Genomic DNA, 144,179 nt, shown 5'->3' with positions numbered 1-144,179 from the left:
GTAATTATGAAAATATCAGTTTCCTCCAATAAAAAGAAATAAAAAATACTTCAATAATTCTGTTATATTGTTAAAGTTACTAAATATGAGAATATAAGATCTCTTAAAATACTTTTGATAACTCTATACTATGATACAAAAATTACTAATTTTGAAAATATAATTTCAATCTAATAAAAACAAAACTTCAATAACTCCATATTAGGATGGGAAAATTACTAATAATGGAGCTATAAGTTTCTTCACATAAAAATAGATTCAATAACTCTTCTTTAAAATGTGAAAATTACTTACATTTGTTTGGTCAAGTTGAATTCCCAAAATTTAAGATCAATCATGGGATTCACTTCACCATTACTCCAATATTCTACTGTTGCTAACCATTGGCCTCTCTCATCAACAGCTGCTTTGGAAATATCAACATTGTAATTTAAGTGTTCCCGCTCATTTGAAATAAAGTTTCGACCGGAAATATCTAACTGAAACATGAAAAAAATATTTATAATTTCATGTAAATAAATCAAAATAAATATACTATTTATAAGATTACGATGTAAACAATCACAATAATTTATAGGTAAATAAAAGAAAGTAATAGGGGGAGTACGAATTTTTATTTATTCCAACGTTATTAAAAAGATTAATTTTCTGTATTATTCATGTAACAAAATTTGATAATAAAGTTCCTAATGGAGTACCAGATAAATGATACTGTATTAGGAACTTTATTAACAAATTTATGGTTATGACTAGAATACGAACAACTGTCTTTTTATTTAGTCATTTCATTAATTATTTAATTTCTTTGTAGAGTTAGTTAGTTGGAAAATACAATTCACTTCAAACATTGTGAACAAAACCTAAATAAAATCTGAACTAGATCAGTAACTAGCTAGAAAAAAAAAAGATTTTTGATGTTATAAATTTTTTTTTTTTTTTAGATTTGAATCAAAATTTAAAAAAATTTAGGAGCCAAGTCAAAACAGTGTTTATGGACCATTTTTGGCCTGCAGGCTGTTGGTCAAAGATGACAAACCTTTGTACCATGACAAGTACTTCTCTGGCACCCGAAAATAGCACATTAAAATGCTTAAATCCACTAACATTCCCTAAAAACCTTTAAAAATAAATAAATAAATCCCCAATACTAATGACCGTGATTGACGGATTCAGAAACAAGTACAAATTAGGACTCCATTATAACATTTTCCTGGATGTAAGGGTGACTATAGTACCCAATCCACTATGGAAGTGCATGTTGAAGGGAAAACTAAGGCGACTATCTTACCCTATCTCAATGGAAGTCTATGTTGAAGAGGAAACTAACTTTGTCTTAGCAAACTAGTGAATGTAACGAAGATATTATGAGAGAACCCAAACTAAATTGTATATATTTATTGAATTGACTATAAAAAGCCACCTTGCATCAAATTTATGTGAATCTTACATGTCTTTTAAAAACAACAAATTATGACATATGGACATATTTTTAATTCTCCAGGAATCTTCTATGAATAAACCATTATGTACATTCTCCACAAAGCGGACAGTCCCGTAATCGGGCGCGGACAATCATTTTTCCCCTTAACCGTCATTTTTTATCTCTTCAAACCAGAAACTACTTTTTTCTAAATTTGAAGAAAAAAAATATTTCTGCTTCAAATTGCAAGTAAAAATAATTAACTTTTCACCATTTTTAAAGCTTGTAAATATTTTGCCTTATCAACAACTGAAAATATTAAGCTATTTCACTACTAAGGAATCAATCTTTCTCCTGTCCTCTTGCCTTTGCAAAGAAAAGAGAGAAAATGATACTGCTCTTGTGAAATAATTCTGACAGCATTTTTTTATCTTTTCATCTGGAGGACACTGGTTATGAGATTCCTCAAGTCAATCATCAATCTTAAATGCTCTCAATGCTTCTTCACTGAAAATTTTTTTCATTTTGTTATCAATTTGAAGACTGTATTTAACACAGCTGGGATTAAAAAAAAGAGAACAGAAGTATAATCTTTGACATGTTCATATAAATGAAACATTTATTCAAACACTTGATAGATGATCAATTTTGAATAATCAACTACATAGGTCCTCATGACTTACAGGTATACCTTCTGAGATTCCTGGAAGGTTTACTTTCAAGTAGTTATTACCCGATGTTTCCTATATAGTGATAGGTAAGTGTTAGGGGATGTAAACCTAATGATTGAAACCGGCTGAGGACTAAAAGCTTCAATTCGATATCGTATTTCTAACTTGAATATCTGAGCTAATAGGAAAATTATATTTATTTATCTGTAGCTACATCTAGAATTATGTATTTATATCAAGCTTTTTAATATATTCTTTTTTATCGAAAAAAATATTTTTCACAGTTTAAATAAATATTCTTTTAGATATTGTAGATTATTTAATTATTTCTATATCTTTCAAAATATTCTAAAAACAATTAACGGTGTTAAACTTCATTATTTGGGTACTCTTCCCGTAAACGGACAACCCTCAAAAACAGACAATTTCTTCAGTCTCAAGAATGTCCACTTAACCAAGGTTTCCCTGTAAATATAAAATTACAACCATATTTATCTGCAGTTAATCATGATGAGAATTTAAATACAACAAATATAAAATATAGCGAATATTAACAATTACAATTCCTTGATTTTTTTCAACATTTACTATTAGATATAAATTAATTAATCAATTATATTTCAATAAATGTCTTTGAATCATTTTAAATTGCGACTTTGCAGACAGGGAATTATAAAGCAATTAAAAATGTTCCTGTAATTGACAAAATAAATTTTTTCAGGTTACAATTAAAGGCGATTCACAATATAACCTAATCAAGTAAAAACTTTATCACTTACCTCATACATATGCTTGTCTTCAAACACATTGTAAAATTGTAAATGTCCTGCTTTGCCATTTAAAACAATTGATTTAGATTGAGGGTCATAAAGCAAACCAGTCGATAATACACTTTGTCTTGGGTCACCACGAAACGATCCTCTAGTTAAACCTTGAATTACCCCCACTATATTTCTTTGGGGATCAATTAAACGTAAAGCTAAAATGATAAATAAGGAGCATATACTTATAAAAGGATTTTATATATATATATACACACACATTCAATTGATCAAAACAATCCACTAAATTGTAAGTGGAATAAAAAGTATAAAGTACTTATAAATAATTTGACAAAAATTAACTTTATAATTATTATATACCATTTCACACATTTTTATATATTCTTTTCAGATGATAACCTTAAATTTAAATGATTTGGAAGAACAAGAAAAATAATTTCAAAAACATTAAAAATTCAGCCTAATATCTTTATTTTGAAAATAATGTAGGACTTACTATTTTCTTCAAGACAAACAACAACATGGCTACTATCAGGAGAATCTTTTACCCAACGAATAGGTGTTCCCAAACGTGGCAGAACCCACTTTTCCTCACTAAATAAGTTCCATTTTACAAGGCATGATTCACCACCGCCACTGTATATGTAGGATCCTGGAAATAAATAAGTCATACAATTAGAAAAAAAATTTCTGAAAAATTTTTTAAAAAAAAGAGCAAACAGCTTTTTTATTTTTTCTAAAAAAATATATTTCAAAATGAAGTCATTAGAAAATCGATACAATTGTTCGAAAAATGACAAACAGTTTAAAACATCAATTAAAGAAATTAGAAAAAATAAAACGCAGTCAAACCTTGAAGACTCATAGGGAATCAAAAATTAGAGATATCAAAAATCATTATTCTTTTATCAAATAATGAATATTTTTTAACATTTCAGTCAAAATAATAATTGTACTGAGATTTTAAAAACTGCATTACATGTATATTTACTTTCAAAAATATCTATTCTAATATTTAATTTATATTTATATATTTTTTATTATTTATTTTAAACAAGATTGATACAAAAAAATTCAGCTCAAAACAATCATCACATATTAAACAATATTGTCAACAGTAACTTAACTACTTCCTCAAAAATATCAGTTCGATTTAAATAACAAGTTATTCTTTTTTTCATATGCAAATATTTTTATCAAACAACTTGTATGTCTATTTCTTTCAGCAATGAATAACTAAGCTGATTTTTTTTTAAAACATGCTAATCTCTTTCATACTGGGGTTGCATAAAATTGTTCAAGAAAACTTTCCTAAAATTGGAATTCAAAAAACAGTTTAAATTCTTAAGAAATCCTGAAAAAAAAATTGGGGTGATCAAAAATGTTTATAAAATTCAATGTGACTAACAAAGTTTTTTTTCAGTTAGCAACATAGCAAACAAGGAGGGTTTGGAAAATTTTTTGTGATATAGAAAAATTCATTATTAAAGTTTGTGATACTGAAGTTTGACTGTATAAAAGAAAAATGTAATAGAATATGATAAAAGAAATATAATAAGAGAGAAGGAATGTAAAATGTAAAAGAAAAATGTAATAGAATATGATAAAAGAAATATAATAAGAGAGAAGGAATGTATGAATTCTTCAGTAGAAAATCAGATATTTATTCTCATCAAGTTTCCATATACTCAAAGTTTGTCAACAGATGGTACTGATAAGAAAAACTTTAAAACAATGTTTTTATAATAATTTGAAAAACAATATGGCTTAATATACGGGCAAAATTAACAAATAGTCAAACAAATATTTTCAGTTGGAAATGTCTAACATGCAGCAGAAATTATTTTGTAAATCAAAAGTGCCATCTATTGATAAGTTCTGTAACTTAATTTGAAACTTGGAGAAAATAGATTACATGACTTCCTAAATAGAAGGCAACAAACCTTACATATCTATCTCTTCCCATTTTTCTTATTTTTTCAAATTGTTGATCATTTGTGGAACCTTTGGTAGAGAAATGTGCCTAACTATGCAAACATAATTCAGAGAGAAAGAAAATATCATTTTAATTTTAGATTGATTAAATTTAATTTTTAGATTGAGCAGAAAGAGAAGAAAAAGCATAAATGATCTGAATGCGTAGTTAAAGCATCATATTTGAGCTTTGTTTCTAAAATATTTTAATTGGTGTAAAAATACTCCTCATAAATTTTTAATTTTGTAACAAACATTGAACAGTCGACTCAATTCTGAGTTTACAACCATCAATTTTTATCTCCGTAGCCTAGTAATTTTGAATCTAACTCAGAAGACAAGGGACCTCCTGGATCAAACATTGGGACAAATTAGCCTTTGTTGAGAACTTTTTAATGAAACTAACCCGTATTTGAGTTAGGTAAAAAGGAAAACAGGGAAAACCTCCCACGGTTAGTACCATGGCAAGGGGATTTTAACCCATGATTAGTCAACCACTGATAATATTTTACATTTGCCCAGTGGTCAGTTGGGAGTAGAATTCGTACCAACCAGCTACCCCTAGTATTCTAACCTGGATCACTTCATTGGAAGGGGAATGCTGTAAACCCTGAGCAACCACAATACAAATTGTTAAGTTTGGCTTTTGTCATGATGTTGAAGATAGATAAGCACTTTGAAAAGCAAAATCTTATGTCCCTCTTTCATGCTGTAAAATGCAAGAACATGAATTTTTTTTAAATAAAAAAAGCATAAAAAATTAACATTTATACATCTTATTAATGCTTTTTTTAGAAATCTTAATCTAATTAACCTACAAATAAAGTTAAAAAATTATAAATAAAGTAATCCCTACAAATAAAGAAAAAAAATTTAGAAACAATGTGGAATATAGTTTCTTGGTTAAATATTCAATCAATAATTGGAGAATATTACTTTCTGTAATTAGTTTTTATTTTATGTTATAATATAATCTGTATCATAAAATGGCAGGAATCATTAACATAATCTTAATTATAACATTCCTTCCTATAATTTAAATTTCCTTCTTTAAAAATTTATAGAAAAGTGAAATTACTCTATCAAAAAATATTTTTCTAATGGCTTTGATTTTTTATAACCATCGTTCAACAGCCGACCCAAATTTGAGATTACGACTACCCATGTTCAACTCCATAGCCTTGTAATTTTGAACCCAATCTAGAAGACAAAGGAACTCCTGAATCAGTACCCCCAGAGGAATTGATTTATTATGGGAATTTGGAAGACTTTGCTACCCTGACAGATTTAACATGTAGCAGTCACCATTTAATACAAGGGGTTTCCTTGACCAACTGGATTTGAACTCCTGTTCTCTCAAACATGAGTCCAACATCCTACAAACCAGGCTATCTCAGCCTAAAAGCTTTGATTTAACTTATATAATAATATCAAAGAAATAAAATTAAATGTTTACTGACCTTCATTGGAAAAAACTAAATCAGCAACAGGTAGACTATGCCAATGATATATTGAACGAATAACTTTCTTAGAACTAAATATATTAGACCTAAAAAGTTTAAAAAATAATTTTATAGTGTAAATCAAAGGTATTAGTTTAAATACAAAACAAAGACAAAATTAATAAAACATTGAATAAAAGATATCCTAAAATAACTTGTCCAAACAAGGAACACTTTTCCATTATATCATTACTTTCTTTTTAATTTGATAATACACAAATACAGTAAAAACATCAATTCGGTATTATCAAATGATAATATGAATGACAAACATAAAAACACACTGTACTCAATTTTATTATGTTTAAAAAAAATAACATGCTTGTAAAATATAATACGCTCATGCTTATTTTTTAAGAATTTGCTGTAATATCAAATTCCGTATTTACAACAAAAAACATTTGCTGAACTCAGCATAAGATAAGATGCAAAAAAACAAAAGATAAAACAATGAGATGAGAAAAAACTGAGCTTTGTTGGCACAAACAGAATAGCTTTTGGCATAAATAGTAGTTGTAATGATATTAAAATAGTACTACTTAATTTTTGACATAAGGGGCAATTCATAAATTATGTCAAACTTTTATTCAATATGACCCCAACTTCCTCTTTGTCACACTTATCTACCCTTATGTCTTATCTACTCTTATTTACAATAAATTAACATTTACTAGCAGTTCAGAAGAGAAACACATTATAGAGCAAATTTTATTTTTTAGACTTCAGCAATGTGTTTTAAAAAATATAAACACTAATAATCCAAAAAATATATAATCTGATTTTAAATGCTTAAACTTTGACCAAAATGAGTGACTAATATGATGTCACATTTCTGGGTAACTCCTCCCTACACTTGTCACAATTTTAAGAACCCTCCCATCCCAAATGTGACATTATTTATGGATGACTCTCAGTACCAATAGCATCCTGAATCTTTAGATACTCAAGCAAGTAGAGATTAAAGAGACATGAAATCTCTCAAGTAAAAAGCAATTTAAAAAAAAAAACTTAATTAATAATATCTTAATTCATGCACTTAATTTATAATACCTTAATTCATGCAGAGTAAAAAACCAGCCATCCAGAATTCGATTAACCGGAAGGCTCAAGTGACTAGAGTTTTCATATAATTATAATCCCCCTCACAGGATGAATTGGAATGTTCAGAAATAAACAAAAAATGTTTCTCAGATAGCCAAGCTTTTACTGTATACAATTACTACATGTTTTAAAAAAATTGTGAAAAAGTTTGAATAAACATAAAAAAATAAACATACCACACAATTACTCTTCCTAAATCATCTCCAGTAGCTACTACATCATCCTTAGGATGACTCACAACACAGGTAAGTTTAACTTTGCCAGTAAGATGTCTGAAGATATAGAATTTGTATTAATTAATATATATAATCATGCATTTTTTAATATATTATGCAAAACAGTATTGATATCATATTACTCTGAATTGACATTTCATATATTATAAATAAACTGACATTATCGTTTAAAAATATATAAGGTACAAGTTACGAATACATTTAAACAAAAATAACCTCCAGTGTAGGTTTCTAAAAACCTATTAAGAAAACGGAAAATAGCAAGAAAAAGTTATGAAAGAATGGATAATTTAGAGACATTTTTGAGAATAAAGCATAAATAAAAGCATGCCATTTGACTATTTGAATATGAGTAGCGATCCTCAATAATTTTAATAAAATGAAAAAAAAGTGTTGGATATATGCTCGATATTGTTATAACATATATTAATAAATATCTTTTTTTTTTTTAATTTTTAGCTAAATTTATGACAAAAAAAATATGTTTCAAAATCTGACTTTTGTAAAGAAAGACAAAATAGTGTGATTTTGTTAAAAGTATTTTACTTCATTGTATTTTAAAATGGCACATTTCTTCAAATTTAATTACAAGATCTATTAATAATTGAAATCAGATCATATACATGCACAAATCAAGTTACAGCCTACATGACTATAATTTTCTCACTTAATCTCAAAATTCCTATACTCTTTTGGTTTTTCTAGGAAATGACCTTGCTTCTTACAAGAAAACATTTTTTTTTAATTTTTTTATTTCGCCTTTAATGAAAATACATTTTATAAAAATACTTTTATACTGACATGTGTTTGGATTTAAATGCTTTATATAGTGGCAAAACTTTTAAAATCACTTATATTAAATATTTAAACTACTAAATTCAAAAATCTTTTGTTACTTAGTGTTACAACTAGCGTGGGTGCCACTCTAAAAAAATTTCAAGACTGAACTTATTTAAAACGAAATAATGTTACCTAGCATTGCTTAAAAGAATTTTCAGAAATTTATAGCGCAGTTTACAGAAGATACCGGCTCATATGATTGACCTACTACATCAATAATTTATTATTGTTTCTAAAAAAAAAAAATTTCTTCATATCCTTAGTTATATTTTTTACAGCAAACAAAACAAAAATAACAGCTAACCTTGTTTATCTTTTATCACCAATCAAGGAATAATTTATCAATATTTATTTATTTATTTTTTTTAAATCTTGAAGTCATTGAAATCCTAACTTATTTTTTTATTTCATCGTCGTTAAGTTTCGTGCTAGCTCTATAAAATAACATTGCTCTTAACATTGCCCAGCACATTAAAATAGCTGTAAAGAAATGCTAACTCAAGTAAATTTAGATTCAACTACACAAATTTTATTTACACAAGCAGATATTGACCTTCAGTTAATCCCATTATTTCATTGTGGTCCTTGCTTGATCCTTTACCCTGATTTCTACCCGAGATTAATGCAAAATATCAATCTGAAATAGCTATTTTAATATTTTTATGTAAACCATAATTTTTTTTAAAAAAATTTTTTGTTACGAATTACAAAGATTACAAAGACTGACATTAAAAAACTCTTATAAAAAAAATTTTTTTTAATCCATGACACTATGGAAATTCAAATATTTTGATTCAACAGAATTTTCAAAAATAATAAATTACTAATGCAAAACTAATTCGTACTCTCAGTTTGTTAGTAAGAACATTTGAGAGTCATAATAACTAGACTGGTACATACTATCGTAATTATTCCTAACTACGCCATTTAAAATTATGAAAAATAAATATTTCAGCAAGTAACCTACCGACACCGTTCAGGCTCCTTAGTGCCAAGTTTGGCGATACATAGAGAATTTTCATAAAGTGAAGCAACAAAATTTCCCTGCAATATAAATTACAACAATAAATTTGACTGTCACTTTCAACATCAAAAAATTAGTCTAAGCATGTATGTTCAAAACATGAGCAATAATTTACCATAAATATGCATCAAAACATCACAGAACCAAAATCACAATAAAATTTTCAGATGCAAAATTGGCCTTTCCCATATTTTTTTCAGAAATTCTGAAAGGAAATAGGTTGCAAGAAAATTTTTAACATAATCGAATGTCATCCAAAAGGGAAAGTTACCATCTTCATTCATATTAACAGATGATGCCATAAATGCAATAGAGAATTTTATTGATTTACTAATGAGTAAATTTCTAAGAATAATTACCCAGTAATTTCAGAAAAATTATCTTTCAATTAGAATATTCAGGGGTAATTGTAAAGTGAAAAATCCTGAAAATTGAGTGTGCAATAGCTTGACATCAATGTATTAATTTCTATACTATACATGTTTAATATCTTTTAATTGGAATATTCAGGGGTAATTGTGATACAAAGTGAAAAATCGTGAAAATTGCATGTGCGATAGCTCGACATCAAGGTGCTAATTTCTATACTATACACATTTAATATACTTTTTTGAGTTAAAATTTATAATTTAATTAAATAACAATGAAGAATATCACACGTTTATAGTAACTAATTTAAGAAAAACTTAAGAATCATGGTATTGGATTTTAAGAACGGGGAAATACAAATTGGGATATTAAAATTTTAAATTGCTTAAATACGAAAATCAATGTTTGATGTTACATGCGAGTGAATATGAATAGAGACTTTTGATTTTAAACTTGCATGAATATGAATCATGATATTGGATTTTAAAAACACGTGAATACAAATCGTGATATAGGCTTTAAGATCAGGTAAATACAAATTGCGATATTGAATTTTTAAATCTCATGAAATCAATTCTCAATGTGCAACTTTTAAATCAGATAAATACAAAAATCGATGTTTGAAATTAAAATCCTGTGAATAATGAATTGCGATAACAGCAGATATTCTGGCATAGTTCCAAATATTCGGAAGAATCATGTGCATGTAAACACTTCGTCAATGTGATTTATTGAAAGTTTCAAATTTTAAATTTTATATTCTAGTTTTCTTAATTGTTACTTTAAGTGTTCTCTTACTTTAAACTTTAGATTGCAGAGAAAATTTTGTCGGATTATAAGTTTTGATCCTCGGAAGTCTACAAATTAATGGTCTTGAAAAACGCAGAATTCCACAAAATTCGCAGAGAAAAATCACATGCCTTGCTCCTTATTTTTAGACCTGGAAGGATATGAAAAAAATTGGAATTTCGGGATTTACCCCGAATACAATCACAGCTAAATATTGGCTTTTTATGCCTCTTTGTGAAAGGATGACTCCTATGTCTTCAAATTAAAAAGATAATCTATTTCTAGCTATTAATTAAAATAGAAAGACTAGTGTGAGACATTCGATATTACATACGTTAATATGTATGAGTTCTTTCTTTTTTTATTACATCAAATTTGTCATTTTTGTTCAATGACAATTTTGTTCATTCTTGGTTAATTATTTGACCACGAAAGGTCAATATTAAGATTAATTTAAAAGGAGAGTTTGTGCGAAATACATTATCAAACACATCTTTTGATTCAAAACAAGTTTGGAATTCTTAGCTAACTTCATGGTTTCAAGTGTGGATAGTGGTAGAACTATATTGTTAAATGTTTGCAACCATACTTTTTACAGGGTGCGTAGCCAAATCTTTGAATCAAAAATAAGCACTTTTTAAAAACTTTTCAAGCACTTTACAAAAATTTTCAAGCACTCAAAAAATTCATATTAAATCAATGATATTATTGAAAAACAACAAAATTTTATGAACAGTTTTAGCATTAAAAAAAAAAAAAACTCAAAAAGAAACGGACGTAAATAGAAACAATCAGTACTTTCCCACATCACCGACTGAATTCAACTTGACTCTGAACAAAAGTACCCTTACCCCCTACATTAAAAAAAGTGTTAGAAGTAAAATAAAATAAACAAGAATAAAATTAAAATAAATTAAAAAGAAAAACATTTAATAAGGATCTGACTATATCCGAATTGGAGCACTCGGGTTTCAGTTTCGAATGTGCGCGCATGCGCAAGTCATAACGTGGGTACGACATGAAGTCCGTGTGAATGATAACGTAGCAAACACCCCATTTTTCGTGAAATGCAAGGGATCCGCCAGATGTCACTGAAGGAAAAAAAAATTATTCGTGAAAAAAAAGCACTTTTTAAAAACGCCAGCTGAAAAAAGCACCTTTAAAAGCTTTTAAAAACGAAATCTCTCAAAAAGCACCTTTAAGTACTTTTTACAAACGCTACGCACCCTGTTTTATACTGCAAAGAGTACTGAAATTCTTCTTTATAGATTTAATAAAATCAAAATTTTATACTTTTACTTAATTACTGTATAATTTAAATTGTTTGACACCAAAAAAAACTTAGCATTTTCCTATTATTAAAAATGCAAGAGTATAGTTTATGAAAATATTCACTAATCATATTTCCACAGGTCCATTTGCATTTCTTTATTACATTTTCTTAAAAAAAAAAATTTTTAAAGAATTTTTAACGAAATTTTATAATGCAGGAAATGTGTAATGTCCTGACTATGATAAAATATGCTATTTTGCGACAAATATGCAAACCAAACTGAAAAACAAAAAATAAATAAAGTGTATATTACATCTTCCTTTACATCTAATAGTCTAGGGGACTACTAATAATTACATTATAGTGGTCTAAGTCAAATTTGAGCAGTCTCAAACCAATCATCCACTATTAATTTCAAACACTGACTTATAAACATGACCCGACATGTATTACTAAAATAAATTTGACACTTTAAAAAAATTAAAAAAAAAAAAAAAAAGAGAGAGAGAGAGCGGAAATCATTCTGGATGGGGATCACCTGGATGCTGATGCATGAGCAGCCAGAGATAGAATCTATTCAATGATTAATATACAGGGTATCTGCCACATTTTAGATTTTCAAATTCATGACTTTTCACGACTTTCCATGACTAATTCCAAGAACTTTTCAAAACTTAACAAAGTTACTATTTTCTCCGACAAAAACAGAATAATAAATTTAAAAAGCCTTATAATAACATTCATTGAAATGTTAGGTATTACCAAAACTGTTATACTCTGCATCTTCATATTTATTGATTTTAAATTCAGAAAACAGAGTAAAGAAAGAGTTGAAGCAATAAAATAGCTGAAAAAATAATAACTGAGCAAATAATTTATTTTCTCTGCAGAATTAAATTCTAAACATACTTTTCTTGTTCATCAGAAAGGAAAGAAATACTCCTGATTTTTCTGTTCTCATTTCAGAATTAAGAGAATGTGCCAATGACTGGCTTGCTTCAGCAAGAATTTTAAATTGATAAAATAAAAAAAATATTAACAATTCAGAAATCACAGTTTAAAAGATACTTCACTCCAAAAATGATATTTTTTCTTTCATTTTTTGAAAAAATATCCTAATTTATAAAGAACACAATAAAAACATTTTATATTTTAATAAAATATGACTCTGAGTGGGGATTTTGTTACAAATTCAGATATTTGGAACACCATGAAAATGGAAGAGCTGGGGAATCCCATTTTAAAAATAAAAAGTTTTGTCGATCTAAATCCATGACTTTTCATGATTTTTTTTAAAAAATAGTTAAAATCATGACATTTCATGACAAATTTTGTTCAATACCGAAATTCATGACTTTCCAGGATTTTTCATGACTTTCCATGAATTTTTCATGACTTTCCATGAATTTTTCATGACTTTCCAGGTGTGCGGATACCCTGAATATAGCAAACTTTTCTGTTAGTTATTTCAATGATCATCCATAATTTTTATAACTCTTCTGGCTCAAAAATGATGAGGAAATTCTCACTGTTACTCATTTTAAAAATATAATTTTCTAACAATTTAACTAAAATCGGATTTTAAGCCCTTTTGAAGGTCATAAAATTATCATCACAGATTTTTTTTTATTTTATTACTGAAATCGCCAATTTTAAAAAAATTTATGAAAAATACTCTTTATTAAATCCAAGCAATGCTCACATAAAACAAGTTATACATAATTTTTCTTTCATCAAATCAACCATTTAAAAAAAAAATTCTTACTTAGGATGTCAATATATTAGGGATCACAATAAATAAGTTTGACTTTATTGATCTTATTTATTATGTACTGTAACCCTCGACCACTAAAATTTGACTTGGACCACTAGAAAATAATCATCAATTTGCCCACAGACAAGCAATCAATGTGAAGGGATGGTATCCTGCTTTTGTTAGTTAATTTTCGGTTTTGTGTTTTTGTCTGTGTTATTATAACAAAATAGAATACTTTGTCATAATTGGGACATTATAATTTTTTTTAATTTTTTGTTTTCTCTAAAACACATCTGATAGAGACATGTAAATGCTCTAGCAAAATTGTATACAGTGTAGTAATATCTTTTAGCTATTATATCTTCAGACCAATAAATAAATTTTCTTGATTTCAACCCCTCATGGATGTAATAAAATTTCAACCCTTCAGAATTTAAAAATGAAAATTACTTTTCTTTCTTCTTTACAATCACAGTTGTGATTCTATTTAATAAGTCTGAACTATTTGTTAAAATATTTCATAATTAACATACCTGGGAACCGAAAGCAATGGCATTCTCAGAAGGTAGAGCACTTGATAAAAGAATATCTAACTTGAATTGATTATTGTTAACCATCTTATAGCAATATAACTTGTATCTATCTGAAAACATAATTTTAAAAAAATGTATTTAATACTAATAGTATAATACAAATAATTTTATTTAGAAAATTGAACATTCTTACCAGCCATATTCCTTCACATGAACTTAAATTATTAATTTTCATTTTTGTCATCTCGTTTTTTTTTTTGTGACAAGCTTTAGATAACAGAATATCATTCAATACTACCACCATATCTTTAAAAAAAGTAGTAGTACTTCTTTTATGTTGCACTAGAGCTGCACAATGGACTATTGGCGAGAGTCAGGAAAACATCTCTGACTTTGACCAAAATCAGAAAACTATTATGTATTTACGACCAGCCCACTGTGGGACCCCATTAAATAAAAAACAGAAATAAAGAGATATTCTACTTAAATAAAGAGTTATAATACTTAAATTATTAGAAGAAAATTGGGGTCTTAATACAATTATAAAACCTGATTTGGATTGTGAGAAATAATAATTTGAATATCTACAACATTTAAACTTGCTTCAATCATAATATTTAGTTGTAAAGAAACTTTTATTTTAAAAAATGAGAAAACAAAAAGATTTTAAGATATTATTGAAGCTTTTAATTTAGAGTTAAACTAGGAGTAAATTAATCACATTATTTAGGAACCAGATAATGCTTTTAACCATGTGGAAGTTTGATGGCAGAAGCGAGAGTCAATGAACCAAATGTTGATAAATGGTATTCGACCAATCCCCATTCACTTAATTCAAATCAGAGCTACTTGCAATATCCTCATGAATTCTATTTTTAGCAGCATTTCTCTATTGACTAGAATGTTGGGTTAAAAGAAGTCTGGGATCACACTTCGTGATTCCCCAATACATTCTATTTTTAGCAGCCTTTTGTTCTTCACTAATTCTCTATTAATTAGCATATTGGGATTGAAAAAAGTCTCATATCTCACTTTTGTGATTCCCCCAAACATTCTATTTTTAGCAGCCTGTTATGCTTCACTAATTCTTTATTGATAAGCTTATTGGGTTGACAGAAATCTGGTATCTTACTCTAACTGGTGATATACCAGATTTCTTTTACCCCGGAAATTAAAAAACTTAAAAAATCCCTAAAAGTGTCCTTAAAAATTGAAAAGTTTTCCTTAAAAAATTCAAAGAAAATGCCCTATTATTAAGTAGAAATATTAAAATAAAACACTGTTTGATTCTCATTTATGTCAAAATATATAATAAAATGCAGTTCATGTTCTACATTCATTAAAGTTTGAAATAAACATTATATGCTAAGTTAGCAAAAAAAGAAAAATATATTGATGCATTTTCTTCTTGTCTCGCATTTAATGTGAACTTAAACGAACCAAAGCCAATAACAAATTTAAAAAAAGAATACCTCAAAAAAAGTTAAGAAATTCTTTATGTATCTTTTTTTTTAAAAATGTCCTATATGAGAAAAAGTTTCAAAATTAGCAAAAAATACAAATGTCGTCAAAATTAGAACTTTAATCATCAGTTAAAAAATTTCTTTACATTTTGAAGTTAACTAAGTTTTAATTTTCATAATTAATTAGCTGAGATTGCCATTGAAATCTAAAGCCAAAATGAAAATGCACGTAATAAACAACAACATCTGGGCAGTGAAACTAATTGAAAACTAGATGGTTCTTAAACATTTAGGAACAAATGGCACAAAAATTATAGTTAAATAAAAAGTGAAAAGCAGAACAATAAATACATATTCAGATGCAAAAGATGGGTTCAACATTGCAAAAACAATATTGATACTACTGTTAAGTAATCTTTTACATTATTTATAAAGAAAGTTTAAATAGTGGTAAATAATAAATATTTTATGTTTAAAAATAACACTTCTGCTAAAAATTTCATGCCAGTCATGAATTTATATGATATTTTTAGAAAGGTGTTAAATTCTAGAATGTATGAAAGACTACAAATTTCAGATTGATAAAAGCATAATGCTTTAATAAAAACAAAAGTTTATCAGATTGAATGCTTATAAAAAAAAAAGCCATAAAGGAGGGGGGGGTTATATTAGCTATCTATAAAAATAATTAAAGTAAATGGTGAAAAAACCCCCAACTGAAATTTCTTAATAGAAAACAGGAAAAAAAATGAGAACAGTGAAAATACCACTTGTAATTCTTAAATATCATTTCATACCTGTCAACCTTCATTTTCTAAAATACAGGAGATACACTTAAAAATTGCAGAAGAAATTACTTAACATGCAGAAGATTTAATGTGCTTTAAATTTAATTTCTTATTCAAAGAATCTACAGTGCAGTTATTGGAATGCACCCTTTTAACGCAATCAGCTCAAATAAATCTAAAATGGGACAGAAAGAAAACCCTCACTATCAGATCCTAAACTATCAGATGCTTAACATCTTACATTCATCAACAAATCAGCAAAACTACAAGATATCATTGTCTAAGCAATGCATAAAAGCCCATTTTTACACATGTATATGTATACATAAGTAGCTCTAAGAAAGTACAGAATTTGAAGCTCGGTGTAGAAAAGCAAAAAATGGAACATAAACGCAAAAAGCTTCTGCAATATGCAGAAGAGTTAGCAGATATGTATAGTTAATTTCTCGGTTTTTGTTTTCAAATAGTTTTATTGTTTAATCATTTTAATAGTAGTTTCTCAGTCTTATTTTCTTATCATCTGTTAATCCAACCTACCAAATATTCACTCTTTATGATCCTATTTTATTTTTGTGCAAGGCATCAATGATCGTAAGGTAATGTTAAAAAAAATATACATTGGCAATTCATACAACAAATCATAATCCTAATGATTTTTCTTTTCTTTTTTTATTTATTTCATTGAAATTTACCATCGTTATATGCAAGTTTCTACTTTTCAATAATCATTCTCCTTCGTTTATAGTACTTTACCACCATTTTCAAATAATCTTCAAACATAGTTTTGTCAAACATTTAGAGAGATCCAATTAATTTTGAGAAATAAAAATCATTTGGTTTGGAATGGTATAAACATTTAAAGAAATATAATCAAGGTGGATAATAAGAGTCAACCTAGACTTAATTTTATTAGACTTAATTTTGAGCTAAAAAAGTTTATTTTCTAAATTTTAATTGCATTAAAATTTAATCAATCTTAATTTGAAAAAATTTTAATGCTAAAATGCTAAGAAGAAGTAAATATTTCTTACCTGGATCCGGAATCCTTCTATTAACAAACCATGTTAAAGTATTAAAGGGTGCGTAAAAACTGACAACTTCTAACTGTGACTTTAGCTTGTAAACCTGTATATAAAACGAAATTTAATTATTAGTCCCATTCTTTCAAAGCAGTTGAAAAAAACTTTCGACTTATTAAACTGATAAATGATAAACTAAACATAACCAAAGTTGCCAATACATAATTAAAAAAAAAAAAGAATATTTTTTAAATCAACGAAGTATGCAATTAAATCATTTCGCTTTTACTAAGAACATGTAAGTAAATAGATCAGTATAAAGAAAAATTTAATTTGATATTAAGAGATTTAATGATTACCAATAAAAATGTTAGCTAAATCTTATATTAACTAATCTAATTAAAATATTTTAAAAGATAAACATATGAAACTAAAACATAAATATTTGAAAATAATAAATGGTTATAAATATTAATTGCAAGATAAATTTAAATTTATGCATATTTACAATTAATAATAAATAATTTCGTAATTAATTGTGAACTTGCATAAATACAATTCACATATTCACAAGAAGAAAAAAATATTGCAGGGAAAATTAAGAATTTACTGCTTCCAACTTTTAAAGTTCATTTATCTTCCCTAAGCAAGTTTCAATTAATTTATTAAGTACTTTCTATTAATAGTGCAGTTAACGTATCAAAATCATAAATTACAGTATTAAGCACTCTTGCTTCAAAAATTTGTAACTTTGCAAGAGCAAGATTTAAATACAAATAATTTAACATGATCTGCAGATATATGTTATAATTTTTTCATAGTGTTGCAGATTAATGTGGAGATTGCAGATACTGGGTTGTTGAGGTAAATGTTAAAAAGTTTTATTGAAATTAAAAAATTTTGTAGCTTGTTTATAAGAAAACAAATACAACTGAAAGTTTCATCATCAAAATATAATTAAAAAATTATTATTCATCTTTAGAAAATATACAAAGTTCAAAACAATGGAAAGTATGTGTCAAATGATAATAATTCTCACTTTTAATAAGGTTCCTTCAACAATCTCCCACCGTACTACAATGCCATCTTGAGAACAGCTTAAGAACTAAAATTATAATGGATAAAATGGTAATAAATAAAATATGAATTACAAATAAAAGATAAATAAAAATTAGAAATGCTTTGGAATTTTTATTTTTACCTGCAGGCAATTATCTTTGTATTCTTGAAGACCAACAATGTTAGCTTGATGATATCTCAAGATGTGAAGACATTCACAGCTTTGCACATTGTACACTTTGATGTTTGGTCCACTAGCCACAATTAAGCATCTAATTAAAAATGAAATTGTTATAACTAAGTAGTAATAATGTTATTCCAAATATTGAAAACCATTATGCATTATTTGTAATTTGTAATCTATAAAAGTTTAAATTCCAGTGAAAACGTGTTAACGTACAAAATACCTTTCAGATTTTTTTTTCATGCAGAATTTGCTCGAGCACCAACCAATAAAAGCAAAGTTCGTTAAAAAATAGAGGAAAATAAAGTAAAAAACAAAAAATATTTGTTCAAAGATTAATTATTTTGCAAGGCATTCCTATGATAGAGAAATAAAAATTTAATCAAAAAAATTATTATGTAATAAATGATTTTGTACATACAGTAGAACCTCCATTGATCATTTCTCGGGGATATTCCTGTATCGTGATCTGCCGCGCCTTCTATAATCGCCAAGATGCAAAAGATTTTAAACTTGCAAATTAAAAAAGAAAAAAAAAAAAACATGTAGATGTTTGCTTGGGGTGACTACGAGTTATACCTTTTGAGTTGGTCCCTTTCTATGATGTTTTTTTTGGTTCCTTGCGGGCCGCTGCCCAGAAGTTGCCAAGACTCTGCGATTATTCTGCCACAGATCACAATATGCAAATGATAGTTACAAGGCTGTAGCCCCAGGCCTCTTAGGCCTTATGATTAATCAGATACTAGCCCTTCTAGAAATTAGATACATAATTTTTTAAAACAAATTTGGCAAGTAAATTTACCATTGTTACTGGCTGTTAGAGTAAACTATATTTAAAATTGTATTTAGAAAGGGAAATTGAATTTGTAAATGAGAAGAAATTGGAAATGCATATTAAATGTTTCACATTTTGCTTTGGGAACATTCAAGTACAACATATTGATCATGCCAACAATTGCTTTGTACCATAAATTTGCACTAATTATTGTTCTTGGTCCTAGTACTAATTAATATTAGTATTGGTACTTGTGAACAGAAAACAATAAATTTCTAAAATATGTCTAAAAAAAGAAGTTCACCCTAGGGCTGCTAGGAATTATGACCTTGTTCAGTTTGCATCCTTTACAGTTATTCCTTTTTTTTTCTTCAAATTTCTCCAGTTAAAATTATTAAAAAATTGAAAATACACGTAAAGTGTTTTGCATTTTTCTCTGGTGGCATTCCAGTACAGCACAGTCATATATGATGTCAAGTGCAATCGCCTAGTGTCACAAATTTGTACTAAATATTGTACTTGGTTTAAATACTAATTTATATTGGAATTGGTCTTTGTTGTGAACAGAAAACAATATGTTTTAAACTATGTCTAAAAATAGAGGCTCAAACCCAGGTGGCTATGAATCATGATCTTTTTTGTTTACATTCTTTAGAGTTTTTTTTTTTTTTTTCTTCAACTTTCTCAAATTTTATTTTTTAGTTATTAAACACTTATATGCAAACTTATTCTGTTTTCCTAATAATGAAATTACTTGTATAGTTACTCTCGATGGTAAATTAGTGTGAGTTGAGATGGTATGAGTTGAGAAAACTTTCAAAGGTAGGTACACTAAATTTTTTAAAAATACAAGTATTAGACAAGAAGTTACAAGTAAATCAATTAAAAATAAAGAATGGTTTCAGTATCAATACTTGCAACAAAAAAATCATGACATACACACAATGGTATCCAGTGTTATAGATAACTCATATGTACGTATAACTGGTAGCCAAAACAAAATAAAAAAAATTTTCAAATTTTTACAGGCTCAATAACCCTTTGTTAATTGTTGTGGGGAGATTTCTGTGATCTGTGTCAGAAATTGCCAAGTCTTGGCAACTTTCTGGCAGTGGCCTATGAGAAACTTAAAAAAGCATCACAGAAAGAGACCAACTTAAAAGCAACCCCCGGGGAAATATTTACAAGTTTTTTTTTAAAACATTTGCAAGTTTAAAATCTATTTGGCACCTTGGTGATCGTAGTTGGCACGACAGATCATGATGCGAAAATATTCCCATTATTGTGGGGAAGTACAAGCAGGGGGTGCCAATACAGAAATATTTCCATAAAATGAAATAATTATATTTTTGAAAAAATACTGAAGATCATGCTTAATCTAACCCTAAATGGACTATTTAGAAAAATTTAGCTTCAAATATAAAAGCTATATTTCATTAGCTAATGGTCCCGCAGAGGACTGATCGTTAAGACACAGTTCCCAGCAGATCACCGAAGTCAAGCATCATTGGCTGCGGTCAGTGTGCGGGTGAGTGACCACTTGGACCACTCTGCGTAGGGACCGAGGGTGTGAGGCATTGGCCCTCGTTAAACTGTTCTACTGTAAAGTGCTCGACTTCGAGTGCAGGTCGTCGGGCTACCGAAGCGGGGTGCCATCCCCTCTGCAGAGGATCAAAATTGTGATGGCATGTCTTCGGATCATCCTCAGGGATGTTTCCCAGACCGTCGCCAATAGCCCATTGTGCAGCTCAAGTGCGACGTAAATGAACTACAACAACAAACATTAGGTAATGCTTGAAATGCTTATAAATGCATAATATAGAAAGATGAAGAAAAAAGTAAATTTAAAAAAATAACTTATAATTCCACAAAAAGCATATAAATTTCAGATGACTGGGATCATAGGGAGATAAAAGAGCACTAAATATGAGTTGTTTTAGTACGAAATATTGAATCACATAAAAATATTACTCTGACAGGGAAACTATAAACCTCCTCACTTACTTTGAATCATACGAAAATATTGGTTTGACGCTGACTAAGCTGGAGCCTGATCGAACTTTTACTGTCCAATCTTCCATTTTTTTGTCGAAATACCCTTTAATATCACCATTTATTGAATCCATGTGGTCTTCTGTTGATACTACCATCTTTTTGTTTTTATTTTGTTTGAAGAAATTCCTAGATAGATATGAACCAGCTATGGTTACTAATACTCCAAATCGTAAAATATAATAAAATTTATTTTATTTTTCTAACCATGGGATACGTGTTTAATAGAAAAATAGTACATACTGGAATTTATAAAATTATAATACAATGGAAATAATAAAAATAATTTACAAAAGAAAAATTTTATTAAGCGACGAATTTGATTGGTCGTACAGAACGAGGGCGCGCAGGATGTTGTATTAACATTTTGGCGCGGAAATTCCTTGATAAGATTCAATGCGAGTGTAGCTGTGAGGTTTTTGTAGTGTGTCGCAATTCGTTTTTTTCTGACTTGAAATATTAATTTGATAGAAATTATTACACTTTTTATCTCTTCAGCATTATGTCGTTGAAAACTCAGTACAATTTTCCCATTCGGAAAAGAAATTCTCTCACCAATAATTCAGAAAATTCTGGACCATCTCCAAAATCGACCGGAGTCAAAAGAGCTCTTTTTGGAAAAGCTAATCCTGACGCTTCCCCAAAGAAAGCTCGAATTAGTGATGAAAACACGATTATTGATAGACTTAAAAGTGAGAAATTTCCGACGAAAACTGATTCAACTTTGTCTAAAGTGAAGCAAGTATTTCACACTCGCCTCCCTAATAGACTTGTGGGCCGATCTAAAGAAATGTCTGAAATTCATTGTTTTCTTTCTGATCACATTTCTAACAAAAAACCTGGCAGTTTGTACTTATCCGGAGCGCCTGGAACTGGAAAAACGAGCTGCTTGATGTTTGTAAAAAAAGGAATTGAAGCAGCATTTTCTTTTGCCTTCATCAATTGCATGACTGTGAACACGCCAACAGCCATTTACAGGGCGATTTCTAAGGAACTTGGACTATCAGCAAAGGCTATTAACTCCAAAAATATCGCTCAGGTTCTAAAAAATCACATTTTAAATTCTAAAACTATGAATGTGCTTGTGCTTGATGAAATTGACCATTTGGACACTAAAGGACAGCAAGTGCTCTATTCCTTGTTTGAGTGGCCACACATGCCAAATTCTTCTCTCGTTCTTATTGGCATTGCTAATTCTCTTGATCTGACGGACAGAATGCTACCACTATTGAACACTTTCAAATTCCAGCCAAAACTCATGCATTTCCTTCCTTACACCAAAGATCAAATAGTGACTATACTTGAAGATCGACTCTCTGAGGCTCAAACTGATGGAACTCCTGTAATTTCACCAATGGCTGTTCAGCTCTGTGCTAGAAAAATCGCTGCTAACACTGGAGATATTCGAAAAGCTTTAGATGTATGCAGGCGAGCAATTGAAATCGTAGAAAATAGGCTAACCAGACAACCGACACTCCAAGCAACTTCTGATGACCGATGCAATCCTGGCAGTCCCATGAAGAGATCATCCATAATCCAGAAAGTTGATGTCCAAGAGATCAGTTCCGTCCTCAGCGAGGTGTACGGCTCTCGTTTACAAGTTACAAATTCTTCTGCTGGTTCTACTACTGTTACGTTGCCGCTTAATCAGATGCTTTTACTCTGTACTGTTGTTTTGATGAAGAAGCACTGTAAAACACAGGACATGACTCTTGGCAAGGCATATGATGTCTGTAAACGCATATGCAAGAAACGAGACATTACTTTTGTGGATGAATGTTCTTTTCAATCACTTTGTAAACTTGTAGAATCCAGGGGGTTTGTTCAACTTAAAATGTCCCAAGTACCTAGATTGACAAAAATCAGTTTAAAAATGGATGATGGAGAAGTTGAGCTTGTATTACAAGACAAAGCTATGTTGCCTTCAATATTAGCCGATACTACTGTTTTATATAAGTAATTGTTTTTGTTTAAATGTTTAGACGTATCTGCATGTGTAGATTTTATATGTTGCATTGTTTCGAAATATCATTCCTTAATATTTTTTTTACTATTTTAACCATCAATTTAATGTGATTGAAAAGCAAATATTTTTAATATCTTATCTACTAGATTGTTTCACATTGTATTGTTTATAAGTATTCATGAGCCTTGATAAGAAACATTAGATTTTATTCATATATATTTGATCATCATTATTAATTTTTTGAGGAAAAGTTGTCAACAAGTAGCCAATTTATTATTCTGTTTATTTTTACCATAATTTATGATTTTGAATGCTTAATGTTTGTAATTTTAACAGCCATATTATTCAGGGCTAAATACTACTATCTTTTTGGTGTATGAGAGGAGAGGTTAAAAAAAAAAAAAGTAATATAAGAATTTTTTATTCAGTAATTAGTGCTTTACTGTATTTGTGTACACATAGATTAATTATGTTTAGTGTCATAGTTGATTTGTACTCATGTTTTATAAAAGTTTTTTGCAATAATGCACTAACAGCCCCTCACAAATACACAACACAAAGTTTAAACACGTTTTTCAGGACACTTTGAGAGTATAATTCATAAATTGAGATAAATAAAATTAAATTTATTGTTAATTTTATTTTATTAATGTTATTGCTTGATATCTTGTTTCAGTGTTTGTTATAAATTTCTGTGTTTTTAATGTGTGTAAAATGACAAAGGTTGTGCTACTGTTTAGATGTAATTAATTATAGTTTAATTTATTTAATTGAGTGAGACAATTTATTGATCTGTGATTGCTTATATTTTTTAATAAATTAAATTAGTTTATCTTAGTTTCTTGTGTTCTTTTGAATATGTTAACTGTCGCAACTAATGCGCTCTCTTGTGATGAAAAAAATTAGATATTAAAGGTAAAATATTAAAAGTAGATGAAGTAGTATTAAATGTTAGATGAGTTCTTACATTTGCTGCATATTTATATCATTAAACCATTACATCACAAAGAAATTAGTATAATAACCTAAATTTTTATTAATTTGCACTTAAAGTAACAATGTTAGTGTAAGTATTATTTTTTTTTTTAAAAATTAACAAATCTTTTATGTGGTTCACATTTTTGCTATTTCATAATGGCATATTGAGCATCTGTTGCCTTTTCTTAAATGATAAATAAATTTAGATTACTATTAATTTTAAATGTATTCAGTTTTACTTATTAATATTAACTATTTGTGGATGTCAACATAATGAAACCCAAACAATTATTATTATTGACATATGGACTTAACCCCCATAGTTCCAATTCAAATATTGTGCTACAAATCCAATTAAATAATTGGACTAGATAAATTTATTTCTTATGTTTTAAATGTTTGTGTAGACTGTAGATGTTCCATTTGATTTCTAACACCGCACTAGAGCTGGCTAACCGTTTTAGAGGAATGAGCCATTGTTAAAAAAGAAAAAAACTCTGAGACTCCTTTAACTTATTAAAAAGTTATGTGGTGGTTTCACACTAATAGCATTTGTTTCTCGTTAACCTAAATAGATTAGATTGAAGGATGATAAAATTAATACTAACTTAGAATTTTTTGTTAGAGAACATTCTTAAATGTTCAGTGAGTTTGGTTTCATATAAAACATGAATGAATAATTAGAAATTAAATTCTAAAATATGCTAATGTTATTAGGTGTTTTAAATATATTCAGTCAATATTTAACTATATTTTGATATTACATTCATAACAACAACAAAAAATTTTTAAATATAAATAATCAATTCATTATTTTAAACTGTGTTAATGTTTTCTTTCCAAAATCAATACAAGCCAATGTTTCATCAAAAAAGATATTTAAGCAACTGGAGTTGGGAAAATAGTTTTTTTTCCCATTCTTTTCATCTGTTTTTTTTTTTTTTAGATTGTACAACATCATAAACAACCAGTGAAATAAAAATTGAACAACAAGCACTAAGTTTTTAATTCAGGGTGGCCCCCCACCTTGAAAACCTGGAATTACCAGGAAATTTCTTTATATTGGAAAAATCAGGGATTTTTTAAAGTAAAGCTGGAAAGTTTTCTTTGATTTTTCTTAATTTTACTAATTTAAATTATTTACTAATTTTCTTAATTAAAATTATTTTACCGACTGTTATACCCACTTTTAGACGAAAATTTATTGCCAAACAGTTGAAATAAAATCAACTTAGCAATACTTCGCTTGCATCAAAATTTGGTTCATAGTAACCCTGTTAAACTTCCATGGTTTCTTAAAGAATAGATGACCTTTCCAGGTCTCCCATAAGGTGACCTGGCTAGCACTCTATCCCCTGAGTGGCCACCCTGTAATTCTATTTTAATGTTTTCACTAGAAGTTTGCTATCTTTTGTATCAAGTTATTCTTCAATAACTTCTTCAGGGGTGGATTTTAAATCAGAATAAAATTTAGCAATGAAAGGAGGCCACACATTTTGGAAACAAAGAAACCCTGAAGTGTGAAAATACTACTGATAGTACTAATTTATAATGAACTTTTGAAAATTCATGAAGTGTTAACGTTCAGTAATGATCGTATGCTTTTCAATCCATTTTTAGGCATTGAAGTCTTTTTATATTGCAAAACATTTATTATATAGTGTTTTCTGGAGGTCCAAACATTAAATTATCTTGCAATCGATGTTATTTTAACGTAAAGCTTTTTTTATATCTCTTAATTCCACTTCTATTTAAGAAGCAACTCTTTAATTAATAATAAATTTTTTTAAAAGACTATTAAAATCATGAACATTTTAGAAATTAATTCATATTCTTAAACTTTCAATAAATTTATTATAAATGTTCTTTTTAAATAAAAGAACATTAATATAATATCATACAAATTTTTGGAATCTAACAAATTTAGATAGTAAATAAACATTTACATTGGAGAAATTAGCATTAATTATTTTTAATTTAATGAAATTTCTGAAGAATGAATTTCATCTGTAACTAAGATTTCAAAACTAAAATTATAATAGAAATCTTCATTTCTTATAAGTATTATGACTTTACCTTGAATAAAGCTTAAAATAATAAGTGCAGTGATAGAAAATCTACAAAAGCAATTTACAAGTAAGTAATCAGAAGATATTTTAAAGAAATAATTATAGTTAAGTATCATATGGATATAAAGTTTGTAATCAATTGCTTAATGTGTATACATTAACAACAATAAGAAAAGATAGCACCTTTAATAGTTTCATGTACTGAATTTAGATCTTAGGTTAGGTTTAAGAGACAATCCATAAGTCAAAATATCATTTCATGTGTGATATGGAGGCGTAGCATAGCACCTTGAGCCAATTTCAATTTTCGCACCCCATTGCAGTATGATGTCAAACTTAAAGGTCCTGCATTTCGGAACATTCTAAGTTTTTGATTATGTAAAAACTGAATCAAGTTAGCACTGAATTCTAAAAAAATTATAAATTTATTAAAAAGTAATTAATAAAATTCTTAAAATTAATTAATTTTATAAAAAAGTAATTAAATTATTAATAAATTTTTTTTAATAAATTAAATAATTTCTTGAACAGTAATTTTAAAAAAAGTGTTGCCATGACCATTACGACTGAACATATCTGATATTTATCGCTGGTAATACAGGGTGTTTCGTGATGATCAACCAGATTCTGACCCTATATACAGGGTGTTCCTTTTCACTGTCCTTAATGAATATTTTTAGAATGCTTGTTGACCTTTAATAATGCACATTAGAGGTCTCAAATTGCTGTTTATGTGGGAAAAGCATAAACATTCTCGAAATCCAACGAATCACTACTAAGGAAGGCAATGTTAACGTTAAATAAAAAGGTTAAAACCTGTTTAATGCCGTAGGAAACGGAAGTTAAAAGACAATAGTTGGAAAACACCTCTTAGATTAATCAGAAAAATTCAACTGTTTTTAGAATTTCCATTTAATGTTTGTCACTAGGCATTGTTATTGATCGGATCGGCCTCTATAATTAGTTTAAATTTGATAATATTTTTACCTTTTTTTTTCTAATAAATATTATAAGTTAGGAAACCTTAAAAATACTATAGACATCATTATTTTTAATTATTATGAACAGTCATTACAGAACACCCTATGCAAGACACGGTTTTAAATGCTTCAAAATTCATCTTTAATTCTTTCACATCTTTATTGGTTCACTCTTAAAATACAATTAGCGATCGATATAACGACACCTGTGATGCCAAACAAAAATGAACTTCGTAAGGGTGATATATCGCGAGTATACACAAAATTATATCAAATATTTCTCCTAATTAATATTGAACTTGTTAAGACAGAAACTTTATTCTTCGATCTGCTATATAGCCATTTTTGCTAAATAACATACTTTCAGAAAACTGCTAAATAAAAATCAAGAAAATAAATCAACTTATCACAGAACTCCATAAAAAAAAGTGAATACAATATACAAAAGAGAAAAAATACAATTGATGATTTTATTGAACCCTTTGTAAAATAAATTTACAAATCTCATGAATGCATACAATGGACTCAAATTTCCACACTACCATGCAATATTTACTTGTATACTCTATTGTGAAAAGTAATCAATATTTCGCTATTATTTTGACTATTGAGTACGCCTAGGATCAGTAGCGTACATAGATTTTGTGCGCTATCTTAACGTACCATTAAAAAAATTTAAATTTATTATATGAAACAAAAACACTGTGGTGAAGAGAAATTCGAATGTATATTATCATTAATTTAAGATGATGAAAATCAAAGTGCGATAAAGAGAGTACTAAGTTAAAGCATTGAATACATTTACCACATTGAAAAGAATTTTTTTTTTAATAATACGAGAAAACAATTCACTATCTTATAAAAATTATATTCAAAGTTTACTTAATGGCTATTTTATTTTATAACCGCCGTTGAACAGACGACCCAAGTCTGAGTTTACAACTATCAACGTTAAACTGCATAGTCTTGTAATTATGAATCCAGCCCAGAAGACAACTCCAGAATCAAGCATTTTATTTTATAAGCGTCGTTGAACAGCAAACCCAATTTTGGGTTTACAACCACTAATGTTCAACTCCTTAGCCTTATAGTTTTGAACCCGATCCAAAAGACAAGAAAACTCCTGGATCAGTACCCCCAGAGGTATGATTTGCTATGGGAACATGGAGGACTTTGTGACTTGACAGATATAGCGTGCATCAGTCACCATTTACTACACTGGTAGTCTTCGTCAGGCGGGGGGTCGAACCGACAACCGCTTGGACATGGTCCCACTGCCCTACCAACCAGGCTATCCCGGCCCTAGGATCAAGCATTGGAAGAAACTAGCCTACGTGGAGGACTTTTTGATGGAACTAACTCGCATTTACGTTACTTGGAGAGGATAACCTCTCACGGTTAGCTCAACAACAAGGGGACTCTAACTCATGACCGTGTACTACTACGATATTTTTCGTCAGCACTGTGATCAGTGCGAGTCGGGTGCAGAATTCATATTGACCAGCCATCACTGGAATTCGAACGTGTGTCACCTCATTGGACGGCGAGCGCTCTATCCTCTGGGATACCAGGACTCAGTAAAGGGTTATTATTATTTATAAAGTGAATTTTAAAAAAAAAATTTAATAAAAAATATTTTTATTTGATCTCATGGTGATTTTTTTCTTCTGACAATTGCGCCTCAAACCTTTAATGACCCCCTCCCCCCACACACGACGGGATCGACGGTTGTTATTTCCACCAGTGCCCAGGATCACAAAAAGGAAAGAAAAAAAAAAGTGGATGGCCCTGTCATTCTTTCTTCATTTATAGAAAATTAAGAAATTTAGGTCGCTATATTAGAATCAACGGCTCAGTTCAGACGTTCTAATTAAAAATAAATTTAAAAAAAAAACGTGCCAAACTCTTTTTGCCCATTAAATAAAGTCTATTTTACATTTTGGCAATTTTTTTTCTTCTTAATATTCAATATTTCCTAATTTTTCATAATATTTGTAATTTGGGACTTGCACATATTAAACTTTAATTAAACATTTAATGAATGAATCAATAAAAAATATGAAAGAAGTACTTGCAAGATTGATTGAGAAAAAAAACTGAGAATTGAGGAACAAGATCATCCTCAAATATGTTTTCCGGACCATATCCACTAGCGACTAGCCCATTGTGCAGCTCTAGTGCAACGTCAATAAAGTACCTACCATCATCATAGGTGATGTTAAACTTCAAATAGTCGTGTGATGTCTACTAGTTAAAAGTCATATTACCGGAACAGGGAAGTTCCATTGGGATATTTTATTCCGTTTCAATGCCAGATTGAAATACATTACAAATTGAATAACATTACGTCTATGAAATAACAAATACGACTTCATGTATCAATCGTTGATACTATATATAGTATGATATAATATAGTTGATTTAGTCTAGTTTAGTTAGTATAGTATACTATATTAAAGATGGGAAGTCTGAAATCAAAAAGATCAAAATCTGTTTGGTGTCGTTGAAAACAAACAAAGGGTCATAACTAAAGAGCGAATACTGTATTTTGTTCATGAAAATCGACTAATAAAAATTCGTAAGGAGTGACGATTGATTTTTTTTTTTTTTATGTGGTCTATCATGTCTATATCAGTGACATACATGATGCACGTTCTACATTCCATTACTTTTGATGTTATCCATTTAAAATTTTTCAAAGAAAAAGAATGTATTCTTCGTTTAAAAAAATCTCTTACATTCTTTTTAAATGCAGAAAATATTTAAATTTTAATGCTCTAATGTCGTTATTAACTATACTTAAAAATCATATTTCATTCCTCACTAAATATTTCTCTTGGGGCCAAATACTTACCTGTCAAAAAATTAAACTTCAAAAGGAAAATACTAGCAATAAGACATTAAGTTTCACTCGCCTTAGTTGTCGATTAATCATTTTTGTTAATGATTAATCGACTTGTTTTTGATCGCCGTGTCTCATGGGATAGAGCGATCACCATACAGTGAAGTAACTCAGGTTCGAATCCCAGCTGTGATTGGTTCATGTCATTTCTGCTCTTGGATTTCACCGACTAAAACGTTGACGTAAATCATCTCCAGTGATTAACGAATCATGGATTAGAGTAGCCTTGTCGTCGGGTTAGCCGTGAAGTTTTCATGGTTTTCCCCTCCGTGTAACAAAATTGCTGGTTAGTTCTATCAAAAAGTTCTCCACGAATTCTAGTTTGTCCGAAAACTTGATCTTGGAGTTCCTTTTTTTTTCTATAACCGTCGTTGAACAGCCGACCCAATTTTATGGGTTTACTACTACTAATGGAAGAATTTACCCCGACCCGCCCTTATTTAGGGCATACGGGATACTACTACTAATGTTCAACTCCGTAGCCTTGTAATTTTGAACCCAATCCAGAAGAAAAGGGAACTCTTGGAGCGAGTATTGGGAGAAATTAGCATTCGTGGAGTTTGCATTACTTTTTGAATTGCTAACCCTCATTTCGTTACATGGAGAGAAAGACCACGAGAACCTCCCATGGTTAGCCTGATGGGAAGGGGGCTCTAACCCATGATCCGTCTACCACTGAGGATATTTCACGTCAGCACTGTGGTCAGTGCAAGCCCGATGCGGAATTCGTATCGACTGGGATTCGAACCCGGTTCGCCTCATTGGAAGGCGAACGCTCTATCCCTTGAGCCACTAGGAGTTCCCTCGTCTTTTGCGTTGGGTTCAAAATTACAAGACTACGTAGTTGAACATTCATAGTCGTAAACTCAGAATTGGGTCGGCTGTTTAACGCCGGTTATAAAATAATAAAAAAAAATTTTGAATATCTGCCCCCTTTACCCGGGTTTCACAAGTTCCATAGAAAAGAAAACTCTTTTATTAAACTGTTATTAAACTGCTAAATATCTGTAAAAAGTTTAAATATATTTATTTCTCTCTTGTATTTAATACATGAATTTAAATAGTTAGAGATTCATGAAATTTTCTTTATATGTCTGATATATTGATTTTTAAGTGCTGATGGTCCGCAAACTACGCAAACTTCCCGCAAACTACGTCCATGTTGCGATGTAATTTACCTTATCAAATTCAACAAGGTTCGTCTACATATTGCGGATAAAATAAGTTGTTCTAATTATTGCAAGTTTTGTGTATAATTATCATGTATACGTAATAACGCAAATGCAGTTTAAAATGGCGAAATACTACTGTGTTCTTAGATGATGATTCTTTAACGAGGAGGAAACAACAAATAATAATTCTTCTTTGAATCGTCGTTAACAATTGTTATTTGAAATTAGTAAAATTTAAATAAAGGTCGAACAAGCATTGAAATGGACCCCGGAAATGGTGTCTTCGAGGAAAACACATACTCACAAAAAGAAATTTCGAATCATTAAAGAACTTGTGACGTAAAAATATGACGTCCAAATAATGGAGACAAATGTAATGAACTGAATTTCGCTTCTGGGCATTAAAAAACTTCTCAGGAAAAAGTGGTTCGTACGCAATAATTATTTTTGCTCGATATCTAAGATATAATGGTTGACATTATGCTGTTTTTTGTTTATTTTTATTAGTCGATCTTTTTTTGGGTCAAGGTAAAATTTGTCATAATAACATGGATATGAAAAAAAAAGAGATTTTCAAGGTTTATTAGTGTTATTTTTTGATCTCTGAGACTGCTCAAATTTTTTAAACCTCATCTTTATGATATTTTGGTGTTCCATGCCTGAGCCCTCCCGAGTATTAGGCCCGTATGCCATTGTTACCTCTATCTTAAGCCTTGCGCTATCAATAATAATTGATAATACGATAAATGGAAGCCATGATGTCTCAGGAGGGGGGGGGGGAGTAGAACGCTCATATCCCAATGAGTTAACCCAGGTTCGTATAACAGCGAAAGCTGATAGATGCAGATTATGCTACCGGATCTCGCCGTCCACTGAGCTGTTAAAATATCTTCCATGGTAGACTGATAACGAATTAGAATCCATTCGCTGTCAGGCTAAGCGCATTGGTCATGTGCCCATACTTTTGCGTAAGTATGGGAATCTTCCTCTCTTACCGCTTTCTCCACCTGTATGTGGTCTGCTTTAGAGTTTTCGGTAGTTTTCCTGTCCATGCAACGCAAATGCGAGTAAGTTCTATGAAGAATTCTTCCACGAAGGCTAGTTTGTCGCATTGCTTGGTCCAAAATGTCGCCACTTGTAAGCATTTTTCTTATCGCTTGTATGTGGCCTGGTTTTGAGATTACGAACTGAGTATGACCGGTCATATAATTTCAAAGCAAAGCGCCGCAACCAGGGATTTCTCTGCTCGTAAACTAGACCGAAAGCGTTACGAGCAGTGTATGCTTGGTCATAGTTCATAGATAATAATAACTGACCCTCGAAAACTCTAGTAAATTCTTTGAAAAAAAGAAACATTTTGTTCATGTTCTAAAATATAGTTTCAGGGGGAATAAAATAAACCAAGCATTCTAATATTAAAAAAAATTTCGAAAAATAAACATTTTTAAGTGTGAATAAAATACTAAATTATAAGTTTTTATTAACTTTTTTAGAAAAAAAACACAAGTTGCTTATACAAATTTTTAAAATTCTTTTTAGAATTATCTATTTTTAGCACGTAAACTAATTCGGTCTCAATTTTTTCCCTACAAGCAAGCTTTTATCCATGTGCTATCTAGTAAGCTATAATAATTTATTGATGGTTAAAAACATATATTCTTAATAAATATACGCAATTTTTTCTAAATGTATTTTTCAAATTATATTTCATCAAGTTTTTTTTTATAATTCATTTTTCATTTAAGCTATTATTTTTTGTTAATTTGCCTTATTTTAAAGCAATATACATTGACAAGCAAGTTAAATTACAATTAATATTCATGTCAAACTTTTTTTAGACAATTTTTGAATTTGCTTTAAACAGCCTTATAACAGCATATATCTTAGTAATTTTTAGGCTATCAAACAATATTATTGTATGATAACCTAAAAATAAAATGTGTGTACTTTGAGGCTGTGTAGGTGGATGTGTATACTTATCCTGTAATATCTGCCCTGCATGTATACTGATCCCGGTGGGACGCTTGAATCTAAGCCATTTATTTATAGTTACATGGTTGCATTATTTGCATTTGAATGAAATTTTTCTTATTTTTTAAATTAAATATTTTAATTTCCTAATAACTCACTCTATTAACCATTCATCTAAGTGAAATATGTCCTTAAAATCTAAAATTCACCATAAAAGGAAAAAGTTTCTTTGTAATAAAGAGTACTAGGAGACTCTGCCCCTGCTCGCTGACGCTCGCCAACCCCCGAGAATTGCTACGCAATCCTATGTGGTTCACGCCGTGAACCATGGCTCGCTGCACTCGCTCGCCAATGAACACAATGTTCTAGCACACAAGCATAGTATATTATCATCAAAGACATAGTATTTTATCATCAAAGACATAGTATTGTACTTATGTAGAAGAATTCTGTCTATGTTCTTATTGGCTTTTAAAAAAGTATATTAGCTATGTAGATTGTATGTACATGGTGAAAAAATCAAAACATTAGCTAAATGAGAAACATATTAGCAAAATAAATTATCAAATACTGCAGTTACTCACCAAAATTCAACTAAATGTGAAAAATAAATTAGTTAATGCTAGAAATTCTGAAAGTTTCAGAAAAAAATTTTATTATTTAAAAATATAAACTTTAAACCCTAACTTTTCCTGGTGAGATAATAACCCTCAAAAAGTCTTTCATTTTCAAGAACACAAAAATTTGTTTTATCGCCAAATGAAATATTTTTTGGTGATCAGCATTATTGAAATCAATTTCTATATTAATTAACATTTGTGATAAAGTACATAACATTTTAGAACAAAATAAGGATGTTTTACATACAATAAATTAAAATGCATGGCTGTTAGCATTACCCGAGAAATACTAAGCTGATTTTCTCAAAAGTCTGACCTTGTGACTTATTTATAGTCATGGAGAAGGCCAGCCTAATTAATTCCTAATTGAATTTAAATTAAATATTATCATGTTTTTAGGGCATGAATCTGATTTGATCAACCTGATAATGCTCACTCTGGTTATTGTTTCCGTTTTTAAAAGCGCTATATGTTGAGCCACCTCATGTGACATTTGCCATGTGACATTTTTAGCAGCAATCATTCGTCGATTTTCTAACGTTGCCATTCGGGGAGTTGTAATGAGGCTTTTTTTTGGTGCCGTGTAAGAGAAATATATATATAGATGTTATAAGTGATATTTTTAAAAAAAAATCACTAAATTTTTGAGACATATGTTTGGCTGTAAGTTTAGAGTATTGAACAGTGCTTCTTGTATTGCAAATCGTATCCTCAAGTTGGGGCATTGATTTAAAGTAAGAATACTTTAAAATATACTGATATTCATTAGAATTTTAAAACGAAAAGTACCCGATGAGTTGCGAGCACAACTCAAGTCTTTTAGTTTTCAGAAAATCCAATGTGTTGGTAGTTTAACAACTTATTTCTACCTCTATTTCAAGGGAAGTAAACTATTACTTAACTCATGCATATTTACTGCTAATTGTTTAAGAAAAATATAAACATTTTAAACTGTTAATGAACAGTAGTTGTTACGGATAGCTCACTTGCCCCCCCCCCCGTGTCCTCTAAAAAAAATCGAAATCAAAAGTTCTACCCATCAATATTTTGCTGTTTTTCGAAAATTAGCTGGTTGGCCTAACTACTTATAGTACATATACTTAGTTCAAAAGAATTTTTAAAAAAATTGTAATAAGTTTCTGAAGCTTACAAAATATTTAAATTTCAGCTTTCAATTTATATTTAAAGTATCATACTTTAATTGAAGGAACTAGAAGAAGAGGGAAACCAGCTACAAGATGGACGGACAGTGTTGAGAAGCACTTAAAATTGTTGGGAATAAACAGGTGGTGCAGGTCAGCCTGAACTCGACTGTAGTGCTGACGAAGAAGAAGAAGTATCATACTTTGCGCTATTAAGTCTAAATATAGAGAATTCGAACTTTTAAAATGTTTCGGTAGTCGGGAATCTTTTTTTAAAAGTTTGACACAAATTTTCTCTAAAATTCGAATTTTTCGAACAACTTCTCTTTTCAAAAAAAAAAAAAAAAAAAAATGGTTAATTATTAAGATTTGCTTTTCAGAAAAAAAAGATTATTTTATCTACAATAAAACCTAGACACAAGATTTTTGGCCCAAAGAACAAAATTTGTTGCAGGCTCAAAACTTATAAAATCTAATTTTTCAAAAAGACTTAAAATAATGAGGAACCAACACTAAAGCCAATGAACAATACTTATGATATGGATTCCTCGTAAGAACTCTTACTTCGTGATAAATCGAAATTCAAACCGTTCCCTTTTCAATAAAATATTTTTTTAAAAAACGTCAAATAATAAGCTATTAACCTTTTGAAGCAGAATATTTATTTAACTTATTTTTCATACTCTTTTCATTATTTTATAGTACCTTAGGTTAGAATAAGTGAAAAATATTATGTTTAACATTTTAATAGTTCATGGCTATGAAACACCGGTGTTTTTTTCTGCGTTAAAGGTAAAATCTTCCAAACTAAACTCACTTCCAAACAATAATTTTTCAAATTTGCAATTATTTAAATCTAAGAGAAACTGTTATTCATCAGTGAAATTTTTTTAATTAACAAAATTATTTATCTATAATTTTCAAATTTGAATGGAAAGAAAAATCTTTTTTTTTTCAAACTATTTTTTTTTTTTTTTGTAATTTTATTACAACTATAATTCCGATAATCGAATAGATTTTTTTATGTTGATATGTTTTAAGTTGAAAAATTTGAATAGTATAACTAGACAAATATATTCTTCAAATTCTCTGTCTGCATGAAAAATTCTTTATCATGCAAGTATTATTTCCCACGAAGATTATTTATCATCATTAAATTCCATTTGAGTCAGAAATAGTTGTCACGTTATTAACTTGGCGCCCTTTTCTACTCGCTTTATATGATGTTATATTCATCGGGTGTTTCAATTCATTGTTAACTCAATTGAAAGAGAATTTCTTTCTTTTTTACCTTCTACTGGATTTAGGTCTTCCTCTTTCGCAGAAGCAGAGACAGAAGTGGTTTAGAAGCCATAGAGAGATTATCTTCATTCCATAGTATCTCCGGTTAGTTCGATTCTCCCGTAAAATATGGCACATTTAGATGGAAAATTTAAGTTGGAATCAAGTGATGATAAATTTGATGAATTTCTAAAGGCATGTGGTAAGTTACTTTAACATTTCTGTTTGGATAATAAGGTTTCAAAATGATTCTACGTGATTTGGAACATTTTTCCGGCTAAAGAACCTTAAATGATCAACTTAATTTTAGTGGAATACCGACTTTATAAATAATGTTCATTGGCGCATATGAATATATTAATCAAATGTACTACTAACTATTTTGAATGGACTATTCATGATTTTGAAAATACTAAAAGAAGAAAAAAAAATTCTCGGTTTAATGAATGATAGTTTTGTAATAAGATTTCACAGATTAAACTTTATCGTTAGATTTTATGAAGTTCTATAATTTAAGCTAGTTTTAATTTAGGTTTGACAATTGAGTTCGCAGGGCTGGCGAGACATTTAGTTCTGAATTAGTTTTTTTCGAGCGTCAGCTAAAAGTTAATGAAACAAGTTTAATTATCGTCATGTTGAAATGAAAACGAAAAAGAACGATTATAAACGTTTAGAATGGTTATCAAGAAAACAATTTTTTTTATTGATGAATTGTATTGAATCATTTAGTTTTAATTGGGAAGTTTGAGGCCAAATATTAAAGCAATTTTTTTTTTTACTGTACTATGTTCATAATTTATTTAATGTATTGTCATTAAAATATATAAATTCGGATACGCCAGCTTGCGAGTAAATATTTTAGAGTGAAAGCAAAATTAATGTTTTAATGTTTAATTCCCAGTTTTGTGAATTTTATCTATAGGATTTTTTAACCCCTCCCCCCCACTACTTCTAAATAATTTAAAGACTTATATAACGCTCCATTTCACTACGGTCATTTCGTTCTAAAGCAGGTCCAAAGTCCAATTGGCGGCCCGTCAACACATATTGTGCGGCCCGCCAACTTCTTATTTAGGCTGATCGGCCGCAGTTTTCCCATTAAAATGTAAGCAAATTGTTTTATAATCCTTCTGTTCCATTGTTTTATAATTAAAAATTCAACTATTAATTATTATTGTATAAGAGGTAAGAGGTTATTGTTCAACTTTTTCAAACTCCGGCCCGCCAGGTGATCAGTGACCGGAATTCTGGCCCGTGGGCTCTTTGCAGTTGGACAGCCCTGTTCTAAATCATTAAAAAAATGTCAAAATAAAGGAAAAACTTCAAATTTTAGTTTTTAGTTCTCTATCATTTTTTAAAACATTTTGTAGAATCCGAAGCAGTTGGCGTCTCTATAATTTATTAAAATTTGCTATTTTTTTGACAACTGGCATTTTTACTTAAATAATTTCTTAAAAATAATCAAAATATTAAATAAACAATGAATATTTTATTAGATATGATTATAATTAGAAATTTTTAAATTCATAACCGGTTAACATGAGTCTTAACTCTCAGAAGCGCTTTTACTATGCTCTAGGCCAGTGGTTCCCATTTTTTTTTTTTTTTTCGGTTATGGTCCCTAAATAATTAAGCTTCTTTTAATGGAACATAAGGCCTTATAAAAATTTTATCAGCAGCTGTGAATATACTAGCCAAAGAAAAAAAAAAGGATTACCTATAATTTTGAAACTATTCAGAATGAAATATTTAGTATTGTGAATTTCGTCTTGGTGTATGCATACGCTGAAAATTAATAAAATAAGCTGAATTATGGTTTTTAAGGAAGAACAATTGTAAACGATGAAAATGGTTATTAGAACGTAATTCTTTTTTCTTAAATTTAGTTACTTTATTTTGAATTGAAAAGCTTGGTGAAAAATACTATGAAATCTTTATAAATGCATATTCTTTTCATAATTTATTGAAATTATGAAAATTGGCGTTATAATTTATTGTTTTTCAGTGGCGCCATCAAATGGCCGAGATTTCAACTTCTGCCACACCCATACGTCACACCCGTTTATTTCGCCAACTCATTCATACATTCATTCATTCACCCATTTATTCAATTTTGACCTGAACCAGAGAACAATCAATCTCCAATTCAGTACCCCCAGAGGTATAATTTGTAATTGGAACAAGGAGGATTTTGTGACCCCACATATTTAACGTGCACCAGTCACCGTTTAATACATGGGGAGTTTTTCGGACAGCTGGATTCGAACCCCCGTTCTTACGAACGTGAGTTTACTCTGTAAAGAATTGCAATTAATATAAAGATATAGATTTGATATTAATAATTTTAAAATATCGAAGCTGAAAATATTCGACATATTTATATAAAACGCTTTAATTGTTGAAAGTGGAAAAATATTTTTAACCGAATGAAAAAAAAAATCTTATGATTTGGCATTATGTGTCATGGTTTGAAATTAGACCCAGGCCGTTTTTGATACACAATATCATTACTTTACTAGTTCATATTTCTAAAATTCTTCGAACTATGTTGAACAAAATTAGGTTTCATTTTTAAACCTTATTAAGAAAACATTCAACTATCTATTAGTCTTTTTTAATTGTCAAAGTTGTTTATTTTTTCAGAGTTGCTTAAGAAGAGTTCAAAAAGGCTTTTTTCCTTCTTTAACGATTGGTAGAAGTGCTACATGATTATCAATTTTAAAAATTACTCTTTCTACTACTAAATGCAAAGCAGGATAATCTTCGGTGTTTCTAGAAAAACTTTGAGAAATATTTCCTTTTAAATTTTAACGCCGAAAAACTGTTATAAATTGGGAAGTTATTCGAGATTTATGTGGAAAATATTACTCACTTGCTATTAAAATCATAAGAGCTTGCCGAGTTATGTAATGATTTGAGGTTGAAAATTTATTTTAATACGAAGTCCTTAAAAGATTTTTGGCAAGATGGCAAGGGGACACGAAAGAACTTCTGACGAATTTTAATACTGCCATAAACATTTACCTTTTTCTACGACATATTTCTGTGTGACGGCATTTTAATCACCATTAAATTAAAGTGCTAATCAAACCTACGGAATTAAATTATAGCCTAAAACTGCAATAGTTTGCTCAATGCTTATGGGGTGTTACGAACTTCTGCCTGACAGATGGCGCTGTCATCACTCATAATATTTCTACATCAATTATATGGCAGGCAATGAATTAGAATGGATAGCTTATTGGAAAGCTTTAAAAATATCGCTTCATCATATTGCTTGTTATTATTGTTTTACTATTATTCAATTTCTTTTTTATCAAATATGGCCTCTTTATTCAATGCACCCATTCGCTACTGGACCATTCTGGAACATGGGGAGAGCACACTAAAAATTTTAAGAAACTCAGCTTTAGACCACAGTTTCTCAACATGTTTGCTGAACCCCTCCCCATCAGTGGGTGGGAAAGAATTTTAAGTAGACACTCAGCCCTCTAGCAAAATTGTGGACTAGGGATTTTTGTAGTTTGTCTATGGTAAGAACTCCCTCCGCCACAAAGTCTGAGGCCGCCTGCTGCTATGGAAGCAAGAATAGCCCATTTCAGGGAGGGTAGCTACGCTTCACCCTAGGGCTAACACAATAGACCGGAGGAAAATATCACCTTTCTGTCGCATCCCCGAACCAAAACTTGTTCTAAACAGTGACCCTACACCCCTACTTGAAATAGTTATACCAAGTTACTATAGTCACCGCCACGAATCCAGAAGAATGGCTAGGGCAGTTCTTACTTTAGACAAACTATAGAAGATCTTTAACAAACTATAGATGAAAATAACAATAAAATTAAAATTCATATATTGAGTAGCCATTAAAATTCATTACTTGTTTTGTTTAGTGTCGAAATTTTTAACTCAGCATAATTTTTTTTTCCTTAAAATGAATTGTTTAAAGATGACAATAAAATACTTAGATATTAACTTTAAACGATGCCATTATTCTTCGTATGAGTTTCAAACTTTTGGGTCCATGCTTTTTTTTCTAAATTTTGCCTGAAAGACTGTAGCATTCTTTTATTTAATAAAACATGCATTTAAAAAAAAAAAAAAAAAAAAAAAAAAAAAAACTTTTATTCAAGAACTTAAATATACAAATATTTCTCCACTTTTAACTCGTTTCATAAAGAAGTTTTTTATTTTTTTAAACGTTAATTTATTTGTTATTATTAATGTGTTTTCTCCTTTGTTTAATAATTAAAAGAGATGTTATCAAAATACAGTTAACTTTCAGATATTCTATTATAAAATATAATTACCAATATAATTACCTGGTAACTGGTAAATATAATTACCAATATAAAATATAATTTATGAAATATGCTTACTTATCTTATTTGATTATGCTGCTCTTAATATTAGCTGTAACGTACTTAAAACCACTGACCATAGATTGCATGTCGAACGAAGGGCGCCGGCAGGGGGGTGCAAGGAGGTGCACTTGCACCCCTCTGGCTTTTTTTCTAAACAATTATGCAGATACAGAAAAAAAATTGTGTTATAAAAATTTTTTATTAAAAATATTTTTATTCAAAAACAAGTAATTAAACAATTATTGATACATAGCAATTAAATTGTTTAATCAAACAAGAATAGTAATCGTCTTGTTTGCTGTCCAAATCTGTTTATAACTTTTTCAACGAATTCTGAGTCATCTTTGAATCCTTTCTTATGCACATTCAGCATGCACAAATTACTTAATTTCTCGTGAGACATTGTAGACCGATTTCATGTTTTGATGCGTCGCATTGTACTAAAAGCGCGTTCAATAGTGCACGTAGTAGCTGGAGGAGTTAGGCCAATTTTGATAGCCTCCGCTACAGCTGGATAAAACGGTATCAACACAACAAATACAAATATTAAGCGTGCACAAACACGTTAGTATACGAAACTACTCTTTGTAGTTATTTGTGTTTCAAAGTCAGTAGCTATGCCAGCGCCATCAACAGTTTCTCGTGGCAAAATTTGCAAGTACAAGAAATTCGCACTTTTTTTTTAAATATCTTGTTAACAATGAAAAAATGTATGTTGAAAAAAATTAACAGATTGTAATAAGTAAGATTATGTAAGTAATAACAAAACAGTAATAACACAATATTTGTAAATTTTTTTTTTTTTTTGGGGGGGGGGTTAGTTTGTTAGAGGGTTGCACCCCCTTTTACATTATTCTGCCGGCGCCCTTGTGTCGAACTGATAATGATCATAAACTACATCACTTGTTTCACATTTCTTTAAAACTAGGGAAGCTATGCCCCTGTTCGCTGACTCTCGCCAAGCCCGATGATTGTTTCGCAATAATTGCTGTTTCTTGGCAGAAAAAATTTAAAATTATTCAACTAAAAATATGCGTAATAAAAAGAACACTTCTTACTTCTAAATATTTTCCTTATGATACTATTAGAATCTTTAAGAGAACATAAATCATTTTCCTAAGAAATCCTTTTTTGAAACAACATTTAAAATTAAAAGTATATTGTTATAACAAATTTGATGAGTTTACAACTGTAATTTAATATTTTTGCTTACCAAACGAACGGATGTATATTTTAAATAAACTTTTTGCATTCATCACTTTGTGCATGAAGCTGAAAGCTAAGTTGTTTGGTTGGTGTCGTATCCTCTATTGAATCATATCTCATGGTGTGCTTGAACAGTCTTTGCTATCTCTGTGGCATTAAATGAATATAAATCTTCTTCTGTAGAGTAGTTTAAGAGGTGAAGGCCTGCAGCGACTGCAGGGCTGTTAAAAACATGATATGGTGTGAGTTCCACATTAAGACAGTTGCCACAGTTTTGATATTTTCTAGTCCCATCTGCAGAGATTTTCATGTTTTTATGATGTTTTGCTCTTAGTCTGATGAGAGCGGTGGCTGTCTTCCTGTCGATGCCAAGATTAGTTATTTGATCGTGGGCCTTGATTTTTAAAGGGGTGAATAGTCTTGATTTTGCAAAAGCATTTGCATCTACCAGCGTTGTTAGGATTGTATTTGGGTTGAGATTTCTAGCATTTATAGCCAAGGAATCAGCTATTTCATTGAACTCAAGGTTCACGTGGACGGGAATCCACTGCAAGAAGCATTTTTTCTGAAGACGTTGAAGCTGTCCAAGTTGTTCTATGATATTCAGGATTAGGCTTAAGGTACCTTTGCTGAGAGCCTGTAAGGAAGACCTGCAGTCACTGAGGATGGTGATACCACCAAGCTGCTCCGAAGACTCAAGATTGACGTACGTTTCGATTGCCGTGGAAATGGCTGTCAATTCTCCAGTAAAATTAGATGCGATTTTTCCAGCACCAGTTGTGATCTCTCGTTTTTGATCATCAGGTAGAAGCAGTACCACTCCCTCACCTCCGTTGGTGAAAATGGAGTCAGAAGATCCATCTGTTAAAGTCCTGATATGATTGAGGCCAGATAGAGAGAAAGCTACATCATTTAACGAATATATTTAACAGTGGTTCATAATGGTATATTAATGTAATTTTCACCAAAAAATAGTCATTGTAAGACGGTTAATAAGACCAGACACCGATTTAAATAACTTTATCTTAAAACGTCTCGTAGAATTGCGTTATTTTATTAATAAGAAAAAGAACACCCTTTAAACTCTTAAGTTAGAAAACAAACAAAATCAAAAACGTAATAACGGAACCCCTTTATATTTGGGATGCAAAAATATTTATTGGAAAACAATTCGCGATCGCAACGCTCGAGTACGCCGTCTAGCGGGAGCCTGTAAATATCGGACATTAATTTATCACGTTTTCATTTAGTTCCATCAAAGTCATTGACTGAATCAGACGCCATTTTTTAGCAGCAAATAAGAAACAAAATTTCCCTAAGGAAAAGGCCGAAGAACTTGAAAAAAATCTCCAGAATATTAGTAAATCTTTCAGGAACAGAACACGCCAAACATTTGAAGAAAAATTCCTCAATAATTTTTAATTTCTATTATCAACAAACTTGCAACTGATGACTTCCGATTTCGGATACTGTTACAGATGTGTGTATTAAGGTAAAATGCATTTCTTCTGTCTTCAATTCATTACGAATTAAAGTGAAGTCAACATTGCTTTCGTCATTCCAGTGAATAAATATGAATTCAGAACAAACAGAATTGTAATAGTTATAGCATATTCTTCTTCGTTATAGAATAGTATATATTTCTGTATCCATATAATTCGGAAAACAACAATAAAAAATTATCCAAGTTACTTGAAATAGTGCCATTTGTGCTGATTCTTAATTAATTTAAATCGTTTTCTTGGTAAGTTTTTTTTAATTTTTAAAGAATAAGTTCAACTAGAATTCAGCTATTCTGTTTTTAGCTACATATTCAAATTCATATCAATTATAAAATTTTGCTGTGTAGTATGTTATCTAAAAGTAATGAAGGTATAAACTATGTATCTATTATTTGAGAATAAAGTTTTCAAACAAGGAACTTATCATTTTGGAATTCTCCGGGAATCACAAATCAGGTAAGTGCAATGATTTTTACAATAAAAAATTTGCTTGTAAATATTTTTTTTTTTTTCATTTGATGATGGTTCTCTACAGAATGTTTTTTTACGTCTGATTAAGAACTATAAGAATAATAAAAAAAGAAACAATATGAAAGTTTTTATTTCAATGTTAAGAATTCTTAAAATCGTTTTTTTTTATCCTAAGAATTCTTTATTTTCCGTTTTTTAGTTTATAATTTTTTGATAAAAATTGTTCTCAAAATACTTTTGAAAAATTAAATGGTATAACATTATGTGTTTATGTATACTTCTTGTATATTCCAATGTTTGAAATAATATGATTCAGAAAAGTATGGAATAAAAATTCGGTACTTACATATTAACGCCACCGCCGCTACAGATTTGGCGGTTTTTAAGTGCCGCCAATCTACACTTAAAATTTTTGCGACAATTCATAAAATAAAACACTTTATTTAAAATCAAAATAGTTAATCGGATTTCGGTGGAAAATGAGCCGATATAGAGTTTAGCATAGATTCAAAACAATCATATCGCCATATGAACTCTGATAAATAAGATTCCAAATGAAATAACATTTCCAAAACGTACGTTTACCAAGATAAAGTTTTATGTTGTGGGAATTGGTACATTTTCGTTTTTTCGGTAAAATATTTCCCTCCTGAAAAAATAAAATTGCATCTTGTTTTGTTTTTGGCAAATCCCAAAGACGAATATTCGTAGCACTAAAAATGGCGACAAAAAAGAATTGTTTTTTTTTTTGTTTCGTCAGCATTCTTTATTTTACGTTTCTTAGTTTCTAAATAATGATTTTTATTGAAACTTGAAATTTTTTGATAAAAATTGTTGTCAAAAAACGTTGTTTACAAAATTAAATTTCATAAAATTATGTATACTTTTTGTTCATTTTAATTTTTGAACTAATATGATTCTTAAAACTATAGAATGTAAAGTTTAAATGGGCCTTTCATGTTATATCATTAAATTTAGTAATACTATTTCTCGGGCATTAGGTTTTAACTCTTATAAGAATATACAAATTTTTTTCTGTTAATGTACAAATATTTTTCCGATGTGTTTTGGATGTTCCTTCTCTAATAAAAAGAGATACCATTTTGTTTTCGGTTGTACAAAAAAGAAGATCAAGCATTTTTCTTTTTTAAATTTAATAAGCCACATTAAAGAAGGAACGTTGCAATGCTACACGCTACATTAACGACGTCTCCAGAGTAACTGAATGACGGTTCATATAGAAAGCGCAGGTAAGCGTCTCATACAACAACGCCCCCTATAGTTCGTTGCGATCGCGATGTCCAATATGAAAATTAATGTGGGAAAACTGGATCCTACCATGTGATTTTCCGGCCAATAAAAATGTATCAACAACAATGGAAAACTGCGACACTATCATTAGATTTTTATGTATACGAGGGTTGCTATTTATATTTCTGGCCTTGGCAACAGTAAGTGTTGCTAGGCGACCGCAGACGATTTTAATCGAAAGTTTGATATTTTTAAACATGAATTCAGCAGACGATTTACCATTATAGCTTCATTTGTGTTGTTGACAGTAAATTGAAAAGTTCTTCTCTTTCTAAAAATGGAATTGAATCCTGAACATTTTCGTGCCATTATTTTTCATAACTTTCGACGTGGATTGTCAAGACAAGAGTGCTTCGATGAACTTAATTCTTTATTCAGCGATAAAGCGCTATCCTACAGCACTGTAAAAAATTGGTATAACGAATTTAATCGTGGTCGATGTTCGATCCAGGACGAATCCCGTGCAGGTCGTCCAAAATCCGCTGTTGTGCCAGAAAAGATCGATGCTGTGCGTGAACTGATAAAGCAAGATTGTCATGTGACATACCGTGAGATAGAGGCGGCTTTGGACATTAGTATGACTAGCATCAATAAAATATTGCATGAGCATTTGAGCGTAAAAAAAATTTGTTCGCGTTGGATCCCGCATAATCTGACAAACGCTCAAAAAAAGGCTCGTGTCGATTGGTGCAAGGAAATGTTGGAAAAATACGCTCAAGGTACATCAAAGGCTGTGTATAACATCTACACAGGTGACGAATCGTGGATCTATGCATATGAGCCGGAAACAAAACAGCAATCAACTGTATGGGTCTTCCAAGACGAGGCAAAACCAACAAAAGTTGTTCGAGGAAGAAGCACATCGAAACAAATGATAGCCTGTTTCTTCGGCATTAACGGTCATGTGGCAACAGTGGCGTTAGAGCAACGCAGGATGGTCAATTCTGAATGGTACACGACCATTTGTTTGCCAGAAGTCATCGAAGAAATTCGAAAAAAGCAGAAGAACAGGCGAATCATTCTTCATCATGACAATGCGAGCTCTCACACATCGACTCAAACAAAGGCATTTCTGGCGGAGCGAAAGATCAAACTGATGGGTCATCCGCCGTACAGCCCTGATTTGGCACCCAATGACTTCTTCTTATTCCCTCACATCAAAAATAAATTAAGTGGACAACGATTTTCGACCCCCGAAGAAGCGGTTGATGCATTCAAAACACATGTTTTGGAGTTACCTCAATCGGACTGGAAAAAGTGCTTTAAAAATTGGTTCAAACGCATGCAAAAGTGTATTGATCATCATGGAGAATATTTTGAAAAACAATAAAACCAATTTCGATCCTACATATTTGTGTTTTCATTATTAGGCCGGAAATATAAATAGCAACACTCGTAGTTAGATATGTAAGGAAAATAATATTTATTTAAACATTTAATTATACATAAAATAATACGTTACTTTCATGCATACATAAAAAAATTTTACATGCTAACTTTTACCCGCACGTAAATACAGAACGCAAAATTAAAAAAAAAAAAAACGTTCCATCCTGATCATATGATCGAATCTTCGTGTTCTAGGACTCAATCTTGAGGGTTCAAGGGAGAAGCGTAACCTCAAATATACTAATTAATTATGGCAGACGATGTTTCAAGTTACGAAATCTGACACCAAAACATGCTTTCTATGAATAAACATACATTTTTCTTCTTTTTTTTTACGAATTCGATTTCTGACCTTCAAAATATAGGGAACAGTCAATCTGTGAAAATTGATCCCAATAATTTGGTCAGGAACAATTATGAATTATAAGGTATAAAATTTTAAACATCACTTTAAAGAATGCAATTTTAATTGCCAAAATACAAAATTTTAGTGAAATCGGTCAAATAGTACCTGAGAAATCGAATTTTAAGAACATGACTTTTTCAAACAAATCGTAGAATCATAGTATACAATGATTATATAGTAATACTATGATTTTACGTTGAGGGTGACGTTTTAGCCTTGTTCAGACTAATAAGCAAATTAGGTCGATAACAGACTAAATGTCCAGTGCTATTAAAACATCTGCATACGTCCTACAATTCTCTTCAGAATAAGTAAACAAATTGCAGCTGTGATTTTGGCCACGCTTATAATTTCTTTTGAAGTTCTTTTCTCTCGTTACGTCACTAATTAAACGTCATTATAGTACATAGTAAGTTGAATTAAAAAAATCGTCCGATTACTATTAATTCTTTGTCCTTGAAAAGAAGTGAAAAAAGAAAAACTTCATTCAAGTACAAAATATGCAGCTCTTAACCTAAATTATTTCATTCATCCTTTCTCATATTTCCTTCACCCTTGAAAGCAGACGATTCATCTTTTCATGCTAATATGTCTGGACATTGTAACGCATATATAATAAAAATAAAAGCAAAATAATACACATGATTCATCCTTGATTGCGACATGAAAGAATCTTAGAGAGGCCCTCGTGGCATAAAGGGGTGGACGGAGGTTGGATAAATTCGAACGATCTCATTAAATTGTTAAGGTTGGATCGTGTGATCTCATCTTACCAACTAAGAGGAAGAGAAAAAAAAAGAACAAACAATAATAACTGAAAAAATGTTACACTGTCGCTCTTCCAAAGTGGAAGAGAGCGATTATTCACTTAGTTTACGGGAAGTTAAGGGGTAAATGCCCTCTTAATCACGTGATTTTTGTTGGCAGGGGTCACCGTTTTAAATGAAGTAAATAATAGAGAAAGTTGAGTGAAAATTGTGTGCACTATTCTTCCACGTTTTCGTAGAATTAAATTGAAACTTTTTTTTTCAACAGTGAAAATAGCAGTGAATAGAATACTGTATGTTCTGATTTTTGAAAGATTTAAACAAAAAAGTTTTTTTTTAAAAAAAAGATTAATATTATTTGCAATGAGTCATTCATTTTGTCATTTTATTTGTAACACGTGTTGTTCAGATAAGGTTACAAATAAATTATTTATGAATATTAATTATCGTAAATTGATATCGAATAAAAACTGAAGGAATTAACAAATCAGTTGTTTTCAGATGCCTCTAAAAAAAATCTTTTATATTGACTATCTAAAGAGCAAACATTCACTTTCGATTAACATTTTTAATTGACAAAGTTTTTAAATTTAGTCCAAAATAATAATATAAGAATAAATCTTATTAAAGTTCTATAGAGAAGTATTTTATATCGGCTATCAAAAGAGCAGGCGTTCATTTTCAAATAATGTTTATAATTAAATGAGGTTTCAAATTTAGCTCCAAATATGAAAAATAAATCTTTTTTCAGATGTCTCTTAAGAAGTCTTTTATGTTGACTATCTAAAGAGCAAGCGTTCGCTTTCTAATAATATTTTTTTAATAAACTTGAAATTTTAAATTTAGTGCTAAATATGTAAAATAATTCTGTTTTCAGATGACTTCAGTTTTCAAATAATGTTTTTAATTAGCTAATATTTAAAAATTAATTCGAAATATTAAAAAAAAATTTGCTTCATTTTTTTTTTTTTTTTTTTTTTGAACAACTGATTGATTTTCTGAATGTTGGAAATGAGCATTCAATACTGTACTGAGAGATTTATTTCGGGGGGGGGATTTGTCCCGGACCGCCGGGACAAGTCACCCCCCCCCCGGAATTCTGGGATTCAAACTTTTCAGTCTTTCTTTGAGCCTCTCAGTATAAAGAAAAACAAAAACTGTCGAATCAAACCTTTTATTAACTAACTTTATTAAGCATATTTCGGGATATTCTGGTTTGTCCTAAAAGAGAAATCAAAAAATTTTCTTCAAATCCCCGTCGCGTGTCTTTGTAAACTTTGTTTACAAATTGATTACAATTATTATGTAATATTAATTGAAAAATTAGTATTATGTAATATTTTTTAATTACTAGTTTAACTTTTGCAAACAACAGAATAAACAATATTTGTTGTAATGTTTTCCCCCTATTTTGCATGTCTGAAACAGTCCTTGCTTCTTACCATATCCCCCCCCCCCGAAAAAATATCCTGGCTACGGCCTTGGTTGCAAAAATTTTTTAACTGACAAGAGTTGTCTTAATCTTAGGAATTGGAAAAGAAATTTAATTATTTCCTCCAACATTAATAAGATAATAGTTAAAGAATTTAAAATAAATTTCAGTTTTTTATTAAAAGATTAGAATTAAAGAATAGGGAGACCGCGAAATTCTAATGAAGGTGTTTATAGACAGTTAAATATATCAATAAGAAATTCTTATGAATCGGCTGATGCCTTTTGTTGTAAAATGGTGGTATTCGAACTTTTTGTAGCTCCTTCATTTTTTTGATGATTAATTTTTTGTTTTTTTTTGTCTTTTTCCATCTTAAATAAGGTTTCAATTTTCAAGGATACCATTTTAATTAGGAATTACACTGAGAAATGAGGATTAAAAAATCCTAGCGAATTGTGTTAAAACTCTACTAAGAATTTTAAAAATTAAAAATGAGTTAAAGCTACGAAAGACTAGAATAATAAGGAAAAGAGCTAATTCTTGTAAAAAGGTTTTTTCTATTAATTTCCGAGGTATATATATACATCTCATAGTTGTTAGAACATTGAAAGACAAAATACGGAACAATATTCTTTATTTTTTACTATTTTTTTAAGTTTATATCTTGAAACTTGACAGAGCTTGTGAAAACAGGAGATTTATCGTGACGGCGAATACGTGCCTTATCTACCCTAGAGAAAATTTACCCTTTCTCAATAAATAAATAAAAAATAGTACCATATCATTAAATCATTTAAAAATTGCATTTGCACAAAAGAGAGAATGTTCATTTTATTTGGGCCATTTTTAATCGCTCTCTGTTTTAAAACTTTGATACATTTCTTTCTAATAACTTTGGAACTAATAATATTAAAACTTTAAAATGATTACAGTTCTAATAAAAAAAGCTTTTGATTTCCCTTTCAAATTTTATTTACAGGAGAGAGAGATCAAACTTAGACTGTAAGTGACTTACACTTCCTATTTTTGCCCTTAATTAACTTAGGACAAATAATATTTAAATGTTAACCTAATTATAACACTACTATTATTAAGGATACAAATAGAGGTTGTTAGATTTTTTTTTAAAATTATTTTCATGCCCTTTTTTTAAAACTTTTTTTGACCTGTCTGTAAACTATTAATTACTAGCATGAAACTATTCTTTACTAACTTATCAGAGCATCTACCCTACCCTTAAACTACTTTTTAATTTTCATGTTTTGTTTTTCTAACCATTTAGGATAAATGACATTAAAAATTCAACTTAATTACAGCTTTATAAAAAATAATAATATTGCATTAAAATTTTTTTTCTCCAAATTTTATTTCTGAATCCTCTTTTCTAAGAATGAAATGTTAGCATTTTATATTCGATTCATTAGCATCTGAAACAATACTTTAATTTTCTAAAAAACTGCCTCTGCTTTCATAGAAAAATCATCTTTTTTTATATTCTGAGGAAATTTTTTGTTTTCTGAAAGACTAGTCTGCATTTTCAAAAGCAAATTGAGAAAGAATAAGGTGTGTCTGAATATTTTCCACATGGTTTTTGGAGAAAAGTTAACAAACTTTTTGACAGATGGCAGCACAAAAAATAATTATTTTACTCGGTGGGAGGGGAGGGTAAATTAACCCTTTTTCTTATTTTATAAATATTTTTAACTTTATTGATTTAAAAAAGCACATAAAAAAATTCCAACAACATTAACTTTGAAGAAAACACAATTCGTGGCCTGTTCTGAAAATATGCTGCATTAATGCTTGTTTGGCCAGTTGTTATTCTAGCGCATGCGCAATCTGTACGGGGAGGCATGGCATGACGTTTTTAAAGAAAAAATAAAAACAAAATATTCGCCGGCCGGCTGCATCAAGAGCTCCATTTGCTGTCAGAAGTAAAAACCACTGCATCCTTTCAGCTTGAAAGAAACGGATAATCACGTTTCCGCTCATCAAGATATTAACCCGTTCCTGGAAAACAATTAATCTCATCTATTTTATTCAAGAATTCTGAATTCAAGAGTTATTCCGAATTAAAATGGCAGAATTATGTGGAAAATTTAAATTAGTGAGCAGTGAAAATTTTGATGAATTTATGAAGGCGATGGGTATGCTATTATCCTTTTTTATGTTTGCTATACAAAAGAATTTAATGATTTTTTAACTCACTATTTTGGCACTTAAATTTAATTGGAAAACAGATGACTGTTCTCAAAATTTAAATATTCGCTTATAATATTAGCTTAAAAATTGAGGACTAGTTTAAAAATATTGTTATCTATCATAAAGTATCCATCAGATATTTGATCTATCATAAACTATTGTAAATTTTTATAAACCTATAATTTAATTACGATTAAGTTATTAGTTTCATTTTGTGATAGATTAACAATATAAAGTACTATAAAATATGTGAATTTAATTATGGAAATCGAAAACTTAAATGATTAAATGAGAGGACAGGATTAATGGTTATAAATTACTTGAACTTTTTTTTTTCCTCGTTGCTCATCATTTTTAACATTTGTGCATTGATTTTATTACTTTACACATTTTTCCTTCTTTATTTCATTTTTTTTCTTTTTCACGAAATTGATTTTGAATTACCACTCCCCACCGCGTTAATTATAAATATTTGCTTTTTATTATGTTAAGTAATATAGTCAATGTATTATATAATATTTTTCACTCATCGTGGCTTGATTTTAATTTATAAAACTTTAGCTTTTAAGATATATAAATTGCTCACACAATAAATCTGGTTCTATTATTGATCAATAAATGAGAAAAAAATTTAAAAATTGGTACCAAATCTTGTATAAGCATATATCAATATATTTGTATTTGATATTTTATTTTGTTTTTCATTTATTTATGTTCTTAGGAAAAACTTTTGATAATATGTCTGGAATAATGTGGTTGGGTTTAGGTTGCAATTTCACCCAACCCCATGTTTAAAAAAATGGCGCCATATTAGTGAAAGTTCTTTAGATTCCAATCAATGTTTTTTCTCAATTTTATGCTTTAGATTACGATTGTCTCATTTATAAAAGAAAATAAGTTTCCTGAAATTAATTTTAATGAGTCGATTTTATACCTATCTGATAAAAATATTTTTATAATTGTGAACTTTAAATATAATAAAAATTTTTTGTTTGGTTCAGTGCATGTTAAATAGCGTTATTTTAATTAACAATTTAACTCAAATCTTGTAGGTATATATCTTTTAGGACATATTATCATTTGAATCAATTTGATATGGTTCAAATTATATATAACTATCTAATTAATATACTTTTTTTTAAAAAAATTAACAACTTTTCGATGCATTTTTTTATTAGGTTATTTATTCAAAAAAAATTTTTTTTTAATTAAAGACAATTTCATATTTTTCTGATAAAATTTTTCTTAAATTATGACACATTTTCATTTGATTTAGTTTTCTATTTGATTTAGTTTCTAGGTTTAAAGTATGCAAGGTAGGATAATTTTTTTATAAATTAATAACTTAACTTTAAAACTATGTGATAAATATATTTTTTAATTTATTACTTTTCAAACATTTTCTATTTTTTTTTTTTTTTTTTTTTTTTTTGATTTGGTTCAGTGCATGTTGCATATAATTTTAGACTTAAAGATAATCTATCTGATATATGAATTATTAAATTGATGATCTGATAAATAAATTATTAAATTGATGATATCTTATCGTTTGATTTAATTTTCTAATAAGTTCAAAGCAAGCAATTTTTTTAATTAATGACTTTATAACTATCTAATTATTATGTATTTTTAATTAATGTCAATAATTCAATTCAATTTTCCATTCGGTTCGGTGTATACAAAATATTTTTTATAAATGTTTTTGATAAATATTTTCAACTGTTTTGATTATTGAATTTCTTTCATTTATTGGTGTAAAAAATCAAGCTAAAAATTTTTTTAAGTCTTAGCTGATCTTCAGTTATATTAGGTCTGACCTTATATTTTATGAATATCTTGATTTAAAATTGTGTTTGCCTAGTTTACATGATTCTGTGCAGAGTTTCATCAGAAAATTTATCAGAGCCAGGCCCAATTTTTCGGAACGAGTATGTTATGGAATAGAAAGCGTAACAGATTTTTATCATAAGACATTTTTTAATGTAACATAAAAACAGGCTTTTAACATAAAGACATTTTTTAATGTAATACGATCGAAAAACAAAGTAATTTGAAATATTCTATAAAGACACATAAATACAATTAAACTATGCACGTACAATTAAACAAGCTCTAATCACATTGGATCAAAAATTTTAAGAGTCATCTTACAATGTTACATGTAGATCGCTCTCTCTTTTTTTTTCGAAATTTTTCAGATTTTTAGGTAAAAAAAAAAAAGAAGATAAAAATAAAATAGTGGGCGCCAGCTGTAATTTTTCTGAGAGCCTTGATATCAGGTTTTGTCTACCATTTTTCGCGATACCTAAAAAATAGCTGACTCCCAACATTTCAGTAAAGAGCCGCGATAGCTTAGGTGATAGAGCACTCGTCTTCACAATGAAATGTTCCGGGTTCGAATCCCAGCGATGGCTAGTCGATACCAATATTTACTTCCGGCTCGCACTGACGGAAGTGCTGACGTAAAGTATTCTCAGGGTTAAACAAATCATGCTTTAAAATCGCCCTACCATCACGCTAGTGGTTTTCCTCACCATGTAACTCAAATGGGTCACATACGGTGGAAAACCATGCAAAAAACCTTCCACAAAGGCTACTCTGTCACAATGTTAGATCCAAGAGTTCCTTTGCCTTCTGGATTGTGTTTAAAAATACAAGGTTATGGAATTGAACATTGATGGTGGTGTACCCAAAAGGTCGGCTATTCAAAGTCTAATAAATAATAGAATAATTTGGTTAAATTAACAAGAATACAGAAGATATTTTTCAAAAATTGAACGCAGTTAACCTCATTTTATCAAAAAACAGTTTCTTTTCAATGGTAAATTTTGGAATAAACGAACTGATTACAGATAACGTATGTATGTTTAGCATGAATTTGTCCAGTTATGGATGGTGTTTTCAATAGAAATGCAAACAATAACAATCTCGAGCTCGGGACCTACTCCAGTTCCGGTTAAAAAGTTTGCAGCTGCTTACTACATGTTAATCTGATAGGCGATGTTTTCAAACGGATAATTTTGTTTTCAATAAAAGAAATAAATTAGATAATTTCTGAGCTCAAATCTGCTGTCTTTCATAAGATATTAATGTTTTTTTGTAATTCTGGGGAGTTTGGAGTGAAAATGTGTTTTAGTTATTTTGTTATTTATTATTAAAAAAGGTGACATGGTTGCTAGATTTTGAATAACTCGCTTTTTTGGCAGTCTTGATTTGGCTTCTTTCCATTTGTTTATTACTGTTTGTTCGTGTTGCAAGCTGTGCACCATCTTACGTTAGTGTTAACACTTTTAGTATTGTAAACACAAGTATTGTTAGCATTGTAAACATAAGTAATAAGTAATCAAATACATTGTTTGCAAGAATCTCAAAACACGATGATGCCAAATGGCTTTAAAATACAACTGAAACAGTAACCCGGAAATTTAGGCAGTCCCGAGCTTGCAGCGTTCCCTAGTGTAGAAAACACCATCCATATGTTATGTTTAAATTTGAAAGATCTTTTTTGAAAAATATTACTTTTTATTAAGTAAAACTTTCTATTGAATATGCCCCTTATAAAAATATGAATTCTATTTTTTCATTTTATCATAATTGCTTAAAAGAATTGTTTTTTTTTTTTTTTTGAAAATTGCTCATTTAGTTTTTTTAAATTCCAATTCAGTTGAAACGTGGCATGGAGTTGAGATTGCAGCCGTTCGTAAAACACACAAGAATGACTCATGTTCTGCAGTCATCCTCTATTTAAAAGACTGAATGAGAAGTAGTGGATTCAGCTTTGTCATTTTTTATCGCCACACACGGTTAAACACTCTAAACCAGCCTTTTAGATGAGGAAACGCGATGAGAGTCTACTTATTTTATTTATTTTTTACGCTACGATGCTGAGAGTACATCTTACGATCTTTTACGCCATTTTGTAGACAATTTTTTTTTCTTTTCACTTTCTTTTTCTAAAATGTTTAACTTAAGTGTTTGTCTTGACAATATGACAACTGAAAATGAAACAAATTATTTCTCCATTTGTTTTCGATAAGTTTAAAAAAAAAAAAATTATGAACACATTTTATTTATGTTATGAAATGAATGTTATGTATATGAATATAACATTCTATACTTCTTTATTCTTCTATACTTAACGTTCTATACTACTTCTATAGTTATGAAATGAATGGGCTGAAATAAAATTTTAAGAAAGAAAAATTTTTATTCGTGGCACCCATTTCGCAGTTTCTATCCCATGCCGATTGGATGCCTGCAAATGACGTCACGCAGGACCAAATCGTGACATTTGTTAATGCCACGATTTAGCAGCCAACCAGGTTCGACACAAATGTGTGACGTCGTTTACAGGTATCCAATTAAATCTGATCCGATAATGATTCAGTCTGATAATAAATCAAGACTAATAGTTGTAACATTAACTCACCATGCACAACCACGTAATTAGGCATAATCATGTGATTTCAGCGGTATTCTTCTCGAGTATTTTACGAGCATGCACCCAATTATGTATGGAATAGAAGTTTTTCAAAATATGTCAAATCTATTTTTTTTTCTTTTATAAATTAAAAAAGTTTTTAAAGCAAAAAATAATCAATGAGTATAGTTGCACAATAAGCTATTGCTTATTTATCAATTTTTATTTTGGTAATTTGTTACCTGCAACCAGTGAAGAAGGTTAAGCTGGTTGCTTATTGAAAAGATAATTAAAATTTTACTTTCATTTTATGGGCATTAAAATTTTTTTTATAAAAAAAAAAAAAAGTCGATTTTTGCAGCTGGAAAATCCAACATCCATTTTGATATTTGACACTATCGCATGATTTTGTGCAAATTAAATGTTTTATAATAAAAACTGCATTGTCTTTCTTTTTTTTTTAAATTTTTTTTTTCTTACTTCTTCCTCTTTACAATTTTCCTTCTTTTCCGTTGTTTCCCAGTTTTTAAGATTTAATTCGAAGATTCATGACTTAACTGATGATTTTTTTTCTCTTCTTTCTTTTGAAAATTTATCTCAAGCTTTTTGTTAAACGCTTGAATTTGTATGGATTAAGAAATAAGATTAACTACTAAAAACTAAATCATCGTGCCTTTTACATTTTGCAAGAAACATCAGTTTAAAAAGTGCTCTAAACTAGTTTTAGTAATTCTTAATCCATATTTTTTTTTTCTTTTTGTCCAAACAGGTATTTAAATAAATCATATTTTTTCATAGCAATAGAGACCACCAATCGAAATGAGACAATTTTTCCGAATACGATTTATAAATAATCCTTCAAGTCATTTATTTTGCAAATTACGTCATTAGATTCGACACTATATTTGAATCCGCAATGAGATTTCCTTCATGAATTCTCAAAAAGTGAAGGATAATAGTTATGTGAAGTTGTTTTTAAGTTTTGACATTATATAACATTAGCGGGAAAAATTTGATTGTTTGTAGATTTTTAATTTTATTTATTTTACTTTTGAGTCCTTGAGTAAGAGGCGTTTCCGTTGTGGGTATCGTTTGCCGTGTTTCGAATCTCTCAAATTTCACTCCTGTCTTCTTGAGAAGAATCATAATGCAATTATTTTGAATTTGGAACACGCCCAAACGAATGCTGGTTACTCAAATAAAATTACTAATTCTGTATGATATTTTAGAATAGAAATCTTAAAACTATTTTTTCTGAGAATTTTTTTGCACCAAATTATTCGTTCATTATTCAGACATGTGTGTGTGTGTCTGTGGGGGGGGGGGGGGCAGGAACATTTTCTTTCCCGTATTTAAATTTTGATAAATGTTTGAGGAAGAATGCGAGGTCATAGTTTTTATGATAAAAAGTTTTTAATTAAACTACTTTCCACAATGGTCAGGTTCTAATATAATCCAGTGGCTTTTCATAATTTCTGTTATGAAAAAAAATCGCTATATTTCGGTCGTAATAATACATTAAAAAATAAAAAAAATTTTACCAATTAATGCAGATGACACCGATGTCCCTTATATATATAGATATATTTTGACTCTATAATCAAAAGCAGAAATATTTTTTTTCAGTTATAAATAACAGCCTAATGGTTACGAAAAAAAAATCTTTAAAATTACCTGTATTATGCTTGAACTAAAATATAAATACCAAAAAAGTAGTAAAATCTTTTATTATTTCTTCTATATTCAAAAATTTATCAACAATTGATTTTGTAAATTAAAGAAATTTCCATGATTAACTATTTTTCATAAATTTACATAACTGCATACAAGAGTAAATTTCAAAAATTATTGTTTGGAAGTGAAGATTTAACCTCTAACACAGAAAAAGACACCTGTGTTTTTTGTTGTATTTCATAACTGTAAATCATTGAAATGCTAAACATGCTATTCTTCGATTATTTTCACCTAAATTAATAGAAAATAGTGAAAACCTTATGAAAAATATGAATAATAAAAATTCTGCTTCAAAAGGTTAAGTGAATTCTTTAAAATAATGAGTGTTTTTTATTTTTTTTTCTTCACAAAGCTAAATAACATTCTGTTTAATTGATGTGTCTAGATTTAATTATTTTAATTGCACCAAATGTAAAATAAGAAAAAAGCTGAATTTTTTATTTTTTGTTTTCAAAAGAGGTGAAAATGTGTTTTACTATTTTTTATTGAATCAGTTTCTAACTTATATATATATTAATTATAACCTTGGCCAAAGGATACTGTTCGCCAAGATTATAATTATTGTCATATAATCTAGGATATGTTGTTCTATAAATATTAAAATTCTTTTCAGAATCTTTAAATATTTACGTAGTTTCGTGAGAACTGTGAACTCTTATTTGTTTTATTACCAAATCAAATTTTCTTTTTTTATGAAAGGAAGATAAAAAGGAAAAGTTTTATCTATTTCTTCTATATTTAATCAATATTGAAATGTGTGTGCTTTATAAAATTCTATATAATATTAATCTATTAATATAAAAAAGCTTTATAATATTCCATATATATTTACGCATTTTCGCTTGAACTGCAATTTGTCATATCACCCTGCTATGGAGAGTTTACCCACTTCAAGAAGGCGGGACCCATCTGGTTTTTATTTTAAAAGTTGGTGAATACTCTTCGGCAAATGCTATACTCCATGGGCAAATGATAGGGGCAGCAAAAGGACCAGTAGTTCTCCTCCCCATTTTCTCGAGAATTTATGGAATGTTTCAGAATGGATTTGACCTTTCGTATCATTTTCTCCACACTTTCAAAATAAACAAGTTTGTTGACTATTTTCCCAAGCTTTCGCTGTTTTCATATGAAATTTTTTTTTCTTCTTCTTTTTTCGTCTGCGAACTTCTCATACACACAACTTCCAATCTTCTTTTTCACATTATTAATAACATATTTTGAAGAGTTTTCACTTTATATTTGATTTTAATATGCTGGTATTTTTCTTTACTAGAACTATAGATTTTTTTTTTTGCAGGTAATGTAAGTGTTATGGTTTGAATTAATCATTCGTTTTGAAAGAATTGATAACTTATTATTATCGCTTTACTTGCTCATTTGATAATTTAAATATAATTATTGATATTGTATTACGACTTTACTAATTAATGAGAGTGGTCCCAGAACAGATAATTTTTTAAAAACCTGGGTGCTCGAAAAGTTAAAAAAAAAATGGATTAATATAAGTGTAAGCCAATATTTTTTTTTTTTTTTTTTTTTGAATTATTGATCTTGTAATAGTCCCCCCCCCCCCAAAAAAAAAAGATTTTTTTTCAGAGAGTTATTTTAATACATTATATGCATATAAATGAGGAATATCTAAAAATGAATTAATTACATAATTTATACCAACGATTACAAGAATCATGTAAAACTCGTGAAATTTTTTTCTTTCTTTTTTTGTGTTTGTGGCCAACTTATTAATTTTTAGGCAATATTAATTTTATATGTGGATAAATTGTTCATTATAGATCAATGATTTTTTCTCCACACATACATATTTGCATTGGTGTTTTTAAGGAGAATTAAATAATTTGTGCACAACAGAAATATGTGGTTATTAAAATTCTTATAATCCCAGAAATTTTAGTACATAATTTGTAAAAATTTGGTCTTTAATCAGCGTAGTTTCTTTGTTTTATGAAAACATTTATGCTACTTTAATTTGAAAATGTGTTAATTAGTACAAAATATTTTATTAAGACATTCAGTACCGTATGTAGTTTTATCTCTCTGAAGCTTCAAGCAATCCATGAATAGATGTCCGACAAAGCTTACAAAATAATATTGAATCGAAATAATATCTAATGAAATCTTATGCGGAGTTTTTTCAGAGGCTGTTTTTAAATATAGTGTTTTTTTATTATTTTTTTTAAGTGATCTCATTATTCAGTTGTTATAAAATTACTTTTAAGTTGTATGTCACTGTACTATTTCCGGTCAGTTATTTAACTACTATTCGCGTAAGTTATAAAAATTAATTTATATGCTATAACATTTTATGAGGCCGCGTTTAATGATTTCCATTCCATGATTAGGTATTTTAATTAAAGTCCTCTCAACATAAACTTCTAAATGCTTCCTTATGTTGAGCGTTTTATTAAAAATGTTTAATAATCAATTTTATTTCACTGCGGTAGCAATTAAAACGCTCATTATGCTCCCCCGAAATCCAAGCTCCGGATGTCAGTTATCCTCTAGGAATAGAAGATCCAATGTCATATTTGAATAGAAGGTCAACTTTTTGAAAGTCGAAAATGAATTTTATTTTTCTTATTTCTGTTTTGAAAAATATTTTTATTCTAACAAGAAAATTGTACAAATGACAAACGATTGTATTTGTGCAAACGATTCTATGAATCGCGATGTTTCAAAATAGTTTTCTAATTTTCATTGTTAAAACCAAACTTGAATATACCAAAATATTTTTAGGTTAAAATATTCTGCGGTACTAATTTGTAAATTGCGCTAAGTTAAAGCGCAGACTTTTGCATATATATTTTTTTTAAATATTTTATTGATAGTAAAAATTTATTATCAATAACCAGCGATTTCTTATGCTTGATCACTTTGTCACAATTTTGCACTCATTTTCATAATGTTTCTTATTATATTATAATTTTTTTTAAACGAAAAAGAAATTAATGATTTTAATTTTAGATTCATTATTTTTTTCGTTATTTAAGTTCGTTAATTCTTTGACTTCCTATGAGGGGAAAAAAAAAGAAAGTCATTATTTCTAATGATTTCGGTACTTTTTTCAACTCATGTTTTATAAGTACATAGTATGCGGAACTTAACTGCGCTTTTCTTCAGAGCTTGCAAATTGCGTTGGTAATTCCGGTTATGTTGCAATAATATCATACCAGTAGCAGCCGAGGTATTTTTCTACCATAAAAGTTCGAAGTGACTCTTCCTGACTCATTTCAAATTTATAAAACAATACACACATAAAGAAAAAGAAAAAAAAACGGGTTTTACAAATTTTAAGATTCTTTTTTTCAATGAATTCTTTAATTGCGGAAATGATAGATTTATACTTATTTTATCAAAATCTGCTTTGAAATAACGTATGAGCTTATTCAGTTGACCTTGATTTCCACGTTACACTCGACCTTGCATCATTACGTATATAACCGCAGTATTAAAAATATATATTTCTTATTCTTTTAAAATGAGATTACTTTCAGAATATTTAAATGAAGAATTACATAGATTAGCGAAATATTATATTTTATAAGCGCGAATGAGTGAGTAAGAGTAGTTCACCTTGGGCAAAGGTTAGAAGAAATTACTAATATTTATGCAATTCACTACTTTTAAAATTCCAAATAGCTTAAGTATGTACGTTAGTTTTTATCCGTTTTATTCTAATTTGATATTAAATTAATTGATGATAATTTTCTTTCGTATGTTAAATTTCTGACATTCACTACTGTTTGAAATGGGTAAATATTTTTCATTAGTAACTGTGTTTAATTTTAAAAGGGTGAAATGGACCTCTTGTTATTTGAATATTGCTAACCCTAATAATGCTCCAGTGTTGGTACTAAGCTGTAATTCACTTAACGTTTAAATAATTTTAAAGAGAGTTGTTTTTGTTGGATGAACAATTTTATGTCTTTACAAAATAAAAGGAATTCCAGGATCGAAATATTATATACCGTGATGATCGTCATTAATTGGGATACACAAGCGGATAATACTGATATGATTTATTTTTAATAATATTTTCATTATAGGTATTTTTATATTATAGCATTTAAGTAATTATAACCTTAAGTTCTTGAAGTGCCTTAAAATAAATAAATCTTATTAAAATTAAAAAATCTATTAGAAATGAAATAAATCGGATTTTATTTATTTATCTAATTAAAAAAAAAAATCCCGAATCCTGAATTTAAGAAGATAATTCTAGAAACACAAGTGCTTCATAGAGAGCCTACACTTTCGCACAAAAGATGTTCGTTCATATTTAAAAAAAAATATTAAAAAGCATTTAATAATCCAAAGTAATTCTGAAATCTGGAGTGAGATCAAACGACGTTTTTCATATTTAGAAAAATATTAAAAAGCATTTAATAATGCAATGTAATTCTGGACTGTAATCAAAAGACATACTTTCACATTAAAAAAATATTAAAAAGCATTTAATAATCCAATTTAATTCTGGACTGTAATCAAAAGACATACTTTCACATTAAACAAATTATTAAAAAGCATTTAATAATCCAATTTAATTCTGGACTGTAATCAAAAGACATACTTTCACATTAAAAGAAATATTAAAAAGCATTTAATAATCCAATTTAATTCTGAACTGTAATCAAAAGACATACTTTCATATTAAAAAAAATATTAAAAAGCATTTAATAATCCAATTTAATTCTGGACTGTAATCAAAAGACATACTTTCACATTAAAAAAAATATTAAAAAGCATTTAATAATCCAATTTAATTCTGGACTGTAATCAAAAGACATACTTTCACATTAAAAAAAATATTAAAAAGCATTTAATAATCCAATTTAATTCTGGACTGTAATCAAAAGACATACTTTCACATTAAAAAAAATATTAAAAAGCATTTAATAATCCAATTTAATTCTGGACTGTAATCAAAAGACATACTTTCACATTAAAAAAATTATTAAAAAGCATTTAATAATCCAATTTAATTCTGGACTGTAATCAAAAGACATACTTTCACATTTAAAAAAAATTAAAAGGCATTTAATAATCCAATGAAATTCTGATTTTTTGTAATTTCACATAATACAAGTTTTAGGGTGAGAAACAGATAAAATTTTTTCTTTAATCTTTTCTTATTTTTGCATTTAACATTAAAATCAAGCTTTCATAAAATTTACATCTCAATTTCTCTTGTTATAGATTTTTTAACTCAACTAGTGGACTCCGCCCATTGTTTGCTGACGCATCCCATCCCCATCTTACGTAACTCTTAAGATTTTACCCCGTGAACTCCTAAGATTTTGAATAAATTATTAAAATCTTCAAAACTTGTTCCTCTTTAAAATTTTTAACCAATAAGTGTTTTGGAAAAGAAAAAAAAAACATTTTAAATTGAAATATATGACATGCAGTATAAAAACTTGCATAAACAAAACAGTAATTATGTTTTTATAAAACAATTAATATTAAAGATTTACAACTTTGTTAATTGTTAATTACACACAATTATCTGTCGTGTTTTTGTCGGAACTTAAAAATCACTGTAAAACTGTCAAATTGCCTAACTTTTAGAAAGATAAATTTGTAATAAATGACACGTAATAGAAACATTAGCGAAATCTAAACATTAATCATGCTTTTAAAAAACAAAAGAGCATGACTAATTCTCATTTTTCAATAAATAACAATGAGTTTGATTATTATTATTGCACTCGCATAAGTGCTTCACTAGAAAAGTATTTACATCCAGAAATTTGTAAAGGTGTACGTTTACGCTTTCATGCTTATGATAGTTCAGATCTTGATATTTCAATTCTTTGTTGCCAACGCGAAAAGGAAAAATGAGGTCCTTCTTTGTCCACGCGTAAGAGATTACATGTTGTATTAAATTTTAGTCAGAAGGAAATAATTATTCAAATTGAAATTCTTTTGTAATTACAAGGAATTTTTATTTTATATTGAAGTTTTTTTTTAGTTCAATCATTAAAATTTGGGTTATGAATTACTGGGCCGATTAAGGAATCCGACGTGCGTAAATCAATCCAACTTCAAAATAAAGTTATTTAGTAAAAGAGAGAAAGAAAATTACAAATATTTAAATTATAGGTACTTATAAACAACAAAAATGTCATCACTATTAAATATCTTTCTTGTGTCAATATCTTCTTATGTCTCAAATTCTATTGAGTTTTAACTTTTCATGTCATAAGTAACACATGCATTTTATACCGATTGTAAACCGAGACTAAGTACATGCTATACAAAGATTAAGTAGGTAAGACTGTCATATTCGTGCTGCGGCTAAACAAATGTTTGAACATCCTTATTTTTGAAATAAGGAAAGATTTTGACATTTTATTATCCGTTCTTCGTTTTTCATTATCCGTTTTACAAATAAAGGATTATTAAGGTTTTCTAAGTTGAGTGGCATTTTATCTTTAACCTTTTACTTATAAAAGGAAAAAAAGTAACTTTTTCAGCCAAAAATAAAAAATTACCCGACTGCTTTCGTTTTTATTTTCATATTTATTCATTTTTATATTGAATTATATTTTTAATTCTAATAAAAGAAAGAAAAAAAATTTATCACATTTTTAAACTCCATTGAATAGAGTAGATTTCTCTAGGGTTCCTTACATGTATTATAATTACGGCTGTCGATAATTATTGCGATATTGTGTAACATTCGTTAATTTAAATATGAATATTTCACACTGCATGGCTAAACTGTTCTTGACGCTATTAAAAAAAAAATATACGCTTTAGCATCTAATCCACGTGATATATATAATTTTTCATTTTTGTGCTAAATACAATTTATATTTTTAGGCACTTTTCTCGAAAATACATACCTGTTGTAATTTATTTTTTAATTTCACATTGTTGATCTCTCTTAATTTTATTTCATATCGAACACAATTTTATTTTAAATCATTGATATTTTTAAATAAATTAATGAAAGTAAACGGATTTGGGGATATTGCGTAATCATTGCCCCCTCACTCCTTCATGTGCTTACGTAGTATTTGGTCGACGCCTTAAAGGCACTGAGCTGATAGTGAAGGAGTATTGTTCGATCCTTCTAAATAGGCCCATCTGACGATAGATAGTTACCAGGTTGTACGGAAAGTAAAGGCGGCTTGTGCTGACTATATTGCTCGAATTATGCCGTTGGTCACGAACTTGTGGAGCATTAACCTGTATGGAGTCTTAACCTGAACCACTAAGTATGGTGCGGAAATGTACATAATTTCGTGACCAACGGCATAATTGTAGCGATGCGGTCAGCATTGAGCACAAGCCGCCTTTATTTCCCAGACAACCTAATAACTATCGATCTAAAGATGGATCACTGATGAGGATCAAACAATACTCTTTCACAGTTCCTTTAAGGCGTCGTTTTAATATTACGTAAGCTCATAAAGGATTTGAAGATCTTAGCTTAATTTTGATGACAAGAGGAAGGAGGGTATAAGCATTGCTTACTTAAGACCCCAAAATTGACTTATTTTAATTTAAAAAAAAGAAAATCATAAGTAATAAATAAGAAAAATGTTGAAGAATTTTAAAGAAATAATTCTCTTGAAATATTTTCAAATTTAAAACGTAATTTAAATTACAGGAAGGAAAACAAGGTTGAATTTTCTTCTTTCTCAAGCAGTTTCAAATTCTATAAAAGCAATTAAAAAGCAGATTCTGTTTTATGCAAAATTACACGTTATCGTATCTTTTCTTAACACAAAATCTTAATATTTGTCTTCCTGTTGGAAGACAAATATTAAATCCTATAATTCTTAAAATTATGTACTACGATAAAAGCAAAAAGTACGGCCTTTTTTCATTTTTTTACGTAGGAAATGGGGGGGGGGAGAGAGATCTTACCACTGAGCAATCGCGGCTTGTTTGTAAGTGTCCATGACAAAAATAAGAAAATAATCCGTAAGGAAACACTATTTTTAAATACATACTTATAAAAAAATAAAATAATTATCATTTTCACTGTAATTAAGTTCGTGATAGATTTATTAATTTCCTCATTTTAACGCTGTTATATGTATACATAGTAACCTATATGTGGGCCCCTGTAAGGTCTATAACTATTTCCTCTTGTAGGGTACACTAGTACCAGTTTGAATAAAATCTAGTCCCATTCTTTTTATTTGTAATTATATAATTTACATTTTAAATTACATTTGTTCACATATGTTGACGTTTAAATTTTTTTAGTTACTATTTTACTAAATTTAGGTAAATCTGACTGCAGAGTATGGAAAACCTACTTTAGTCCACGAAATTTCATCCATGTATTATTATTTTCAGCGAATCATTCCACGACTACATCAAAATTTTTATCATTTATGTCTGTGTCGTTCTTTAATGTAATGAAATCATGTTTCCGTTCACGTCCCTTCCTGGCGTGCGCGAATTGATAATTAACTACATTTTTATTTATTTATTTACTTTTCTTTCTGTCGTGAGCAAGGCATATCAGATGAATCAAAACTACTTAACGAGTTTTCGTTTTGTTTGTGTGTGCCGCTTCTCAACGTTTGAAGCTTATCTGATGTCAAAAAGAATAGCAAGGTGGCAACCGTGTATCTCAGCAAGTCATCTATTCTGACAACATTCTCATGTTTTGTTTTTACTATCACGTTATTATGCAATTTATTGATAGTAACCGAGAAAATTAACACTAGTTCGCCTATTCTTTTTACTTCACTTTGTCTCGGATATTAAATCGCCATAATAGCAAAATTTTTTCTGGGAGGAGCAATTTTAAAAATTTTCTACCTTTTTTAAAAAAATAACTGAATAAATTCTTAATGTTACTACAGGGGTCTGTTTAGAAGAAATTTGGGTCCGTTAACGGACCCTTCACAAAATATTTTTCCATAAAAACGGACCCTTCACAAAATATTTTAACTTAAAAACGGACCCTTCACAAAATGATTTTTCTTTTAATCGGACCCTTCACAAATTTGTTTATCTTAATTATTATTTTGTCAATCGAATAAACTCTTTCCAGGGCAGAAAACAAGAAAGATGGATGTAAACGAATTAAGTTTTGTCTTCGGCAGACGATTCTTCCATTATTCGTCCTAAATGAATATTCTGCGTTCAGCAGTATAGGCTAAATACCAAATATTTGTATGTTGCATCTGTAATTTAGAAGCAGCGATTGCTGTTTATTTTTGAAAATTTAATTTTTTAAATATAATTTTACAGTGCCGACCGTAATCTTGTATCATTTACAATTTAAAAACTCCTTGAAAAAGTTTTTTGCAATAACCGGACCCTATTTGCACAAATTCATAAAAGCGGACCCTGGTTTAAAGAATGTGAGTAATTTTTTCACTATTTCGCGAAAAACGGACCTTTCACAAAATGTCTGGACAGACCCCTGATAACAAAATTTTTTCTGGGAGGAGCAATTTTAAAAATTTTCTACCTTTTTTAAAAAAATAAATAAATAAATTCTTAATGTTACTATTTATGCTACGAGGGAGGGGGCTTGACTTCCTGCTTCGCTCTTCATTTATCTTTGTTTTTCCCCCTTCCAAAAGCCGATATTTTCCAATACGAAAAAAAAAGAACATTTTGTTAACAAAATATACAATTGTAGCGTTTTTATACATTTGTTAATATGTTATGAAATGAGTGATTTGATTACCTAGATTTGAAAAATAATAATTTGCACAAACGGAAAAAAGAAGGAAAAAAATCTAAAATATAGTCTAAAAGGAAGAATAAAAATGGCTCTTTCAGAATATTGAATTTTTACTTCGTACTTGCATCTCCGCGGGCTGCTGATCGACTCTTATGGTATTTGTTTTTTTCTTTAAGTTTAATTGTTAATAATTCTCAAACTAATAAAATTTTTTAAAAAAATAAATTTAAGAAACGATTGTTAATTAAAAAGAAAAAAATTTCCGTCTTACTCTCTTGTATTTGACACCTATTCGTAATTTCGAGTTTTTATGACGGATATTTTGAACTCCTCAAAAAATGAAAACGGAAAGAATGAAAAAGAAAAAAATTGCTAAACAGAAATTCGAATCCTTTGAAAAAAAGGCGTGATTCTTCACAGAAAGTATGTTTTTGTATCTGATTTTGTAACATAAAATATCACTTGCACTTATTAATTGTAACATATTTGAGGTCACCCTCTTGAACCATTAAGATTAAATCTTAAAACGCGAAGATCCTATTATAAGATCAAAAGTTATCCAGAGTAATCCTTTTTTTGTTTCTGTTTTGGCTCACTGTACAGCGTTTAAACTGCAGGAAACCTGAATGTATAATTCTATAATGTTTCATAGTAGAAACGAAACTTATGAAAAAAAATGATTAACTTTCCTTTTTTTCCCCCACACAAATAATATATTGCAGGTTAAAAAGGCTAATATTATTCAATATAATTATCACTTTTGTAAACTAACGTTTAAATTTACTTAAATATTACTTTTTTTTTTTCAGGTGTGGGCCTTGTTATGCGCAAAGCAGGCGTTATGTCTAAGCCTGTGGTTGAGATAAAGCAAGATGGCGATCAATTTATTTTAAAGACAACTACCACCTTCAAAACAACAGAGCTCAAATTTAAGTTGAACGAGGAGTTTGAAGAGACTCGAATGGATGGCAGTGTTTGTAAGGTATTCCACTTTAAATTACTTCATACCTTATAATCTTTTAAGTTAAAACAATATTTCAGTAAAAAAAAATTTTTTTTTAAAGAAACTCAAATGAAGGATCAAAACTATCATAGCATTCAAAACGTTTGCAAAAATAATCTTACTAATGATCGCCGTTATCATATATTTTGGAATTCTTGATGAAAATGAGGCAAAAGAAATTGTACATATTGAGGTTCCCAAAGTTCCTTAAGCGAAGGAGAAACTTAAACACTAACGGATTTTGGTGGATGTACGATGTCTTGCATGATATCTGGAAAAACATTGTGTGGCAGGCTAAAGCCCACCCTGGGCTATAATGCCAATAAAGTAAAAGGAGTTTCAAGACTACATAAAATGAATTGAGCTATTCTTTTAAACTTGTAAATATTCTAGGAAACTATAATGTTATACAACTATAATATACACATTTATATACAGGGTGCACGCCATTATGATTGTCTCCATATGTTCTACAATCTTTGCTAAAATCACACGCATGGCCGGCGAAATTGTCGTTTTGAAATAGGTTTGGAAGTTTCAAAATATAGTAATGAAAATTTGTTTTTTCATTAAAATTCTGAGAATTTTTAAAAATTTTTTTTGTCAATTTTATTCTTATACGTGTAGATTAAGTTTTCTTTTAGTTATGTTTTAAATGGGAATATCTGAAAGTGTTTGGTACAAAAATTTTTTAATTTAAATGTTGAAATTTCAAATTTATATGTTGTGCTGTGCTTTGCATTCAAGTTCTGACAGTATTATTGTTCATTAATAAAACATTATTTTAATTTGATTATATTTAGAATTTCATAATTTTTAGATAATTAATTTTTAACAAAATATTTCTTCAGTTCTTACTTTCCCTGTTGTCCTAATTTATCTGTTTATTTAGTCCCAGCATTTTAATCTGTATGTTAAAACTATTTACTAACATTTTAGCCTTTTTTTTTAAAGAATTAATTTTAATCTCCAGTCATTGTGGAGTAATGAACCTAATTATTTTTTTGGTGAAATAGATGGCAGTTAATGATTTTTGATGTGTACCATAACATGAATTATGCAATAGTTAAGTTCTTTTCACTAGTTCGTCTATTATATTAAATTTCTGGACCACTAAATCTAGGAAGTCCTATTGAACCATGAAATTTTTATTGCTGGTATGAACCATTTATATATATAGTACAAACTATAACATCTTTATAGGCATTTGTATGATTTCTTTTAAATTTTGTGTGCAGAAAAAAAGCTTACACCTTTTGCAATTGTTTTAACTCTTTACAGACTACTGTTGTTTTGGAAGATGGTAAATTGGTTCAGAAACAATGTGGAGATAAAGAAGTTACTATAATCAGAGAAGTTGAAGGAGATACAATGAAAACTGTAAGTATAATTTTAAATATTGGTATTTTTATTTGAAATATCATGGATGATAGGTTTTGTTTTTTCACGGTAGAAAAAATCATGAAAAGAAAAATGCTCTGAAAGGAATAGATTTTTTTAACCACAGTGAAGAAACTTTTTTTTTCCAAAAGAAATATCAAATAATAAAACAGTTTATTATTGCAATCTAGTTAAAACTAAAGTATTAACAAGCTGTTTTATATAATTTTTAAAACAACAAAAACTGAAAATCCACAGTTGGAAAAAAAATTTGATGAATTTCTTAAGTTTAAATAACTAATTTTATACTACTATATAAATGATTTTAGTAAAACCAAATTTTATAATTCTTGTATTTACCAGTGTATAAGTCAACAACGATAAGTTGTTTTTGTCTATATGTTTCAAATTTTCTATATGTCGGTTGTATTGTTGACCACCGAAAAAAACCAATATAAAAAATTTTTAAATTAAAAGAAAGTACTAAATCTTAAAATTTTCGGAAGTTAAATGTATTTCACATTGTTCTTTCTGGATGTGATACATTTCTCCTCAAATAATGTTATTGTAAATTCTTTTAAAAAGTATGGAATTTTTAATTCTCTGGGTGGGGGAGCAGACTATTTTTTGTGTAACTCAGCAGTTTAAATTTGTAGCTTTATGTAAATTTTAAAAGTTTTCATTGTGTTATATTTTTTAAATGTTAATAAATTATCTTGGCTTTTTTTATCCTTAATTTTTTTAGTGTAATTTAAAGTATTGTTTCCAGGAAAATGCAAAATTAAAGATATAAAAATAGTTTATGAAAGGGGTAAATTGGTACAAAGCTATTCATATCTGTTTCATCGTTTATAATGAATTGATATTCCATGATCGACAAACGTCCAACAATGTTAAGTCGACCCCCTCAAATCCAGTTTGATTGCCCGATGAAACTTGCGAGATGCTTTTACGAACCTCCTTTCAGTTTCCTTCATAAATTAGGACATGTTTTGAAGTTATCCCTTCATCATTAGTCAATTGTTAGATTTCAATGTTTCTTTTTTCTCTCCTTGCTTAAATATTAATCACTAATACCTTATGTGCATGCTTTTTTTTAAAATTTTAATTTTGATCAAGATTTAAAAAAGAGATTGATGGTGATCATTTTGGAACACTCTGTTTATTACAGTGTTTCAATAAAATTATATTCTTAAAAAAAATTTATTTGGTGTTTATATGCATTTTTTCTCTCATCTAGATATGCAAAGTTGATGATATCGAAAGCACTAGGGTTTACAATCGATGTGAATAGAACATCGAAGTCCTGGTTATTGCTCACTCTAATAATGATTCAATAAATCCAAGTTTTTTTATTATGCAATGCTGTCATGTTTTAAGATTCATTTCCACCCTGTTTTATTTTTAAATTTTTTATGTATTTGATCTGGACATATCACAATTAAAAATGCTTCATTTCTATTATTTTCACTTAACTGTTATTGTCAAAACTTTTGTACATTAAAGGTTGATATTTTATCAACAATCTATGGTTTTTATTTATTGCTCAGGACACAGTTGTTATGCAGAACCTTTAAAGCAAAGGAGTTTTAAGTGAACATCTATTTTACTTAGACTTATAGACCAAGCAAATTGAAATAGTGTTACAGGAGTAGGGCTATGCATTAAACCGTGCATAATTAATTAGTTTAATTAAAATCATGCTCTATTAAGGACATTGATGAATAAATATATGAAAAGCAAAGTTGTATTTTATAAGTTACAGTTATTCCAGAAAAGGTGACTGCCTACAAATAAAATTGTTCATAAAATATAAATAAAACTAATTTGTCTTATATTTTTTAATACTAGATACTCATAATTTAGTTTAAAAAAAACTAAGGTTAATCCTTTTCTTTTTAAATATGACTGTATTTCAAAGTGAAAAACTTTTTTTAATTCAAAGAATCATATCTTCACAGATTAAGAAAAAGGCTTATATTACAAGAATAATAATAACTTTGCCATATACATTAGAACTCAAATACAGTAATGTTATGTAATTTTGATATTTTATTTTTTTGGAAACAAAAAAATTTAATAGTCATAACTATGGTAGCCTAGCCAAATATGTTAGCATTGAGGGCTAAGTTTAAACTTGTCACTACTTTGAGCATGAAAATTTAAATTTATAGAGAAACCAATTATTTCAATTGAGATTTATAACAAAGTGGAAAATTTTGTCCAATTTTATTAAAAACAGCTTAATTTAATGAAAACTATTAAATAGGATTAAAATCAGACCAACCAACAGATATCAAATAACCAAGGCTAAAAATCAAAAATTTATGGCATAAAAAAGTGTATTGATACTGTGAAGGAGATCTTCTCAAATAAATGTGGTTAAGTATTTTTTTTTTGTACTGATGAAGTACTCTGAAAGTGCATATTTTTTACATTTACTAATGAACTAAATTAATCAGAAGTTCTATGCCAAATAAAAAAAAAACATTCAGAAAAAAATATAACTACAATTAAAGATTTAAGTTATTTGCAACAAAACAAAATTTTCTGTCACCTCAAGAACTGGTACTGAGAGTGGACCGCCACTAAATAAGCATTAATTATTCCAGCATAAAACAATAATTTGAAAATCACATTCAACTGTAACATTCCTGTGTAATGTTATTATAAAGCAATGAAAATAACCTGTTTTGATAGTATAATAACATCTTATAAAAATAAATCTAAGTTATGCTACTTGTGCAACAAGCTACATACTTCAGCAGGAAATAAAATAAACCACAAATGAAAATATTGGAAAACCATTGAAGCAAAAACATGAAAATAAATAATGCGACAATACAAAGTAAACAGAACTTCATGTATAGCTTTTACAAATGCAAACATAATTCTGATTATGGATTAAGGTATTTTGTGTTATTCAAACAATTTCATGTGAAAATTGAACAAGTAAAGCTTGATAGTTAAATTGAATTTTAGTCGAATAAGTTTTTATAATGAAAATAGTTTGATATAGTTAATGATAACAGCAAATACAATTTTTATAATTTAGTGGGCACAAGCTTCTAATTGGAAAATTCTATAAATCTCTAAAGGCCATTAAGCTGTCATGACATTTTAATTTTGTTGCCAAAAGTCTTCCTAAGGTTACTTTATGACTGTTGCAAAATGACTTGGAACATTTTTTATACCCCGACAACACTCAAAGATGTCACTTAATACCTTCACCCACTCAAATTTCAAAGATATAATTACTTGTCGAAAATAAATTTCTGTTGTATTATTAAATAAGAACAAAATAAAATTTTTTTTTTTAAATTAAAACTTTTGTTGTACAAGCTATTCAATTTTCATTCAACTTGTACTTTCACTTTTCTGTTAAGATAAGTTCCACTTGAAGTAAACAAAACATTTCACTCTTATCATTTACTTATATACATATATTTATTTATACAAATAATACAAAGCTAGAAAATATAGATAATGAATTTTAAAATATTCTGATAGCAAAATTATAATACAATGATATAAAACAAATTAAATGACTTTTAAATTTACCATGAAAATAAATTTTGTTTTTTGAAATCTTCCTAAGAATCAAAAATTACTTTTTCTTTTTACTTGAGTTCCTTTCTAAATAAATAACATGATACCTGTATCGAAATATACTACAGATTAGCAATAATGCATTGAGAAGATATGTTGTAACACAAACAACACAGAAATCATACAAAATAAACATCAAAATGTAGGCAAGATAAACTGAACAAGCATTTGAAATGCAAGCCACTAAAATTATGAGTCTAGATACTGTGAGGTTTCGAACTTCACCTAAAAAGGAAAATATCTATTAAAAATTAACATTAAATTAAGTTGAATTTAAACAAGAATTAACAACAACAAAAATAATTAAAATTAATGTTACAAAAATATTACTGAGCAAAATAACCTACAATGCTTTTCAAATGTTTTTATTATTATTTATCTGTTCTTGAATTTAATATGAATGTCAAGTTACTTGTTTTAATTATGTATGTCAAGTTGGAGATATTTCACAGTAAAAGTTTCAGTGATTCATTAAAATTTTATTAACACAGTGCTGAAGGCATGAGTGTAAATGCATAGGTGCTTGAAATTCCAAAGCAACTGTCAATGTTCATCTTCTTTATAAATTAAATGATCAATTCTTAAGATTTAATAACTAATTTTTATTTCCTCTATCAAAAAGAAACCAAAGTTTTTCTTCTTCAAACTGCAGAAATAATTGAAAAAGTCTTTCAAGAATTTTCTTTATATGAGTAAGCAGGCCTCTGATTTATACTTTTTACAACTGGTAAGATTTTTCTTATATTTAATTTAATCATTGATTTCAGGATAGAAAAATGTGTAAGCAAACATTTGAGTGCTATTTTAAAAAAATTGCAGATTAGTAGATGGTTATAAAAATTAAGGTAAAATTATTCTTAAAAATATACATATTTTTCAAAGTATTCTATTTAAACTCTTTTAATGCAGACAACAAAATTAAACACTTTTTATTTTAGTGCAACTGCAAATTATATAAAAATTAAAGCTAATTCTAACACAAAAGAAATGAAAGAAAGGGCAAATTGTAGTTAATTAAGTAATGTTAGAAACACACTCATAATAATCAGCAATTTTTAGACTCATATATTTTTTAGCGTGGTTAAAATAAAGGACACAACCGACAATGAAAAAAACATAAAAGCCAGATAGTACAGTAAAGTTTCGAATATTAACTGTTATTCTGCTGCAAATAGCTTAAACCAGGGATGCACAGTCTACAGCAGTGCTTCTTAACCTTTTTGATATAATGGACCCCTTTTAAAAATTTTTAAGAAGTCACGGACCACCACCCTGTGAAAAAAGTAATTACAAAAAACATCAATTATTAGAAAACATTTAATTTTATTATTTTAATAGTATACAAAATTTTTAATGTGAAGGTTGCTGCTTTCCCTTAATTAATCAATTTAATTGAGGGATGGTTTTCGACAAAGCAATATCATGTTCAACATTCAATCGATTTCGATGTTGTGTTTGTATTGTCACAAGTGTGGAAAATCCCGCTTCGCAAAGATACACTGTAGCAAACGGGATTATAGCTGACATAGTTCGCTTTACAAGCAATGGGTAGGCTTCCAAACGTTTTAAAAATTAGGAGTAGTCAGCACACCCCCAAAATATAACTCATGGATCCCTTAGGAGTTCATGAACCACAGGTTAAGAAATCCTGGTCTACAGCTTGAAGGCCAAAAGAGGCCCCAACGCTTCTGAACTTGGCCCTTGAACTGTCTAATACATTAATAAAAATATAAAAGAAAGAGTTAAATAAAAAATTTTCAGCTAAGTTCTATAATAGAAATTTTGATATATTTTTCAACCTTTCTCTTAGTATCAGAATGAGAAAATTTCTTTATGAAAATTTTATTTAGATTATGGATTCAGAATTTTCAGTGAAATGTTATTGAACTATATGAAGGAACTTGTTAAATTTTTTTTTAATGTTGAGTTTAGTATACACTTAGATTATCATGTCTCTGTGAAACAGCACATAGAAAAGTTTTGATATCAAGCGATCTATTTTCTATTTGAAATAAACACAAAATGCTGGTTCCTCCCCCCTTTTCACCTCTGTAACCGTAACATCTGAAATCATTAGGACAACTGTTTTTTTTTTTTTTTAAATTTAATATTACTGTTGTTATAAATGTGTTTTAATTCTTAGATTTCTTTATTCTGACATGGTTTTGGTCACTAGAAAAAGTCCTTCATACTACAACTGTTAACATATTAAAAATAGACAAATTTTTTCATGAAAAGTAACAGATAAAAATTTTAGTGAGGCTAGCATCTGTAATATTGAAATTTCATGCCCCGATTAAATAAATCTGCAACATCCCTTATTTTCACAACAATAAGATGCATTGTCCTTATATATATACAGTAAAATCTCCATTAAGCGGACATTCTTGGGACCGAAAAAATTGTCCGTTTATAGGAAGTTCAACATAGTAAATTGTTTTTAGAATATTTTCACAGATGTAGAAATAATCTACAATAACTATCTACAAGGATATTTATTTAAACTCTAAGAAATATTAAAAAGAATACAAATATAAAAAGTTATAAATTCATAATTCTAGATGCAAGAATCTGTTCGTAAATATCTTTTAACAACTTTTTTTCTAATTTTATTGCCCAAAAATGATTTAATTTTAAATTATAAGCAGTTAAACTCAAATAAAAATACAGTTTTACCAAAACTATGGGTTTTTGACAGAGGGGTTGTTGACTTGACAGTAAAAACCATGGTATAAACTGGTAAAAACCGTCATGTGTCAAAAACTTGCCAACCCTGGTTTCAATTATTAGGTTTACATCCTCTTACACATACTTGTCATTTGATATCGAACATGGTTAATACCTTCTTGAAAGTAAACCTCCCATGGTTCAAGAAAAAAAGCAATGCATACCTGAAGTCATGAGGACCTATGGAGTTGATTATTCACAATTGATCAGTTATCAAGTGTCTGAATAAATGTTTTATTTATATGAACACCTCAAAGAATCTTCTGTTCGCTTTTTTTACCCCAGTTGTGTTAAATACAGTCTTCAAATTGATAAGAAAAATAAAGAAATGTTCAATACGGGAAGAAGCATTGAGAGCATTTAAGATGTCATTTCAACTTGAGGGGTCTCATAACCTGTGTGGTCCAGATGAAAAGATCAAAAGATGCCGATGTCCAAAATATTTCAAGAGGGCAGTATCATTTTCTCTCCTTTCTTTACAAAGATAAGGCAAGGTGACAAGGGAAAGATTGATTCTTCAGTAGTGAAATAGCTAAACAATATTTTTAGATATGGATAATGCAAAAAATTTACATGCTTTAAAAAAGGTGAAAAGTTGCATTTTTTTATCTGGCAATTTAAAGCAAAAATAGTTCTTTTTTTCAAACTTAGAAAAAGTAGTGTCCAGTTTGAAGAGATAGAAAATAATGTTTCAGGGCCAAAATGACTGTCCGTGTCCGGTTACGGGAGTGTCCACTTTGCGGAGAATGTACATAATGGTTCATTCATAGAAGAATCCCGGGGAATTAAAAATATGTCCGAATTGAGAGGCGTCTGTTTTGCAGGAGTGTCCATAGCAGGAGGTTTCACTGTATATATATATACAATAACAGAGATTTCATATGACAATTGATCAGAGTGATCATATAACAATTGTCAAGTGTAAAGGCATATTACTATATACAAAGAGTCAAGCACTTTTAATAATTATGTAAAAATAATTCATTCATACAATTCTTATAAATTTTTATGAATCTGAAACGTTAAATCCAGCTCATAAATTTCAAAAGAATTATTTATTTACGCTGTGTAAGGTCTAAGATTTTAAACTATGTTGACATTCCTGTCAAAATGTGCCATTCTCTCTGCGCTAAAGCATACTATAATTAATACTGACACTTCAGTGTTGGTGCTGTACTGTTATTTTTCCATCATACATTTGTTAATTTAAGAAATTTATAATTTATTTGTTCAGCCTTTATTACAAAGAAATTATATAAATATTTAACAGACATGATATTTTCACCACGAAATTTAAAATCAATAGAAGTAAATGCATTTTAATAGAATCATCTATTGGCTAGAAATTATTTGTTTAATTTTGCTACATATTCATATTTTTAACATAAAAATAGTTTGCAGACTATAAATATATATTGCAGCTAATTAAGCACTGTGCTAGAAAATAATTTTTTTAAAGAAAAGGAACACTTTCAATTTTTCCCGGACAGCCAGCTACTGTGGTTTTAATAAAATAAATGATAATAAAAAAACTATTGCGTTTATGTAAAAAGAAACTTATAAACCAACTTACTAATAGGTATGAATCCTAAGTAGAACATAATGCCATACACACTGTTTGGTTGAACCAATATGGAATTTTCTCCTAGAACGTGTTGAAGTAAGCCAAATCCTTTGCCATATCTAAAATCAAATAAAATAAGAACAAATTAACGTAAAATTTTTTTAACAAATTTTCTAAAATTAGGTAAAGGTTAAATAATTTACTTCGAGGAAAATGCTGCAGTGCAGCTCATATGTTCAGAAATGTCACACATTGCTGTATAGTTTTCATCTTCTTCCTTTTTAGTTTCCACATGATAAGCGTAGATGGATAAAATCAGTCCGGATATACAAAGTATACCAGTAGCAACTTGGATAAATTTGAGGTTAGTTTCATACTCTTTTTTGTTATAAACCATTTTTAGTCCACGAAAAACGTTTTAAAAGACAGTTTTTGTTTACAAAACAATCTTGACACTTGTGTAAGTACGGTTACAAACAAGTTATAATCCTTATTACTCATCGCTCTAAGGGACATTTTTACTGTATCAGTTTCAGACATCGCTCACGTTCCCTGGATTATTACATGTCAATCTAATAACATTATATGAAGTTCATACTATAAAAGTATTAGCTTCCTGATCAAGTTTCTTAAATTATCATCGCTAATGCGATTTAAAATTTAATTAAATTCAGTTTGCGAATCTATCGTGAAAGCCGGGTTAAACAAAATTAGGCAATCAGAACTGCTTATTTTAGGTATAGCGTATATTTCAGTTTTGATTCCGAAACTGTGTTTTTTTTTTTTTTTTAGTCTCTGGCAGAAAGATAAATATAAACCTCATCCGTGCAATGTATAATAAATCTTTTGTATAACAGTTAAGACATTTCAGATCATGGTGAAGAACAACACTGTCATGGTGAAATAAAGTCTTATTCAAGCCGAGTATCACAAGAGAAAAATAAACTGTCACTTTTAATGATGAAAAACAAAAACATTATTATTGTAGTTAATGTGATAAAACAGCGACATATAAACTAATTGAAATAAGCACTTTTTGTGCAAACTAGAATGAAATCTTATTCATGCAGTATGAGTGATAAGTCTAAAACAAGTATAGATCAACAAGATCTTGTTCAGACTGAGAAGAAACCTTATTCATGCAGTGTTTGTGATAAGTCTTATACACATAAAAAAAGTTTAAATCAACATTGTCTTGTTCATACTGGTGAGAAGCCATATTTGTGCAGTGTATGTGATAAATCTTTCACACATAAAAAAAGTTTAAATCAACATAGTCTTGTCCACACTAGATATAAGCCTTATTCATGCAATGTGTGTGATAAAACATTCTCACAGACAGGTCAATTAAATAAACACCTTCTTGTTCATACGGGAGAGAAGCCTTATTCTTGCAATGTATGTGATAAAACATTCGCTCAGAAAGTTACCTTAAATCAGCACTTACTTGTTCATACTGGAGATAAACCTCATTCATGCATTTTGTGTGATAAATCTTTCACACATAAAAAGAGCTTAGATAGACATTATCTTATACATACTGGAGAAAAACCATATTCATGCAATGTATGTGATAAAACATTCACAGAGAAAGGTAATTTAAAGAAACATACTCTTCTTCATACTGGAGAGAAGTCTTATGCATGCAGTGTATGTGATAAAACATTTGCAGAAAAAGGCAATTTAAAGAAGCATACTTTTGTTCATACTGGAGAGAAGTCTCATCCGTGTAGTGTATGTGATAAAACATTTTCAAAGAAAATTTATTTAAATAAACATATTCTTGATCATATGGAAGAGAACTGCAATGCATAGAATCTTACATGCTCAAAAATATATATTACTATCTAATTAATGCTGCAGAAAAACCTTATCTTTGCAATATCTGTAATAAACCTACTACACAATAGTGAAATTTTAATTAACACTCTATTAAAGAAAAGTATAATTTGGCAGTGTTTGCAATATATATTCTCACTTAAGATTTATTCAAATAAACACTATTTTGCTCTTGCAGAAAATACAACTTATTCATTTAATGTGTGATATATCTCTCTTTTATGAACTCAATTTATATCAACACTATCATTGGGAAAAAAAACTTAGTTTTGCAGTGTATACAATTAATCTTTCTTACTGAACTTAATAAAAGGTTGTAAGGTAGAAGAATAAATTGAGAAAGTAGTTACTTGTCTAAAGGATTAACAACTAAAAATTTTTAATTGTTGTTACACTTTCACTGATTTATTGATATAAAAAAAAACAAAAAAAATTTCTTGAAATTATAGAATAAAGTAAATTGACAAATATAATTTTTTTATTAAAATTTTATTTTAATTAAAAAATATAAATAAAGATTTTATGTTTTAATATTTATGTAAAATGTTAACATTTATTTTAACTAAGCAAGTATTTAAAAACAAAAGGGAAATTTGGTTGAAAAATTGCTTTTTATTAGATCTATAGTCATAGTTAATCTTTTTTATATGTGCTCAACTTGCAGTGTTTAAATTGTAAAATGTTTGTAGTTTTGCTATTCATTTTTTAAATTTTTTTTTGTTATCTTTACTTACTTCTCACTTTTAAAATATGGATATTTCAAATAGGATATTATTACAACCTGTGAATTGTAAATAAAAATCCAATAACATTATTTGTCATTTGTAGCAACGCATCCCCAACACAAAAAGAAATGTATGTTGTAAGAAATCACTGCAAAGAAACCAAAATCACTGCAAAATACATGATATTAAGAGCAAATGATGGTAACTGAGAAATTACCCTCCTTCCTCCCCCATTTAACAATCAATGCAATTTTTCTCCGCATCCTGAATAAATCAATGATATCATATGCTGCGAAGATCAGACCATATTTTGTAAATTATATTAAACTCATTTTAATAAAATACAATTTAATTTTTTATTATTATACTATCATAGATTCGGTATGTGTTCAATTGTGCATTGGAAGTATCATAAAATAACTTTTATCTCAATAAATTAAATCATTACTACTCTATTTTTTACTATCTTTATTACTATCTATTTTTTTTCATGCATTATAGTTCACATTATTCATGTACCACTAGTTTTTTTTTCTCATAAAAACTATTATTTTGTTTATGTTTATAAAGTCTGTATCAGGGTTGGCAAGTTTTTGACACATGACGGTTTTTACCGGTTTATACCATGGTTTTTACCGTCACGTCAAAAACCCATAGTTTTGGTAAAACTGTATTTTTATTTGAGTTTAACTGCTTATAATTTAAAATTAATTCATTTTTGGGCAATAAAATTAGAAAAAAAGATGTTAAAAGATATTTAACAACAGTTTCTTGCATTTTCCCAACATGATTATATCAAAACATACTATTTGAAGTAAAATATTAGGATACTAAACAAATTTTTCAACATTTCCAAGCATCATTTTGTTTGGCATATTACATTACTGAAGAATGTCATGTCATTCTTGACTTAGAGTTTGTTAGTAGTTACAAGCTTTGAAAGTTTTGTTTAGCTTATTTCTAATATTTAAAAAATGCCAAATTTTAAGTTCTTTTTAGTTCTTGAATTTATTAATAGTTCCAAGCTTTTTTGTTTGTTTGTTTCTAACAATTAAGAAGTGCAAAATTTTGAATCCTTTGCAAATCAAGCTATAATGATAAAAGTAAGTACAGTACAGAACCCGTTATCCGGAAATCAGAAAACCGGAACAAAATTCTATAAATTTTCTCGCCATTTTTAAAAAAAAAAAAATTTTTTTCTTCAAGATTTTACGATTTTTCTTTCTTTTTTTAACGATGTTTACCTTACCATCATTTTGGAAATGATCATTAGTGTATTACTTCATCGTTTTTTCTTATTTTTAAGATTATTTCCAATTTTTTTTTTAGTTGGGTTTAACAATAAAAAAAACGGCTTTTTGTAGCGATTCAGAAAACCGGAAAAATCAGTTATCCGGAATAGCGATGGTCCCGACCATTCCGGATAATCGGTTCCCTACTGTATCACTATTTTCAATAAGTATATTACAATATTTCTATATGAATGTATATCCTTCTATAAGAATACATGTATATAGTTGCAAAATCAATAGCAATCATTTACAACATTCAGTTCTAAAGGCAATTATGTGAAAATAATATATTGTCTGCTGTATACCATAAATTAAAGAAAACAGTAGGTTTTTGACGGTTTTTAAAAACACGGTTTTTACCACTGTCATGTCAAAAACCAGTTTTTGACGGCAAAAACCCAACCCTGGTCTGTATGCTTGTGACCATTAATTCATAAATGTTTTATCCAGAGAAAGCCATCTAGATAATGTGATAATGCGTTCTCACTGTATCCGATTACCTTCCAGCCAATGTTTAGTTAGAAATCAGAACACTGCAATTTATGCAGTACTTGAACAGATTTTAGAGAATCGATTTTTTTTTTAAACTATAAATTTATTATCATAAACTTAACTTTTTGAAGACTATGTGCTTTAAAAAAAGTTAATTTTAAAAGTTGTTCTTTTTATTTTATTCTTTTCGATTTAAAAACAAATTTTGAGATTGGTCTGGGCAGTGAAACATGCATATGGTTAACTGCATAAAGATAAATAAAGGTAGCATTTGTGGGAGGAAAAATTAAGAAGGCATCCAGGTTATAGCATCTGATTTATTTTCATAGTTTGTACAATTAACGTGAGGTTTTTATTTTTTAAATTTAATAAGGGGTTATTTCTTGATAGATTTTTCTTTCTTTCTTAATATTTTAAATTTTGGAAGTGATTTTAAAGTTGTAATTTAAAGATCTAAAAAGAATTTGGTACACTTCTGAAATTTCAAATCCAGGTTCAATCAAACACATAAATTTATATAATAAAATATTTGAAAATAATTATAAAATATTTAGTTGGTGAGAAAAATTTCATATATGTCTTGTAAGTTGGTAAGTTAATTACTATTTTGCTGGCTCTTAAAATTTGGAACTAGATTTAATGGAACACATTTTAATAAAGAAGATGGAACAAAAAGAATTATTCAAAAATATAAATTTAATGAGAAAATTGTACTAATATATTTTCCAAAAATTAACACAGAGAAATTATTTTCTGTCTGCTGACCCTTAATAAGCACTCTTTGTGTCCAATCGTAAAATATCATCAAGCTTTAAACACAATTTATTTGAACTATTTAAATAAAATACATTGTTTCCACTATGCACAATCTATGTTCTGCAAAACTTTTAACTCAGCAAATTCTTTTTAATTTAAATTCCAAAAGATATTATTTGTATGGTACCTCAAAAATAACCTAATTTTTTCTCTTCTATATTACAATAAAAATTAAGCAATATCCCACATTTTATTCAATTCTCTGTTTTACATACTTCATTACTTTAGTAATGAAGGTTTAAAAACTTACTTTAGGACTACTCAAGTAACATGTGTTTAGAGTACATGTATAACCCTAAACTAAAAAAATGGGAGATTGTGATTGAAGCTTGAGTCTTAAGACAAAAGTTTCAAATTTATCAAATATACAGTAGGGAACCGATTATCCGAAACGATCAGGACCATCGCTTTTCCGGATAACTGATTTTTCCAGTTTTCTGAATCGCTACAAAAAGCCTTTTTTTATTGTTAAACCCAACTAAAAAAAATAATATTTGGAAATAATCTTAAAGGAAGAAAAAACAATGAAGTAATACACTAATGATTATTTCCAAAATGATGGTAAGGTAAATATCTTTCAAAAAAGAACGAAAAGTTCTGAAATCTTATGAGGAAAATAAAAAAAGTTTTAAAAAAATGGCCGGAAAATTTATCGAATTTTGTTCCAGTTTTCTGATTTCCGGATAATGGGTTCTGTACTGTACTTAGGAAAATGAAATGTGATTGTTATAGTTAGTGACTTAATACATAAGTTTCTAACACCACTTAACATTATTATAATGGGGCAGAAAAAGTTTAGCCAAGAAGATAACATTTAAAGTGATTGATTAAACACCACATTTAAAAAAAAAGATGAACTTACAATCTTTTAGTTTATATTATCAAAAATGAATGAGACAGTTACTTTGCTGCGTTTGAAAAGGTTAATTTCTTTTTAAACTTGCCTTTGCCAAAATGAAATACAAATTATTAGGGAAAATTGAAAATATGATATGAAATAATCAAGTAAAAGAGAAATTACTCTTCTAAATACAAAAACATTTATTAACAACTAAACCAATAAAAATACATATAATAAAACTGTTTTAACTATCAAGCTTTCATGCTGAGTTTTGTTTTACATAGAATAAAACATAAGTGAATAAATGAGTTGCAAGAATGAATGGAGTAAAATGTTAGTGAGTACAACATAATGAAAGGGAAAGCAACTAGGTCCTCCAAGCTGAGTTTGGGTTCTATGATTAAATCAATATTAAATAGGCAATCACAATGGTTGGGAATGAACATTTCTTAAGTGTTTTTTAAGATGATGAGACAATAAAAACATCTTATGACATATTGTACAGCAATACTTCCTTAATTGTGTATGAGTAAGAACATGTTTTTTTAGGTCTTTAGCTATATCAGTGGTATATTTACAATAAGTGCATTTATATCTTTTGCTAGGATCCTCTGATCGCTTAACGTTTGTTCTCCGATTTATTATATAACCGTCCAGTTGCATTGTTAGAATTGATTCTGAAAAGAAAATAGACATAAGTTTATTAGAATGTAAGATACATTAATTAGAATGCATAAGTATGAAGATACATTAATTAGAATGCATAAGTATGAAGATACATTAATTAGAATGCATAAGTATGAAGATACATTTATTCAGATAGCATCTATAAAACATACGAAACTAATGAAAGAGAAATGATCTTTGCTACTTGAATAAAGTTTATAATTATATAGTTAGATTAATAATATAAATTTTAAGATAAAATAATTGCATATGTATAAAATAATAAGTATGAAATGTTTCTACGTTAAAAACATTCATAGGCAGAAAAATTTGAATTTCAGGTATTGGATAGCCTATCAACAACTAAAATTTCACTACCCAGCATCAGTAATAAATAAATCAGAGATGATTGTGCTCTGAAAAAATCCGGATTTCCAGTTATTTCGTTAAACCTGACCCGGAAATCATCGATCACATTTATGTATAAAAATTCTTGTATATTTATTTTATTTAAAAATATTAGAACTAGATTTTATACTTGGCCTCTCTTTCATTTGTAAATACTTTTTCCGGTAGAATAAAAAATGTGTTAGAGATTAAAGTATACTTATACATAATTATTCATTTAAATTATGCTCCATATAATTTATTTAGAATTTCATATTTTGAAAATATTGATACAGACATTAATTTTTTGAAATGCGTCATTGATTATTTTACTCCAGAAATTTTCTGGATTTTTGAGTTGGGCTCCCAATCACCTCTGATAAATAAAAAATAAATTTAAATTTTTCTTGGCAAATATTTGATATCTGGTATATCTTTTATCTGAATGCATATAAGATGTAAAAATAATGATAGAAAATATATGAAACTAAAATTGATTATGACCAGAAACACAGTTTGTGCTATTAATTAATTTGAAAATCATGAATGAGGTATTACCATTTTTATAGCAATTGAAGGTTTATCCTATTCATAGAATGAAAGCGCTAAACTTGCATGCATTCTTATAATCCATGCAAGAAAAGTGTATCTCTTTTCCTTTAAATTTGAAAACTCTAAACTACAGATTTAAGCTCTATAAGACAAATGTTAGAAAAGTTGACGATTAATAAATATTTTCAAAGCAATGCAGGTGTTTGCTTGCATCTGCAAATCAACTAAAACATTTAAGAAATTTTCCTTGCAATTTATCATGAATGTAACTGATTTTCTATAGAATTTATTAATTTTATGTAAAACTTTTTAATTTTCACACCAATTATAATTAAAAAAAAAGAATTATGACTAAACTATTTTTTACTACTTTCTATACGAAAAATAATTTTGACAACAATTTTTTTCTACGATGTCTTTCATAAACAATTGTAATAAGTTGAGTTTTAATCAGTTAAGTAATATAATTTTAGGTTTTGAACCTAGTTATCAAGTACATTAAAATAAATTAATAATTACAGTTTTTCAAGAATTTTTCCTTTAAGGTTGCAATTGAAAAAGTGTGACAGTCTTGTAATAATTATCGCAAACAAATTTGTACAAATATTTCTTAACCATGCCATAAACTAATAATAATAATAAAAAAAGATTACAATGGAGTAAAATTATCTGACTGTATTATAGGCTATATAAACTCCTAATCTAAACTGTGTTATAAGCTATCTAAACTGAGTAATTGAATTAACAGCTAAGAGTTAACAAAGAAAAATGATATAATAAACTTATTTTATTTAAAATTACTATTAATTACTATTTAATGATATAATAAAATTATTTTAAAACAACTTTATAATCTATAAGCATGTTTTAATAAATTTATTTAACAAAAGTATTTATTATTTCATAAAAATATTTATTAATATAAAAGTAAAATGCTTTATTCAAGGAATAAATTATTGATTGAAATAGATGTAATAAAAATATTCAAATCAATATAAAAATAATCAAATCAACATTAATACAATTTATGCACAAAAAAGTAAAATGAATAGATATAAACTTTATTGCAATGATGAAATATCAATCTCTGGAAGATAAAAATGTTAATATTTTTATTAATTGCATACTTGAAAAAAATTTTTTTTTTCTGATTTGAGCATTTTGTTTTCAATTAAGATTACACACAGCATTGTCTTCAAAAAAATATAAAATGCTATCATTATCCAAGTAGTATTAAAGATTTATTTATAAGTTAATACATTTTACTAAAACACAAGTAAAAAAAAAACATGACTTTAGTTAGAATTTTTTTTTTTTTACTAAATAAGTGAAACTGAAAACTATGTTATGAATATATCAAGGTAATACCTAAATTGCTTTAATTATTGCTTTCTTGAAGAATTTCAGATTTTTTTTTCTTTATTAAGTAACTTGGTAAACCTTTTCTCTTACAAATAATAAATAAAATAAAAAAATTAGCGTCAGGAAAAAATTACACTTTTCACAAAATTACTCATTTTAAATAAAAAAAAAAAATCAGATAATAAGTTAAAAATTCAGATAATAAGTTAAAAATTCAGTAGTATAAATCTCTTTCTTCAAATTCTATTTTGTACACAATTATTTATTATACACATTTAAAGAGAAAAAATTATGTTGCTAAATACAAGATTTGTGGATTAGCGAGATATTGATTATTTCAAATGAAGAGTATGGCGCTATATAATAATAAACCACATTTTCAAATTGTTCATAACAGTGTTAGTGTTAAAAAAAAAACACAATTTTCATGTAAGTGATAGGATGTTTCTGTGTATTGTGTCATCTAGTGAAAATTTCTAAAACTTGTAAAATATTAAACTGGAAATAATGCCAAGACACAGTTTTATCTAAAACATTGCTTTTGGAAAAAGTGTAGCTTATCTCTATATTGACCATAGCCCTTCAAATGTAAAACTTTTTTTTATGTGAATTGAATAAATAAAAATTTCTTTAAACTTATACATCATTCCAGACATCATGCTTGTGAATATTAAGTTTTTATACTGTGAATAATAAGTATTCATACTGTGAATATTAAGTATTCATACTGTGAATATTAAGTATTCATATTGTAAATGGAAGTTATAGGTAAACTTCAGCATACATTTAATCATAACACAAGTTTAAATATTTATTTATTAAAAATTCTACTTTAAAAAAAAAAAATAAAGATCATAATCAACAATATTAACATAATAAAACAATTATTTAAGTGGAAAAAACATTAAAAATTTAAACAATGTTTTAACATAAAGACAGTTTGATGAATAAAGATAGACATGTCATAAAAGATGGAGCTGCATGTGCTTTTTTAAATGATGTTTTAATGTAAAACGTGAACCACAAGTTTCACATTTGTGATTTTTTTCACCAGTGTGTCTAAGTATATGGTGCTTCAGATTTGTTGATACATCAGATGAATAGGGGCAGTAAGAACATTTGAAACGACGAAGTACTGGGCTTGCAAATGATGGAAATGGCACCAATTTTTCCATTCTAATTTGTAGAATGGATGAACCTGTCAAATATAGAATTTTTATTAATGTAAATTTTATTCCTTTTACTTCAAAAAGTATTATTGCAATAGATTTTTAAAAAATTTGAAATATTTCTATGTAGACTAAAAATTGATGCACATAATTATGTTCCAAAAATTATGCTTTATAGAAGCTTCTTTCTTATTTATATATACTTACACATACAGGGACATCACCAAAGGGGGTAAATGGTGCTAGGTGGTAGTAATTTTTAATAAAACAAAATTTGTGTAATTGTTTGTTTTCATACTAAATTAAATATTTCTATTGAAGTAATAGAAATTTTCTTATAGTGTAATGAGGATGTAAATAAATTATTTCCTAAAGTTAGAGCAAATGAGAGAAAAAATTGGAAAAAATCTTAAGCCAGCTGTTAGGAAATATAAAAGGCCTTTTCCATACAGAATATTTATAGATTGGAACAAATCTGTTACGTTTACTGTTTTTAACGCCAACAAGCAATTTTTCAAACTATTAGACAAAGCTGGAAATCAAAAAATATTTTTTTTCTTTTTCTTTAAACAAATCGGCATAACTAAAAAATTAGAAACAAAACACTGGCTTTCAAGAATAACACATCTCTTAAGAAAACTAATTTGAATTAATTTTACTATTTCAGAAAGGAGAAAACGAAAACACGTGAAGTACATAGGTTACTGAAAGAACATGAAAATTGACAGCTTATCAAACAGATTACTTTGGTGCCGAATTTGAAAAATAAATAATTTGTAGACGCCAGGAGAAATACAATATATCTACGCTGACAGATCTGGGCTGATGATTTTGATTTCTCGACATCTCATTTCTGTATTTTAGATAAATGTGGAAAAAGAGTTAGATTAAAAGAAGCACTAAAATACAGAATTGCATGTACGTATTAATATGCATTATTAATTTGGTTAAAATTTTATTATGAATACTTTCATACCATGCCTCTGCATATATTAGTGGGAAAACAAGAAAAAGGACCAAACGTGCATGAAATTATTATTTTAATTATGAAATTCTTCTGTTTTAAGTAAATTTTTATAATTAATATATTTTTTTTTTTTACTCTATAAACTGATACTTCAAACACATAACAATCTAACTTAAAGTTACTATTTCTCACAAATGAAAATGGACTAGAATTCTGCTGAAAATCTCATATAATCTGTAAAACGTATTTCTGTCCAACAAAACAAAATGACATAAATTAATTGTAAATTTACTGTTACAGTTTGAAATTGTCTAATTATTTATTTAGATTTATGCGATTAGGTTAGTTGTGTTAAGTCCAGGGGTCAAATTGATTAGAAGAGGAAAGGAATTTTCAGTGGAAGGGGAATTGAAAGTATTTAATGCATCATTCTAACTTGTTGGGTCACTAACACGTTTTGTCCAAATGAAAAGATCCAAAGATGCTGCCTGAAATATTTCATACCAGCAGTATTATATATTCTTCTTCCTATGCAAAGATAAAAGAAGGTGACAAAAGAACGATTGATTCTTTAGTAGTGAAATAGCTTAATAATATTTTTAATTATGGATAAGCCAAAGTAAAAACTTACTTGCTGTAAAATGATGTAATGGTGTCCACTTTTGCCCTTTGTAAAATTTTGCAGGAGTGCCCATAACATGGTTTCCCAGTGATTGAATTTCATCAGTCATTAAAAAAAGATCATTTAAATGTTCTATTATTATATTCTTATTTATGCAATATGTATATGTTTAAAATGTAATAAACACATTTTTAGAAATGATTGTTCCTTAAAAATGATGTTTCTTTAGATTCCATTTTCCTTTACATCTCTATGTTGCATTTAGAAAAAATAAATAAATAATATCATTAAATTATTTCAAAGCTATTTTTTCAAATAAGTAATAAATTAAATAATGTCTAACAACTATTTTTGTAAAAACAATCTCTGAAATAACAATATTACAATTTTATGAAACATTTTTGTAGTTAGAGTAATGAATCAGCAGGTTATGCCAGAACATATGAATTCCATAAACATGCAACACTATAAAGTTCTACATTAAGTGAAATTTAAAAAACACTTTCATATTGATTTTATAAAGAGCTTCTTGATGCATCTAAAAAATTTAAAGCTGATTTTTACAAATTTATTAAACTATCAACAAAACCCACAATAATCTTCCAATGTTTTTTTAAATAAATGTAACTATTGTTTTTCTGAAAGTTATACGATAAAGATATTTAAATATTAAATATTATATATTTAAATATTTATTTTAAAGTAGTTAATATATTCTCATAATATTTATGCCATGTTTCAAAAGTTGACAATGAAATGAAATCTAACTCTAAAAAATTAGAAAGTTATTAAAACTTAATGGTCTTAATAAAAATCTTGTGATCATGAAACAACATATCCAAATAGTTAAATAAAAAGGAAATAGTTAAAATTCAATTTAAAATGTTCATCTCTCTAAACTTTTTAAATTTAAAAATAAAACAACAGTTCATTGATTGTAATAAAAAGTATATATATAAATATTGCTGGTTAGTTAGTCAACATTATTCAGTTATTTATTATATCTATTTTAATATGAGTAAAAAGTGACAAAATTTCAAAAGGTGCATATTGGAAAGAAAAAAACCAAACTGGTATTTGCATAGTGTCACATTAAAGAACAAAACCACAAACATAAAATAATAAATAAAAATTTTCCGAATTTGTAAAATAATGTACACTTAAAGTATAACACCATTAAGTTCTAATAGCAAGAGGAAAAATGAGACATTGTAAAAGGTGTATTGAAATTAAAAAAAAAATTCTATTTACATAGTATCACATTAAAAGTACAAAATCACACAAGTGAAAGAAAATTTTTTCCAGGTTTATAAAATTATTTACATAAAAAGTTCACAATGAAGTTCTAATAGCAAAAGAAAAGGTGCATTCAAAAAAAAAAAAATGCTATTTATATAGTATCACATTAAAAGTACAAAACTGCACATATCAAATAACAAATAAAATTTTTCTAGGTTTGTAAAACTATTTACACAAAAAGTTCACCATGAAGTTCTAATAAAAAGAGGAAAAAAATTATATTGTAAAAGGGGCATTCCTGAAAGAAGGAAACCAAAAGTGGTATTTACTAAACATTAAATTAAAAATACAAAATCACACACATAAAATGACAAATAAAAATTTTCCAGGTTTGTAAAATAATGTACAAAAATAGTGAATAGTTAACCATGAAAATCTTATCTAGTAAAATAAACACTTAATAAAAAAATTTTAAAAAAAATATTATTTAGGAAAATTTAAAATTTTATATTCATTTAAAAAGAATCAAAATATAATATATTCGAATGGGAAAAAAATGCAGAAATGCATACAACCTAAGGTTTGCATAACACCCATGACATTCTTCTGGAAACAAATAATCAAAATTTAAAAACATGTCAGTATATAAAGTATACTTAACCATTCAAGTGATAGCTGCAATTCTGTAAGAAATTTTCCCAAGTTTCAAATAGAACCACGTATAAAAAAAAAGAGACATTATTTATATATTGATGTACAATTTTATAAAAAATGAAAGTAACTAAAAAAATTTTTCATTTATATGCATTTTTCAATTTTCAAATAGTTTTTTTTTTTCAATTTTATTTTGTGTATGTTTCATTTCCATATGCAGTAGAAAATGTAGTCAATAAAATTTCGGGATGATTAAAATGACAGAAATTATCTTTTACATTAAATCTAAATTTAGAAAAATAAAAAATCTGAGCAAATTCTATTCAATAAAAAAGTAGAATACTTCAACATCGTGACCTTAGAGAAAATACAGTTTTTCCGAGTAAAATTATTACAGAATTAACTCTTTTTCTTCATAATATCACTTAAAATATCTTTTTTCAATATTTCCATTCTTAAAAAAATTTCTTTAAATTGTTTTATGTAATATGTTACTGTGAACTTTTTTACAATGAAATGAAAAAAAAAAAGATTATAAATAAATATTTATGACAAATATGACAAGACTTTTACATTTTTAAAGTATTATTTGCTCTAAAATATATGCTTTTTTATCCATTCTGAACATTCAAATATGTAGAATTAAAATTACAACTGAAAATTTATTGTGCATTTAATGTACTTTGTGCAACAGAAAATCATAAATAAGCTTTAATAATTTCAAATCATTTTCTTTTCAGAAATACAAAAATAAAAAAAATTATTCCTTGGTGGTATAAAAATTATACCACCTTTTTCAACTGATATATATTAAATTTTTTTTACATTGAAATATACATAAATGTGCATTCAGATATCAATAATTAGTAACTATTCAATAAGCTCTTAATATGTCTTAAAAAACCGTTTTTCTGAAAATATTGCGAAATTAATAAATATAAAAATAGTCATAGTTAATTTTTTAATTAATCATTACTAAGTGATTAGATAAACATATAAGTGCTTAAAATTTATTTATTTAATTTTAAAACCAACTTAATCCATTTTAAATACAAAAATCAGTTACAAATAAAAATTATTTCACGGTAATATCTCCTTGTGCACTAAACACTGTTTAAAATTAATACTATACTTAAAGTTTTAACTTCTAGCAATTTTGAACATGTACATACATATTCCTCTTCGCTCTGAATCGGAGCATAAGGCAGCTATCATAGCTCTCCATCTCACTCTATTTGTGGCCAGATATTTTGCCACCTATGTCTTGCCCATTGTTTTTAATTCATTTATAATCTTTTTCACCAAGTATTTTTGGGTCTTCCTCTTTTTCTAAAGCCTAGAGGGATCCAATTAAAAATTTGTTTTACTTTAAATTTCCAAGGTTTACATAGAACATGATCAATTCATTTCCATTTACATCTTTTAATATCCAGATCAATTGGTTTCTGTTTTCCTGTTTAAGGGATTCTTGCTTTACAAATTTTATGGAACCACTTGATATCTGCGTAACTGATTGATGATTGCGTAACTGATTTACCCATCTTAAACTAGTGCTAATAAATACTTAAAATTTTTCATGTTGCATTTATTGAAGTACTATGCCTCTGATCTATAGTGTAGGACATATATAATATTAGTACTGAAAATTCTAATTATTTTTAAAAAATGTTTTTGTATTTGTTTCTTCAGAATTTATTGAAAATTGCGTAACTGAGTTAGGCTTTGTTAAATCTATTTAGATATCTCCATCAGTTCTTATTTTGTTATTATCAAAAATGTATATTCTGTTCCATGTTGAAATGAAACAAGCTATTTCATTATCTCAAAAACTTCTTACTGCGGTTTAATTTGGTTTTGAAAACTAAATACCAAAATAAAAATAAACAGTAAAATCAAAATCAGCAAATCTAAAAAGATGATTCAGTATTAAAGTGGAATTCCTTTTTATTAAAATAAACCATGAGAGGGAATATATAGATAAGTACATACATTAAACAAGTTGAAAATGCACACTTTTCAAGTGTTTCTTCAAATGATGAGCCAAAATAAACCTTTTACCACAGACCGTGCACTCAAATTGTCTCTCTTGAGTGTGAGTAAGAAAATGTCGTTTAAGATCTTTGGCCATATCGGTGGTGTATTTACATAATGTACATTTATATTTCTTACTAGGATCTTCAGATCGTCTCCAGTTAGATCTTTTATTATATGGAATGGAAGAATCATAAGTGTCCAAGAAACCTAAAGGTACATGGGGGAAAAAATGACATATTAATTTATTTAAATGTTGGAAAATACTCAGTTAGTATGTCTCACATTTAAAATGACATAAAGAAATAAATGAGATTAAAACATTAACGAAAAATAACAATTAAACTTATGTTGTAATAATTAACATAAATTAGGATATTTTAATTAGAATAATGAATCCCTAATATCAAAATATGGAATTTAGAACACAAATTGACACGAAAGCCAAGCCCAGCAGGATCTGAGCCTCATTTAAAAGAAGAAAAAAAAAAGAATATGTTCAAATATATAAGTAAAGGAACTCAAATTCACAAAGTAATTGCCTCATAGAATAGAAATTAACTAATTTCTTTATAATTATAATATTTTCTACCACTTTATTTATAAAATGCTTTAGCTTACAATTTTTTTTGTGGACTTTTTATAGCATTAAGTAAAAGATCCTATTTTAGAGTTAAGCAAAGGAAAACGACTGTATGAAATCATTAGTTTGCTCTATACACAGAACATTAAACTCTCTAAAGTAAGGGATCGATAAAAGGTAGAAGACTTGCGGCCCATCGTTGAAAATTTCAATACACGTTTACATCTTAGCAAAAGGCGGCCACTTTGAAACAAACTTAATTTATTTATTAATAAAAACCAACTCTTCTTATTCATTATATTTTCCTAATTTATTTTTAATAGAGTTATACTAATTATTTGTCCTGTTTCTTTTTTCTTTTGCCGCTTCTCACAATATGTTACATTACTTTATTGTTATGGTCAAAACAATCAAGCCAAGAGAGATAGAATGACAAAACAGGTACTTAACCCTAACTCATTTGTCTAGATGACGCAAACTTTAATTTTTATGTTGTAATTTCTCTTAAAAGTACCTATTGTGTTAATAAATTGAAGAATTCAAGTTGCTAACTATGGAATAAACATTCATATGAATGAAACAAGTTTTCTGAGCATTACAGAGGAAGGAATTTTGGCAATGTGGAAATCAAATTTATGCCAAAGATTCCTTTTATTCAGCCTATTTTTGATTGAAGCAGATGAATTTTTTCATATTATTATTACTATAAGATTCAACAGTTTTGTCTCCATTGGTGACTAAAGAAAATAAGAAAACATTACATTTAAAGGGATAAGAACTTAAAAATTATTTAATTTATTAAACATGCAGGAATTATGAAGAAAAAAAAAATCAAAATGGCACAAAAATTTTCAGATCATTTAGGTAATATATATAAATCATTGAAATAAATCTTTACCACATTTTAATTCCTTCTTTAAGTACTAAATAACTATTTCTAATTAACATAATATTAGGAACATATAACATAAAATTAGTTACATAACATAAAATTATAAATGGAAACATTTCTAATAGACTAAAATAACTTAAAAGTTCTTTGAATTTATGTAAGTAAATATACGTTACTTAAAAACAAATTATGAGAAAGAATTCCTACCCAATGTCCAAACAGAAAAATCAATGTGAATTCTATATATGTAAAGTATACACAAAATTAATAAAAATTGACATTTCAACAATCTTATAGAACAATGATTTAAGAAACACACACATATAAATAATACGTAGTGGAACCCCAATTTTACATTTTCCATTGGACAAGCATTAAAAAATGCACAAAGCGGGATAATGTAAAATCAAGGTAAAAAAAATATACAAGTATATTTTTTCAAAAATTGACACTAATATAAACTACTGGAAAAAATGTGTAATCTTAACATGTTTTTCGCTTTTAGATATAATTTCAACAATATCTCTCTCAATATCTACAATTGATTGCAAATTTTTTTCTGTTTGGTTTTCATTAGCAAATAAATATTGTATCAGAATTTTTATGCTTTGAAACTCTTGATCAGCTGTGGGGATATCCTTAGAAGTATTTCACTCATCTTCAATATTTTCATCACTATCATTGGGAGTAGGCATTAAATCAGATATTGAAATGAGATGTGAGTAGCAAATAATATACTCGCTGTCGCCCTCCAAATATCTTCTACTACGTAATTTTATTCAGAAGGACCAATTTTTTCCTTTAGATAACAAGAAGCAACTAACCCCAAGAAGTTTCTTAAACTCGTTTGTAATATATTTAAGTCGACACTGTCCAACGATGCAGAAATCAAATTCAGAGCTTCTAGAATGTTTATTTTGAATTTAGAAGCCTCTTGCAGGTCACCCGAATCAAGAAAAAAAAATTATTACCTAACCAGTTGTTTAGGGTAGCGCTCTTTAAATGATTGGATAATTCCAAGATTCAAATACTGAAGCTAGCTGCATAAAAAAAAAAAAAATTCACTGGTAAATTTTACAATTTAAGCTCCCATACTTTCATCAAAAACTCTTCCTGTGGTTTGCCCATCCCACCACACATCAGATTTTGACTCAAGGGTAAAATTCTATCTCACGGATAAAAATATAGAATAGAAAGAATACCAGAAAAGCTACCAACAGCTAATAAACAAGTATCTTTTTTTAAAAAAAATATTCAGAAAATGTTTGTGCGAGATTTGGGCAGAAAAATGGATTTTGATCTGAGAAAAATGTATAAAGCAGGATTTTCAAAAAAACAGTAACACAAGATCTGGGAACAGTAACACATTATCAATATAGGAAATTTTCACTGACCAGGAGAAAATTACGTAAGAAGCGGGATAACATATGAAACGGACAACATGAAACTGGGGTTCCATTGTATAATCTTTCATTATATAAACCTCATGTGAGATTGATCATGAAAAAAATTGAATAAACTTCAAATTATTGAGGTAGTAATTTTACTTAAGGTCTAAGAAAGCTTCTAAAATATATGAAGACTACAACAATTATGTTTCATTTTGATGAATTTGTTAAAAGTACCTGTAAAGATAATGAGAGTGAGATAATCCTAAACCAGTAAATATATATATATAAAAAACTACATTACACAGTGAATTGTTTAGGGATGAAACATTGAGTTTTTGACAAAGGTCACTAAAATTCATTAAATTCAGGTCAACTCCTAAAAACTAATTCAATTCATCAGTGCAAGTAATGTTGCATAATTTTCTTAACATGAAAAATTTGTTATATGCCTATTTATTATCACTATTACAAATATGCAAAACAGGTTTAAAATTAAATACAATATTTTAAATTTACATTCTTCATGTTTGTAAATTTTCCTCCAATAAAATTAAAGCACAAAATGTAGTTTTTAAAAATGAAAAATACTCTAGTTCATCTAAACATGAGAATACTAATGTGTTTTGCATAGGGCAAAAACCCCAGAAAGGTTTCTGCTTCACTGCACTGGATTAAAAAAAAGTATTACATTAATAAAAGCAGACGAAATATAACTAATACTAAAATATAAAAATTCAACCTTCATAACTCAATAAGACTATTAAACATATATATAAGTAAAGTATAAAGGCAAATACAATAAAATAAACCATATATTGTTAATTAAACTTAACCCCTTAAATACAAAATATTTATTTAAGCCCAAAATTATTGAAGTTGGAGAGTGGTTATTTGCATCATGTTTCAACTCATATCGTTTAATGTTTTCTTTTTAGAATGAACCAAGAAAAATATTCTAAGTAGTACTTCCATATCTGAAATAGAGAATTATAAAGTTAACAATATCATGAATCATTATACATTATTGTTATGCTACCTTTAATTACTCATTTATTCATCAAGCAATGAGTATCTTTTACTTTAATAATATTAAGAACTTATCAATTAATCTGGTAAGCACTTATTAAATTCATTAATGATTTTTATAAAAGTAAGATATTTTGTGTACAAAAATTTTTATTTTAGCAAAAATGCCCTCCAAGTTCTGGCAACAACCTGTCGAGTCACGTTTGAAACTAAAAAAGAAATGTACAGAAATGGATCTAATGTAAAGGGTAAAACGTATATTCCCCAGATATTTCCCTATCATGATCTGTCGCACCAGCTACAATCGATAAGACACTAAATGGATTTTAAATCTGCTATTTAAAAAAAAAAAAACATGCACAGATTTACCAGTGGGCAACTTTCAGTCAAATTTGATGTTTTTTTAGTATTTTATTTTGTTGCTGTTGCAAAGGTACAGATCACGGTGTGGAAATCTTCTAGTTAAAGCTCATAGCAACCAAATATTAAACCATTACTTATGTATTTTTTATAAGAAAATTATGGCAAGTATAAGAACTAGCCTGTGGCATTTTAGCACCTTCAAGTTGCTGAGGGTATTTCCATAACTGGTATTTGTTTGCTCCATCAAAAATCACCAAGTAAAACTTCCCAATTCTTGTACTCATAATAATCTTTGAAAATACATTTACAATAGCTACAAATGTCACCCTTGGCGTTAGTGACATTCTGTTAATTTTAATTTTTTTATATTAGTTTCTCACATGCCACTGCACAGCTTTTCTCTCCCCTTCTTTTTTTAGTGTAGTTACCGGTACGAAAAAATCTTTTCAATTTTAGCGGGAGCAATTATAATCAGTGAGGAACTGTCCTGCCTATTACTGATTTGTATTGACCTAAATCTACCAAGCATTTTAAGAAATTTACTTTATTTATATCAATTTAAAATTATAAATAATTTAATAAAAAAGTGCATAGTTTTTATTTTAAATTTACAAATCTTCTGAAACTAATTTCTTAAAAAATAAACATCATTAACTTTTCTTTAGTTTTTTATTCTACTCATAAGCAATTATTTTGTCGTACAGATTTCGTAGCAAATAGCGAGAAATATAATTTTACAACCACCAATAATTGACTTGTCAAATAATACTACTATCTAATACGTTTTTTAATTTGTTAAATAAGATAAATTCATAAATGAAGATCGTACAAAACTTCAAGAAACCTTCCACAAAAATTGCCAACTCTACGACATGCTAATTCTGCGGAATTAAACATTTATTTTAGGATCACACGATTTTTTGCTTCTTAAAACTCTAGTTTTTCTGTACTAACTAATTGCATTGTAGGTTTAAATTTTTCAAAAATCATTTGTTTGAGAAAAAGTTTATTTATTTACCTTTTTCTAACCCGGAACTATGAGTTTGAAATGCGGCAAAAGAGTTTTCCGACTACCTTTTTCTGTTTATCGCTCTAAAGTGAGTTTTTTTATTTATTTTTATACTTATTCCATTTAATTAATCACAAATCTGTTCCTTAAAATTAATAAATTTTAGACTATGTGGTTAAGCACTGCTTTTTTTAAAAAAAATTAATGCTGTTGTTTAATATTTTAAATTTCCACGGTTTAACTTTTAAACTGTTTATCAAACTGATGTAAATATAAACAAATCTAAAGCTGTCCAACACAGCATTGCATCATTTTTTCTTAGCAATTAATCAAGTAATAGAAATAATATAGTAATTTTTCAAAACATTTCATACATAAATATACGTTCCAATTGTCATTTTCTTTTTATGACCTTATTAAAATGTTTACACATTCTTTTTTAAATTTATAAATATCTTTACCGCCTATATTACTTAATGATTTAATGCAAATTTTTTATGGTTATTTTAACATGCAAATTATAAATTCTTATTCCTAGAAAACTGTTCATCCCTCTTCTGTTAGTAGCTGAGTTTTTTTATCTACGTTTTCTGAATAATTATAGGTTAATTTCGGCATTTTTCCTCCCCCTATCAACGTTTTCAGTGTTTTCATCGCAGCAAAAAAATGGGTGAGAATTTCTCACCCTTTCTCAAAAACAGGGTGAGATTTCAAAAAGTTAAGTGAGATTTCTAAAAATATAAAGCACAAAGAGACTTGAAGAAAAAAAATCATTTCTTTAATTATAATACATTTTTAACATCTTCTAATTTTTAAAGCATTGAATATTTTTGCTGCATCATCATATGCAAAATGTTCTACATCTACTTTTTCATCAGCTATTCTAATTAGGTTGCTCAAATGAGTGTTTGTTTCGTTTTGATCGTTTCTACCCACGTTTGTTTCATTTTCATTTGTCCGTTTCGGAGTAGAAGATATTGCCTTTACAAGGTATTTGTCCATCTTACATTAATGGGCAAAAAATTTGAACTTCTTACATGGAGAAACCTTAACTACGGTAAACACGTGGTTGCAGAGAAATGCGTTCTGAAAGAGGTTTCGTGGTTTGGAGGGATGGTGTTCTGTTGTTCTTAAAGGTTCTGAACAATACTGGTAAATAGGGAAGCTAGATAATGGGCAGATGTTGAAAATAATGAAAGATCCAGGAAGAAAAATGTAACGGATTTTATTCTAAATGGCGCAATGAGAAATTTTTTTCAAAATGCGAGAAATTCGCGAATTTTGAAATTGGTTTATAGAATGCGCGAATTTCTCGCGGTAATCATTTTTTAATGCGAGAAAAGAAAAAAATATGCGAGATTCTCGCGTTCTCGCGCTGTAGTGAAAACACTGGTTTTATTAATTACCGGGGTCACAAAATAACCCCGCGAGTCTTCCCGTTTGTTCTACAAATCAGTTTATATCTCGTTGCATATGAGTTTAGTGCATTACTTTTCGTTCCTAATTGAAGTTATTTCTTCTTGTTTTATAAGTTCATTAGTGTTTTGCTGCTTAAGTACAAATACTGTTTGCAATCTGACAAAAATACACTAACTGTGTATAAAAACCGACGACGTTACCAAACTGTGTATAAAAATCAAAGACCTGGTTATGCCACTTATTAGTGATCAACATTAGCAAACGTGTGGTCAATCAGAGTTTGAATCTTGAACCAGTGGTTCAATTATTAAGCAGTTGTTGCCTGGTTATTAAAGTTAGACACATGATACCGAATAGGAGCTTTTAGTCCTCGGTCGCTTTCAATTATTAGGTTTACATCCCCCAACACCTACCTATTACTTGATAAGAAACGTGGTTAATACCTCCTTGAAAGAAAACTTGCCGCGATTCAGAGGAAAAAAAGGAAAGCAATGCTTGCTTGTAAGGAAGGCATGAGGACCTATGGAATTTATATATTCACAATTATTCATCTGATAAATGTCTGAATAAAAGTTTTTATTTATATGAGAATCTCAAAAATTATATTTCTGTTCTCTTATTTTACACCAGCTGCATTAAACACTGTCTTCAAATTGATAAGAAAGTGAAGGAAATTTTCAGTGGGGAAGAAGTAATTTAACTTGTTGGGTCTCATAAGTGTCGTCCAGATGAACAGATCAAAAGATGCCGTTGTCCGAATAAGCAATATCATTTTCTCTCCTTTCTTTGGAAAGATAAGGCAAGGTGACAGGAAAAAGATTAATTCTTTAGTAGTGAAATAGCTTAATATTTTTAGTTTTGAAGAAGGAAAAAATGTACATGCTTTAAAAATGGGGAAAAGTTGCATATTTTTTCCGCTCAGAAATTTTTTTTTCTTCATGTTCAAAAAAAATAATATCCGGCTTGAAGAGATAGAAAATAACGTTTCAAGGCAAAAGTGTTACGAGAGTGTCCACTTTGCGGAGAATGTTGCATAATGGTTTACCCAGAAGCAGAATATTTTCAAATGTTCTGCAACAGGACTTATTAATTTATACAAATGTTCTGCAAGCATTTCACAGCCAAAAAAAGTCAGCTTTACGTTAAAATACTATATTTTCATTTATTAAAATACAGGATTATACACAGATACTCTACGTTATTTTTTAAACTAAGGCAAACATTCTTGATTTGCTACTTTTTCAATCACTTTTGAAGTGTAAAATTTTGTTAATGACGATGAATTATTGATAAATTATTATTGCAGGAAAACGCTGTCACTTATTCAAGATACAAATTGTTCTGCAGGACTTCGTTTGTTCTGCGACGTACGTCACAGTTTTAGGCACTTTCTGTTTCTGGGATGGTTTGTTCATAAAAGATTCAAGGGGAATCAAAAATTGAGAGACGTTATTGAGAGACGTCCGTTTTGCAGGACTCCTCAATAGGAGTTTTTACTGTATATATATATTGTAGTATTCAGGATATTAATTTCTTTACAATTTAAAAGATCTTTTTTAAAAGTTTCTTACAAAGCAAAGCACTGTAGCTAAATTTTTTCTGAATTCTATTAAATACTTACACTTGTTACCTAATTTTTTTTCTTTCCTTGTAGTTTATTGGTTTTAAAATATTTGCATTTTACATTTTTTTTCTCTCAAGTTTAAAGCATTAGTTGTGATGAAGATTTGGCAATGCTGATTTTACTAAATTCTTCTCCTCATAGTTAAAGTAGCCTAAATAGAAGAAAATTATTTCCTTTAAGCACTCACTAATTTGATTTAAATGTATAATGATTTATATAAATATATCTTAATTTTGATGATTGTAAAATAATTAATTTTAAACGATAGAATGTATTATTTTTTTTTTTCAGGTCTTGCCGCTTTTGAAAATTATTTTATGAATTGAAAATATGGACAATAATAGTAACTACATTTGATTTTAAAATTCTTACCTTTTCATTTTAGTGGTATATTGCAGGTTTTATATTCAGTGGAACCCTGGTGTTACGTTGTCCCAGGGTTGGCAGGTTTTTGACATGTGACAGTTTTTGACAGTTTAAACCATGGTTTAAACCGTCACGTCAAAAACCTCACTGTCAAAATTGTCGAAAATGTCAAAAACCTATATTCATATGTGAAATTTAATTAATACATAAAATTTATATATTTTTTATAAAGGATAGTGTTTCTAAATATGTTCCAGAAAAAATAAATTTAAAATTTTGAAGAAACACTTATATTTTGAATAATAACCAAAATCTTGTACTTTTGAAAGCTCACATCTTTTGTAATATTATGTATTCATTTACATGTGTTATTGAAAATCTGCAGTGATATTATTAAGAAATTTATTTATAACCAAATTTAGTGTATAGTATAGATTATACTAAAAATTAGACATTTTTAAAGATAAACATTAGCAGTTTTGTACATTAGACATCTTTTAAAGAAAAATCTTTTTAATATTCTTTTAAATCTTCTTAATAATCTTTTTAACATAAGACAATCCAAATTTAGGTGCTTTCTGTTAAATACACAGAGTAATTAGTGTCGGTTTACAGTATATCCAGCCTATTCATTTACTATGCTGAAAATTTAGTTTATCCAAATACTTGTGAATTTCATTTTGCTGAATACTATATACATAGTTTTGTTGAATATCTAAATATTCAGCTGTTGAATAATTACTTCTTGCTTTCAAGATATGCATTATTTGTGTTCTTAATACAAGTGGGGGAAAAAAATTAAGAGGTAAAAATTGTTTTAAAATGATAAGTGTAATAATTATAAATAAATATAATAAACAATATGAATTATATTTATCATTATTCACAAATATAACTACTTTTAAATTCAAATTAACATACTAGATAATAAAGATATTCGGTATAACATTAAAATTTTTTTTCATACACTTGTATCAAGTTTGTATTTATACAACATAACTTGTAAGTTCCTTATAAATATTAGTTATATGTTCCTTATATGTCAAAAATGCATAGTAATAAACTTTTAATTTTCTTAAGTATCAAAAAAAAAAATTTTTTTTTTCAAAATATAAATATTTAAAAAAAATTTGTGCAAAATTTTTCTGCACATGCATTTGAATATAAATTTCTCAGATTTTAAATCTGTTATTTTACCTTAATTTTAATTAAAAAATATTTTAAAACCTGCTGATTACCTATAGTATAATTAAATTTCAATATAATGCATGGCAACTGCTGGTAGTTTTGAAGTTTATATATTTTTTTGGCAAACTTTAGTTTTTGACATTTTTGACGGGTTTTTGACGGTTTAAACCAGTATTATACCCTTGTCATGTCAAAAACCACTTTTTGACGTCAAAAACCCAACCCTGCGTTGTCCGTTTTATTCGGTAATCCCCTTTCTACGTCATTTTCTGCTGGCACGTAAAAATTGCCCATACTGATAATGTTAAATTATCATGGATTTTACATTATCCTTTTTAAGAAAATCCTACTACATACATTTTTCTAACAGAACAAAATCATTTTTTCTCTACAAAACTCTCACAAACCTTTTTTGATTTTTCTTTTTCTTCTTTTCTTTTCTTTTTTTCTTCTTCTTTTCTTCTATAAAATGCAAATAAACAAGTATCCTCTTTTTAAAGAGGATACTTGTTTATTTGCATTTTATAGCTTTTCTTAAATTTTTTCTATTTCATCTTATTGTAAATTCTGTCTATGAGAAGAGTAAGGAAGTGTATACGCTTAATAGTAAAATTTGTGAGTGGAATTTTTTCCAGCAAATTTCAAATTTTGTTATCTTTTAATTATTTAATAATTTAAAGAATGTTACACTAAACAATTGGTTTGGCAATCATTTATTTTACTTGATTCTGATGCAAGATGCTTCAAAAGCAAATAAAATCTTTTTGGAAGGTCTGAATTTTGATTTCCACAGTGTTGGATAGTGTCGACTCAAATGCATTACAAATGGGTTTAACAAAGCTTCCGTGAATTAATTGCTTCTTGGTATCCAATGGGAACATTGGTCCTTTGAAATTAAATTGCCTGTCTGAAGATCTTTCGAATCCCATGATGTGTATATCATCTGCAACATACATTCTACTACTTTTCAATATCTGATTTAATGGCTGCTGCTAATGATAGTGATGAAAACAATGACAATAAGCAAGAAATATCAGAGGATATACCCACAACTGATCTAGAGTTTGAAAGCATATAAACTCTAAAACATTTGTTAATGTAAACTATAAAGCAAACAATACTAAGTATTCAGAGCAATATTGTTGAAATTGTATTCAAAAACTAAAAAAGATTACACCTTTTTTCTATTAATTCTTGTTAGTTAAATGTTTGAAAAATGTACTTAAATCCCCCCCCCCCCCCCCCGGATTTTACATTACCTTGCTTAGTGCATTTTTTGAGGCTAGTCCGACGGAGAACATAAAATTTGGGTTCCACTATATATTATTATTGTCACTACATCAAAACCGCTAATCTTCTTGTTTGACAATCTTCACTTAAGGACTTTTTTAATTTGTTTTTTAGCAAATTATCTCGAATGTAACTTTTCATTCCAGTTTCTGTTATGGTATTGATGCACTATTGCATTTCTCTATTAATATTATGGTATTTTTGTTTAAATCTAATAGTATGCTAAATATTTTTCTCGTCAAATTCGGTGTTTTATTAACTGTATTGAATTACTGTAAAATATTTAATACATTGACCTTTTTTAAAGTAATCTGAAAATAGTGTTTTGTGAATGTATTCTTTATTGATATCTTGATTGAATTTCTTATAATAATTTCATTGCTTAAAACATAATATACATATCAATTTTTGATTTTTAAAGAAATGAAAATATATTATAATTACAGAAATATTTATAATTACATTAAAGAATGTAGGAGTTTATTTAAAAAACTTAGTTCTTATAAAAATTTAAATGTAAGATTGTAAAAAAAGTTAACTTTTAGTACTGATAACTTTATTAGTAGTAATGGTAACACATGATAATGTTAATCTGTGTGTATCAGAGTAAATTTTTTTTGAACTCAAAGGTTTAGCTTAAACATAGCTTAGTTTACCATGTAGCCAGAACATTACAAATTTTTTTTTTAATATTTAATGATTTTAATGAATTACATTTAAATAATTTTTAACAGAATTATTAAATTTTTTTTTCAAAAATAAAATTATTGGCAAAAAGTTAAGGTGTGCTGCATTTAAAAAATTGTAACTTTTTAAAAAATGTTTATATAAAGTCTTTTTTTTTTTTTAATTATTATTCTGTGCCAGAAATAGAGTATCTTGGTAATTTTTTTCTATTATTAACTTTCTCATAAATGTCTCTTTAAGGTGCTGTTCAGGATTTCAAAAGTATTCTAGATAATGAACCTAATGTGTCACCTGCAGTTGCTGCTTTACGTGTGCTACTAGATTTCATGGTTAAAGACACATGTAAGGAATTTATATTATGATATATTATTTATTATCATACATACACTAACTAGTAAAGGAAACAATAGTAAATTTTAGCTTGTAACGGGAAAAGTTTTTTTATGTATTTGATTGAATTTTTTAAGATTGAATTCAAACAAAATATCCCAATAGCAACACCAACTTTACGTTTTTTTTTTTTTTAGACTGAAATGAGGATACAAGGGTAGTTAGACAAGGAAAATGTGATGATAAAAGCCATTGTAAATCTATGCTTTTAAAAATCCTCAAATTTAATTATTAAGCTAATGAAAATTGATCACAATAAAGCTGAGAAAAAATGTAATGACAAATTTCATTAATTTTTACCCCAAAAAGTGCAGTTAGCAAATTTTGCTATCAAATATATGCACACTTTATGTTAAGTATCTGAAACTTTAAAGCTAATGTGAGTAATATTAATAATTTTTAAAAAAAAAATAAAGTTATATAAGATTTGTATGTCAAAAAATTGAGCAAATCTTTTCTGTAAAGTTTCGCCAGTGAGACAAGCAAATTTATTATTAGTTGGGTCACAAAAAATTTTTTTTTAAAAATTCTATTTATACCAGAAGTATTTTTAAATCAAATATATATACAATAATGTCTAATTGTCCCATGGATGACAGGGGAATATTTCTATTCAATGAAATTGAAATTTCTATAACATTAATAATCTTAAATCAATTCTCTATGATCTAACAGTATTATTTAAAAACAAGCACTTCTGAGTTTCTTATTGTTTGTGTGTGAGCTGATGAAGGGATTATATCTTTGACCCCAGTTTTTTATTATGTTATTTTATTTTAATAATTTTCTTCTACTCTCTTCATTATTCTGTAATTTTTTCCATATTTTCTCAATATTTTGAGCTTATTTTATGAGTTCTATATACTTGCAGCTTATGTGCAGTAAATAAAACTTATTAATATTCTTTATTTTTCTCTTTTCTTAATCCCTTTTGTATTTATTTATTGTGCTATATAAATATATATATATATATATATATATATATATATATATATATATATATATATATATATATATATATATATATATATATATATATATATATATTAATAATATAATTATTTACCGAAATATTTTATTTTGAACTAAAATTTCATATCATGAATTTTGAGAAAAAATGTGTCAGGGATAGACTTTAGTAAGTAAAAGAGTACCAAATAAATGAGATTTGGGTATTCACTGTTGGGTAATCACTCAGTACAATCCAATTTCGGTTATTTCCTTCCCCCTTACGGACACCCTTCCTGGTTTACATTTCAGTTTGTGTGGAAAACTAATCTCTAACTTGAATTATATTTCTTCCATATGAAAAATAAAACTGAACCCGTACTATTCATAACTCCTGTAGAAAGAATTTCAATGTAAAATTATGTATGATTTTTAAATCACATTAGAATAGTAAGCATTTCAAATATTGTCTTTTTTTAATTTCAAAATTACATTTGTTACCCCTTGATTAAAGCAATATCATGTGAGGTTATTTAAAAAATTTATTTTATGATAATTCTTTTTTTTTTTCTCTAATGTTGCTCATAATTTGTTTGTATATCTGAAAAATAAATTAATTTTAATTTTGATTTTCCTACATATCTTTAGTCTCACTGGAGTTCTGCAATATATATTTCTGTGTCATTTTCATTGTTTTATGTGAATCTGCAATTTAGATTTTCAATCATCATGTCTTACTTTTAGCTGAAACTCTACAAGGCTTAGAAAAAAACATAAAATCTCTTGTTGAGGCATTAAATAAGGTAGATTGTTCCGTTACATCAGTTAAATCAGCCTGTGAACTTTTCATGCGATTTATTACACTTACATCCTTGGATCATAGTGTAAGTATTAGCTTACTTTTTGTTCATCCATTATCAACATTAATTTGTATTATAATGTGGATATTTTTTATCTACAATTTTAACCATGACCTGGAAATATAAAATTTTACTTTAATTTAGTTTATTATGCTTTCTACATTTCTTTCATCATATTTTATATTTCGTTGTCATAATTTTTGCCTCTTTGGTCAATATAATAAACCTTAAAAATTAAAGTTGTCTCATAATTCTGAAGCACAGAAAAACTCTGTTATATTTTCTGTAAGAACTTATTAAATCCAGACAACTTTGGCATCCAGCTTGAACTCAATATTGAATTCTATTTAAGTCTATCTTCATAAATTTGAAATTGTTATAGTGTTAATATATACACAATCTAGTGTTCCCACCATATTTTTATCTTACTTATTAAGCTTCAAAAAAATTTTATGAGGACAAAGAATATTAAAAATAAATGTATTTTATAAAAGAAATGTTTAGAGGAAGACTTTTGTTCCCGATCCTTGTAAGTTTTTTTATTAAAATTAGTAGTTTTTTTTAGAATGTGATGTATTCAAATAGTGTTGCCAAATTAGATAAATTTCTGCAATTTTGGGGGCACATAAGACAAATGTGTGTTTATATACGTATATATATATACATTATTTTCTATTATATTTTGTATGGTTAAATGGTGGATATTGACTTAGTCAAGTTTGGTTTGTATCAGGTTGTAGTGCTGATTAAGAAGACGAATACACATACTGAAATTTTTTTTTAGATACTTTGTATCATCTTAAGAAAAGTTTCTAATAAAAATAGGTTAATAATTTGTTATACAAAGGAATAGGCAAATATGTTTTGTTTAAAATAAACAAATTTAAAGTTTTTTACAATTGTGAATAATTATTTGAAACTGCAATACAAAACTGATAATTTACCATGTAAATAAAAGTTATTTATTCATCCAATATTTTGACCTTTATATTTGCTACAAATAGTAAATGATAAGCGATACAAGACCTAATTCTTTTCAATTCATAGTTATTGCACATTTTCCCAAGTTCCTTTTAGGTGAATATGTTTCTATTTCTTATTATGTTTTCTTTTTTCTTTTCAAAGGATTTTGAGGAGTGCAAAAAAGTTTTATCTCAAAGAGGAACTGTTTTTCTAAATAGGCTTTCAAATGCTAGACATAAGATAGCAAAAGCTGGCCAATCTTTCATTGTTGATGATATAGTAAGTACAATATTTCATGAACAATAGAAAGTAGTGTGAGTAAATTATTATAAATAATTTATAATATATTAATTTCTTTGTGTTTATTTCCTTTCAATATTTCCTCAAGGGCTATTGGAATATGTTGTAAGCTGTTAGAGTGTGCTTTTTTTTACCAATAAATTGAACAAATGATGAAATTGTCACATTTTGACGAAAATCAAAGAGGTGATAGATAATTGTAATAAATGTGCAACATATTAATTTATTGAGCACATTTTTTTTATAATTTTAAAAATAACTTTTCATTTCTTTATTTATATTTTAATATTTTCTGAAAGGTTTTTCAAATATTTTGTTAATAGTTTGTATGTGACTTACTTTACTTAAAAATTGAACAAATGATTAAAAAAATTAAACTTTGATTAAAAAATAATACTGCAAAATTATTTACATATAACAAGATTTTAATAAGCCTTTTTGCAAGGGAAATGATTCAAGAATGACTAACTATTCTTTTAACATAACATGCTTTTTTTCATATTTGAATTGTAATTTTGTATTTAATTTTTATATTTCATTTATCATATATTAATGTTTTTCAATTTCATAATTTTCCATTATTCTCTGTTCTGTGGCTATTTAATTATGTAAATGAAATATATATTTGTTGAATTTTTTGTTATGTCTTTATTAAATTTTTAATTTTAATATTCCTAACAATTATTATTATTATTATATATATATATATATATATATATATATATAATGATTTCTTGGCATGTGAATTTTAAAAAATATGATTATAAAATGAAATATAAAGAAATTAAAAAATCCACTGATTAGATTCCTCACTCTTCAGGTAAATTTGCAATTTTGAGGTCTGCATACCATCTTACCATAAGGAATGATCTGAAAGTTGGAACAAAAAACTTAAATATTTTAGAAGCTGTTGTACTTTTTAAAAATTACAAATTTTACAAAATTGTTCTGCAAATTATCAAAAATGAAAATTATCAAAATAAATAAATAATTCTTAATTTTTGTAAATTTTAATGATCCCAGATAATGTGGCAAAACTATGTTTTTATGAAAAGTTATAATAGCAAAACTATGTTATCGTTATGTCACTTATTAATTTATGTTAGTCTGTTAGATACTTTGCTTCTATAAATATTTCTTAATGTATAAAAATGTTTTTATAAATGTGTAAACTTATGAAAATATTTAAAAATGTTTTCATACATTCTAAAAGTTTGAGAAAACTTTTATTCAACTTATTTTTTTGCAAATGTCATTTTTATTGAGATGCTTCTTTAAAATTTCAGAATATACTAATACATTCCCATTCAAGAGTGGTCTATGAAACTTTAATTGCCGCATTTAATGCAAGAAAAAGATTTCATGTCTATGTAACAGAATCAGCACCAGATTTTTCTGGGTAAGTACTACTTAGATGTTTTTGCATGTAATTTTCACCTTTTTTAATTTTCGTAAATCTTATTACATCCTTAGTTTCCTTTTTTAGTGAACAATTAAAATTAGCAATGTTTAATGCTTGTTAAATTATATTAATGTTATTTTTTTTAGTAGAATATCCCTTAAATTTAAGGACATTAATTTTCTCATACATGCACGTTGTTTGAGTGCAACTAGTTTGCCAATTGCTAAAATTATATTAGTAAAGTCATCTAATTTCGAGAAATATTTTTAAAAATTCTATCTTTAGTTTGCTATTCTTACCTATCAATAAAATCATTATAAAATGAAGTAAAATTTAAAATAGAAAAGTAAACTTATGTTTCTTTTTTATACTATTATATTTAAAATGTGATTTTTTTAAATTTTTTTTATTTATTTTTTGTAGTAAAATGATGTTTGACAAACTAGAGAAAGCAGGATTGTCGTGTACGTTAATTCTTGATGCTGCTGTCAGGTATGTTGATTGTAATTTTCTTTGTCAATGAGATTAAAATATGTCCTGTAAAATATGGCAACTTTTAAAAGTTTGAATATAATTTTTTTTTTCAATGAGATAAAAATATACCAAGTAAATTTTAACTATTTTTTAAAGTTTAACTACTTTTTAAAGCTTAAATATAATTTTCTTTTCCAATAAGATTAAAATATAAGCACTAGATCTCGGCCGCTTAAAGACGGAAATAAATCTTTAAGTTAAGGATTTTCAACTCCTTTAAGATTTATTTCAAATGTTACTTTTCAAAGTGTATTTTAACACAAAACCAAGTTTAACATAACAATTTGAAACATTGCTTATATAATTTATTTTTGTGCAGTTCATTAGTTTTTAGAAATTTTTTTAACTAATGTGTGAAAAAACTTTGGTCACTTCATTTCTTATATCTTTATACCAGTTAAGTAAGGAAGATTTTATGCTGCTTATGTAAAATTCTACCAGGAGTTAAAATGAACTTATCATGCAGTTTCATCATCCTTAAAAATGATTAGTGTGTGCCTCAAAATGCTTAGAATCAAAATCTGTTTTTTTTTTTTTTTTTTAATTGTTATTTAAATTTAGTGGATTCCCTTACATGTTAGGGTTTACAGAAACGAAGTTGTTAACGTCTTTGTTAGGGAAAGTAGCAAATTCCCCTCTGGCCCTTCCACCAAACTGAGTACTTCTGGGGTCCACTTCCTGTTTTTGGCTAACATAAATGCCACTTGGAGGACCCCACCCGAATATGCCTGGAATGCCACTGAGTCCCCTAGACCAGTGGTGCGCAAACTAGGGGTCGCGACCCCTGCGGGGGTCGCCAAATTTTTATGACATGCATTATCCCTGCATGCTGCATACTATACAGTGTACATATAAAGAGGGAAGCGCTGTCACTCACTGTTTAATTGCAATTTCATGCTGTCCACTCTTTCTTTGACCGTAATGCGTAATATATTCTCTATCTGGCTATCCGTGGAAGAACAATATCCCGTTTTATGCAAGAATGCCATCAGAATGTTAATACAATTTGCATCAACGTATTTATGTGAAACTGGATTTAGCAAACTAGTTTCAATAAAAACTAAATACCGCTCGCGTTTAGACCCTGAAGATGATATGCGAATTGCAATTAGCAACATACATCCAAACATCGATGAGATAATTAGAAACTTGCAGCCACATACATTTCATAAAAGGGAAATTACTGATTTTTGTGTTATACAAAAAGTATTTTCTTAAAATTATAAATAAAATTAATATGAGTCAAATATGATGATGTTTTTATTCGATGAAACGAAAGAAATGCTCAAAATATACATCGTATTTGTGAACATTTATCTCTAGGGGTCGCCAAAAATTTTCTCTCTACAAAAGGGGTCGCAGTCGAAAAAAGTTTGCGCACCACTGCCCTAGACTATAATTGCAGTGCTCCCATCCAAGAATTGCTTAGACTACTCTATCTAAACTTAGGACTAGTCACATTAAGAATCTATTTTTTAGCAGAAACGAGAAGACTTAAGCTGTTTTGCCATTTCTTCTCTCGTATCTTAGATTGTATTGGTGTCTATGAGGCAGCTGTTGAATGAGGATGATGCAATTTTTTATTTAATTGTGTGACATGGGCCCCTGAACTTGGTTTAGCTTATCTAAGCTTAGGGAATAAGCAACAGCATTATTCAAATTTAACTGTTCTAAAGTTATTTTTTAAATTTAAACTTTAGATGTTATTGATTTTGCCAGATATAGTGATTAAAATAAGAAAAAGTTATTAGTAATTTTCATTTTGTGCATTAATATAATTTTTACTTTAATTCGAAATGTATGTTGCAAAATAAAATTAGTTATCTTCATAAAAGTTCCTAAAACTGTTAACCTTTTTTTAATAGTTTATTTAGTCTAGTGTGAGTTAAAAAGGTTTTGATAGTCTGTAGTCATTTAGACAAATTATTTAATTTTGAAAACTTTTTAAATTAAAAAAAAATAGCCTTTGTATCATTTAAGTCATCCAATTGTAAAATCTGCTAATTTCACTTCTAGAGAACGATATATCAATGTATCAAGTTCATAAGTTTCAATATGAACATATTCTAAATTAAGTTTTTATTAGCCTAATTTTTGAAAGAAAATTCCTAGCTGACATGCATTGTAATATAATAACTAATTATTGTTTTAGAATAAATCAACTCTTTATTGTGTATTGGTAATACATCCGTAATAATTTTTAACAAACTGCAGTTAATTGTTTTTTTTATTTGAAAAAAAAATATTATTAATTTACTAAAAAAATAGTTTTTTGGTTTTTAACAAAAACAAATATTTTTGTTTTTCATTCAAAAAAATTTTTTTTTTTTTTTTTTTTTGCAGAAATTATATAAAACGTTAGATGTGAAATCCATGTTTGAAAGTTATAAGTAAACTTTTGCTTTATACTGGTGTTCATTTACCCTGCTTTTGTCATATAGAAATTTCTTTAGAAATATTTATGTTCAATCTACTTTTGTACTTATTTGAGCTTTATTTATTTCTTTATTTTTACATTTCTTTAAAGCTATGTTTTAGAAAAAGTTGACTTAGTTTTCCTTGGAGCTGAGGGAATTGTGGAAAGTGGAGGAATAATAAATAAAGTAAATATGCACATAGAATTATTTCAATTACTCTTATTCGATAACTTTATTTTACTCTTATAATTAGTCGAAAACTTCATAACCTAAAACTTCTGCCTTATCTTAAATTTTATATTTACACAATAAACTGACATTCACAGTTCAGCTGGATTCTGACTATTTCTCAATATAAAATAAACATTTGATAAAATTACAAAAAACAAAATTTATGACTTATTTTCATTATTTATGGACTTGAAATTAGATTTCTGAAAGTTTTGTCATGGTATAAACTATTAATGTAAACAGCAAACACTCAAAACACATAGTGCATCATTTTGGTTTTAAAGAAATATAAGTTTGATAGTTGGCAGAATATATGAATATAGTTAGTTTTTTAACTTATTTTTATAATTTATCGAATTGAAATAAGATTTCTGAAAATTCTCACATCTTAAACTTTTTTAATGTAATCAACGAAAAATCAAAACATACTGTGCATCACATGTGTTAGATGATGGACTAAAAATATTTTAGTTAACATTTAATTTCATGATTTGTAGAATTAAAATAATATTTCTGAAAATTCTGTCTGAAACTCTATTAACGTAACATTTAACCAAAATCCATAGGGTGCCATAAATTTTATTTATAACATAGTGAAATTCCTAAAGCTTCTACCACATAATTTTATATTAACACAAAAACCAAAGCAGAAAATTAGTTGCATGAAATTTCTATTTTAACAATTTTTCTAAAATGTAAATAATTATATTTAGATTATAGATTATTATTCTTTGCCTAATTGATGGGATTAAAATAAAAGTTTTTAAAGCTTTTGTTAAATTTTAATAACAAAATAAGCAACCAAAATCTATCATGAGTAATTTATTTTTAAATAAATAAAAATATGTAAAATCTTTACTGACCAAAACTTTTAATTGTATATTTCTCTGAGTAGACAATTTAATCATACCTTTTTTATAAAATGTTTATTTTTGTTCTTACTAAACTTCTACAAACGGTTACAGTCTTTTGAACTATATTCTAAATGTTTTCATTTTCATATAGCTTTTCTTAACAATATATATTTTTTTAATGGGAATATTGTGTTTCTTAACAATGTAAAGATATATTTTATTGCTGATTATACTTTTTTTTATTTAAACTTATTTGAAGTGAAACTATATAAATGGGATCTTATGCTTATCAGTTAATTCTTTGTTTATTTTTCTTTCCAGATAGGTACTTATAACATAGCAATTTGTGCAAAGGAACTGAACAAGCCTGTTTATGTTTTAGCTGAAAGTTTTAAATTCTTACGCTTGTATCCTCTGAATCAAAGGGATTTACCCAATGAATTAAAAGTATGTTTTGATCTAAATTAAATTTATTTATTATTTAAAGTAGCACTATACTCTTTTTTCCATATTTCTTTATCAGGATAAGCATTTTTAATTTTCTTATAAGGACGAATATGTAGATTTTGTTATTCTTACCTAAAACCTCTTTCTGCCAAAATTCATACCTGGTGTTCCAATAAAACTGGTCTTCAAAAAAATGCTAGCTTATTTGTATATAATTAAGATCTTAAAATTATAAGTATTTTTTGTATATTAAATCTATAAACATTGGTAAAATATGTAATTGTTTTTCATTTACACATGATTTATCATTCATAAAAATAAATGAAATAGTTTTGTATTTTAATGTTCTATTTCCTGAAACCAAACTAATAAACAAATAGCAATAATTTTATTTTAGCTGGCATTATATATAGAATAAGAATATTAAGATCACTCAATTGTCTCATATTTTGTATTTTATTTTAAAAGTTTTGTTTAACTATGTGTCATGTTCGATGTTATCAGTGCATATAAAAACATTTCTAAGTAAAATAAATATTTATTATAACCTTTCTTTCAGCATTTATCGGCTAAAGTAAATTCAAAGGAGCATCCACTCGTTGATTACACACCACCAGCCTACATCACATTATTATTTTCAGATTTAGGCATACTTACACCGTCTGTTGTAAGTGATGAACTAATTAAATTGTACATGTGATGCTGTACCTTATTATTGTTTTTTTTAATTGCTTAGGAAAGTTTTCTAAATAAATATTTGTTTTTAAAAAATGTTTATGTTTTTATTTTTTTTTCATATTGCTAGAAATATTATTTATTTGTGAGAGTCCCATTGTAAGACATGACTGGCTGCAGTCAGTGATTACTTTACTTAGATCAGCCTGTGAATAGACGGAGGGGGTGCTTTGTTAGCACTTGTTAGGCTGTTCTACGATGAAGTGCTCAACTTCACATTTGGGTCATCGCGCTACCAAAACGGAAGAGCCACCCTCTTTGCAGAGGAACAAAATTGCAATGGCATATCAACAGACCATCCTCAGGGATGTTTTACCAGACCCTTAACCATTTGTACATTGTGCTAGTGCAACATGAATATAGTACTACAACTTATTTGAGAGAAGAACTGATTTATTAAAGATAAATAAATCTATGAATTTGATCTTAAAAGAATTAATTGTTATGGTAAACCTCTTGTTTATCAGAAGAAAAAAAAAAGATGATTAATCAAAAATAAGTAGTATGCCCCCTTAGTCTTTCAACCTCAACCTTAGAAAGACAACATTATTGTAATTTCCTTTTCTATCCTTAAGAATGTTTAAACATGTAGCACGCATAAGCAAACTTTTAACTCACAACTTATTTACTTTGTTATACAACTTTATTGGTCAACATACCAAAAGTGAGTATACAACCACTGTAGCTGGCATAACATGGTTTCAGTCTTAAAGTTGGTTAAATGTTTTATCAAATTTTTAAATCTTCAACAATGAAGAAATTTTAATTATGGACAAAGGAGGTATGGGACATATTTTTAAAAGACGAATTCTTTATTCAATCTCAAAATATATTCCAATTCACAGAGACAGTATGTCACTTATGAGTTTATAGTGAATTATAATGTTTGAAAAAGTAAAATAAAACATGCTACTAATTTTGTCACTAAAGATAGCTATTACCAATCTTTAATATCTCTAAATTACATTTCTCAAAAGGATGAAAAAGCTGAAACAATGGTATGTTCCACCTTTTCCTTCACGTAATATTTTAGTAAGAAATTTATTTGAAATTAGATGTGGTTTATAGGATTAATTTAACAGCTCATTTACAAATTATTATATTGGGTCTACGGAATATTAAAATGAGATTGAAAACTTTCCTTGAGAATATAGTAGTTTATTATCAACATTGCAAAATAACAATAGGTACCGACAATAAGAATGCACCTGCTCCCCCTAGAAATTCAATATAAATTCACATTTTGCTTTTATAATTTTCGGTATCTTAATTAATTTAATACATGTCATATAGAAACTGCTTTAATTCATACACTTAGCATAAAAGTTGCATTTATTTTTCAGCAAATAGTTAAATTTAATACCTAATATAATACGGAAAAAAAAAAAATTAGGAAAATTTACTGTTTTTTGTATTGTGCTCATATCACTTTTGATTTAAAAAAAAATTTTTTTTTTCAGTTTAAATATCGTTAAAAAATTAAATTTCTCATCAAACTTAGTTAGCTTTAAATGGTGAAACTGTAAAAAATTCTACTGCACCTACATAATTGTATAAAGTGCTTAATTTTTCTATCTTTTAAAAAGAGACTTTTTCTTTGTTGTGTCGATTGTCGTTCTAAGTTTAAAAAAATTCGTGATTTTCACAATTTTCGCTGCAAAATTTATCAGAAACTAGTTATTTTATGATGATTATGTAAAGTTTCTGAATTTTATTGATTTTATGTTTATAAGTTAAGAACTTTAAACAATATGGAAAAATAATTTTTATTACTGTACAGATCCTAATTATGACTTTTTTTTTGGAAAGTGATTAAAAATATTTTTGAGTGCTTAAGAAGTTCTTATTATTTTTTGTTGAAAAACCTGGCTACGCACCCTGAATAAGTTTTAATAAAAGCAAAATATTTAAATTTTTAAAAAAGGTTTTAAGCAAACATTGAATCAAATTTATGTTTCACAATTTAAAAAAAATATAGATTAAAATTTATTTATTTATTGGCCAATGATAATGTTATGGACAGAGATTTGTTCATTTTAAGATATTGCAGAGGGTATTAAATTACTAATAATGTGATAAAGATATACACAGGTACCTCACAACACCAAAATTAAGGTTAAAATTCTGATAACGGTGAGCTCAAAAGCTTTCCCATCTCTGTCTTAACTTAAAACTAGTACTTACAAAACAGCTACCGGTGAGTTCACTTACAAAGATTTTTACTTTTTTAGATTAAAAATTTTCATTATTTGTTAACTAACTTCATGCATTACAGAAGAACAAAACTCAAGACTATATTTTAAACATTTGCTTTATTAAAGCAACAACTACAATGATTCATCAAATATTTAAAACATGGAATCACACCATTAGCAAAAGATCTGTATGATAGAAGCATAATAATAAAAAAGAAATAAGGAAAATATGTATCAAGATATCTTATTTTCTAAAATATTAAACAATAGTTCAAAAATAAAGATTATTTTCTAAAAACAAAATCATAACTTATTAGGAAAAATTAATGGAATTTTTATTTCAAATCTAAAGAAACAATTACAAAATTTATCAATAGTTAAATTCTAATCAAAGTATTATTCGAATTCTTTTTTTAAAATTAATATAACATGTAATTTATTTGGCACTTTTCATAATATAAAGATATTTCATGAAAATGTATATGATAAAGTAGTATCAGAAATAGTTTTCCACTTCATTATAAATTTCCAACTTTTCTTATAGTATTATTTTGAATATAATTTATTAAATAATTTATCAAAATCTTGAAATATAAACTTGTTATGAGAACACCTGAATATAAGAAGAAAATGGCTTGAAGAACTTTTTAACAATTAAGAAAAAAAGAAAGACAATTTATTATTAATGAAATTGATAAAAACATATTAATGCAAATAGAAATTATTTTCTAGTAACGTAACTCTGAACAAAGCATTATAGTTCAATTTATAGTAAAATAAAATGGAATGCAAGTACTTGTAATAAGCATGTATATGTATAACATAGCAGAATAAAAATGCAGTTTTGTAACTTATTTTTTAATTTAAAACTTTATTTGTTAATTATAGGATAGCTTTTAACTTATTTTTTAATTATAGAAACACCACAGCAAGTGCAGCTAATATATTTTTTACATAATTCAAAGGCATAAGGATAAAATCCTATTAATTGTTCTGAAATAAGACTTATTATAAATGTTCTTTCTATACAGTCAAAAATATACAAACAACTTTAGCTAGTTAAATTAAGATTTATTAAACTGACATATATATTTTTTTAGCAAAGTAAAATTGTAAATTTTTTTTTAATTAAATATCAAATGACGTAAGTACTATTTACAATGACAAATATGTGGATGAAATAAATCTTTTACAAACTCTAAATGGACTTTACAAATTTTAATAAAAATTTTACACTCAATAACTCTAATGTATATTTAAAAAAAAAAAGTTAACATCATGCATATAACTAATGTAATTTTAATTGTATATATGAATTTATTAATTAAAAAAACATTTGTTTTATAAATTGCCATTTTATTAACAAAAAGTATCTATTAAAATAAATATAATGAAAACTATATTACTTATATTTTTAAGGAAATAATAAAGATAGAAATCTGATGTTTTCAATTACTTCCATTGCATTATTCTCATCTAGTGGCACATAATCAATTTTATTAACTATTCTGCAGCAGTGTTCCTCTTTCATGAAATTAATATAGTTCATAATAATTTTCTTTCAAAATCCTAACTAAGTATATAAGGAATTACTATAACATGTTTATTACAACAGAGAATAGGTTCTTAAAATAATTATGGAATGTAATTTCATGTATAATCTATCTATAAATAAGGGTAAGACTGGTTAGCTAAGATTCAAAGGCCTGCTGGAACAAAACCGTTCAACCCAGAAATTGTCAGATTGAGTCAAGATATTGATTGTTTAGTTGTGTGCAATATATCATTCCTGAAAAGTCATAGATGTATCTACTGCTTTTTTTTTATTTTTATATAAATGATACTTTTACTGGAAGAAGTCAAATCGTCTGGCCTTACCCCATTAATGGGGTAATACCAGGTCAGGGGTCTGTCCAGATATTTTGTGAAAGGTCCGTTTTTCGTGAATTTGTGAAAAAATTACTCACATTCTTTCAACCAGGGTCCGCTTTTATGAATTTGTGCAAATAGGGTCCGTTATTGCAAAAAAAAAAAATTTTGAGGAGTTTTTAAATTGTATAGACATACAAGATTATGCTCAACACTGTAAAATTGTAATTAAAAAAATTAAATTTTAAAAAATAAACAACAATTGCTCCTTCTAAATTAGAGATGCAATATACAAATATTTGGTATTTAGCCTATACTGCTGAACGCAGAATATTAATTTCGGACGAATAATGGAAGAATCGTCTGCCGAATACAAAACTTAATTCGTTTGCATCCATCTTTCTTGTTTTCTGCCCTGGAAAGGGTTTATTCGATTAACAAAACAATAATGAAGATAAACAAATTTGTGAAGGGTCCGATTAAAAGAAAAATCATTTTGTGAAGGGTCCGTTTTTAAGTTAAAATATTTTGTGAAGGGTCCGTTTTTATGAAAAGATATTTTGTGAAGGGTCCGTTAACGGACCCAAATTTCTTCTAAACAGACCCCTGCAGGTACACATGTTAACTTTATAGGATATTTAGAAACACTACAAGTTCAGTGAAAAAGTAGCAAACATTTTTAGCTTATTTAAAATTTAAGAAAATCATACATGTAATTTACATATACTGTAGCCAAGGTTGTATTCCAAAAGGGTCTGAGGCTGCTGAAATTCCGACCAAATTATTTTTGGGGGCAAAACTGGGTAGAACCGGATCTTATATGGAATGTAGAGGTTACTGAAATGTTGACAAAGTAAAACAAACCTATATACACAGGCGCAATGAATTAAACAACATGCCAATATGGTAGGTTTGTATTCTCGACTTTGACTAGGAAAGTGTAATTCGGAGTTTATCCACTAGAAAAAAGAACTAATTTCCTTACAATCAAGGTACCAGGTCTTACCCCATTTTTCCTTTTTCTGAAATTGTTCATGAAACAATGGATTCAAGAAAATGTCTTGATTAAAGGTTAAATTGTTCTTCGTTAACCATTCTTATATTACATATTTATACAGGGTGCGTAGCCAAATCTTTAAATCAAAAATAAGCACTTTTTAAAAACTTTTCAAGCACTTTACAAAAGTTTTCAAGCACTCAAAAAATTCATATTCAATCAATGATATTATTGAAAAACAAAAACTTTTTAAAACAGTTTTAGCGTTAAAAAAAAACCAAAAAGAAACGGGCGTAAATCGAAACAATCAGTACTTTCCCACATCACCGAGTGAATTCAACTTGACCCTGAACTCAGAACAAAACCTTACCCCCTACGTCAAAAAAAGTGTTAGAAGTAAAATAAAATAAACAAGAACAAGATTAAAATAATATCAAAAGAAAAACATTTCATAAGGATCTGATACTCTCTATCCGTATTAGAGCACTCGGGTTTCGGTTTCAAGTGTGCGCGCATGCGCAAGACATAACGAGGGTACGACATGAAGTCCGCGTGAATGATTACGTAGCAAACTCCCCATTTTTTGTGAAATGCATGGGATCCACCAGATATCACTGAAGGGAAGAAAAAAAATTATTCGGAAAAAAAGCACTTTTTAAAAACGCCAGCTGAAAAAAGCACATTTAAAAGCTTTTAAAAACGATATCCACAAAAAAGCACCTTTAAGTACTTTTTACAAACGCTACGCACCCTGTTATAGAATATACACAGATTTTTCCTCATTCTTATTTACTAAATTATGTGAAGAACTAAAATTACAAAAACATAACAGAATCAGGTCTACTCGAAGAGTGAGCCCAGCAGTCACCTAAAGGTACACCGCTATACGTTATTTTTAAATTTCTTCTAAATACAAGGTTAAGAGAGTGTCACTTGGCATCTTAGCAATTTTAGTTGGTATGAATATATATATCCCTAATCCATAGTTACTTCTTTCATGTAACTTAACAAAGCACCATTACCTGACTTACAACATAGCCAAACCTACACATGAATATTAATTCTTAACTATTTTTTTAAACAAATATTTCTATACAGATTTCTGTAGTTGTTTAAACTGATGGGCAAAGCTATAACTAATACGACACATCACAAATTTTTCACATTGTATATGCCATCAATAACAAACAGTTGCGCCACATTGAAAGAGCTAAAGAAATTAGACATAGATTGAAAGATACTGAAAATTGTATCCTATCATCTATAAGAGAATTATAACAATTTTAAATATAGTAAATAACTGTATTTCTAACAAATAGGAGATTCTTTAAGGACAGCAATTATATACAAACAGTGAAAGCTCGATTTATACGTCACAAAGCAAATAATATTTGCCAGGATGATTATGCCAAAAAGAGAATATAAAGACTACAAATACTTATTATGTAAAACGTAAATATTTACACTTCACAAGTGATTGTAAATAAATCCTTAAATGCTACATAAATTGTTAGATAGTATGATGCGACTCTTTCACGATTGTGTTACACCTTTTCGTGCAACCAACATATTTAAAACAGGTTCTTTTTTTATGTATTCCACAGCTTGTTTATGAGTCACCATCGTAAAATCGTATCCATTGACTTGTAACAGTTTATCATGCTGTTTTAGACCACATTTAGCAGCTGGGCTATTCTCATAAACTTCGATAACATAAATACCATTATCTTTATAACCTTCAGGACTTTTTCTAAAATCTTGATCAATTCCACCAGCTATTTTAAAACCACATTTCAACACCTCTCTTCCTTGCGGATCCAAGCCTGGTTCTTTAGTTAATTTTATCGGAATACTTAAGCATTCGATTGCCATACCTGGTTGATGCTCAAAGGCCATTTTAAAACATTTATTTAAATGTTACACAAAAGAAAGTTAATAAAATTTCGGAAATGTAAATCCTGAATGTTGAATACTTGTTGGGTGGAAAATGACAAAAAGTAAACAAAACTAAGATTTCGGATTCCTATCCCATAAGTCATCAGTAAATACGGATACAGTGTAATAAAATATAAATCAATAACTAAATATATTTTTTCCTCTCATTTTTATTAATAGGAGATAATTGAGTTCCTATGCTTTTAAAGAAAATTTCAAATCGATCGCTAAGTTCATTAATCAAAATTATTGAGATTGCGAGGCAAGACTGGAGAAAATTTTAAAGTTTATTTTTACTGTATGCCAAAATATTCGCACATGAGAATTCGATGATTTGAGCAAGAAACTGATTGGAGAAATTTTCGACCATAAAAATATTTCACCAATCAAGTTTTCACTCACATCTACAAATTTTTTACAGTGAGAACGGAAAGTAAGGAATTTATGATCTGCTTTTCGCTCACAACGACAAACGGTTTCTGTCAAATCTTGTTTTTGCAGGCAGGCGCGAAAATTTGTATATCAAATTTTAATAATTTCGTTCCTTTAGTAAATATTGATTCAGCTAATTGCATTTTCCTGACGTTGGATTTAACAAAAGTAAATGTGACACTTGAAATAATGAAGTTTTAAATATTATTTAATTTTATTCTATTTAATTGCAACCGATTTTGTTAACTTGCTTCTTTGTTATTGTTTACTTTAATATCGCTTTTGATAATTCTGGACATTCCTTGATTATTCTTATACCCTTTTTAGATTGATTGTGTCTTTCAAATCCTTATCTTCAAACAATGTCAGCTGCACAGCAATGTGTTAATGAGGAGGAGGAATTAGATGAGGGTGGCCCTATGGCTATCCAAAAATTGGAGGTATGTTAAAAAATTACCTTAACTTATGTGATTATTGTTTGCCAATATTCATTATATCTTTCAAATGCTTCCACTACCTTTTCGCGTGAAGGAAAACTTTCTTGAATATTGTTAATTATTTTAGAAATAATTAAATTTGTTAAAACAATAATAAGGAATTTGAAAAAATGCATTTTTTATCCTGTTGTGTAACTCTACGACTTCATAGTCTCTAAAAATGGCCTTTGTCAATATCATTATAACTTATAAAAATATAAGTTCTCTTAGAGAGGCCTTACTTAAAACACACGTTGAGCATCATTTGAATATCATGTAAGCAAATTTTTGGCAATTTTAAATTCCATTTTCTCCCTTGTCACCAAACATAAGCTGCTAACTATAGATATGTCATATGCTACAAGTAAGCAAGTCGCATCACCAACTTGTTTTTGTTTGACTTGCTCTTGTTTAAGCTTTACTGATAGTCCTCTTCACGCCTTACCAGCCAAAATAAGCAGATCATAAATCCTCTTTCTCCTTTAGCTGCTTATTTAATATTTGAATAGCCATTTTTTTTATTGTAATCTAATACCTCTCATATTGAAATAATAAAAATGTTTTTTAAGGTAACTACTGTTGAGATTGTCATTCTGCTTACTGACTTTGTTAAATAAATTAGTAAGCAAATATTAATTTTAGAATGAATTTTTTCAATGAAAAGTTAATTATTATCTAATTTATTTTTTGTCTCTTTTTATAGGGTAATGGAATTACTGCTTCAGATATTAAAAAACTTCAAGATGCTGGCTTTTATACTGTAGAATGTGTAGCATTTGCTCCTAAAAGACATCTTTTGAGCATTAAAGGAATCAGTGAAGCAAAGGCTGACAAAATATTGGTAACTTATAATTTTATATATTATTTGGATTTGAGTAAGAGTCAGACTGGGAGTATGAGACCCAGTTGGACACTTGAATAAGAAGTCTTCTTAAAAAATGAGCAATTTTCTGTTTATAATTTTTGTTCGTTTTTAATATTCAGTAACGTTTAATTTACAGTGCTTATGAAGAATTTTAAGTATTCTTCAAGCTAAATGTTATATGTTTTATTTTTTAAAATTTCTTTTAATTAACCTTGTAGATTAATAAATTTTCTACTTTAAAAAAATTTACTTACTAACTTTTAGTAACTAACTATTGTAGTTTTAACGCAGAATTATCTATTAATTATGTAATAGAAATCGTGTGTGACTTTTTCTGTATGATTTGCAAATAAGAATTTTAAGTGTCATTTTGCCTGGTAATATTTTTTTCCCCTTTTTTTACTGTCCCCCTCCCTAGAATTGTAAATCTATTAGGAAAGATATTTATATTGCACTAGTCTAAGATGTTGATTTCTATAGTAATTTGTGACTTGTTTTTAGGCCCCTAGTAGGGATGTACCAGGCTCCTGGCAATTATCCAGTACTTGGCCATATTTTCATTACCTGGTTCATTTCCTGCTTTAGGTAAAAAAAGGACCTAGAAATTTTAAAGCCATACGTCTTCCCAAGAACCTGTACTTTCCAAAATTTAGTAGAATCAGTAAATTCTTGTTTTTCTGTACAAAAATTTATTATAAATGTTTAGTTTTTATATTCAAATTAAAATTTGCTTTCTACATCATTTTAAATTGTTTTTTCTTAGACGGAGGCTTTAAAACTTGTACCAATGGGATTTACAACTGCCACTGAATATCACAGAAAGCGATCAGAAATAATCCAAATCACAACAGGTTCAAAAGAATTGGATAAATTGTTGGGAGGTAACTTATCTCTTATATCTTATGATACACTGAAAAGTCCTGATAATTCACAATCTGCTTAACTTATGGTAGAATTCTTATAAAGAGAATTCTGACAAACAACTCTAAAACTGTTCAGATTAGGATCGTAGAAACAAATGGTCAAAAAATCAGTTACCATACTTGGTAATATTTCTTTCAAATCTTTTAATTTATGTTTTCTTCTTATATTTCCTTTCTTATTTCATGCCAAATTAATGACGACTGTTTTGAGCTGTGTTTCGTTTTGTTTTTTACCAACCAAGGGACAGCTATTTATACCTTAGCTATGTACCTAAATTACATTTGCAAAATTTTCTACAAAACTTAACTTCTTAAAAAGATATATTTTGTTATATCAGAAAATGAAACTTCATTTGTATACATATGATTTTGAGATTCCAAGTAATAAAGATATTCGGTTATTGTGCTCCTTGTTATTGGTTTAAAAAAAGAAATTGTTTTAAGTTTTGGTTTTCTAATCACATAGTATTTGTGTCCTAACATTCTGAACTGCATTTGGAAAAAGTAAGGCAAATCTACAGCTTTATCATTCATGCTTTGGAAGAATAAACAGAACAGTTTTTACCATTATTAAAACTGAATATGTCATACTACGAAACAAAGTTGAGATTTCCTTTCTCTAAGTAATTCATTTCTTGTAAAAAATTGCTAAAAAAAACATGATTTATAGATTTTGTTAATGTCTGAAGATATTGCTAGAAAAGAAAAATATATATATATTGTGTACTTTAATAGTCTTGGATAATGTGTTAAATATTAAAGAATAACATAATCCTCTAATTTTCTATATCACTCAACGAAAAGAAAAAAAAACTGGAACATGTTCATTTTTAGATTATTGAGTTTTTCATTTAAATGCCTTCTTTGTCCCATGTGACAATCAGTTTAGTTTAAATTTTAATTATACAGAATGTCATAGCGGAGTTCTCCCTAGGAATAAGAAGGGGCAAGGTGCTTCCTCATAGAAAAGGTCATTTTGAGTTTTGAAAGGGCACTCACTTAATACAGTAAAAATGTATCAAAATGTGTAATATTTTACAGTGTTCTCCCTAAGCGTTTTTTAAAGACTGCCCCTCCTGCTTGTCCTTTGATCCGAATAAATGTGCCGTCTTCATACTTTGGGTAAAAATAAGTCGTCAACCCTTAAAAACGCTGCCTTTTTTTAAAAAATTCAGATTCCATTTTGAAAAATAATTATTCACTGCTTAAATAATAATTACGCACTGGTAAAATTATCTGTGTTTATGGGTTTAATTCTGATTCCTAATCTTTTTTTTTTTTTTTTAAATTTTTGGGGACTATTAATGATAAATTAAATGTTTAAGTAAATGCCTTTTTTTATTAAAAAGAAAGCACATTTTCTGTTTAAATTATCTTAAAAAACTTTCCCCTTTGTTTATCAATGAATCATTTTTTGTTAGTTTACTTTTTTGAAAAAATATATGCACAGAGATTTCCTTTTAGCATGCCTTTAATTATTTTAATAGACAACAAAATTTTCCCTTATTTTGATAATGAGAGAGAATTACTTTTCAAATTGTACACATAAAATAATATGAGAGGGTAATTTAAAAATTGTTGAAGATAAAATTCAGCTATTTCATAATATTACACATTTTCATAAATATTTATTAAGTAAACGCCCTTTCAAAACTCAAAGTGACTTTTTCAGAGTGCCTTGCCCTTTTTTATTCCTAGGAACAACTCTGTATTGTATAATAAGTAATATTATGCAATTTTTAAATTACCTTTCAAACTATTTTATGTGTATACTTCAAAAAGTAATTCTCACTCTTTATCAAAATAAGAGAAAAATTTGTAGTTTATAAAAAATATTTAAAGGCATGCTGAAAGACAATCTCTGTGCATAAATGTTTCCAAAAGAAGTAAACTAAAAAAAATGAGTAATTGATAAACAACTTGAAAGCTTTTTTGCTATAATGTAAGCTTAAAATTATGAGTAAATAAACATTTAAATGTGCAATTGAAAAAAATAATAATAAAATTACCTAAAAAATTTATAAATTTACTCTCTTCCCCCTGAAAAAAGACAAACATATTGGCATTAAACAGTTGAGAATAATCCTAACAAAATAACTATTCGTAACAGTAAATGGAATTAAACACATAGTTTTACCTGTGTGTAAGTATTATTTACAGTGAATTACTTTTTTAAGAGAGGGTACATTTATATTGATCAAAGGGCAGGCAGTGCGGGCTGCCCTTCTGAAAAGACTTGGGAGAACACTGTCTCATGGTTCACTTGTTTTAACGGGACTTTGCTTTATTTCTTGTTATAAAATTTAAAATTACGTATAGCTATTTTGTATTTAAAATATATTATTTTTCTTGACCTAGGTGGTATAGAAACGGGTTCAATTACAGAAATATTTGGTGAGTTTCGCACTGGTAAAACTCAACTATGCCATACACTAGCTGTCACTTGTCAGGTAAATTGCATTTCTATTTTATTTGTACTCATTAATGTATTCATGTACTCATTAATTTATTTATTTTGTTGGAGTAAGAACTAAAATATGAAATTTTGATGTAGACTTCTTAAAATATAGAATGAAGATTTTTTATTTTTAGCTCCCTATTGATTACAATGGTGGGGAAGGAAAAAGTATTTATATTGATACGGAAAGCGGTTTCAGACCTGAAAGGCTAGTAGCTGTTTGTGATAGGTAAGTTCTAGTGTTCAGGAACAATGATATGCTTAAAATCTAAAATAAACGTATTATTTCCTGAAAGATGCTGTGTAATTCTAATTAGACATTCTGTAGGATAAATGGGATATTCAAAATTTTCTAATAATTGCAAATTTATTGCGTTAATTTTTAATTTTAAAAGGTTTAGATTGTGAAAAATATAATCACTAAAATCTTTATGAATAGTTATTAGGAATAAAATATTATGAATTAATGTAAAGGGAGGGTTTTTTGCTACCTTTGTTTCCTTGGTAACAATGTGACAGGCAGAAAAGCTACTCTTTTTATTCGCCCAGAAGTTAAGGAATACTGGTTTAAAAAAATTCTAATTTTTTTTAAATTTTAGAAGTAAAAAAAATCTTTATTTAGATAGATTTTTTACGCAATTTTTTGTTAAATTTTTTTTTCTTCAGAATTCCTTTTTTAAATCAATCAATAAATTACTTGTCTATTATGATTCAAAAGTATCAGTTAATATAATAAAAAACATTAAAAAATCAAGTTCATTAATGTTAATCATAAATTAAATGGAAAATATTGCAGACCATTTATAGTTAGTGCAATAAATTATTTATATTTTCATGTCAATAAAAATGCCCGAAATTCCCTATATGTAAAATATTTAGCATATTATGCAAAGTTATCCTGAAATTTATATTCTTTCGTTAAATCTACTGGATTTTTTTCCTATCTATGTTAGCGGCTATGATAATTTTATAATATTAATCTTATAATATCATAATAATGCATGAAGGAAAGTCAAGATTTGTGGATACCATGGTCACGAAAAGGGGAACTCTCATTTGCTTGAAATGCCGATTTAGTTTACAAAGACTAAGGTAAAAACTCAATACAACTATAAATAATTTTTAAGCTTTGGGCGAAAAAATTATTATTCAAGAATTACTAGTTTACTTAAAATCTGTCTATTTAAAGACCTAAAAATAATAGCTATAAAAGATTTCTAAAGTATTAGGAATTTAATATGTTTAAGGTTGGAACACAGTATTGTTTTACTAAGTGTGATCTAGATTTATAATGATATCAATAGAATAAGCCCGGCATGCTCATAATGCTACTATTGTAAATAGTGATTAGTGTTTACATATTCAACTGTGAAAATTTATTTAAATTTGTCTATTTTTTATCATGTAACCTAATTTCATAATTACAGTAGAGTATTGATAATTCGAGTCTCAGTTCCTTCGAGTTCTGGACTGTTCAAGTTTCCCATAAATCAGAGCTAGTGAAAAAAAAAGTCAGTCTTGTTCCCAAATAATGACCAACGCACACACAACACGTGGAGCAATTACTACGATTGACTTTAAGGCAATTACAGCAACTGAATGTTGAAAAACGATATTGTGTGCTAAACACTGTAGCATGCAAAAAGTGTGTTTAAACAAAAAAACTTTAAAACAATTATTTTAAATTACAATTAATCAGATGTAGTAATATAATGAATATAGTAACTGGGTATAATGTCAAATGTGCAGTGATCCTTTAATGATAGTAAATTTTCTTTAAATATAATATATTTTCCAATTAAATACTAGAATTTAAAAATTTATTTGTTTCCATTCATTTAAGTATTTATTAAATTTTGAATTTTAGATAATTCAAAAGTTCGAAGCATGCTCTGTGTCGTCCACCTTAAATCATAGAGATTCTACTGTATCCAAAATTAATTCAGAAGAAATAGCTTCAAAATTTATTAGTTACTGGTGTTTAAAACATTTTTTAAAAAATAAAATGTACTGTTTTAGGTATCAGTTGTCTAAGGAAGCTGTTTTAGAAAATGTTGTTTGTGCTAGAGCTCATAATACTGATCATCAAATGAAATTGGTATTGCTTGCTGCTGCAATGATGACAGAATCAAGGTAAATACATTTCACTTGTTATGTTGAAAAAAAAGTTTTTTTAATTGTTTTTATTATAATTCTTTATTTTTTGTGTCTACATAAAATATTCACAAATTATGTATGTAAATTAATTGCGAATTAAATAATGACAAAATATATATTAAGAATACTTTCATATAGTCTTTCATTGAATGATTAAGCTCTCCTCACTTAATTTTTAAAACTTTTCTCACTTAGTTTATTTGTTACTTGTTTCAGTTATTTATCATTAAGGTCATTAAAAAAAAAAAATTTTTTTTTTGTAAAAGCTGGGTGTTTCTCTATATTTGAATTGTATATTTTATGGCTACATTAAATTTTTGCTAGCTTCCTCATGAGTATTTCTGCTATAATTGTAAAAAAAAAAAAAAAATTATTCATATTTGAAGAATTTGTAGTTAGATAGTGATAAACTAATCTGTTTCAAAGGAAGACAATTTTACTTCCAGCTCTTTAATATTGTTTCCAGAAAAGTATTTTAAAAGTTTCAAGAATTTCCATTAGATAATGGCACACTGATTTCTTATTACCAACATGAAAACCGTAGAATTTTACCCCTGAAATGCTACTGATCAATTTGACAGTGTGGTTTGTCACTATTTTACCCCAAAGGAGCTGTGGTGGCTTAGGTTAAAAAATGCTCGCCATGCTGTGAAGTGAACCGGGTTCGAATCCCGGCAATGGTTGGTTGATTCAAATTCCACACCTGTCTCGCACCGACCACGGTGTTGATGTAACCATCTTCAGTGGTAGACAGATCATGGGTTAGAGTCCCCTTGCCGTCAGACTAACCGTGAGAGGTTTTCGTGGCTACCCTGTCCATGTAATGTAAATGCTGGTTATTTCCATCAAAAAGTCCTCCATTAAGGCAGAATTTCTCACTATACTTGATCAAGGAGTTCCCTTTTCTGCTGGATTGGATTAAAAGTTACAAGGCTATGGATCTGAACATTGGTAGCCATAAACTGAAAATTCAGTCGGCTGTTCAGCAACTTTTGAAATATATTACCCCAAAGCTCTTCATTTGTATTACCTGATGTATGTAAGACAAATAATTTTTTGAGTAAATGCCTCGTCATATTCCCCCAAACCCTTTATTTGTGTTTGCTAACTTATGTGATTTGAATAAATTTTTGATTATACCATAAAAAAGTTATTCATGTTTTAAAATTTCTTTCAGGTATGCACTGCTAATTGTTGACAGTGCAACTTCATTATACAGAACTGATTTCGTTGGCAGAGGAGAGCTGGCTGAAAGACAGCAACACTTAGCGAAATTCATGAGACTATTACAACGAGTAGCTGATGTGGTATGTGATTTTATAGTAAATTTTTTTTTATTGTTCTATTTGTGGGATGTTGTCGTAATAATTCTGTGTCGGGCGTTCATCAGGAGTGATTACAAACTACACTCATGAGACAATGTTTTCCTTACGGGAGAAGTCAGTTACTACTGAACTTCTTTCCATCTACCTGTAAAATATTTTATACAAGATGCTCAGTAAGTTGTAATTGGTCGATGACGCCGAATCTCATTGTTTAAAAAGCCGAGACTTAATCAGAACTCTCTCACTTAGTTTTGTTATAGCCACTAGGAAAGATATTTGAAGTTAAGTCTGTGTTCTGGTATGAGACTTAGGTGTAGTTAATATTATAATATTTTTCTTTCCTGAAATAATTTGTACTTTATTCACATGTCACAATCGGCAAATAAATATGTCTTTCTGAAAAAGCTGTTTTTCCTGCGTTCTGCAACTACATAAATTCATTTTTGCTATTTATCTATCTGTTTATTTAATGATGTTGCTAAGTAAAAGTGGCCCTTACCCATTCAACATTTATTCCACCCTTACCTGGCACCCTCTTTTTTCTTAGTTTTCATTCGCGTTCAATAACTAGTTTTTTTTTTTATGTAGATTTGTTGGAGAAAAGCTCTACTTCAAATAAACTTTGAGAAAAAAATTCTATAATAACTTTGGTTAGTTTTAACTCCTTAGTTTTTCAGTTAAAACATCTTTAATACCAAAAATTTGAAAATTACGAAAAGTTGAAATGTTGGATAAAAATTCCTGAAAAGATCATGAAGTAAGTGAATTATAAATTCATTCATGAAACTGTTATTTTATGCAGTGAATTTATTAATAAACTTTATATTAACTCTGTTTTTCGAAGCTGTCGCCAATTAAAATAAAAAAGACATAGTTTAAGTGAACTCTTGAAGCAATGCGATGATTTGAGACTATATATATAATCTTGCTGTGAGGAATTCTAGGCTTCAGAACAGGGAAATAACTTATATATTTTAAAAGTAATTAAACTTTTTTAAAAATTGCAAATTTGGTGACATTTTCCCCAAAAGATGAAAGTCATCAAAATCACTGCCTTATGCTCGGTCTTTGAAAAAATTTTGCGAGCCTGGACAATGCAGAGTTGAAGTAAGTTTTTAAATAATAAAAAATTAGAACACTAACACCTTTTATTTTCACAAAACTGTGGCTTTATTGACATTTTGTGCTCTTTTCAAAATAAGCATTGACAGCGCTGACTTTAGATTAGGCTAAACTTGACCTAACAGTTGCAAACTCACTGTAGTTATAAAAATAGCATATTATTCGCAAAAAAAAGCATCATTTCATTTACGAGAGAGCCTTAAAAGAACAGCCCTAAAAAATAAATAATTAAATAAAAACAGAAAAGAAACATTAAGTTGTAAAAAAATGTCATTCCTAATATGAAATTAAAAGTATTGCTCTTCTGAGAGTTCAGTATTTAGCATTGTGTTTTACTTATATTATAGTACATTGTTAATAAGTTATTATTTAAGGTACAAAAACAACATGCAAGATTAGTTTCATCTGATAAAATTGATTTTTTTCAATAGTTTGGTGTAGCTGTTGTTATAACCAATCAAGTGGTTGCTCAGGTAGATGGAGCTGCAATGTTTTCTGCTGATCCTAAAAAGCCAATTGGTGGACACATCATTGCTCATGCATCAACTACCAGGTCAGTCAATAATAACAATCAAATTGTTAGCATTTGATGTTCTTGGTCATATTCCTCTTTCTTTTTTCTTTCTTCCTTTTTCAATGTCTGTAGCTGTCAATTCTATTAGATTTTCCTATTTTGACATCAATTTCCTCATTAATTAGCATGGCTTAAATCTTGCCAGTTGTTCTCAGCATTTTTTTAAAATTCAAAATAATTTTTTTTAAGGAATGTTATTTTTTATTTCAAATTAATTCAATATCTGTGACTATTAAAAATTATGAATTTAAACGAATAATGGAAACATTTTATATTTATTCCTTTTGATGACAATTATAAATGGAAAGTATGGACCATAATTCAAATTTATATACAGTAAAACTTGTGTAAATTGACCACTTGTAGTACATTGTTTTAGTGGTAGACAAGTGAACAACTTATAGAGGGGGTGGGTCATTGTTTACTTTTTCGTTTCCTATATCTTGTAGGTATATATTTTAAAAAAAAGTTTTTTTTCTTGACCTAAAAATTTTATTTAGCAAATAGCCAAATGAATATCTTCAGAAATGTGTTTAAATGAACTTCAATTTGTTACATATAATTCTAATATTTAACTAACTTTTTTAAAAAAATTATTTCGTTGGTTATGCATGTGTAGTGCTTAATAAAAATAATTTCTTAAAGTATCAGACCACGAAAACACGTAATTTACACTATTTCACCAAACAAGTGAAATTTTAACATACATTGCAAAATAAGAGTAAATTTTCTGATTTTTTTTCTTCTTCTGGTCAACTTATGAGGGTTTTAGAATTGAATTTCATAATACCCCTAGACTAGGGGTGCTCAACCTGCGGCCCGCGGGCCAAATGCGGCCCGCCAACCCTCGATGTGCGGCCCGCGGCTGCAATCTGAACAAAATGAAAAAAAAAAAAATTAAATATTTGTTTTTGAAGAATAATAAAAAAAATTCGGTAATTTAAATTATACTTTTAAGTTTAACAATATTTTTAATACATCATTATTACGATTTACGAATTATAATTACCACTTTTGACGCTTTTCGTATGTGCCGATTCCAATGACTTTTCAGTAGTTATTGCTACCCATTTTCAAATAGTTTCTGAAATTGCGATTTTTGAAAGTTATGAAACGCTTTATTTGTGCAAACTTCATGGAAAATCTAAATGACTTTAGATCCTTTCTTCAACAGTTATTGCTGCACATTTCCGCCCGGTTTTTAAAACTTCGATATTTTAGCACGATATTATTGCGAATTGCGAGTAAAGAATCGCTCATTTAGGTAACCATTTTTTGACATGGCTTACTTGTAACGATTTTATCGCAAATCAAATTATTTTTCAATCGTTATTTTAGAAATTATTGCTACACATTTTTACAAGGTTTTGAAAGTACCGATATTTTTTATACTCTATTGCGACATTTTAATTTCAAATCCAGCATTTAAATTACATAAAATTTTGATGGACTTTATTTACTCCAATTTCATCTGAAATATAAAAGTATTTTGCTCATTGTTTTAGTAGTTATTACGCTTTCCCTGTGATTTAAAAAGATTATGATATTTTTAATACTATGGTTTGACAGCAAGCGAGTTTTGAATCGCGCATTAAAATAATTATTTTTTATGTGCTCTGTTTGTGCCGATTTTATCATTTGCGTTGTACCGATTTTAACACGCATTTTTTAAGAGGTTTTTCGAACGTGTTTTTTCTTCTTTCCCGTTATTGCTCCATTTTTATTTGTGATTTAGAATATACCTGATATTTTCACACAATATTACAACTCGCGAAATTCGATTCAGTTTTAATTTTTTTTCGTAACTTAAAAAGTAATTACGTACCTTAGCCAAATCAACACCTTCCCGGGTAAAAAAAAACGAGATGTGTTTATATTAAACGCGGTCCGTTTCGCAAAAAAAATAATTCAAAACACGGCATAATTCTTTAGTCCCATGAAGGCGAGCAAGTTTAACAACACACATCGAACCTATTCTTTTTGTTCTCACATGTAATTTAAAAGTCATACGTCGTAATTTGTATTTACGCTCTCTGAAAATTGCGCATTGCATTTCGTATTAACATTAATGAGATTTAAAAATAATCCATCGCGTTTCGTATTTACGGGATTTAAAATCACATATCGCGATTTGTGTTCTGGCGTTTAAAATATCATCCTTTGCTACTTTTCTCGCAATTAATATGCACGCGTTTTAAAAACCATATATCGCGATTCATATTCATGCATTTTAAAAATCAAGTGTTGTGAGTAGTCCTTTCGCAATTTAAAAGCCACACGATTCGTATTCACGCGATTTGACAGGCATCGAGTTTTTTATTTACGTAATTTAAAAATTACACATGGCAATTCGTATTCAAGCAATTAAAAAATAACACATAGCAATTCATATTCAATCAATTAAAAAATAACACATCGCTATTTGTATTTCCGCGATTTAAAAACCCAGAAAGGAAGAACACCATCTAGGACAAATTCCAAAACTGATTATGTTATTTGCTCTAAGTTTAATACTACCCACAACAACAGCTTCTGTCGAAAGACTGTTTTCCAGAATGAATTTGGCCTGTTCAAAATTACAGAGTAGTCTTTAAATACAATCATTACATTTTCATTTAATGGCTCAAAAAATATCACATAATCAAGTAGATAAAATTATCACAATATTCAAAAATTTTGCAAATTACAGTATAACCATTAAGAAATTTTTTAAACCATTTTCTACCTTCTTGGAGCATTTTATATCATTTATGATTGGGAAATGATTTGTATATCATTAAATTTTAACTGTATAAAAAATTTAATCAAGATAAGTTTCGTAAAGTAATGTAAATTTTATTGATTGTTAATTGATTGTGTATTAATTGTAAATAGTAAGTGTTATGTTAAAAATATATTCGTCATAAAAAGTTGTAAACAAGTATCTTAATAGTTTTTTATTATTAAGGAATATAGTTCCTTAAAATTTAATGTGTTTTCTTTCTTTCTTTCCTCTCTCAGCCTCTTATTATTAATTTAAAATAAAAATGTCTGAAAAAGTAATGTCTTAAAGTACATTCCCTAATAAATGCTAAATCTTATTTTCCACTTAAGGGGTTTTGTTTTAGTTTTAATAATTTTTAACCGTATAAACTTTCCTTAAATCAAAGTATTTAACTTGAATTTATATTAATAACTAGAATATTTATTTATTTGAAATTTAATTCTATGAAAAAAAATTTAACGTTAAAATTTATGTTTAAATGGACTTCTGTATTTTGTAGTGTGATAAAAAAAATTTCAATTTTTCCATAGTTTTTTAATTATTTCAATTTATCTAAATTTTTTCTGATAAATTGATTCTGATTTTCGAATTCTGTTTTCCTTCTTAAGTAATCAGTTTTGCATTTTCTAATTTTAAACCCTTTAAAGTATTGTATTTTCTGCAAAGAGATTACAAGGTAAACCAACAAAAAGAATTTAGTGTTATATAAACAATGATGTTTATATAACAATCACCACCAACAATTGCTTTCAATATGTCGGTCTAAACACTTTGGCATGCGGCCCTTCATTGGTCAATCTGCTGTGCATGTGGCCCTTCACTGAAAAAGGTTGTGCACCCCTACCCTAGACAAAATTGACTTATGTCAGTGGTCAACATACAGGATAGACAGGTGGTCAAGTTACAAAGGTTTTGCTTCTTTATATTATATAGGAAAAATTCCATTCTTGATAATTGAGGTCAACTTATGCAGGTGTCCAACTTACAAGGGTGGTCAACTTGGCAGTTACCACTGTGTGTGTATATATATATATATATATATATATATATTAGAAATTAATTTTTAAACAAATTAATTATTAAAGTTAAATTAAAAAATCAATTTTTCCAAAAATAACTTAATTTTTTACTTCTGTTTTACTAGTAAAAATGAAGAGGAACAATTATGGTTAATATGGTAGCTTTTGCTGCCTTTACTGCACTTATTCTGAAATTTATCATCCTATCACTTTTATTTTTACAGTTCTTGTTTGTATTATATAGAATGATTTTTATTGTTTTCTAACTAGCGCCAAATCTGCAAGTTAAAATTATATTATCATATTTTTATACTTTAATGACATGTGTAGAATAATAACTTTATTTTGTTAGGTTGTACTTAAGAAAAGGCAGAGGTGAAACAAGAATTTGTAAGATATACGATTCACCTTGTCTGCCTGAAGCTGAGGCAATGTTTGCTATCAATCCTGATGGAATTGGTGATGCAAAGGACTAAGCTAATTTTTTTTTCAATGCCTTTGTTATTCAATTGAGGAATTGGTACAATTTACTCTCAACACTGATGGAATCGATGATACAAAGGACTAAAGTAATTATATTCAATGCCTTTGTTATTCAATTCGTGAAGAAGTCATATTTGTTATCCATCCTGATGAAATCTGTGTTGCAAAAGACTAGAGTAAAGGAAATTGGTGATGCAATGAACTAAAATATTTGTATTCAGCACCTTTTTTTTTTTATTGAAAAAAGGCCATGATTGCCATCAATCTTAAGGGAATATGCAGAGGCTTTGTGAACCATCCTTCTTTTTGGAATTTATGACACTGGACTAGGAAACGAAAGTTCTAGGCTTATGGGGTTATTCCATATCTTGTAAATTTTTTTATCATTTATTTAATGTTTAAACATATTTATTCATCACATTATGTATTTGTCTTTCTTATTATGCAAAATTATTTTTTAAGAGAAAAATATTATATTTCTTATAATAAATTATTTTACTACAAAATGTAGTAACTCTTATATTTCACTATTGCAAGTTTTCCAATTTTTCTTTCATTAAACTAGGTTTCCCTTAAGTTATTGATTCTACACCCAGATTGTAAGTCTTTTGGATTTAATTTCCAAAGTTTTCCTCATAGCGCAAAACTTGTTTTAGTTTCATTTAAATATTGAGACTTCAGCTGCCATCATTAGACTATGGTACAGATAAAAAGTATATACAGTCAAACCCCGCTATAGTGAACCTGGGATATAGTGAACACTCGGATGTAGTGAACTTTTTTAGCGGTCCCGTCCGTATTCCTATTTAAATAATGTTATTTTTAACGCTTATAGTGAACAGCTTAGAACTTGGAAACTCGGTTATAGTGGACTCAAATTTCATTTCTTTAAATATCTTTTTCAGTCCTCCATCTTTAAACTTGTAGGTGTTGGGACTGAAAATGAATGCATTCTGTTAAGTGACGCCAGAGGGCGTATGTGCCAGGGAGAAAATTGTAGTGTTAGTAGTAGTAGTAGATGCATGTAACGGCAGCGATGAACCATCGCCACATCTCTCAATAAATTGTTTTGTTTGTAACCAGTCGCCTAGAATTACTTATAACCTCTTCATACAGTCCAAGCTATCGACGACCCTGACAGTTTGGTCGTAACAGCCGGAGTGCTAATCTAGCAGAATTAATCGTGAATTAATTCGACATGGCGACTGCTACAAAAGCTACTACGTCGCTCGAGTCTAGCGTCGTTCTAACAAGGAAACGAGCAAGCATCAAAGGTCAAATAACTAGGCTTTCGAACGTGCTTACCGATGAAACACCCAATCAAAAATCCCTTGAAATCAAACTCAATTCATTGAGGGGTCTAAAAACGAAGATCGATGATCTTCGAAACGATTGCTACAGTATCTTATCCGATACAGATTTAGCAGACTTTGAAATTTCCCTAACGGAAATGGAGGACAACGTAGAAGCAATTGAGGTAAGCTTCTTAGACTTAATTATTCCACAAACTTCAAATTTGAGTTCAAATTCTGTTTTGAATGAACCGAATACTAATGCAAACATTAAACTACCTCAAATTACTTTACCCCAATTTTCGGGTAAATACACTGACTGGCTTACCTTCAAAGCTCAGTTTACTACCTTAATTGATGAAAACAATCAATTAAGTGACTCTCAAAAACTGTATTATTTACAATCATCATTAACTGGTACTGCAAAACAATTACAGAATGTAGATGACTCTTATTCTTCCTTGTTTAACGCATTAAAAAACAGATATGAAAACAAACGACTGATAGTAAACAGTCATATAACTGAGTTATTAAATTTAAGTAAAATTAAATTTGAATCTTGTAAGGATTTAAGAAACTTAATTGATAATTTACTTAATCAATTAAGAGCATTAAAGCAACTTGGATTAGAACAAAATAAATTAACTGAGACACTAATAATGAACATTGTTTTGCAACGCCTTGACGATGAATCAAGAAAGGCTTTCGAAATGTCTTTAAATTGTAACGAATTACCCACTTGGGAATTTTTTACTGAGTTTGTGTTAAAACGTATTCAAGCTCTTGAAAATGTTCAAAAATGTATTTCCGTTTCAAAACCGAAACAAGAAGTAACCCCCAAACATAAAAGTTTCGTTTTGCAAAATGATAAACATTTCTCTTGCTCTATGTGTCATCAAAACCATTTAATATATAAGTGTAAAAAATTCATTGACTTATCTGCTCAAGAGCGATTGAATAGTGTAAGAAAATTGCATCTGTGTTTTAATTGTTTGGGTAAACACATGTTATCTCAATGTAAAAAATTAGAGTTTAAATGTAAACATTGCTCTAGAAATCATCATTCGACACTTCATGGGGCTAATTTCTTAAAACCCGAAGTTGAGAACAAAAATAATCAAATATTAGAATCCAATTGCTCTAATTTAACTGAGATTATTCCAAATCAAGCAAATATTGAGATGAGTAATATGAGTGGAGGGGAAACGAAAACTGTCACTTCCTCCTTCGCCCTTTCTCACAGCTGGCAGAAGGCGCCGCCAAGCAGTTGTAATGTCTATGATACTTACTCAAATGTTTTGCTTTCAACTGCTTTAATTTATGTGCGAGGAATAAATGAATGTTTTTATCCCTTTTTATGTATTCTCGATAGCGGTTCTGAAATAAGCGCTATTACTGCTGATGCAGCAAAATTATTGTGTTTAAAGGAGAATACATTAAACTCATTAATAACTGGAATTAATGGGGCAACTTTGAATGTAAATAAATCGATCTCTGCTCTTGTTTCTAATAAAAATAGAGACTTTACGAAAGAGATAAAAATGCTGATAGTGCCTAAGATTACTGAATTAACCCCTGCTAGCTAAACCGCTTGATGTTTCTAAAATTAAATTTCCTCAAAATTTGACTTATGCAAATCCTAACTTTTTTAAGCCTCAACGTGCTCAAATCTTGCTTGGCGGAGATATTTTTTACGAACTATTACGAACCGAGCAAATAAAATTGGAAAATAGTTCAGTCATTTTACAGAACTCTGTACTCGGCTGGATTGTAACGGGAAGATTGGGCACTAAAGATAATTGTAAGGAATACAAATGTCACTTAGTATCACAAGATCACACTTTAACTGATTTGCAAAAATTTTGGGACCTTGAGTCTCTAGGAATAAAGGATGAACCCAAATGCTTAGAGGGGGATGAAGCACTATCCAAATTTAATGAAACAATTAGTTATAAAAATAAAAGATATGAAATCACTCTTCCTTGGAAAAGAGATTGGAGGGAATTGAACGATAATCTTACCGTCGCAACTAAGCGATTTAAAGGTCTTTTAAATCGTATGACTTCAAATGAAAAAATGTATATTCAATATAGTGAAATATTGCAAGATTACTTAGAAAAGGGAATTATTGAGAAGGTTCCAACCGCTTCAGATAATGTTGATAAACCTGTGTTCTATTTACCCCATCACCCAGTTTTCCGGAAGGACAGTGTTTATACGAAGTGTCGCATTGTTTTTGATGCTAGTTCTTGTGATGTTGGTGAACTTTCACTTAACGATTGTCTCTGGACGGGAACGAAACTTAATCCGAATGTATTTCATCTTTTAACCTTTTTCCGAATGAATAAATTTGCTATTTTAGCGGACATTGAACGTGCCTTTTTGCAAATAGCATTGAACGAAAATGATAAGGACGCATTAAGGTTCCTTTTCACTCTAGACGATCCCACTAAATCTGAAAATACTCAATTGCAGGTATTCAGATTCAACAGGCTTCCATTTGGAGTCAATGCAAGCCCTTTTTTGCTCTCAGCGACTCTCAAGCACCATAATGATAAGTTCAAGAAAATATATCCAACAACTTCAAATATTCTTGATACTTGCTTTTATGTCGACGACATTGTAGCTGGTGCAGATAACTTGTCTGAAGCCTTCAAAATTTCTAGGGAAGCTGACATTATCATGAAGGATGCTAGCATGCACCTTCGTAAATGGGTCTCAAACGACGAGTCACTAAAACAAATGTGGGAGGAACAAGGATTCAGTACTCTTCCTTCATCCTCATCAGAAAGCCCAAACGAGTTACACAAAGTTCTTGGGATGTCCTGGGATACAAAACTGGATATTTTAACTATGGAAGTTAAGGGACTACTGGAATTTCTTGACTTGAGAAAAAATACAAAACGATTTGTGTTGCAAGCAGCAGGTAGAATATTCGATCCCGTAGGACTAGTAACACCTTACACCATCAGATTAAAGATTCTTCTCCAAGAATTATGGTTGCGTAAGATCTCATGGGACGACGAGCTTCCTTCAGATATTCAAGAAACTTGGAAGCAGTGGTGTATCGAAATTCCTGAATTGGCTAACTTGCAAATACCCAGAAATGTATTTCAAATTTCTGACCATTCAGATTTTGTGTTAGAATTGCATGCATTTGCAGACGCTAGTCCAAAGGCTTACGGTGCCGCCATATACTTAAGAATTAAAACAGCAAATCAAGTAACTGTAAACTTAGTGGCTTCCAAGAGCCGTGTTGCACCCCTTAAGAGAATTTCTCTTCCTAGGTTAGAATTGATAGCCGCATTGCTTGCTTCACGACTTGCACGTGAAGTAAAGAAGGTATTAGATCGGAAAGGAATATCTTCTATTTATTATTGGACAGACTCGCAGATTACATTGTATTGGATAAAAGGTTCCATATATAAGTGGAAACCCTTTGTAGCAAACAGGGTTAAAGAAATTCAATCTCTCACTGACCGAGAATCTTGGAATCATTGTGCTGGATGCGACAATCCAGCAGACTTAGTAACTAGAGGAATAAGTTGCAAATCTCTCATCGAAAAAATCACCTGGTGGACCGGACCAGACTTCTTAAAGGAATTAGTAATTCCTAAGTGTGATGAGACTCTGAACATTCCAGAAACTGACCTACCTTGTGAAGAACTGAAAAAGTGCTCTGCTCCTGATCCTAATGACATTCAATCTGTTTCTTTAATTACCACCAATGATGGATCCTTTTTTGAACAAATTCTTAACCTTTCTAACAGTTTTGTTAAACTAATTCGAATTTTATCCTTTATTTTTAGATTTATTCATAATTGTCGTAATCCAATATCTAGAAATAAGGGGTTCTTAACCATTGGAGAGAACAAAGATGCAGAAAATTGGCTTCTGCTTTCATTGCAGTCAGGTGAGTTCCAAGAGGAATTTAAAAGGCTCAAACAAGGTGATCCAGTTTCATCTAGGAGTAAGTTATCTTGTTTAAATGTATTCTTGGATGAAAATTCTCTAATTCGTGTTGGTGGCAGACTTAGAAACTCTGACTTATCGAATAATAGTAAATTTCCCATTGTGCTGCCTAGCAAGCATAAATTAACTGATGTAATTTTGAATCATTATCATTTGAAGTATTTTCATTTAGGTGCACAAGCACTCTTGTTTCAAGTGCGACAGAAATTCTGGCCGCTTAACGGCAGAAATAATTGTCGTAAAATTGTTCATTCTTGTGTGATTTGCTTTAAAAATAAGCCTGTAAGTGTTCAACAAATAATGGCCGATCTACCAAGGGAACGTGTCACTCCTAATTTTGTCTTTAATGTGACAGGGGTTGACTTTTGTGGCCCCTTTCTAGTAAAATTTAAAAATCAGCGTAAAGGTGTGTTAAATAAGATTTACGTAGCTGTTTTTATTTGCTTATGCTCAAAGGCTATACATCTTGATTTTGTTTCAGACTTAACCACTCAAGGATTTATAGCTTGTTTGAAACGTTTCTTTGGTAGACGAGGCAAATGTTCGAAAATCATGTCTGACAATGGAAAGACATTTGTTGGAGCAAATGTTGAGATTAAAAAACTTTTGAAGCTTGTCACTTCCCGTGATGAAAACTTGTCTAACTTTCTCTCAAACGAGAATATTGTATGGGAATTTATACCCCCAAAATCACCTAATTTTGGGGGCCTTTGGGAAGCTTTGGTGAAGGCTTTCAAATTTCATTTCAAACGAGTAATAGGTAGCCAAAAATTGACGCTTGAAGAATTTGTAACTATTTTAGCTGAAATAGAAGGAGTATTGAACTCCCGACCCCTCATTCCATTGTCGGCAAACTTTGATGATTTTCGGACATTAAGTCCAGGTCACTTCATAATTGGGAGACCAATAAATGGCCTTCAAGAACCTCTACTTAATGATATCAAGGAAACTCATTTGTCCAAATGGCAAAGGGTAACTAAATTTAGTCAACAAATTTGGCAATTGTGGAAGAAAGATTACTTAAATAATGTGCAGGGTCGAACCAAATGGAAATTTAGTAAGGACGATGTAAAACAAGGTACTCTTGTTTTAATGAAAAATGAGCCACTTCCTGCCACACAGTGGTCAGTTGGAAGAATAGTGGAAATATTTCAAAGTAGGGATGGAAAAATAAGAATTGTAAATGTACGTATGCCTAATGGTAAAATTTTCAAGAGAAATGTCAGAGACATTTGTATATTACCTCTTGAATAAAAGAAAAAAAAAAGTTGTTTTTCTTATGCATATGTTTTTGAAAAGAAACTATTTGAGTGAATTAATTTTGTTTATAATTATATATGTATATTAATCAGCACATGTTATCCTACTGTATTTGTTCTCAAATTGTGTGTAATCATAGCAAAATTTAGTTGTTCATTATTTTTTATGATTCTAATAGTATTCATATGTGCTATGTATTCTGTTTGTTAGTTATATTGTTTATTGAAATTATGTAATTGAATTTCAATCGGGGGGGAATGTTAAGTGACGCCAGAGGGCGTATGTGCCAGGGAGAAAATTGTAGTGTTAGTAGTAGTAGTAGATGCATGTAACGGCAGCGATGAACCATCGCCACATCTCTCAATAAATTGTTTTGTTTGTAACCAGTCGCCTAGAATTACTTATAACCTCTTCATACAGTCCAAGCTATCGACGACCCTGACACATTCCTATAAAATGTGTCATATTACTCTCCTTTATGCTTATCACTTTTAACTATACTGTAATAAATGTCAAACAGATAATTTATCTTATACTCCCCGCTCCCTGACAAGCCTCGCTTTATCTCTTTTCCCCAAGCTTGCTCTACAACTAGTTAACTTGGACACCTGCTGAATTTTTGGAATTTTCT

General features: G+C 28.3%; 11 protein-coding genes across 14 annotated transcripts in view; 6 read left to right on the top strand and 5 right to left on the bottom strand.

The window, feature by feature from the left end:
- l(2)05287 (WD repeat-containing protein l(2)05287) overlaps positions 1 to 21,906 on the bottom strand; it is a 38,825-nt gene extending 16,919 nt beyond the window's left edge. Inside the window, exons 1-11 of the mRNA XM_087149917.1 lie at positions 21,563 to 21,906; positions 18,742 to 18,871; positions 18,580 to 18,645; positions 17,553 to 17,646; positions 14,271 to 14,380; positions 9,494 to 9,570; positions 7,627 to 7,722; positions 6,308 to 6,396; positions 3,370 to 3,525; positions 2,871 to 3,070; positions 295 to 479 (exon numbers count right to left, since the gene is read on the bottom strand). Of these exons, the coding sequence (XP_087006043.1) occupies positions 295 to 479; positions 2,871 to 3,070; positions 3,370 to 3,525; positions 6,308 to 6,396; positions 7,627 to 7,722; positions 9,494 to 9,570; positions 14,271 to 14,380; positions 17,553 to 17,646; positions 18,580 to 18,645; positions 18,742 to 18,871; positions 21,563 to 21,708 (1,349 nt within the window). The 5' untranslated portion in view covers positions 21,709 to 21,906. The remainder of the gene's footprint in view (positions 1 to 294; positions 480 to 2,870; positions 3,071 to 3,369; positions 3,526 to 6,307; positions 6,397 to 7,626; positions 7,723 to 9,493; positions 9,571 to 14,270; positions 14,381 to 17,552; positions 17,647 to 18,579; positions 18,646 to 18,741; positions 18,872 to 21,562) is intronic.
- Positions 21,907 to 21,937: 31 nt separating this feature from the next.
- On the top strand, positions 21,938 to 24,413 carry Cdc6 (Cell division cycle 6). Its single transcript, XM_016067405.5, has one exon. It carries the CDS (start codon positions 22,113 to 22,115, stop codon positions 23,568 to 23,570), a length of 1,458 nt encoding a protein of 485 aa, XP_015922891.2. The 5' UTR covers positions 21,938 to 22,112; the 3' UTR covers positions 23,571 to 24,413.
- Positions 24,414 to 36,641: 12,228 nt separating this feature from the next.
- LOC107451335 (fatty acid-binding protein) lies at positions 36,642 to 71,482 on the top strand. 2 transcript variants are annotated; one of them, XM_043051972.3, is made up of 4 exons: positions 36,642 to 36,893; positions 68,384 to 68,556; positions 69,859 to 69,957; positions 71,198 to 71,482. In XM_043051972.3, exons 1-4 carry the CDS (start codon positions 36,821 to 36,823, stop codon positions 71,249 to 71,251), a joined length of 399 nt encoding a protein of 132 aa, XP_042907906.1. In that variant the 5' UTR covers positions 36,642 to 36,820; the 3' UTR covers positions 71,252 to 71,482. The 2 variants fall into 2 exon arrangements, with proteins under 2 accessions (XP_042907906.1, XP_042907907.1); XM_043051973.3 differs by lacking the exon at positions 36,642 to 36,893 and adding an exon at positions 51,222 to 51,686.
- Positions 71,483 to 73,385: 1,903 nt separating this feature from the next.
- On the bottom strand, positions 73,386 to 78,344 carry Vkor (Vitamin-K epoxide reductase). The gene is made up of 3 exons (XM_016067406.5): positions 78,061 to 78,344; positions 77,867 to 77,976; positions 73,386 to 73,791 (listed from the first exon to the last, which is right to left on the bottom strand). Exons 1-3 carry the CDS (start codon positions 78,252 to 78,254, stop codon positions 73,565 to 73,567), a joined length of 531 nt encoding a protein of 176 aa, XP_015922892.1. The 5' UTR covers positions 78,255 to 78,344; the 3' UTR covers positions 73,386 to 73,564.
- A 5,700-nt stretch (positions 78,345 to 84,044) lies between these two features.
- LOC147805768 (zinc finger and BTB domain-containing protein 8A-like) lies at positions 84,045 to 90,246 on the bottom strand. 2 transcript variants are annotated; one of them, XM_087149923.1, is made up of 3 exons: positions 89,597 to 90,246; positions 89,402 to 89,493; positions 84,045 to 88,027 (listed from the first exon to the last, which is right to left on the bottom strand). In XM_087149923.1, exons 1-3 carry the CDS (start codon positions 89,694 to 89,696, stop codon positions 87,905 to 87,907), a joined length of 315 nt encoding a protein of 104 aa, XP_087006049.1. In that variant the 5' UTR covers positions 89,697 to 90,246; the 3' UTR covers positions 84,045 to 87,904. The 2 variants fall into 2 exon arrangements, with proteins under 2 accessions (XP_087006049.1, XP_087006048.1); XM_087149922.1 differs by lacking the exon at positions 89,402 to 89,493 and having other exon boundaries at positions 89,597 to 90,237.
- LOC107451348 (zinc finger and BTB domain-containing protein 8A-like) lies at positions 84,045 to 98,814 on the bottom strand. The gene is made up of 4 exons (XM_087149921.1): positions 98,796 to 98,814; positions 93,546 to 93,721; positions 91,488 to 91,509; positions 84,045 to 84,539 (listed from the first exon to the last, which is right to left on the bottom strand). The coding sequence occupies exons 2-4, from the start codon at positions 93,606 to 93,608 to the stop codon at positions 84,286 to 84,288; spliced, it is 339 nt and encodes a 112-aa protein (XP_087006047.1). The 5' UTR covers positions 93,609 to 93,721; positions 98,796 to 98,814; the 3' UTR covers positions 84,045 to 84,285.
- Positions 98,815 to 98,858: 44 nt separating this feature from the next.
- Positions 98,859 to 115,402, top strand: eIF2Balpha (eukaryotic translation initiation factor 2B subunit alpha). Of its 2 annotated transcripts, XM_043051227.3 has the most exons (10): positions 98,859 to 99,108; positions 102,110 to 102,161; positions 105,590 to 105,691; positions 107,432 to 107,571; positions 108,673 to 108,789; positions 110,097 to 110,209; positions 110,636 to 110,704; positions 113,274 to 113,349; positions 114,570 to 114,695; positions 115,255 to 115,402. In XM_043051227.3, the coding sequence occupies exons 2-10, from the start codon at positions 102,149 to 102,151 to the stop codon at positions 115,393 to 115,395; spliced, it is 897 nt and encodes a 298-aa protein (XP_042907161.1). In that variant the 5' UTR covers positions 98,859 to 99,108; positions 102,110 to 102,148; the 3' UTR covers positions 115,396 to 115,402. The 2 variants fall into 2 exon arrangements, with proteins under 2 accessions (XP_042907161.1, XP_087006045.1); XM_087149919.1 differs by lacking the exon at positions 102,110 to 102,161 and having other exon boundaries at positions 99,055 to 99,108.
- A 2,321-nt stretch (positions 115,403 to 117,723) lies between these two features.
- On the bottom strand, positions 117,724 to 122,543 carry LOC107451349 (tax1-binding protein 3 homolog). Its single transcript, XM_071180645.2, has one exon. The coding sequence runs from the start codon at positions 122,385 to 122,387 to the stop codon at positions 122,025 to 122,027; it is 363 nt and encodes a 120-aa protein (XP_071036746.1). The 5' UTR covers positions 122,388 to 122,543; the 3' UTR covers positions 117,724 to 122,024.
- Positions 122,544 to 122,871: 328 nt separating this feature from the next.
- spn-A (RAD51 recombinase homolog spn-A) lies at positions 122,872 to 137,530 on the top strand. Its single transcript, XM_016067417.5, has 10 exons — positions 122,872 to 123,026; positions 123,186 to 123,298; positions 124,038 to 124,175; positions 124,963 to 125,080; positions 127,481 to 127,572; positions 127,715 to 127,809; positions 129,600 to 129,713; positions 130,915 to 131,044; positions 132,616 to 132,737; positions 136,894 to 137,530. Exons 2-10 carry the CDS (start codon positions 123,221 to 123,223, stop codon positions 137,015 to 137,017), a joined length of 1,011 nt encoding a protein of 336 aa, XP_015922903.1. The 5' UTR covers positions 122,872 to 123,026; positions 123,186 to 123,220; the 3' UTR covers positions 137,018 to 137,530.
- Positions 137,531 to 138,222: 692 nt separating this feature from the next.
- Positions 138,223 to 142,550, top strand: LOC147805767 (uncharacterized). The gene is made up of 3 exons (XM_087149472.1): positions 138,223 to 139,794; positions 139,970 to 142,336; positions 142,461 to 142,550. The coding sequence occupies exons 1-3, from the start codon at positions 138,223 to 138,225 to the stop codon at positions 142,548 to 142,550; spliced, it is 4,029 nt and encodes a 1,342-aa protein (XP_087005598.1).
- On the top strand, positions 138,369 to 143,931 carry LOC147805766 (uncharacterized). Its single transcript, XM_087149918.1, has 2 exons — positions 138,369 to 138,501; positions 142,126 to 143,931. Exon 2 carries the CDS (start codon positions 142,589 to 142,591, stop codon positions 143,540 to 143,542), a length of 954 nt encoding a protein of 317 aa, XP_087006044.1. The 5' UTR covers positions 138,369 to 138,501; positions 142,126 to 142,588; the 3' UTR covers positions 143,543 to 143,931.
- The last annotated feature ends 248 nt before the right edge of the window (positions 143,932 to 144,179 follow it).

Source organism: Parasteatoda tepidariorum, chromosome 8 (assembly GCF_982258835.1).
Source record: "Parasteatoda tepidariorum strain Cologne lab strain chromosome 8, Ptep-v5.0, whole genome shotgun sequence".
Classification (NCBI taxonomy): domain Eukaryota; kingdom Metazoa; phylum Arthropoda; class Arachnida; order Araneae; family Theridiidae; genus Parasteatoda; species Parasteatoda tepidariorum.
The sequence above is the reverse complement of the archived record's forward strand: the minus strand, read 5'-3'. Positions and strand labels throughout refer to the sequence as shown.

What these genes read in the sequence shown, in the direction of transcription:
- Cdc6 (XM_016067405.5), top strand. Translation starts at nt 22,113, where the DNA reads ATGTCGTTGAAAACTCAGTACAATTTTCCCATTCGGAAAAGAAATTCT.
- LOC107451335 (XM_043051972.3), top strand. Translation starts at nt 36,821, where the DNA reads ATGGCACATTTAGATGGAAAATTTAAGTTGGAATCAAGTGATGATAAA. An exon ending in TGAATTTCTAAAGGCATGTG is followed by an intron (nt 36,894 to 68,383) that starts GTAAGTTACTTT and finishes TTTTTTTTTCAG; the next exon opens with GTGTGGGCCTTGTTATGCGC. An exon ending in AAGGAGATACAATGAAAACT is followed by an intron (nt 69,958 to 71,197) that starts GTAAGTATAATT and finishes TCTCTCATCTAG; the next exon opens with ATATGCAAAGTTGATGATAT.
- Vkor (XM_016067406.5), bottom strand. Translation starts at nt 78,254, where the DNA reads ATGGTTTATAACAAAAAAGAGTATGAAACTAACCTCAAATTTATCCAA. An exon ending in ACTGCAGCATTTTCCTCGAA is followed by an intron (nt 77,977 to 78,060) that starts GTAAATTATTTA and finishes ATTTGATTTTAG; the next exon opens with ATATGGCAAAGGATTTGGCT. An exon ending in CTTAGGATTCATACCTATTA is followed by an intron (nt 73,792 to 77,866) that starts GTAAGTTGGTTT and finishes TTTCCTTTTTAG; the next exon opens with GTGAAGTTCGAAACCTCACA.
- LOC147805768 (XM_087149922.1), bottom strand. Translation starts at nt 89,696, where the DNA reads ATGACTGATGAAATTCAATCACTGGGAAACCATGTTATGGGCACTCCT. An exon ending in ATTACATCATTTTACAGCAA is followed by an intron (nt 88,028 to 89,596) that starts GTAAGTTTTTAC and finishes TATATTTGACAG; the next exon opens with GTTCATCCATTCTACAAATT.
- LOC107451348 (XM_087149921.1), bottom strand. Translation starts at nt 93,608, where the DNA reads ATGGCCAAAGATCTTAAACGACATTTTCTTACTCACACTCAAGAGAGA. An exon ending in AGAGACAATTTGAGTGCACG is followed by an intron (nt 91,510 to 93,545) that starts GTCTGTGGTAAA and finishes AATTTCTTACAG; the next exon opens with AATTGCAGCTATCACTTGAA. An exon ending in TTGCAGCTATCACTTGAATG is followed by an intron (nt 84,540 to 91,487) that starts GTTAAGTATACT and finishes TTTTCTTTTCAG; the next exon opens with AATCAATTCTAACAATGCAA.
- eIF2Balpha (XM_043051227.3), top strand. An exon ending in TCAGCACCAGATTTTTCTGG is followed by an intron (nt 110,210 to 110,635) that starts GTAAGTACTACT and finishes TATTTTTTGTAG; the next exon opens with TAAAATGATGTTTGACAAAC. An exon ending in GTGGAGGAATAATAAATAAA is followed by an intron (nt 113,350 to 114,569) that starts GTAAATATGCAC and finishes TTTTCTTTCCAG; the next exon opens with ATAGGTACTTATAACATAGC.
- LOC107451349 (XM_071180645.2), bottom strand. Translation starts at nt 122,387, where the DNA reads ATGGCCTTTGAGCATCAACCAGGTATGGCAATCGAATGCTTAAGTATT.
- spn-A (XM_016067417.5), top strand. Translation starts at nt 123,221, where the DNA reads ATGTCAGCTGCACAGCAATGTGTTAATGAGGAGGAGGAATTAGATGAG. An exon ending in CAAAGGCTGACAAAATATTG is followed by an intron (nt 124,176 to 124,962) that starts GTAACTTATAAT and finishes GTTTTTTCTTAG; the next exon opens with ACGGAGGCTTTAAAACTTGT. An exon ending in ATTGGATAAATTGTTGGGAG is followed by an intron (nt 125,081 to 127,480) that starts GTAACTTATCTC and finishes TTCTTGACCTAG; the next exon opens with GTGGTATAGAAACGGGTTCA.
- LOC147805767 (XM_087149472.1), top strand. Translation starts at nt 138,223, where the DNA reads ATGGCGACTGCTACAAAAGCTACTACGTCGCTCGAGTCTAGCGTCGTT. An exon ending in TTAATGGGGCAACTTTGAAT is followed by an intron (nt 139,795 to 139,969) that starts GTAAATAAATCG and finishes AACTTTTTTAAG; the next exon opens with CCTCAACGTGCTCAAATCTT. An exon ending in ATGAAAATTCTCTAATTCGT is followed by an intron (nt 142,337 to 142,460) that starts GTTGGTGGCAGA and finishes ATTTTCATTTAG; the next exon opens with GTGCACAAGCACTCTTGTTT.
- LOC147805766 (XM_087149918.1), top strand. Translation starts at nt 142,589, where the DNA reads ATGGCCGATCTACCAAGGGAACGTGTCACTCCTAATTTTGTCTTTAAT.